General features: G+C 31.4%; 3 protein-coding genes and 1 long non-coding RNA gene across 4 annotated transcripts; all 4 read left to right on the top strand.

The window, feature by feature from the left end:
- The first annotated feature begins 34,471 nt into the window (after window positions 1-34,471).
- LOC142320073 (uncharacterized) lies at window positions 34,472-42,419 on the top strand. The gene is made up of 6 exons (XM_075357750.1): window positions 34,472-34,591; window positions 35,237-35,369; window positions 37,304-37,489; window positions 37,668-37,807; window positions 39,524-39,696; window positions 42,326-42,419. The coding sequence occupies exons 1-6, from the start codon at window positions 34,472-34,474 to the stop codon at window positions 42,417-42,419; spliced, it is 846 nt and encodes a 281-aa protein (XP_075213865.1).
- Window positions 42,420-43,365: 946 nt separating this feature from the next.
- Window positions 43,366-52,035, top strand: LOC142320378 (uncharacterized). Its single transcript, XR_012755362.1, has 3 exons — window positions 43,366-43,400; window positions 46,513-46,695; window positions 51,846-52,035. It is a non-coding gene; the product is annotated as an uncharacterized LOC142320378 (long non-coding RNA).
- A 10,434-nt stretch (window positions 52,036-62,469) lies between these two features.
- LOC142320072 (uncharacterized) lies at window positions 62,470-112,829 on the top strand. The gene is made up of 12 exons (XM_075357749.1): window positions 62,470-62,635; window positions 67,777-68,018; window positions 70,294-70,437; window positions 71,939-72,224; window positions 76,083-76,408; window positions 78,097-78,298; window positions 82,775-82,899; window positions 83,273-83,390; window positions 99,535-99,686; window positions 104,540-104,789; window positions 107,891-108,102; window positions 112,710-112,829. Exons 1-12 carry the CDS (start codon window positions 62,470-62,472, stop codon window positions 112,827-112,829), a joined length of 2,343 nt encoding a protein of 780 aa, XP_075213864.1.
- A 408-nt stretch (window positions 112,830-113,237) lies between these two features.
- Window positions 113,238-127,719, top strand: LOC142320071 (uncharacterized). Its single transcript, XM_075357748.1, has 4 exons — window positions 113,238-113,543; window positions 115,726-115,863; window positions 119,399-119,653; window positions 127,624-127,719. Exons 1-4 carry the CDS (start codon window positions 113,238-113,240, stop codon window positions 127,717-127,719), a joined length of 795 nt encoding a protein of 264 aa, XP_075213863.1.
- Window positions 127,720-128,406: the final 687 nt, after the last annotated feature.

The raw sequence follows: 128,406 nt of genomic DNA, 5'->3' as shown, positions 1-128,406 counted from the left end.
TGCTGGATCATTCTAATCGGGCTTGTTTTTTTAAAAAGGTTATTTTTTTTTTAATCTCGGATCTAATTTTTCAAGTTTTGTCTATTATTATTTTAGTGAATTTAAGACGGATTTAATTGCATTCCAATCCCAGTTTATGAAAAACATACAAAAATCTTTGTATGGAACAGCAATATGGTGTTTGGCTGTTGTACGCATGCACACATAGGAAGCTGCACGCAAGGCTGTGAGAGAAAGTGAGCACTGTTACTCCTGCAGTGCTGATCCTGTTGTGCTGGTGGAAGGTAGTTTCTTTTTACTCTGCGTGTGTGTGGAACATTCCTTGTTTGTTCCCTTTTCTAGTTTAGTCGGTGGAAGGAATGTGAAAGTAATTTAGTTGATTTTTCAGTAGTCTCTTCTTTTAACTATATTTTTCCAAATGTTTCTTTCTTCATCTATTTGCCGCAACACCTCTTCATTTGTCACTTTATCCACCCGTCTCATTTTTAACATTCTCCTACAGCACAGCATTTCAAAAGCATCTAATCTTTTCTTCTCAGATACTCCGATTGTCAAAGTTTCACTTCCATATAAAGCGACACTCCAAACGTATACTTTCAAAATTCTTTTCCTGACCTTTAAATTAATTTTTGATGTAAACAAATTATATTTCTTACTGAAGACTCGTTTCGCTTGTGCTATTCGGCATTTTATATCGCTTCTGCCTCGTCCATCTTTAGTAATTCTACTAACCAAATAACAAAATTCTTCTACCTCCATAATCTTTTCTCCTTCTATTTTCAGTAAAAAATAAGAATAATTCTGGCCAAGTATTTCCACAACAATGGATATTCCATGGTATACATTGGATAGGAATCCAAATGTATTTTGTATTGATGGTACTTGACCACTCATCCTGACCTATAGGCCCCTGTGGCCCCGCGCCCCACCAAAAGGGCGGCCGCGCCAAAAGGCACCTTCAGCGGCAATCCGAAACCGGCTACCCCGTTGGAGACCACTGGCATGGAGTTCCTGTCGCAGATGACAGTGAAGGATATCCTGCCACATATCATGATGGTTTTGCCACGCCTGCTCCAGGCAAAATCTCTCAAGGACTGTATTCAGTCCTTAATAGAGTGCCTCATGGCTGTACTGTCCAGGTATGGTTAGGCCCACCCTCAGACTCTTGCAGTGGAACGCCAACTCAGTAGTAGGCCGGACGGAGGAACTATGCCGTCTGGCCGAGGATCTACTGATAGACGTGATACTGTTGTCTGAGACGTGCTTGAACCCAAACAAGCAACTGACCCTTCGGAACTATTTTACATATAGGACGGATAGGCCAGTTCGACCCGGATCTCGCACCTCTGGTGGAACTGCGGTTTTAGTCCACAGACGCCACATGCATACGCGCGTTGTTCTTCATACAAACGTGATGGAGCAAACGTGTGTGCATGTGGAGCATCTGGGTACGGTGTATCGGCTGGTTTCGGCTTATAGCAAGCCGAACGACGCGGTAACCGGCGCAGATCTGGATGCCGTGCTGGAAAATTGGGATGGGCCCATGATACTCATGGGCGACCTCAATGCCAAACACGTGTCATGGAACAGCATTCTGACAAATCCGAATGGCAGATTGCTGTACGAAAGGGCGAGAGCCCGCCACGTGGTCGTCGTAGGCCCTGAGGTGCCCACGTTCGTGCATCGCTCAGGCAGATCTAGGCCTGACGTGCAGGATATCGCAGTCATGAAGGGGAGTACCCTCCCATTCATGATTGAAACGATAGAAGACCTCAGCTCGGACCATTCCCCTGTCCTGTTGGAACTAGGTCAGGCAGGGGGTGGCCGAGATCCCCCGCCTATACCCCGAAGGTCAGTCAACTGGAAAAGGTTCTACGAGACCCTCCAGCGGGAGTACAGGCCGGTAAATCCTGAGCTCCTGAACACCCCGGAGGAAATCGACGACACTGTCGGGCGCGTCACGTCGTCAATGACCGAGGCCCTGGCAGGCAGCTCATCGGCCAAAACTCGAGCAGTTGTTCGAAACGACCTCCCTCCTCATATCTCCGAAGCCATAACGGAGAAACGACGACTGAGGAGGAGATATCGAATCACCCTGTCCCCCGCTGATAAGCGGGCCTTTTATAATCAAACGGACAGGGTAAAACAACTGCTGACAAGCCATCGAGAGGATTCGTGGAACGAATACCTCGCCTCGGTCTCTGACGACATCTCCTCGGTGTTCAGGTTGAACAGGAGACTGCGAGAAGGGAAGAAGCCTCGCCATCCGGTTGTGGGGCAGCGAGGTTTTCTTGCATACTCGGAGGCGGAGAGGGCCGAGGTATTCGCCGATACCTTGGAGGAGCAGTTCACTCCAAACCCCCCTCCCTTCCCGAACGACGAGCACACAACCGAGGTGGAATCCTTTCTTGTAGATTATTTCTCACAGGTGGAGGACGCCCCTCTAGAGATTGACCAAGTCACTGAAGCGGAAGTTTCCGCAGCCATTAAGGCCACAAGCCTCGACAAGGCCCCGGGTGTCGACGGGATCAGCGCCCGTGCATTCCGGAACATACCGGCCTCCGTGATTACAGCAATTTCGGTGATATTCACGTCCATTTTGTACGTTGGATATTTCCCGAATTGTTGGAAAACGGCCAAAGTCGTATGTTTACCCAAACCGGGGAAAAGTTTACTTTTCCCACGGAATTATAGGCCAATCTCCCTGTTACCGGTATTGTCTAAGTTGTTCGAGAGGATTTTTCTCGAAAAACTGAGGCGATACATGGAGGGAGAAGTGCGGCCCGAGCAATTTGGGTTCAGGGAGGGTCATTCAACCACCCTCCAACTGGTAAAAATAATAGACGACCTTGTCGGAGGCCTGAACAGGAAAAGGGTGGCTGCAGCCGTTTTTCTGGATGTGGCCAAGGCCTTTGACAAAGTTTGGCATAGCGGGCTGCTTTATAAGCTAGCGCGATCGGCGATCCCCTACCGCTATGTCAGACTGATGCGGTCATATCTGCTAGACCGACATTTTGTCGTGCGCGTAGGGGAAACGATTTCCTCCACCAGAGAAATAGCCGCTGGGGTTCCCCAAGGAGCAGTACTTTCCCCGTTCTTGTACACTTTGTACGTGAACGATATGCCGCTGTCGGAAGGGGTCAAAACGGCCCTTTACGCAGACGACACGGCATATTTCTACGAATCCGCAAATGTGGATTACGCGGTCCGGAGGCTCCAAAGGCAGCTGGACTTAGTGGAACCGTGGGTCGACATGTGGAGAATCAGGGTCAACGGTGAAAAATCAGTGGCCGTGATGTTCACATGCAAGACACGAAAACCGACCAGAGAGCTGGAAATCTCAGGGGAGAAAATCCCTTTTGAGAAAACAGTTAAGTACCTGGGGGTGGTGTTGGACAGGCGGCTTACCTTCGGCGAACATGTAAATTATGCGACCCGGAGGGCTAAGGCCGCCAGAGCCTCACTATACCCAGTGCTGAACAGTGCCAGCCCATACCCACTGGCAACTAAGCTTCTCATTTTTCGGCTGTACGTACTGCCGATTCTAACATATGCTTACCCGGCATGAGGGGCAATGTTGAGCTCCTCGCTTCAAAAGAAGATCGAGGCCGTCCAAAACATCGCGTTGCGGACGATCTTTGGAGCTCCGTGGTTCGTCAGGAACGCCACTCTCCGATCTGATGCGAGATTTCAATCCGTGTCCGAGGTGGGGGTGGCGCAGGCGCGCAGACTGTTCGGGAGAGCGGCTGTGTCCGAACACAGTCATCTTCGGGACATCTGCAGAGAGGACCCAACTTCGACAGTTGTAAGGAAGCGGCCTCACGCCGTACTGGACGAACCACCGTGATGGTGCGGTGCGGTAGCCGAAAATCGACAAACCAGGCTTAAGGGCCTCCATATAACATGAGCCATAAACGGAATAGTGCGTCAGACGCGTTTCCGGGGTCGCGAGTGAATAGTTTTTTTCGCGAGTTATATAGTTTGAAGACTTCAAATACGGTAAGTCGCGCACAAAACAAAAACGCGGTCTAAAAAAAAATTTTTTTTTTTTTTTTTCTTTCTTTTTTTTTTTTCTCGCGTGTGTTTTGTTCTGTTTCTCTTGTTTCAGAAACGGGAGAAACGTGGATGTGGAACGACGCGTCGTGCCGTCTCATCCTGCCAGTCGAAAGGAAAGTAAAAATTAATTTTTTTTTTTTTTTCTCTCGTGTGTGTGTTCTGCTTCTTTTGTTGCAGATGCCAACAGCCACCACAAAAACAAATGGTTTCTTCACTGCGGCCACGCGGTCCCCCCAACCCCTTCTCAGACACACGCGTGTCTGAAGGTTAATAATTACGTGGAGAGAATAATTACTGTTTACTTCTTTCCAGAAAATCGCCGCCCCAAAACCGCGATCGCGAATAGGTATCACCATCTGTAAGTTAAACTTACAGTAAGATAAAATAACCCAGCAATTGCGACTCCTCCGGAAAAGGGGACACATTGCTCCCTCCTTATAGCTAGTGCCCCGTTGTGGCGTATTCCTGCTAGCCTATTAAAGAGTTAGCACCGAAAGGACTTCAGTGGACGGTCTGAAGGGGAATTACGTCGGGAGGACAGGCTTTATAAGCCTAGCCTTCCGCGGTTGGCCCATGAAATGGGTTCGATAACGCTGGTTTAACAACGGATTGGAATGAAATTAAATCCGTCTTAAATTCACTAAAATAATAATAGACAAAACTTGAAAAATTAGATCCGAGATTAAAAAATAACCCTTTTAAAAACAAGCCCGATTAGAAAGATCCAGCAGCAAGGGACTCTGTCCAGGTTCTGCGATAAAGTAGGGAGTAATAGACTCCTGCCAACTTTGCATTCCATTCCATTCCATTCCTGACCTATAGGGGAAGACACCCTCCGCCACCCCTTTGGTTCCGAGTCCTTATGGGTTTTAACGGAGGTCATCTTCGAAACCTCGGCTTTTGATATATTCCAGTCCGCCTCGGCCAGGATGCCACCAATGCAAATGCCATGAGTGACATTCCCGTCGGTGTACTACTAATTAGTGAACACAAAACAATCTCATGCAGCTCACCGAGTCTTAAGCAAGACTGAAAATACCTAACTAACAAAGGAATTGAACTACCTGCTTGTAGAAGGTAAAAGTAAGTTCAACATACAACATGTAATATAAAAATATTACATGGAAAATTAACAACACAGTAACACTAAAACAAAACAATGACAAGAACAACAAAAACATCTTATAAAACAAAACATCAACAAAAATAGAAATCCCAGCAGAGCTCTAAATCCCCTCAGCAATCCTTTCTTTGCTAAGTACACTACAAAACTCTCCACTACTGTCCATTCGGCCTGACTCCTCCAACTTACACAGGGATCCAATGCCAACCTGATAAGATCAAGCCGATGGATGGTCTCTGTACTCATTAACTCGTATTTTGAGCACTCATAAAGAACATGGTAGGTGTCGTCCAATTGTCCATGCTGAGGATACACCCCAGAATCCACCAGGCTGAATTTCTGCAGTCTGACCCTGAAAGCACCATGGCCGGAAAGAAATTTTGTCACATATTTATTAGGGTGTGCCCATGAGGCGTCCTGCAAACCAACAACACTTGGGGAGAGATCATGCGTATAATGCCCACCATCTGTCTCATCCCATCTGGCCTGCTACAAGGCATTGCCATGTTGTTCAATTTCTTGAACTTTATCTGAAGCCAACTCACCAGACTTCTTAGCAACATACCGCTGCTGCTTCTCAGACACAATTAAGTCTATCGGTTTCACGCCTGCAATCATCAAGATTGTCTCCCGTGAAATAGTACGGTAACCAACCATTACCATTAACAATATTAGGCGTTGAGCCCTTAATAATATGTCCCAATAACTTTTATATTTTAGCCTGTCCACCCAAACAGGCACCACGCATAGCATAATAGCCTCGCACACGCCTTTAAACAGAATGCTCATGGTCTTAAAGTTAAGACCCCAATCAGGATTTACTACACGTCGAATACCGAAGAAGACATTGCAGGCCCTCTCCGCGACGTATTGAAGGTGCTTCTTAAATTGCAGTTTCTCATCAAGAAACATCCCGAGGTACTTTTGAACCTGAACATACTTTATACGCTGTCCTGCCATCGACCACTTGATCACTCACCAACAACCATCGTTATAAAATAGATTATAATTAAATTATTTACCTAGTGTCTGTTTTTAGGGAAAATGTTAACAATTTTTGTTTGCCAAGATAACATTTTTTATTCTTTACATTTTGATATGTATAATATGTTGTTATTTCCAATCTCTTTTTTAAGTCTTAAGTTTCATTCTATGCCTTTATTATCACCAATTATATCATCATTATTTTTATTCATATTCATCTACACTGATGATAAAAATGATTAAAAATCCAAATATAAATAAAATTAAATATGAACAAGTAATATTTCTGTAGCCACTAATTATTTAATTAAAGAAATAACAATAAAAGTAATTTTATTGTATTTTAATTTCCTGTAACTGCAACTATAAGTCCAGATTTTATGAGATGGCATCTATTGCCTAACATTATGATTGCAAATGTAGTTTATTATATGAGTTAGTTAGATAAAAATTTTTTTACATGCTGTTATTGTTGAAACCAAAATGAAGATCATTTTGGTTTCTTTGTTGTCACATTATACAATAGAATTAAGTGAAAAAACAAAATTACCATTAAAAATGTTTAAGAAGTGAATGTTGATTGAAAAACGTGTAATAATAATAAATTGAGGATCCAAAAACTTAGCAGTAGTAAACATCTCGCAGAGAAAAGACTACTATATTGTAAATTGTTCTGCCAATTTACTAACAGGGAAATTATTCTGACGTCAGAACTTAGGAGACAGTCATATCTATATCTACGGTGAACGTGGCATGTTCTTATGAACACCTTCGTTTTCACTCGATTAGATGTAGGATGAAGCGATGAATTTTTTTTTTTAGTTGATTAAAACATTCAATAAATCCCGAATTACGTATGAAATACGTTCACCAAACCAGAGAACTTTGTAGTGGAAGTGTGAAATATTGAACTGGTCCTTCGAGCCGAAATTTAATACTTCTAAATTTCAAATCAAACCATCAGGATTTACAAGGTATAAGTAAACATTTCTGAAGGTTTATTCGATAATATATAAAGGAATATAATTCTAAACGGATTGTAATATAATTATATTATATTATATATTATATTATATTATGTAATATATGTTTCGGTTTTAGTTATGTAAAAATTAGATTCTGATACCTTAATAATTATAGCATTAGTAATAACAAGTCCGAAGCTTCCGCAAACATTAAATGGTGTCGAATGCAGCTGACTAATCAAGAAATAGATCTGTAACAAAAAGAGCTTTAAAAAAATTGCATAAAGATAAAATAACTTTTCAAAGCTATATATCACATTTCTCCAGTTAAAATACAGACCGATTCATTTGAATGAACCCTTAACAACATTCTGTAAAAGATGGTTTCTCATTTCTCATCGAATAAATCACAAATTAAGAAGGCTACATGAACATCGTTATCTCAGATTGAGATTCAACAAGCGGTAACTGCAAGAGTAAAATTTCCGTAACCAAATCACGTGATTAATATTCACATTCATATTGAAGTTGAACGTGAATTGTTCATAAGAGGAATATGTATTTTACATTTTATGCATATTTTTTTTATAGAACATGTGATTGAAATTCAGGAATTCTTTCTATACTTTTGACTAAACGCACCATTGCTCTAATAAGAGATGTCATTGTGAACGTGGAACAATTCACATAAATAGATTCTGTTTATGTGGACTGCTGAATATTTTACAATGTTGAATCATATATCGATGATTATATGTTTGTCTAGCAATGAAATACTTTCAAGGCATAATCAATTTAACTTTGTTTTTTTTTTTTTTATCTCCGGGACCACCGTTAGGTAATACTTCAGAGAATGATATGAATGAAAAGTAGCGTGTGAAAATGTCACGCCTGACCGGGATTCGTACCCGGGACCATCGGATGAAAGACAAAGACGCTACCACTCGCGCCACGGAGGCCGGAAATCAATTTAACTAGCAGCAAAGTTTAGTTTATTTTCAATTGATTATTGCTATGAGAGTTTCCATTTTCTTGATTTAAAATTACCCATTAACTGTTAATGCGATATATATTTGCAGCAGGAGTGGGTAATTTGTATCGTTATAGGTAGATATTATGAACTGCAGACTTACTATGCCATATTTTACAAAATTTTGACCGTGTAAATTTCCAGTATAGGTAAAATATTATTATTATTATTATTATTATAATAAATATAATATTAAAAATTGTTAACCAATTTATTATTTGAATTCCTCAAACGTTTTCGGGTACTCTGCCATCTTCAGGAGGAATTTATAATAATTTAAAATTAAAATATATAAAATTCACAAGATAAAATTAGAAACATATCAACAATTGATCGTCATAAGATAAAAATTTTGCAAATGTTAAGGTCATAAATTAAATTAAAATAATTACGTCCGTTTTATAAGTATCACAATTGTAAATTTCAGGAAATCAATATATTGGTAACTGATTTTAATATTATATTAATAATTATATTGTACCAACTGTGGCATGTTTAAAAAACGGAATTTAAAATATGTTCTTTTATTAATGAATCTATGAGGGTAAGTCAATTATTATCCGCAATTTACTTATATTTTTATTTATGTTGGTAGTATTGTCGTGTTGCGTAGATTACGCATGCGTGGTTTAATTTTTGTTATGTCTGTGCAGCTTTGATGCTGCTAGGTTAGTTCCAGTATCGCTTCCCTGCCGTTAACCATGGCTGCTCCTCTTTCAGTTTGCACCAAAGAAGAGCAACTCCGTTCTTTGTGGTCGGAAGGTGCATCAGAGGCCGAAATTCATCGAAGACTTTCGGTACATTCCCCCCCCCCCCCACCGAGGGGAGAAGATCCCACCTCGTAGCGTGTCCGGTCGCTACACCACCCCCTCCGTTCCTAGCCGGTAGTGGCTTTAACGGAGGACATCTTCTCGCCCTCAAACTGATTGCGCACCACAGCTTTCAGTTCAGGCCCCGCAGAGATGCCACCGACGCAGATGCCCCAAAGGGACATCTACATCGGTAAAGTTCACCCCGAGATAGTTTTTAGTTTATGCCTTCAAAAGAAGACAACGGACACCTGCAGCTACCACGTCGCCCTCAGGAACTAAGCTAGAAGCCCAACCGCGGAATGAAGACCCCGCGCCTAGCTCTAACTATTAATGAGCCGACTTATTGAATGTCTCAGATCCGAGAAACTACCACTATAACAAAATCTTTCCCGCTAAAAGTTTTAAACACAGCGAAATTTGGTCCTAGTTCCCTTAAAGAACCCCGCTTAATTACTCAAAATGAGTACAAACTAACTGACTCCGCTTCGGTCTGCCCGGAAGAGGAGAACGAACGCCTACTCCCACAGACTTTCGGTACACTACGGGAACAGTGTGTTTCCCGTACGTTTAGGAGTGTCTACGAACGGATTGAAAAATTCAAAAATGGTCGCACAAGTACGACGAAGGAGCCGGACCATCATTTACCGCCACAAATGAGGGAAACATTGAGCGTGCACGCGACATGGTTTTCTTAGACAGACGAGTAACTATCGATGAAGCTACTACTAAGTAACTATTCGAGGACTGCTGTCGAAAGATGTTGTGTTGTTGCACGACAATGTCCGTCCACATACTGCTGCCCAAACTGCTGAAACGCTCCAGAAACTCGACTTTGAAGTACCGGCTCGTCCTCCGTATAGTCCTGATCTTGCCTCTTCTGACTACCACTTGTTTGGTCCACTCAAAGAGGCGTTAAGGGGCCGTCGATTTACCTCGGACGAAACGGTGAAAGAAGCGGTGTATTCCTGGCTCGCAGCTCAACCGAAAACCTTCTTTTATGAGGGCATCAGGAAGCTTGTGCAACGATGGACCAAGTGCGTTGAAATGCAGGGGGACTATGTTGAAAAATGATGTACATGTAAGTTTCCTATTTGTATTGCAATAAAATTTATAACTACATTGCGGATAATAATTGACTTACCCTCGTAATTGCCAAGGATTATAAAATAAATTATTAATTTAAAGATTTTTTCATTCCATGTTATTTACAAAGTGAATATATTTTTGACAATTTTATGACAATACATTCGTTACGTTTTTTCATACCGCAAAATTTTGTAGCTGAAATTATAAAGAAGTAAAATTGAAACTTTAAAAATTATTCTTGACTAGAATATAAAAATTTATAAGAAATCGAAAAAAAAATCAAATCAAGTCTGGAATTACAATTCAATAAGTAATTTTATAAGAGTTTGTCCGGATGCAACTGATAATGTACTTTTTGTGAGTTTTCAAGGAATCTGGTGGAAAATAAAATCTTTTTCTGAGTCTCCACTTGTAAAAAAGTTCTTGAGGAATCAATAAGTTATTAATTACGAATACATGACATGAAGGCTTGTAAAAACTAAATTTTAGTTTTAAAAATATATCATATAAAAATGGATTATTCAAGACAGTATTGTTTTACTAGAACATATGCAAATTATTAGTAGGAGTAGTACGATATTCCTTGAACACTCATTTATCCAAAACTTGTACTTTTTTCTAGATTTACATTATTTTTTTTATCTAAACGTTAGTCGATTTGTCCATGAACATTTTTCTATTGAGTGTGTGCTAGGTCTACATACAAACCTAAAACTAATAAATAAAATCCTCAACTTTCGCGTGCATCCACAAACGCAAACATCTACTCACGATATAAATTTGTATTTACCTCATCTTTTAAGTCGTCATCAATAAGAACTGTGTTCATCTTTAATAAATCCTTTATGATATCACGAACCTGAGAAAATATTACATTTTGATCGTTATGAAACATTTAAATGTTTTGTTAGATAGCAGTATTAACACAAAAATAATTAAATATATAACTGTCGATGTTATGATATAATAATTTTTTGTTAGCTAAATGGAATATTTAAGTCCAAATATCAAATATTATTGAAATTATTTCAGTTGCAAATATCCAAATACAGAGTGATTTTTTAGTCCTGTTACCCAATTGTTAATGTCTGGTAATTGTTTTCTAAGAAAGGAAAATTTTGTTTTGTGACACGAAGTTGGTAGCGCTACTCAACGGGTATAGATGCGGCAATGTGACTTGATTCTCCTTGAACTGTGAAAATTTTGTGCCGTTTCCAGTCGTATTACGAACAAAATGTATTTTACCATAGAACAACGAGTTTTCATTCTTGAACAACATTTTGCTACGAAATCGTACGCGAGTGTAAAAGAATCATTTCAAATTAAATTTGTTGGTGTTCCTCCGACAGAAAAAATGTCAATTTCTAGGCTAGCAAATCGATTTCGAGAAACAGGTAGTGTTTGCGACAGAAAACGTAGCGGTCGACCGGCTCGCTTGACAGATGACGTTTTAGAGAATGTGAAAACAAGATTGCTCGATTCTCCACGGAAAAGTTTACGAAAACTTTCCACGCAAGTCGGTTTGTCATATTCGAGTGTTCAGAAAGCCGCTAAAAAATTGAAATCGTATCCGTATCGCGTACGATTAGTCCAAGAGCTTCAGCCTCCAGATTTAAACAAGCGATTGCAATATTGCCTTCGGATTAGGTCTCTCGTACACGGTAACGGAATCGAATTTTTAAATACAGTGTTCTTTAGTGATGAAGCTTGGATCCATCTCGACGGTTATGTGAACAGTCAAAACCGTCGAATTTGGGCGGTTGAAAATCCTAACGCTTTACAAGACAAATGTTTGCATCCTGAAAAAATTGGCGTGTGGTGTGTGATATCTCGTCATCGTATAGTCGGACCCGTATTCTTCGAAGAGATAGTAAACGGTGAAGTATACAGGAATATTGTGCGCCAATTTGTGTCCCTCTTGGAACCTCAAGAACGGTATTGCTGGTTTCAGCAAGACGGCGCTACATGCCACACGTCTCGAGAAACCATGGATTTTCCGCAATAGTTCTTTGATGATCGAATAAGCCCTTGTTTAGGCTTATGGCCTCCAAGGTCCCCAGACCTCACATCGTCTGACTGCGTTTTGTGGGACTATATTAAGTCCGAGGACTTCAAAAACAATCTTCACACTATCGATGAACTTAAAGTAAATATTATAGACTTAATCACGAATATTTCCAATGCGACTCTTAAAAAGGTTTCTTCTAATATGCTGAAAAGAATCAAGGGGTGGGCATTTTGAGCATATTCTTTAACAATTATGTAAGTAATAGCTTTTTATTAAATCTCTTTAGTAAGTAACAAATACATTTTTTTTATTCCACGGAAATTTCCCTTTCTTAAATTACATTTAAAATTGGGTAATAGGACTAAAAAATCACTATGTAGAACATTTATTAAACGCAATAAGATATCTATTAAACACAACAGATGTCTTCGTCTCCTGAAATCAATCTTTAAAATTGAATTTAAAGTCAGTTAGGTGATTTCTTTTTAACAGTTAAAATTATCTGGTTTGTTATAAAAACTAAAAATGTAATTATTCCAAGTCGGGTTACCACGATATCTCTTCTAAGAATTAAACATTGAAGTATTGTATGGATAATGGTTAAAATAGTTGTGTAAATATAACTAGCAAACATCTTAATGAGCATTATTACGTTTTTTTAAAAAATATCATTGTAATTAAAAAAAAAAAACTATCTTACCATTTTATTCGATCTGGTGGATAAAAGAGCTACAACCACGTATATTGAAATATTATAAAAAATCCATAATTCAAATCGGACAAGATCTTGTAATTTAAATGAAAAAATTATCAACGGTGTAATTGCATATCTGGTATACACATGATTAAACAAACGTTCCCATCTGAATGCATTTTTGACTTCAGAAAAATATTCGTTTAAATCATTATGCAGCAATCTTACTTTCCCTATAAATTGTGATGGTGTGTCGTATTCTAATGCGCCTCGTCTAATGTTTACCGTGAACTTATTTAGCAAAGATGTAACATTTTCATCCTTTTTTGTAAACATAATAAAAATATAATATTCAGCGTGAAACTCATATGAACTGTTAAAGTCATTAAATAAACAAACAAGATTGTAACAAGCACCGCATGAATGTTGAAATTTTTGTAGTCCAGGTAAGCGAGTAATAATGGAAACGGAATGACGGTCAGTAATAAAGCAATATTAAAATATTTATCGTCCTCGTTTTCAAAATATCTGTTTAGATTATAGAAAGGAAAATACGTTTGAACACTTTTATCAAATCTTTCGATTTTTATAAAAATATTATTAATATTCTTAAACAGAGGTATCAGTGTTATCTGTTGTATAATTATAGTCGATGAATAAAAACACAGTAGAATATTTAATAGTTTAGAATGAAACCAGTCATTTTCTTGCGTATTTATGTCGTGAAAATATACCGGAAAGAACAAGTAGGAATAAATAACGCCTAAGATTAAATACGAATACCAAAATTCGTAACACTTCCAGTCATATCTGAAGTATCCGAATTCGGGACTTGTTATTTTTAATGGAAGTAAACCGAAAAATTTTAAAATGTTTAATACTATTCGAACTGAATTATATAAAAACGAATGCGAGTCCGTCATTTTATATTATTCCCGTGTAACTATTTACGATTAACCAAATAAAATTTATCTGTTAAAAAAGCAGTACATTGCTTATATTCTGCACAAAGCAGCTAAAATGTATCGATATTTGTGAATTAATAAAATAAAGTATAAATTAGGAAATGAATTATATATACGCTTCATAAAAATATATTGTGATAAAAGAGCAATTTTATCTTTTAATGTAAATTTAATTTAAAAGGTTCTGCTGCGTAACTTAATGATTTAATGAATTGAACATTTGCGTTTTATAATTTTAATACAAAACGTTATAAAAACAATCTATAAATAATGTAACGTTCAGTTAATACAATTATCTGAAGATACTATACAAACGTTGACAGTCGATAAAATTATTATAGTTCAAAATGTATTAAAGAAAATTATTTAATTATTGTACGTAAGTTGTGCAAAAAGTTTTTATCCGATTTAAAACCACTTACAAAACTAATCAAATATAATATTTTTTTTCTACATATACGAGTATAACCGTAAAATTATATGGTAGGTTATAGCTTGGAGATCGAATTAAAATTCTGCAATTATGCTAAAAAGAGATTATAAATATTGAATTTTTAATAAACATAATACTTTAAATATTTCGCGTTTGTTACGTACTGAACGAATACTTGAGCCCCTACGTTGTCTATTAGGATAAGATCCAAGTAAAAACATTAAAAAGAAACTGTCGAAAGAAAGGTAGACAGAAGTTCTGGTTACGCCACTGATTATTTGATGAAATTGGATAGGTTCAACCTATTCTAAGGAAAAGGAATAAAACCCGGTAATGTAAGTTACAAAAAATATAAAGAACACATCGAGTAATGAACAAAAATAGCATCTGATTGGGGTTTGGCATTCAACCGATACAAAAATTTAAGTATAATCTAGCCCGTTCGCTTTCAATCTTCTAGGATTCTACGTTAAAATTCTTTCAGCTGTTCACAAACAAAACGAAAGGAAATTGAATGAACAAATAAAATTTGTCTTAGATGTCTTCTCCCTTTAAAAGAAACAAATACCAAAAGAAGAGATCTACTGTAAATAAATAAATTAAATAAGATTCAACGTAGGTGAAAAATACTTTTTATCTTATTCAATCTGGTAACATTAAGGATAGATGGATATTTTTAGCGATAGGTCTTAGATACCTGTAATCCAATTAATGTATAATTAACATACGTAAGTAAAATAAATATCAGTCCGATTTGAAAGCGCGTTGAGAATTTCTGAGTAACGTCTGTTTAATTATTATATAAATAACTGAACGGATTCTGAAGATTACAAGAGGGTTTTATTTCGTTATTTGAACAGGCAAATATCGAGATGTTTGATGTAACAGGAAAGTAGTTGTTACATGTGCTTTAGAGTCTGTCTGAAATTGTGTTCTGAATTTATTGTTTGAATGTAAATTAGAATACAGTTTTATAAAAAAATATTTTATAAACTCACTGTAACTTAAATGTTTAGATAAAAAAATACTGAATTTTATATTCCTGCCATCAGATAACTGCTGTAATAAACTGCTTTAACGAGAACCCGAATATTTATTCAAAGACAATTTCAAATCCCATCGCCGATTCAACAGCAACGATACATTTTTTTTACGTATATCTCAATATTCCACCTATTAAACAGCTAACTTCAAGATTCCTTGAGATGTATACTACTTTCCCACACCTGTTCACCTACGGATACGGAACCTCGTATTCATAGGTGAATAGCCGAAGGAAACGATTGACTTTTGCAACGTGTTTTTTCCTCTTTTTAAGTTAGCTTAAAATAATTTTTTTTTATGTTACAATTTCTACAAAGAAAAACCTTACCTTCAGTAAAAACTAGCGGTAACGTTTTTAAAATGAATATTCTCTGACGAATAGAACTAATTTTACACATTGAATAACAGCTGTTTTGTGTGCATGTATTTCAAGATAAGCCATTTACATCGAAAGATTATTTACATATAATTAGTTAAGAGTAATGTAATTATTTTAGGGTGTATGAGTGAGTTTTAATAAGTTGCTTTCATCTTTAATTGTACATTTTTAAACAGAAGTTTTACCTTCAGCAAAGATTAATTTGAATTCTTTGAAATTAAGGAGATTTATTTTTTTGTCGCTAGCGCGTACATTTTGCATCTCCTTAAGACATTTTTTAGCCTTTCCGAGTTAAATATTTTTCGACTCAAATAGACAATTTAGTACATTTATAACACCTATGTAATAATTGATAAAAAGATCTTTTTTTCGCTTTGACTTCTTAACTAGGCGAAGTGTGCATCATACATCGCGTTCTGGAAATTCAACGAACGTAATAGTCAGTACAGAACTATTATCATCGTATTTTCTTCGATATCGATAATGATTTGCGATTTCAGGAAAGTTTCATAAATCTTATTAATGAAATTGTAATTACAACTTATCAAATTGGAAAATTTTGTTCCTACGTCGGCCAGCACATAAACCGACAACAAATAGATAATTCTTCCTAAAAGCGATCCGATCATAAGAATTGTCGATTCTTCTTTCGCTAATAAGTCCAAAGGAACTAAAATCAACCGTTCTCCGAAACATACGAATAACAGTATTATAAAAAGACCGAATACTGAATTAAAAGCGTTCATACGTTTAGAGAATTTTTCGTGAAGCAAGAGCTATTCATTTTCCGCATCGATTCATCTAATACAGGATTATTTTTGTGCGGATTTTTAGAGTAGATATGTTTGCAATAGTTTGAAGCCGAATTCGTAAAATCATTGTAAATATCTAGTAACTCCTTAGCGACATACAACATAATCCCGATTTGAAGATCTATCGCAAAGGTTAATTTTACTAAGATTGGGTGAAACAGGATGCTACCGAAAAACGTAGAGATAAGAGACAGTATTAATGAAGTAGTGTTGCCTTAAGCAAAACATATGAAGTATAATCAAACGATTATTTAGCGTACGGCACCAAAACAGAACACCAGTCAAAATTACAAAGATTTAACAAACTAACTTATGCTACCGATTCTGGAGTTGCCATCAGGAAATCTTAAGGATTCCCTTCATAAGCTGTCCTACGGCAAACTTCTGTGATGCGGCTAACAGTTTGATTTTCACCACACTCACAAAGGGGCGTCGTATAATCCACGATATTTTTAGTCTTTTTGGCGATGTTGCGTTCGACACTAATCAACAGATCGTTACACTGCTCCATATTTTTTTGTTAATTCTGGCCACAAAAGTGCACCGTACGCGATGGCAACTGTTAGTAGGAAATCTAGTATTTGGTGAATTCTCACTGCACGGATTAAGCCAAATACCGCAACTAAAAATATTACAAAACATTGAAGTATTAAATCTATTATTCTTATCGGTCGCTGAGACCTCTTTTAACAGTAAACTGCAGAGTATAATGGTACACATCTTAAGAGAACAGACAGCGGCTGAAGACCATTCATAAACGGATTATTTTCTTTTTTAAGTGAATTTTAATTCACGATAGCATTTTATTTCTTACGATTTGATACAAGTTTTCGAAAACCATTTTTTTAACGTACAAGTCTATGCGTTCTATCGTGTAGAAATATTTCAGTTTTTGCTTCCTTATTGCGTAAGACTTAGCATTTAAAGTATATATATATATATATATATATATATATATATATATATATATATATATATATATATATATATATATATATAATTGTACTTCATTCATTAAATTATAATTCGTTAATAGTAAAAATTTACAATAAAAAGTTACATTACACCTAATAACAAAACAACAATTTAATCGATGATAAATGACTGCTTTTCGCGTAAATAGAGTTTCAGTTTTAATAAAATAGTAGTATATTGATTTTTGCTGAAATTTCATAAATTATTTATTAACAACTTAATCTTTACATTCAGTACAACCTATGCATTAAAATAAAATAAAAACAAATCACTTTGGTTAAAAAAAAAAAAATCTAAATAAATTCTGTTTTTTTAATAATAATATTATGAGATTTGCAAGTTTTCTGAGAGTGATAAAAACAGTTTTAAGTAATTTATTTGATACGTTTTTATAAAAACCGAAATTTATACATATTTGCATGTTCCTACACCATCGTTCAAGTAATTATTAAAAAAAAATTCATTTATGTACTCCTAGCTAGTATTTGGGCACACTTGCGCTTTCAAACATTCAAAATTACCGGTTTTTCTGTAAAAGAAGTCTTCTATTATCATGATTTTTCTTCAGAAAGTGACAAAAACGGTTGAATTCATTGTTACGCAAACGTTTTTTAATTTCGTTTCATCTATAGCAACGTAATGCGTTCTTATAAACACACAAGGATGACTATGACGTGCTAAAAGGTTACACATTATATTAAAAGCTTAATAAGAGGGTTTATATATCAGCGTATACATTGAAATAAACACACGCTAGGAAAACATAAGTACTCTTTTATTGATACATTACGTAACAAAATTATAATACTGTCTTCGACAGCAGTTAAAACGATGACGTTCGTCAGGAGAAAATCCCGTAATAAGGTACGGAGGTGACCGTACATAAGTATTTAGTATCTTACCGATTGCCAAGTTATCCTTTAAAGCCCTCAATCTATATAAAATAAAAAAAGATATCAGATTGGTTCTCAAAGAAGCAAAATGTTATGAAAGTTCATTCTTATATGCCGTACTGCATTCCAAAAAGTAAAACTAACATTACGAAAACGCGTTTGCTGCGATAGAAACCCAGTAACATAGGAATATCCTAACGGATTTGATAAATCAGAATACGTCTCGGTGGAGTAATTATAGTCATCATAAATTCGCTTCTAGTCTTCTAGCCCCAGGTACAGACTATCTCTTCTAAGATATTTTCAAAAGAAAATATCGTGTAGTGTAAATGATAATGATAGTAACGAGTAATAATAATAACAAAAATAACTTGTTCTAATCTAGTTTTCAATTTCACAGCCCTCTATTTTCGTTCATCATTAGCACTTAGGCCAACATAAAATTTATCAGTCTTTGTATTCTACCTCGAAGAAGTGTCGGTAGATGGACTTATATACATTCAGGCCGTTCTGCGGCTTAACAACGGTATTGGATTTGAAATGTATCGGTATTACGGACGAAGATTACGACTTCCTAGTTTTTAACGGTGTAACAAAATTCATACGCGATGATTGCAGAATGGTAAACGTAAACCGATTATTTGTTCTTGTAATTGAACTTTAAATCCCGGAGATAAAACGACAGTATTTGTTAAATTTAACGATCTATTAAAATTTAAAAAATGAGTTTATATAAAAACCGGTTGTGCGAAGATCAAAACCGAGGATAAAGGATACAGGACTTTTCATGCGGTCGTATTACAGTGTCATAATGAAGGGGTGTTGACCCAGAGTTCTGGCCGAAGAAAATGTTTCCCTTATATTTTATGGAGCGCTGAAGGAACACAAATTATATAACGTAGACGTTGAAAACTGACATCAAATTCATCACTAACGTTGATGTTTTATATCGAAACGTTAGAGGATTTCGAACGAACGCTGTTTTTTACATCGGTGGAAACAGTACAACGTGATATTATTACTTTTACGGAGAAATTTCTTTTCAATACCAATCTAACGGCGTATTTTCCTGGCTGTTGGATATACTTTTTTCTGATAGAAATACACTGAAATTATTAAACGTTGTGTAGGAGATTCTCTTATTGCTGTTGACAAGAAGATTAAATCTTTCGGAACTTTACACAAGAAGAAATTTACGCGGCTTAAAATAGCGTGTTGCATCATTTACTCTCCTTCATGAATTACACTTGGATACGGGAACGCAAGAATGGCGGGAGTTTCAATATTTCTCCCTACAGATCGCAGAGCCTGGACAATGTCCCTTGCTGCTGTCATCGGTTATTTAGTGGCGGTTATAAATTTTAAGTTTTATTTACGGACGGATTTGGTAATTTTCGTTCCTATCCGTATGGACCGTCGTAAAATTTATTTACCGGTTCTGACCGTGAGACACTAAGCTTTTGAGTCTAGTAATCCCGGCGTGATTCCCCTTCAGTCCATCCACTGAAGTCCTTTCGGTACCAGCACCTATGGGCTAGCAGGAGTGCCCCTACCGGAGCCCTAGTTGTTTGGAGGAAGAAATGCACCCCGTTCTCCGGAGGGAGTCGCATATGCTCACTAAATGAAATTGTGGTCTCTCCGTAGGACGGTGTGGGGTGTAGGTTAGCTTTTTATAGTTTTAACAAAATTTAATCGCGAAAACGGTTTTTCAAACTTTCGCGGCCGGAATTTTCGTGCGGTTTCCATTTATAAGTTACGCGATATAGAGGCTTCTAAGCCTGGTTTGTCATCTTTGACTCTCGTACCGCCTCTTCACGATGGTTCGTTTAATACGGCATGAGGCAGTTTTCTTATACCCTGTGGAGTACGGCCGCTCTCCGGAACAGTCTGCGGGCCTGCGCCACCCCCACCTCGGATACGGTGTATAATCCCGCATCGTAGCGAAGAGTGACGTTTCTGACGAACCACGGTGCTCCAAATATCTTCCGCAACGCTATGTTTTGGACGGCTTCTAATTTTTTTGAAGCGTGGAGTTCAACAAAGCTCCCTACGCCGGGAAAGCATATGTTAGAATCGGCAGGACGTATAGCCGAAAAATGAACAATTCCATATACGCTGCATCCGGTTCTAATGACACTACAGTTACCCATCGTCGTCTTGCCTATTCGCCATAGCCATTGTACTGTTTGTATATGTGAACGGTTATGTGCAGTTTATCTGTTTAGTTTATCTTGTAAAGTTTAATACGGTAATTTATGTTAATTACGGCGTTAAAATTAGTACAAAAGGACAGCGTCTACGATCTTTTACGGTAAATGAAAAACTAAGCGTTATAGAAGAGGCTGAAAAAATTGTAAATCGGGAGGCAGGAAGAAAATTTGACGTAGATGAAAGCCGCATTCTAGACTGGCGTAAGAAGAAACCACTTCTGGTGAAAGGCACTGATAATAAAAGGGGTTTTCGTGGCTTAAAACAGAAATACACCGACATAGAAAAAAAGTTGTATGACTGTATCGAAAAAAAGGAAATGCGGTTATGCTGTCACGACAGAAATATATCACTCATATGGTCGTCAAATCGGTAAATCGCTGAATAAAGTTGATTTTAAAGCAAGCCGTGGATGGACCTACTAAATGGTGGTAAGGTCGTAATATATCAAAAAAATTTACTTACGGTCGAATTTGGTTCATATTCAGAATATATATTAGTTACGTGAAACGAGATTTTTTGCAAAACATGGACCTCCTAGGTGGTTGTGAAGTCGTGATATTTCATAAAAAATTTATTTATGTCCGATTTGATTTATATTCAGAATATAATTACTTACGTGAAATGAGATATTTTTGTAAAACTTCGACCTCCTAGATAGAGGGAAGGTACATGATATTTAAAAAAAAAATTTAGTTATGGTCCGATTAAGTTCATATTCAGAATATATATTAGGTACGTGAAAGAAGATATTTTTACGAGGTGGTGGGTCGTGTTATTTTAAAAAAAAATTATTTATGGTCCGACATCGCTCATATTCAGAATATATAATAGATAAAGAGAAAGGAGATATTATTGCAAAAGATGGACCTCCTAGGTGGTGGTGGAACGGTGTTATTTTTTTAAAAAAAATTATTTATGGTCTGATTTGGCCGTTATTCAGAATATATACTGGTTACGTGAAACGAAATATGTTTGCAAAACATGGACCTGCTAAATGATGGTGGAATCGTGATATTTCGAACAAAATTTATTTACGGTCCAATTTTGTTAATAATAATATAAATAATATAATTGTTAAAGTAATATATATTCTGAATATGATGCAAATCAAATCATAAATAATTTTTTTTTTTTATATATTACGACTCCACCACCACCTAAGAGGTCCATGATTGGCAGAAATATCTCGCTTCACGTAACTAATATATATTCTCAACATGAACCGAATCTGACAATAAAAAACTTTTGAAATAACAATACCCCACCACCAGGCAAAAATATCTCGTTTCACGTAATAATCGGACCATAGAAAAATAATTTTTGAAATATCACTATTCCACCACTACCTAGGAGGTCCACGATTTGGAAAAATATCTCTATTCACGTAACTAATATATATTCTGAATTATAGCAATATCGGACCATAAATAAATTTATTTTGAAATAACACGACCGCATCGCTACGAAAAAATATCTCGTTTTACGTAACTAATATGAACCAAATCGGACTATAAGAAAAAATTGTTTGATATATCACGATCCTACCACAACCTAGAAGGTCCACATTTTGCAAAAATAACTCATTTCACGTAAGTAAATATATTCAAAATATGAAACAAATCGGACCATAAGTAAATTTTTTTGATATATCACGACCTTTCCACCATTTAGTAGGTCCATGTTTATCAAATACATCTCGTTTCACGTAAGTAATATATATTCTGAATATGAATCAAACCGGACTATAAATAATTTTTTTTTGAAATATTACGACCGCACCACTACCTAGGAGATCCATGTTTTGCAAAAATATCTCGTTTCCCGAACGTAATATATATTCTGCATACGAAACAAATCGGACCATAAATCAAGTTTTTTTGAAATAACACGACCTAACCGCCACCTAGGAGGACCATGTTTTTCTTAAATATCTCGTTTCACGTAACCAACATATAATCTGAATACGAGTCAAAACGATCCATAAATAATTTTTTTTTTAATATATCACGACTCCACCACTTCTTGTGTCTCGTGACAAGACGGTGAGGAGCCACGAACTCGCCCAAAATGAGCCGATCACTTGCTCGAGTTCTTCTCACAGTCGAGCCACGCGCGTATTTCAAATTCAACTTCTAATAAAGAAATGTAAATAAAAATAATCGAAATAATACATTTATAATTAATCAAATATTTATTTGTTATTCAAAAATAATTGTAAATAGTTTGTTCATAAATAATTTTTCATTAAGTATAACTAAAAATTACGAATAATTAATAATTATTTAAATGTTGAAATTATAAACAAAAAGCCGTCAATTTAATTCACGTTCAAGTCATTTCTTTATTAGATGTTGAATTTGACGCGCGTGGCTCGACTGTGAGGAGACTCTAGCAAGCGATCGGCTCATTTCAGGCGAGTTCGTGGCTCCTCACTGTCCTGTCTCGAGACACAAGTAAAGAAACCGTAGTAACTATAAATAAATTTAACGTATTAAAAAATTAATTATACGATAATAAAAACCGGTTTATATCTAATTAACTAGCCGACTGCAACTAGAAGCTAAATGTACTTCTTTAAAGATATACTTGACACAGACATTTATACTTTTTAATTTTTAATATATCAGGAAACTTCTGCTACCTCAGACTGGAAAAGTTATCGCTATACAGAAACGGATTAGGACAAAGGACGAGGTTAAAGGAGGGCCACTAACTTAAAAAGATACTACATCTGGATCACGGTAGTTTTTAACATCACACAAAAGAGCGTTTTGACACAAAGTGATAATGATTTTGTCATTTTACCAGGTGAAAAGAGAAAACATGGTATTTAACTGTACCTCTAAAAGGGATAAGTATCAAAGTACGGATGGTAAAAGAACAATTACCTCATAATACAATCCCATCATAAGTATAATTATTATTAATAATGTAGGAAACCATGAGGTTGGTGAAGCTATATTATGAAAACTTAAAAAAATAATTAAAATTTACTCGACTGTTGTAATATTAGGAAACATTAAAACTGAGTTCGATAAGAACATGAAATTAAAAAAGATTTATTTGTAAAGACAGTAGTAAGTAATATTACAAAATGTTTACCTTCAATGAATGTATACAAACTTCTCAAAGTTACGAACATTTTTTGTTGTAATTTTTTTCTGTTTTTGATTTCATATTATCTTAAGGCTCAAATCTTATGAGATAGAATAACGTTTTTTTTAATCTGATAGATATGGTACAGATATTTGTGATAATAACAATTTCATAGAAATTCCACACTTATGATTCTTAAGTAAAAAAAAAATGAAATTTTTATAAGTAAAAAATTAAGATACTGTTAATATCCGTAATTATTTATAATTTTTTTTTTCAGAATGAAAAAATTAAGCGGAAAGGAAAGTTCAGGCAGGTAGTAAAGAAATTGCATGTGTTGAGGGATAAAAAATTTTCATTAAATGAATATCAGAGCCACGAGTGAAAAATACTTTACGATAAAACTTATTTTTCAAGGAAGAATACAGTGTTCAAGGAAAACAATATTGTTTTTAATCGGGCAATGAGTGGTATTTATAAATAGGTTTAATAATGTGTTGATTTAATATTATTCTTTCTTTTTTCTTAAAACAGAACATTGGTTATCAATTATCTATGTAATTGTTGTACAAATAAAAAGCAGTGCATTACACCTATAGGGGACAGCACAATAAAAAAAGCGCGCCACTTGCTAGGTGGTGAGGAAATCGGCAAACAAATTTTTCAGTTACATATTACGCTGGAAGTTTATTTACGGTTACACGTTGGTGACCAAAATTCTTGTGTATATCATGGGCTGCCATATTTAATTAATTATAAATTTCCAACATCTTATACTTGTTAATTATGCTCCATAGGAACAATTTGGAATAATTCACAAATGTTTTGCTCCATTATGGATATTTTTTTAAATATTCAGCAAAATTTAAGTAATTAAAACTTCAGTTAGCTTAAAGTTGTTTACGTCGAGTGTAAAATCATTATTCATTGGATTTGTAAAACCGATATTTATTGTAAATAATATTAATTCAAAAAATATATTTACCGTTTGTAATATTTATTAGTGTATTTAATTATATTTGATTGAACATTACATCGCCAAAAATAGGGGCAGGACCAGCTGCAACAAATTACCGCAGTGAATATTTGTGCTTGTTCAACGGTATATGCATTTTGAGTATATTATAAATCAAAGCGCTTTATGTTCATTTAGAATTAAAATAACTTAATAAAATAGAATTTCTTAAATGAAATAAAATTTTATACAAATATGGTAAATTACATAAAGAATTGTGAGTACTGTATACTGCAGAGCTTAATTTATATTACTTTAAATGATTACTTAGAAGCAAATAAACAAACTTGTTAATTTTTTCAGAAATCTGTAAAATAAATTAAAAGAATTAAACAGATAGGTTATGAACATTGTACTGAAAAAAAGGCATTTGACATAAAAATGAAAATAGTTTTCAGTAATTTAGATAAAAGATTATGATAATTAAGCTTCATCAAAAATTACTTCATTCATTGAAGATATCAAACATAATAGAGCTGTATCAGAATGGAATTTGTATAATTCCATATATAAGCTTTTGTGGTGAATGAATGAATGAATGAATGAATTTTGAATATCAAAAAAACATCCCTGATTTAACCAGAAAAAATATATAAAAACTTACTTTGTTAAAAAAAATTTCACACTATAATCGAATAAAAATTTAAGTTATAATATTCCATTAATCTTTATAATATTAACCCACAGTTAAATATTTATTTATATTCAATAAGCGTAAAATTATATTATTTTTGTATTGCATTGTAATTCACATTTTAAGTTATAGACTTACTCTCTTGCCTGTTAGCTAATTGGTCAGAGTCATCAGACAGTAGGCTGTATAAGGTATCTCCAGATAACGGTTAATCATGCTCATACTCTTTCGCTTTTTATTGAAGTAAGAATTGAAGGTTATTTTGTTGCGGGAATTAATGTAAACAATACATATAAGTTTAATTAAAAATAAAGTAAATTTAATTCTAAAATAATTTAATTTTGAAGCAAAATGATACTGTAGGTTGCACTTTTGTTGTAAATGACAGAACTTATTTCTTTGATCTACCTCGTATTACAAGTGTCTATAATGCTGAACCGGCCATCAAAATACCATCACATCCTATAGCTTATCTGTAGCTATTCGTATAGTGCTCTCCAAGCTTTATAGGATTTGTATTCCAGACATCCTATTGTCACAGAAATACATAAAACAATCACTGAATTAAGTCATCACAACACACAGGTGAATTTCTACTGGATTCCTAGACGTGTGCAATTCCTGGGTAATAAACACATGGATTCCATTGTTAAAGATGCACGTAGCCAACCGCCTTTCTCCACTTGAGTTACAACTACAGATTCCATCGATCGCATTCAACATACACTTCGAAGAAGGCGGCAAGATGACTGGATCGCTACAGTAGATAATAAACGACGACAAATAAAAGACACAGTGTTAACATGGGACTCTTCATGCAGGACAACTCACAAAGAGGAAGTGGTCCTCTGTCGATTGCGATTAGGACATACCAAAGCTACTCACAGATACCTGATGTCAGCGAAGAATGCACCACTGTGCGTCTGATGCGAATGCCGCTTGACTGTTCACTACAGCTTTGTGAACTGTGCAGCCACCTTATGTTACAAACTGAAATTACCAAGGGAAATACGATGAATCCTAGGAAATGACAAGGCTGTATTAGACCGGGTATTATTATAAATATTAATATATACTTAATAAGATTATTCATATTTCATGTATTACCCTAACTGTTGCGTTTCTTTTACCGTTTCAATTTTATTCCTAATCATATTAAAACTGTATTTTTGGCAATCTTGGCCATCACTTAATAATTCTACGCAGAAAAAAAGATTTGCACTAATTAGCATAATGTTGCTAGCGTACAAGTATTCTACACAAACATGGAGAGACTATTTATTTTTAACCGATGACTGAGACGAGAAGGGTTTCAAAGAGAAGCTTTCTCTTTTGTATACAACTAAATAGTTTTACTGAAAATAAAAACTTTTTTTTTCTAAATTTAACTAATATTGTACTTATGTTTACACTAAGATACATTTGTCTCGTACAATATTAAATAATTTAACTGTAATCTGGTGAATATTTCTTGCTCATTGTTTCAGATTCCTCCCGCTAAAGTTAATGAACAAGAAAAGCTGTAATCACGGCAAACAGGGCTGTAAATAAGAAAAAAGTATATTAAACCCGTTAGCATAACACCGACAAAAGTTAACAATTTTTTTATCAGAATAAATTATATGTTAATATTGTGAAATTTAATAATTGATATTGATCACCTTAATTCATTATTTCTGACAATAATAATTCCAAAATAAATAAATCGCACATTTGATTTAAATAGAGAATTATATTTACCATTCCTCATTAAAATAAAAACAAATTGCTCTCTTCTCAATTATGTATTGTTAAAACATATTACCATGAATTACACTATAGAGAAATGCTTTTAATATATAGTGTTTTTTGTGCAATTCAAATAATTTTTATCGTAGCATTCAATATAAGTGTTACAGACTTGATTTTACATCAAATTTACTTCTATAAATCAATACATACACTCCTCTTCTAGTGGTTATATAAAATAATCAAAAAATTCAAATAAAATTTTTAAAAATCACAGTATTGTTAAATTTAAAGAAAAATTTTAACTTTAATAAACATCAACAACTTGTCGATTCCCACCGTTTTAAAAAAAAATGTTATTCTAGTTATATGCATTTAATAAGGTGAATACTTTTACCTAATAATAATAATAAGGTGAGTACTTTTTATGTGATTTCAAATCTGCAAACCAAATTTAAATTGGTGGGCAGGACATTTTGTAACGCAAATTTAAAGAAAACCTGATTAACAAATTACATAGCCTAATCAAAAAATTACATAGCCTAAGTAATAATATAATATGTAATAATAATCAATATGTAATAATAATATAATAATAATATGTAATATATGTAATATTAATCAAATTACATAGCCTATGATATTACCTTACCTAATATCTGTTTTCTTTAGTTTTCTTCTGAATCATCATCAGGAATACCCCTTTTCATTCTCCAGCAGCAATTGACAAGCGTCTTTAGGCACCATTTTCCCTAGAAGCATGTTTCAGTCTTTGACATATTTTGAGGAAAGAGTTCATCGGACTTATCAGTTATACTATTAAAGTTAAGTGGAAAAAATTTCAAACGTGAATGTAAAATATGTAATTCTCCTCTGTTAATTTTATCCATTCATTTTTTGCAAAGTCTTTTTTATAATAGTTATGATATTATGTTTGTCCCAATTTTTATTTCATGTCCTTTTTTTGTCTTTATTACCCCATTTTTTCTTTATTTTCTGTACCCAACTTCACATTTAGACAACTATATTGTGGTAAGAATCAATGTCTCTTCGTGAATGTAATTTACATCCTATAATTTATTTTGGAAATCTCAAAGCAGGTCAGCCCACTTAACTCTTCTAGCTTGACTAATACCTGTCCTATGTGCACGCCTGGCTTCATTAAGTGTCCCTCTAGCTTGGAGGATGCCTGGACAGTCACCACCCCTAACAATCTTTGCAGTCGCCTTCTTGCTCTGAGGCACTGGCTATGTAGCTTCAACTGGATGGCTCAGCAGGAGCCTCTGCAGCCTACCACAGAGACAGGCTCATACTTGGCCTAAAGCTGTCGCCCCGCAAAATTTCACTGTGAAATACCCACTGGTCACACGTGAACCGTCCACCGACCATGATCACATCGATGAACCGGCCAGTACATCCCACCCTGCCGCAACTGAGAACACACATCTATTTAGATATATTTTTAACTAAACAAAAAATATTGTTTGGCAGCTTCTTCCTAAGTTTTTGTTTGTCTACGGTATTCTTTTTTTTCTCATGTGATCTTTGTTCTTCAGTAAATGTATTACATTTTACCATCAGTAGTATATCTTATCAAATTACAAAAACAATTCTATGATAAGTTTAAATAAATTTCATTGTGAAATACAGAATTGATTGTATAAAATATTATAATCCAGATAATTAAAATTCTGCAAAAAAAGTAAAAAGATTTTCTCAGTACATTATGAATCTTTTTTTAATAAATTACAATAATAAATAAATAATCCATGTAGAATTCAAAGTTTGTTATCAATAATTATTATTATTATTCTGTTTCAGAGGATTTGAACCAATTTAGTAAAAAAAAATTGCTTCATTTATTTTGGGAGAGAGGAAAATACAAAATTAATTTTTGACTTTGCCAGAAGAATCCAACAACCTGATAGATTTTCCAAGTCAATGTGGGATAAGGCAATTAAGGTAAATTTTGTTGAACTTTTAATGGAGAGATAAAATTTGAATCTAAATGTAAATCCTGATCATTTTCTGAAATTAACTGATAAATTTATGTAACTAATACATACAGGTATGTTCACGCCTTACTTTTGCACTTAATCTTTATCGCTACTGATTTATTGCATTTACCTTGTTCTTTATATCTAACATTTTAGCTTTAGGATTCTGTAACATCTGAAGAAGGTACTGTATATCTAAATACTGTTATGTCTAAATAAAACTAGAGAAAATTAAAAATATATTTCTTTTCATTTTCCAGTTTTTTATTATGGATTTTCACCAAATAAAATCATCATCTGTCAATGATTTCCTCACATTTGGTTTTCAACCAAAAGTACCTTACACTAAAGATAAATGAAACTTAGAACTGACAATAGGAGCGCATCAGCCAGGAAAGTACAAGTCGCAGGCGTTAGGAACTGGATACTTAATAATAAAGGTAAGATAGAAAAACTCAATGGTGAAACTGGAATATTTTAAGTCCAAAAAGCAAATATCACCCTACAAGCTAGAAACTATTTTCAAATGGAAAATACTTTTATTCCACTAAATCTCTTGATGAAACTACCACATTTTTTTTCAATTTTATGTACAAAAATGTATATTTTTGTTTTTCTGGTAATTATTTGTATCACAATATTATATTTTTACTAATAATGGACTTAAAATAGTTTGGCTCAATTAACTTCAATTTGTGTTTGGACTTGGGAGTAAAACCAAAGTATCAAAAAGTTTTATTTTTTAGAATTTTCTATTTCAATATAAACACTCACGGGCTGGTTATAAAATTTAATATTTTTAAAGATTCAGGAACAAAAATTAATGGAGTAATTGAAAGTTATGATTTTTTAAATTATAGTATGCAGGTTTTCTTTAGAAAGTAAGTCTATGTGAAAATATTTTTTTTAATAGATAAAATTAGCAAAATAAATACAAAATATTATTTAAATTGAACAAGATAATAAAATAAATTGCATAGAGCAATAATAAGAAAACAAAATAATATTATGTCAAAATTTTTTTTTTGAATAATGCATCATTTTCATTGTGAGAATCTTCCTAAAAAAGGTAGCCTACCAGTCCTATTGAAATAATAAAATTTAGCCTACACTAATAAGAAATAAGTTATAACATTAAAAAAAAGAACAATATTTTCTGTATGATTTATTGTAAACTCGTTAATTTTAACAATATCCACAACAAAATAATAATACTGTGTTTAGTAATAATATTATGTCCATTCACAATCTAAATAATCATGATTAATATTCTCAGTTGTTGGTATACTTCTGAAATATAGATATTCTTCATCTGTTCATTTTAGATCAGTACATAAATCTTCATACTTTTGTTTACTTATGGTCTTTTTATCTCTCACAATTGGCAAAAAATCTGGAAAAAATTAAATTTTTTCCTTGTATTTCTTCTCAGGTCAGCTTTTTGAAAATATTTTTCAAATGAAGTCTTGTAGAAATATACACCATGTTTCCTCTTAGCTACCTGGATCCACATCATGTCTGTAATTCGAGCGTCTTGTTCAGTTAAATTATTAAAAATAAAATGTATAATACTTTTTATTTAAATACAGTATTTTATATTTTTTTTATTAAATTACAATTTTCATCCTAGTGTAATAAAGAATTAAAATCTTTAAAATAGCTACAGCCATTCTTTCAATGTAGATATTCTTTCCACTTTCTTTAAAAATTTTCCCCAATCAGAGCATGTTATTTCCTCGGTTTTAATTGTGTTTTCTTCTTTTTAATTATGCTGTGATTGTATTCACTTTTGCACGAGTGTGCCCAGGCAACAATTATTTGTGGTTGATAATTTGTAAATTTTTCTATTAATTACATGTACATTATAATCATATCGTGTTTTTTATTTTGGCTTGAACAATTATTTATCAGACCAGATATTAAGTTCATATCATCTTGCAAATATTTCCCTGCTCATTTTAAGAAGCATGATGATATTTCATTTCCTCTACACCCTCCAGTGGTTTCATCATAATCGTGCAAAATGAATCTGTTGTTTTTGGATCATCATTGTGAAAATTAATGTCCATAGCTCTCCGAGATAAATTGATTGTTTGTCATAAAGGAACGGGATAGGCAAGAGTTTCTGTAAATCCACCATTAAAAGTTGGCTTCCTTTAGGATTCTCTGGGAATGCAGTCATAAGATTTCTTGAAATTTACAAATGTTATCTCCTTGTCTGTTTTCTTTTTCTGTTGTAATCCTTTATTAGCTTGAGATTTATGATCTGGTCTGGACAGTTCCTCCAGGATCTGAAACCTCCCTTGTATTCTCCTAGTTCTTTCACAAGTTGTGTACCGATCCTGTTGAGGATGATTCTTGAAAGAATTTTGTATGTTTTGTCTAGGAGTGAGATTCTCCTGTAATTGTTAGGGTCTGTTTTGTCCCCTTTTTTGTGTAGCGGATGGATGAGAGCTGACGTCCAGTGTTCTGTTAGTTTTTCTTTGATCCAGATGTTGACAAGCTGTTGAAGGACAATTTTATTTATCTCCTTCCTACATGTTTCCAGATCTCTACAAAAGTCTGATCTTCTCCTGCTGCTTTGTAATTCTTCATCTCACCCAGTGCTTGGTAGACTTCTTTTATTATGGGAGGGTTAATATTTTCTGGTGGTGTTGTTGTTGGGGTGTTGGTGTTGAAGTTCAGGAGTTCTGTCAGTTCTTCGCAATTTAGGAATTTTTGAAATATTTAGCTTGTTTTTCCCCTTGCCTTGATTATTATGGGTCAGTTCACCATTTTCATTCTTTATTGGTACGGTTCGGGGTTCGTATTTTTGGAACTGATTTTTGAAAGTTTTGTAGTAGTCTCTTGGCTGCATTTTAGTGAATTCCTCTTCTATTGGCTTCAGTGTGTATTTATGGTGATGTCTTTTTATTCTCTGTGAGGTTTGGCTGATTCCTTTTCTTTGTTTTGCAAGATTTTGGAAGGATGTTTCTGATTTTTGGGATTCGTGAAATAACCATGCTTTAGTCTTTTTCCACTGTTTTGTCACTTTCACTGTTCGACCATTTATGTTTTTTATGAGAATTTATTGGGGGCAAATTATTTTATGATTTGTTTAAGGTTGTTGACCAGGTTTTCGAGTTTATCCTTGATTGTTATTTTTTTGGTTGCTTTTAGGTAATTTTCATTGTTGATTAGTTGGGTAGGATCCATTTTTTTTGTAGTTTTAGGGGTTTAGTTTTGTTGCTTTCTTTGGGGAGTAAATTTAATTTTAATTTTGACTACATAGTAATCTGAGCCTGTGTCTACTCCTTGGAAAACTTTTACATTGTAGATCTCTTTGTGATGGTGTTTGACCATGAAGACATGGTCTAGTTTTGCCATTCTCCTTTAGTGTAGTCAGGGTGTTTCCAGGCTTTGAGTTTTTCAGGTTTCCTCTTGAAATATATGGATTCAAGATTAGGTTGTGGTTTCTGCAGAGATTGATGAGTCATCCATTTTTGTTTGTTTTCTTTTGGGCGGACCATTTTCTGACGATGTCACGCTATTTTCTTTCTTTGCCCAGTTGAGCATTTAAGTCTTATTTAACATTGTTTTTGGGGGTGTTATTTATAGTCAGGTTGAGTAGATCCCAGAATTTTTTTGTTTCTATGGTCATTTGGAGAGTTAATTTTATTGTTAGTGGGTGCACGGGTGTTTATTATAGTGTAGATTTTATTAGATGCTTTTAGGGTGAGTGTTGAGATTCTTGGGGATTATAACTTGAATTCTTGTATAGAGTTTATTATTTTGAGGCTGACTAAAAAGCCTGTTCCAAATTGTGGGATATTTTTCATCACTCTTTTCCCATTTATACACCACCTTTGTAGTCTATTTCCTTGAGATTTCATGGCATTCTGGCCAGTGTTTCTTATTTCCTGCAGACCCATGATGAGAATTTTGTGTTTGTCCATTACGCCAGTTATTATTTTTAGCTTATCAGTCTGCATGAGCTTGTTTACATTTGTGTGGAAATGTAGGTAATTTGCTTTCATTTGATATTGGACTTTTTCTTGTTTATGTGTGCATTCTAGTTAATCATGTTAAATATATAATGCATTATTTTATTTTCTCACTATAAAAATATCTAATGTATTTATTCATTTTTTATACTGCAGCTTTTTTGTGTATACAGTTTTCCTGGCTAATACAGCTAATTTAGCTATTAAAGGGAAAGTATAGTAATTGATTTCAAAAAATTATCAAAAAATCACTTTTTTTAAACTGTGCCTCAAGGGGACATTTATAAAAAAAAAAAATTTTCTCCAAAAACAAAATCCTTACTTTATATGAATTACAAAACAATTCTTTGATGTTATCCCTGAGCCCAATATGACTGTTTTTATAAGTGAATTTTAATACATGTTTGTATGTTGGCTTATTTGAAGTTTAATAAATATGAAATCTCTAAACCAATTTTCTTCAAACTTGTAGGAAGATGTTGTCTTTAGAAGAATTTATTATATTAAATTTTTGCAAAATTTGGAAAAAATGGTTGTGGGGTATTTTGGCCAAAATAAAGTTTACAAACTTTAAATTGATCATATTAACAAGAAATTTTTCGTATTAAAGTTGAAGTCTTTTTTATCAAGATAACAAATTGTCCAATTTTTTTCTTTTCTTTCTATTTCTTGCTCCACAAAAGGAGTTAATGGGATATTTTTACATGAATATTTTTTACATCAGTGGACCTTTAAATGACTATAACAATTTTTTCCCATTCCATTCCTGTAATCCGTGGCAACAAAACATCATTTTTTGAACTTTTTAAAAGTTTAAAAACTTAGTGAATACCCATTGAGGTTTAAAATGTGAGTATTGATATCAGGGTCGGATTTAGCCTTTAAACCACTCTGTGCAAAAGTAAAAAAATTGCGCCCCTCTGTAACTACAATGTAAGCTTTCTAAAAGAAAAAGGAATACAGGCTTTTTTACATTTTTTAGCGAACGTCCAAAAACAACTCTGTAATTGACACAAATACTTATAATAACTTTTCACTTAAAATACTTAATTTTAAAAAAACAGTTAACAGGAGTGTAAGAGAAATTTTTTTACAAACTTTTCGTTCAGAGAATTCTCTAGTTAATTCAGAAACATCTTAACTGTTATTGAGTTCATATTTAATTCCTAATATAGCGAGGTCTGACAATCTTATTTGTGATGTTCGCAAATAGTTCTTGTTTATTTTTAGTTTGGAAAACTACGTTCCCCGGTTGCAACACTTATTGGAAGAGTTAGTAAAATTCTTAGAGCAATGCTCAAGTTTGGAGCAAAATTCATTTTTGTTATCAGTTATCAGTTGTATCAAATCTTCCAAAGGCGGTAAATCTTTTTTCAGTACAGAAAAACCATTAGTATATAGAAATGGGGAGTCTGGGACAACCTTGACCTTTGACCCTCCCCCCACTGACGTCAAAAAAAATCCCCCCTCTGACATCACAAAAAAAAATGAATTATATGTAGGACAAAGGAACAGATTTGAATAGATGAAGAAACGGAAACACTAAAAATGGGAAGAGGAATTAGGCAGGGATACTGCATATCACCAATCCTTTTTAACATTTATGGAGCTCAACTAACCGAAGAAGTTTTGGAAGATGTGGATGAGGATGATTATGTGACAGTAGGGGTAGAAAAAATAAAGACAATTAAATATGCCGATGATCAAAATTTGGAGTAAGAAAGATGTTATTTTTCTCTGTAATTTTTTTACATTGATTTATTTTGACTTATTTAATATTTTAGTTATGAATTGGACAAAATACTTATTTTATTGAAAATCTTGATTTATTTTTTATGTAATCAGTTTTTTTAATATTATTTTTGTAGTTACTCGGTCTAACAGGATAGGGAGGTACTATGGGTACCCTTCTCTGCTTCTAAAGCTTACTTTTGTTTATACTAATTAAAATAGATGCAGACTATATTGTGATCTTTAGCAGCTAATAATAAAATATATAATGTGAATATAAATATTTTGTATCTAATTTTTTATTTTCAGTTATTTGTTAGTTAATTTATTTAAGTGTTAATTAACTGGGATTAGTTTTGTTTTACCAGTTCAGTCTTTAACATTTTTTTAATTCCTAAATTGTGACATCCTGTAATTTTTAGTTAAATTATTGAAATTTTGTGTCATTAGAATTTCTGTGAAATGTATTTTTTAGGCATTATTTCTTTTCAGTTTTATTTGTTATTAATTCTGTTACTATTATTAAGAAGTTAATTTCTGCTATTATATTTTACTTAATAATTTTATAAATAATATTTGTAGGAAAGTGAAAATATGATGCTAATTGATGTACGTAATGGACTTGACAGCATACTTACAGAAGTATTGAATGATGAAGCTGATAAAAAAGTTTATCATGATTATGTGTTTAACACTGGAACTGGTAATAGAGAAGGTAATATTAAAAACAATAATTTGTTACCTTTACTGTTTTGTTACTGTTTGTTACCTATTTTATAGTTATGTTATAGATAATGATTGCAAATGTAATTGAAAGTATTGAATAAGAAAAAAAAAAGAATAAGTTTTTTATCTACTTTATTATTAGTAAAAATAAGAAAAATGTATGTGATATGTCGTGCAGTTTAGATAAACAAAATATCATGGTTTTATTTTTAAGTTTTAAAATATTACCATGAGTTAGCCATTAATGCATGTCAATACTATTCATTGAAACAGCACTACCATTATTATTTAATGGTATTTATGCAAAAAGTGATTAGTAAAATGTGACTAGTTGTTGGCATTAAATCTTGTTTTCACACTCTTTAAATTTCAGAACATTGAATGCTGAAATAAAAAAAATTCTAAATGTGAAAGATTGCTCAAATTTTTAAGCAGAATTAATCGATATTATTATTCACTAAAATTACATTTGTGCAAAAAGATGTCGAACAATCATTTTTTATTAAGAGAGCTGCCTTGGAATATTTAAAAAAAACTACATAGCCTAAGTTTGAGTTGTGGACAAAATTAAATAACTCTGTGGGTTTAATTAAAAATGACTAAGCCATTTCAAATGTGATGCCTACTTTAGAGGGAAAACAGAAAATAAGTTGAATGTGTGTTATCTTTGTAATTTATTTTTACTGCAGTTTTACACTTTTAAAAATTATTCATCCTTACATTATTGTTCAACATACTTCTCTCATTGTTCTGACCCTAGCTGAAAAAAATGGAAAAGAAGGATAAGAAATACAGCACTTCAATATTATTTTGTGATGATGCTAAAATATTATATGAATTGGTTACTTCCTTGTAGTGATGAATCATCTTGGTCTTTGGTGCAGCACAAACTTGCCAGTTTTCCAGTACAGCATAAATATGTTTGTCTAGTTAGCAAATACATGAATCAAAACTCAAGAATCAACAAGATTCTAACATGGAATTTTTAGTAGTGGATATGTAGAATTTAGAATGTGAATAATGTAGAATGATTCATGTCATGGATTGGACTTTTGTCTGAAGACTGCAATGATATCATGTATCACCTCCATTATTATTTACTAAAAGAATTATTCATAAAAATGGTGGAGTTAAGCAAAGAATGCATCTATGAAATTTTTCGTATGTCTTGTGTCTCATATGCTTTGAGATTCTTCTGCTGCGTATTCTTTGGTGGATTTAATGATTGTAAACAATGTTTCAAGTTGTACTGTATTGTAAAAGGTTAAAAAATAAATTTCTTATATTTGGTAGTCATATGGTGATTACAAATTATACAAATTTTATCGTCTTTTATTAATGGTATCTCCTTTTGTGGAACAATACCTGGTTTTCTGTTCATTGTCACACTAATTTGATCATCAGTAAATTTATAATATCATGCCAATGATATTGATGATGAATTTCAATTTTTGCTATCTATTTTTCCAATTAAAACAACTACCTGTTACTGAGTCCACACTGGGAATACAGTAGCCATTGTTGAACTACCTTTAGTAGCTTGACTTGTGGATCTACGTAGTTGTCAAGATCATTAAGTTATACTAAGAGTTATTTTGTTATACTTGGGCAGAATAGAGAATCATAGCTTTGTATTTTATACATCTTGTACTCATATATCACTGTTTTATTACATCTGACCAACTTTCAAACAATGTATCCAACCAACCATCTTTTTTTAATCAACAACTACTCACTTTTACTAATTTAAAAAAAAATTGAACTGCTACTGCCAACTGAGCAATCATCTTTACTTATCAGTACTGACTTTTTGTATTTGATCAGTATGTTATCAATTTAAATTTAGGTAGTTAAAAAAAAGTCTATTTTTTAATACTTTTGTTTAGAATAGATTAATAAATTTAATGTTCTTTTCTTTTTTAGCTTTGCGTGTTTCATCAGTAAAAGAGATAGTATTCAATTATGGTGATGGTGTATTTCATTGGTACTCATTATCAAGATTTAATTATATATATTTGTTAGGTCTTGCTGAAAATAAGTTGATTAATATTACTGGTTTGCAGCAGATATCACATGATAAAAAATTGAAATTGACACAGACTGAAAGAGGTACTTATGAACTTTCTTAAATTTATTTGTTTTTTAGTAATTTAAACTTATTTCTGTATTGCCTTCTTCTGATGTGTTAATGTACCAGAACAGTTTTTGTTTGTTTGTATAAAAAAATTGTTAACGTTTCTATTATTAATTTTATAAATGTTTACTGGTAGTTCTTTGTATGTTTCAGATGTTCCTTCAAAACCAATATCTGCATCAATGTTTGAATGGTGGAATGTTACCTCAAAAACAACAGAAATACTTTGTGTAGTTGCATTAAATACACCAATAACCAATCTTTCATGGTACAGGTTTCACAGTGAGATGCTGGTAAAGTTATTTATTTTTGTTATTAATTTGTTTATCTGATGCTGCTAAGCGGTAAATAATTACTGTAAAATTAGGCATTTTTTGCATGAAAATGTGTAACTCAAAGAATTTTAGATCAACTTATTTAAGGTTAAAATAGTAAAATTATCTTTATTTACCCGTACATGGTCAGAATGAAAACCTTGACAATACGAATCGATCTTTAGAGTTTGAAAAGTAACAAAAAGTAAATTTTTGTTGTTAATATAATATTTTGGTAATTTAAATGCAATCTTAGTTTACTGCCTTGATCTAAGCTTTATACGTTACTCAGATACAGCAGTTTGATTTACAAAATTCTCCAAACAGTTGTAAACTTTGTCACGTAACATAACCTTTTTTGTACTCTCCTCTAGATTTCCTCAATGTGTTCTGATATTTTTCTTCCAATTTTATAGCTTTTTTGTGCTTTAAGGTATTTCTTGATCATGAGCTCTATAAACAAATTTTCTAGTTTCTCTTAACCTTTCATGAGAAGTAAAAAATCTCATTTTGCAATTGGTGATTAGGAAAATATTCTGCATATAGATGCTTCTTCAGCTTGATTGCAATCTGCCGCCAGCCCAACCATAAGATTCATGTCTTCAATTTCAGTATGAAAAAAAACTTACATTTTTTTCAAAAAGTGAGATTCAAGTAAAGGAAAACCGGTAGTAAAACAATTTAACTAATTATCAATTTAAAAAATAATAACAATGAAAATCTACATTTTCATAATTATTTCAGTTTAATAATTTTTTATTAGTGATGGAGATGAAATTCAGATGGAAATTATCTTCAATTTTCTGCAATAACGTTTATTTGTTGATTGATTATATGATGTTTAAACATGAAATTTTAGCTAATAAAACTAATGATTATGAATGAGGATGTAAAAGATAAAAAAATGATATGATTGCCATTATGAAATTTGTCAATGTGTTTGTATTGTAATTCTTTATTTATTAGAGAAAGTGTAAACATAGACATCAGATATTATAATGATTTCTGTATCAGGTCTTAAGGTATAAATTTTCTTTATAAAATATAAAATGGTGTAGGGAAGAAAAACAAAGGAAACTACCATTGTTTCAAAGAATATTTTTATCACGTGTGTAAAATGTTATTTATAACATAAAATTTGCAAAATTCATAAATGCATACGGGCTAGGTCTGACTTTCAATTTAGATAGGTTTCTGAGTTACGTAGTACCTATGTATGTTATGTTATCACTTTCCTGGTAACAATTCATTTTTAGCAATCATTAAGGTAATTTACAGACACAATAGCAAATTATAACCAAATTTATGAATAACTTAACAAAAACAGAGGTATTTTTTGTTCACTATATTCTATCACGGAAAATAGGGTAAATAAAATGTACTGAAAATTAAGTCAGTTAATTAAATCAGTTTTTCATACGCTTTGGTATCTATTTTAATACGGTCTTAAATAATAACTTATGTGTGGTGAACCTCTGTAAGTCTTCCACTTACAGAGGTTAACATTTATGTACTCTAATAAGAAAAAAAATCAGGTACAGTAATTAGAAAAATTTCTGGCATATGCAAGGTTTGTTTATATACATTTTACTGTGTAATTATATTGTATATTATATATTATGTAACACAATTCAATGTGCATATAATCTACATAACTTAATAAGTTATGTGGAATTTTATTTTTGCCTAAAATAGGAGCAGTTCTGGACCTGGCCTTATTATAAATCTATAAGTTATTTAACTGTGATTCAAGTTGGATTTAATTTTAAGCTTATAATTATAAATGATCAAGATAATTCAATTGATATTTATGATATTACATTTGAAAATGTGAATCAAAATATGTTTAGAAGAAAACCATATTTTGCGTAAGTAGATAATGTACCTTTCTGCCTACAATATGTTTAAAATCTGAATAGTTAATAATTAACTGCTGGATAAACTGCAATTTTTTTGTTGTTGTTTTGATTGTTTAATTAGTCCAAACATTGAATTTTTTAATATAGATAAGTTTGTCTGAAATTTTAACAAAATATTTCAGGCATAATAATTATTAAAAATTGTTGTTGATATCTTGCATCTTTAAACGGTTAGAAAAACCCTTAGATAAAATAACATATTTAATCTGCAATGTGTTCTTTAGTATGTTGTTTTTTTAGCTATTTCAATTTGTTTCAGCCATTCAGTTTTTTTTAGCTATTCTGGTTTTTTTGGGTCCAAACGTACAATGAACCAAAATTGTCATGGTGGAGGACCCAATTCTTCTCTTGTCAGAGTGCAGGCCTTTTCTTTTGCATATTTTCGCACTAACACTGAAAGACACTAATATTCCTGGTTACACTAATAAGATAATATTCCTGATTAACTGTCTTCTCCCTAGGGGCGAATTTGTGATGCATTTACTCATAGATTTGAAGAAAACTACCAACATTGTCTTCACCTTCAACCAACTTTGTTGTGCTTTTTTTGGTTGTGACGAACTTGGACCCTTCCACTATGATGATTGTGCCTTTGTTTGTGGGTCATATCCCTAAACCCATGGTTTGCCTGTAATTAATCTATTTTACAAATATGGGTCAGTTTCAGCCCAATTAATCAGTTATTGGGACATTTCAAGTGGGTGTTGTTTCTGCTGGTCTGACAACAATTTCAGAATAAATTTTGCTGACACACAACACATGTTCAAACCATCAGTTAAAATTTACTGAACTGCGTAAAAACTTAAATTCAGTTCATCAACCACCTTTCTAATTGTAAGTCTACAGTCAGAGCACACTAAATCATGAACTTTCACAATATTTTGATTCGTAACCATCTCTGAATCTGTTAACCAGATAAAAACGTTTGATCAGCTCAAACATTTATTCCAAATCTATTTTTAAGAGTTCATAAGTCTTCAAAGTTGATTTCCTGGTTTTTAAACAAAATTTGGCCAAAACTCATTCAGTTTATTCACCCATTTTGCAAAATCAATAATCCTCCTATTGAGTAGTAGCACCAGCTGCCTTAAAACTTTCCAATCGCACCTTGTATTCTATCATGAAATGCTATCTTTACATTTGAAAGCATTTCAAAGATAAGGGATTGACTCACATCAGCTAGCTTGTTCTTCAGGTCTTCAATATCTGCTTCAGGAGTTTTGTAAATGGTGGACTTCACACATCCCTGCAAGAGAAATTCCAGTATAAGATCTGAAGAACATGATGGCCTGTCTACTGATCCTCTTCAACCCATCCATTTTTCTGGAAATTCAGTATTTAAGAATTAATTTGCATACTTCTCTGTTGAACTGGGGTAATACACCATTTTTCTAGAAAACAGTTTACCTTGCAGTAATTTTTCCCAGAATTCAGTCATAATGTTTCTACTTACTGATGTGATTTCCTTTCCTAACATTGCAGTTACATAGCTTCTGTAAGATTGCTATCAATGAGTAAAGGTCCAGTTGTCTAGAATGGCAACCCAAATGGTATTCTGGATGTTACTTCAAAGTAATAAGTGTTTCAAGTAATTGGTATCCCAGTTCCTACAATTGTGTCTATTAACAAACCAATTATTATAGAAAGTGCATTTATCACTGAAGGAAGTATTGTTGACAAATTATGAATTATTTGTTAAAATATTGCCCATTTCCTTACAAAATTGAATTTGGTGATGAGAACTATCTTTATTGAGTTTTTGACGTAGCTGCATTTTGTAAGAATAGAATTTATTATTTTTTTTAAAGGTCTGTTAAGATATATGATCTATTTCATACTTACTGCCAATACAACTAGTAGACTGTTCATTATTGTCCAAAAAAACACAGAGTATAATTTTTTTTGTAATAAACTAGAGGAAATTGACATATTTTCTTGTTTTTGTTAACACTTCCACTAGCTACTAACTTTCTAAGGTAGCTAATTGAAACAGGATGATCAGGAAGAAGACTGTTGAAGTGTCATTTTGTTTTGTGATAATTTATACTGCCTACTTAAAAAAATAAATATTGTTAAATTTTTTCAAAAATTTATACTACTACTGTGACATAGATTCCAGTAGAGAATCACTGAATCAGTAATCCTGAGAATCCAGTAGAGAATCATTTTTCAGCACCTACTGCTGAAAAAACTGAATAATAGGCAAAAATGAAAAGAGGTACTAAAGAAAAACGTATAAAGCAGTTAACTTATAAAGCAGAAAAAACGTTATAAGCAGCACTACATGTTTCAGTATTACTTTTAATTGTAACATAGTAATTGTATCACTTTCTTAACAAAACAAAATAAACAATTAAATTCTTAATTCAAATTGTAACTTCTATTATAAATAACAGTATTGTTTGAAATAGTCTAAAATGATATTTAAAATATCAGGTATTAAATGAATGTTGATGATTTTGTTTATAGGTATTTGCTGACCAATAGTACGAAGGATTTTAAGAGAAAATCAATAAATGTAAAATGAATCAACAAATTTTCACAATTCTAATTGTTTTTGAATATTGTTCTATTTTAGGTTTAAAATGTGTTCTATTTTTGGTTGTCCAAAGAAGTCAGTATGTTCTTTAATAGCTAATTTCTTGAAAATGGATAGAGATATCGGTGCATAGCTTTTGCCATTCATCTTTTCATCAAATTTTACATAGAATGATAAAAACAGATAAATTACCACAATACCCTTTAAAAAGTTAAGTTGAATCCAATATGGCAGAAAGAAGATGGCAGATGAAATTTTAGATTATGTTAAAAAGATATTTATGTCTGAAATAGATATGCCATTGGTCAAGATTCTCTAAATTAACAATAATAGGAAAAAAGAGGAACTTAATTTATATACACTGTATTATCCATGTGTATACAAGCCTAAAGATTGTTTTGTATATCACACACCCAGTAAAATAGTGTTGTAAGTCTAAAATGACTGTTTTAAGAAAAATCCAGTTGAAATGCAAAATGAAATACTTTACTCAATTTCACTAATATTTCACAAGAATATTTTGTAACATGGATATGAGTTACAAGAGGATTTTTCTAGAAAAGAACAGGAATTTCTCAATTGTTGTGTATAAAGATCTCAATCTGACTCAATCAAATCTGACTTATAATGTTATTTTCTGGGTGTCTGGTATTATGATTACTGTGCTACCAGCTGCTGTTATTTAGAGACTATGTAACATTGGATAGCTAGCTGTATTTAGCAAAGAATTATATAAATATTTAATCAAATAGTGATTAATTAGTGATAAATATTTACTAAAAACTCAGTTTAATTTTTTCCAGATTATCACAAAACTTACCATTACTTTGTCCAAGTTTGTCTTTAGCTCTAAGTTACATAGGAGATTTAATGTATTTATTTGTAGCTCAAAATGAATTGAATACTATTCTTGCATATCGAACAGAAATTTCATTAAATAATGAAGTAATTAACCATTTTAAACCATACAGTAATTTTTCTTATGTTGGAGTAAAAAATATAACAACATTTGTTACTGCTAATCAGAATTATTTAGCTGTAACTGGGGAAAAATCAGCTGTTTTTAAAATAAAACCAAATGGTACCCTTATTCATGATTTAAAAGGTGAATTAGGTAAGTAAATTAAATTCTTTTGTATATGTATTTGCACAACTGAAGTACATTGTTCATTACTGTGTACTACAGTATTGAAGAAACCATTTGTAAATTAATTTCTACCAACGTAACATTTAATTATTAAGAAAGTAAAGAATTTACTGACTTTTTTATTGCAGGATTGAGTGCAAGTGTATTTTCATGTTTAGCAGCTCTTTATGAATGTTTAATTTGGTTTCCTTAAATGTGGAAGATATTTCACTTATTAACTATTTCATCTCAAATCCTGTCTGCCATGTCTATGATAGTAACGATTATAGTAATGAATTAGGCAATTATGATGGTTAGGCTATTGTTTCATTACTCCCTGTGTATTTTCATATAAAACAATTATTGCAATAATTCATTATCCCTCAAGTTAAATTCTCTCAAACCACATCCAAAGTAACTAATCGCAGTTATAGTGGGCTGGATTAAAAAAGATATCAATTTTAAAAGAACTTATAAGACCCAGAAACATTTATGTTTGGTGAATCTCAAAGATATTCCACTGTACCATCTGGATTGTCTGTATCCATTATCTTAATGTTAGGATGATTCATCTTATAACTTAGATAAAAAAGCAGTTTCATGACTAAATGTAATCTTATAAAGGATATTTTTCTAGCCTTCATTCTGTCAGTCACTGTAAACAAATATCATTTGTAATCTATATTACATAAATTATGAACATCATGTTGATATTTCTGCAGTGTGACCTTGTTCTTAACTAACATGTTTAATTGAATTTTTGGGGTACCTACTTGTTTGATTGTCTCGCCTATATTTGGATATATATTTTGATGTAGCAGCTTCTGTGTTAAAGGATGCCAGTTTTAAAAAAATGATTACTTTCAAGAAAATTGTGAGTTTCATTTTCTAGTAAATGATTGTATCATATATTAATAACACTGGTATACAAAATAAATTTTTTTTAATGTTTCTCTAAGTGTGATACCTTTCCTTGCATTGTTTTTTTTTTGTGTAGGTTACAGATTTGTAAATAGACTATTCTATTTACAGATCTGTAACCCACAGTTAAACAGAAATGGCATATTAAAGATCTATAACAGTTAATACAAATACTGTTGTGGAATGTCATATACTTACATTAAAACTTCTTATAGCAGATGCCCTCCTTTTGTGGGTAACTTCAGGTACATCTTGAATTCAACAGGAATCAGTTAACATAATAACATTTGTCTTTGTAACAGTTTTCCGACACTGAAATATTTTTGTGTAAATGTTTACACTATATTTTCATGTTCATCACTTACTGCCCTAAGGTTTGGCTGGAAGAAATCCAGATTTGAATGCAGAAAATGGACTCTTTGTGGCATATTACATCCCATAGCTCTGTATGAATTTTTATTTTAAACTTTTCAATCAGCTTTGATAGCCCAATATTTTTATATATATTTATATATATATATATATATATATATATTTAGGTAAATTCCAATCATGTAATCTTGAGGCTAAAAGTTCAGTTAGATTTTCTGATAATTTTAAATCTTACAAAGTCATTTAGCTCTTCTTGTGATGTAAGATGTGGCTCACTGGATTGTAATTCAAAGTTTGAATCTTGATTATCTTCTTCCACTGTGTCACTGTTCTTGTTTCTTCATCACTGTTTTTGTGAAACAAGTTTTCAGGAACTTGGATTGGATTCATTGTGAGGTATAGGTCTGAGTGCCAATGACGATGAAGTATATAGTAAAGTGTGTTAAGATTTCTTTGAAATTCCAAACATATTAGTTAAACAAAAATAACAATCATTTAAGTATCTTTTCAACCAAACCATAGGGATACCTAGCGGTAAAGCCTTTCATGTGCCTTTTAGCCATCCTTTCAAGTTAATTGCATAGTTATTACTTATTATATGAGGAGCCCATGTCTTATCCTAATCACTGATTAGGTAATTTGTGTCACTGTGGTTAGTTTGACAGTTTACTATCACAGGATGTGACGGTAAATCCACAAAAATATTGAACACATTGTATACTATAAAATCATCCTTAGAATACATCAGAGGATAATGAAAGATATATGATTTTGCATAAAACGTAAAATGGTTTAAACAAAAAAAATGTCTTTTTTTTTTTTTGCTTTCTTGGTTGAAAAAAAATTCTTGCACAGTTTTGCATAAGACCACTTCTTGTTATTTTATTTTATATAATTATTGTATAAATTTTTGCACAAAAAATATACAAAACATAAATGAGGAAGCTAAAAGAGGTGTATTTATTTTATATTAAAATATATTTTCTGTTTATAAGAAGATTAAATTATAATCAAATTTGATGACATAATAAAAGTAATGAATAAACCCTACCCACAAGCATTAAGTTTAAACTCGCTCACCACTATAAACTCACTGCATAAACGTGTATGAAAAATACATTCAGATAACTCCATTTAAGTTATGTTGTCTGTTGTCAAATTAAATTGAGCACAAGTGAAGAACGACTCAACCAATCTTCATCAAATTCTCACATGCATAACTTCAGATAAACTACTACAACATAACTAAATTTCAATGAAATTAATTTAATAATTTTGGAGATTTTCCAGCAACAAAATTTTCAAATTTTTTGGAACAATTGAATGGAATTCAAGAACCACTAAACCAATCCATGTCAAATTGTGATGTCCACAACTTAGATAAAATGTTACAGAAAATCTAAATTTCAATGAAATTTAACTAGTAGTTTTGGAGATTTTTGAGCCAAAAAATTTTATATATAAATGGAATTTTCATAATCTTCATACCTCAGTATGTAAGGAAAATCAATTTTTATCCTTCAGTACCATGCAACTGAAAAAATACTCCAATTGAGGTTATGTTATCTGTTGTCAACGTTAAATTAAGTGTAACTCAGAAAAACTTTAACCAATCTTCATCAAATTATCACGTACACAACTTTAGATATATTGATCCTACTGCTTATAAAATGTTTATATTTCTATGAATGTTTATCTTAAAATTTTTTTTTGACTTCATTTCTTATATTATATATGCATCTACATGAAAATAAATTAGCTACGTTTTATCAAAGTTTAATTAATTGTATTATTTTAATTTCATAAGGTCTAATTGATAAATGGGTGCCGATTAAACTTGACACATATCGTGATGATACTCTGTTACTAGCCCATGAGCAAAATTCTTCATCAATTAAATTTTTTAAATGGAGTGGTACTCTTGGAGGATTTATACCACTTTCAGATTATCCATGTAGTTTCTATGATGATCAAAGTAACATAGCTGAAGGTAAGCATTATATTATTTTGAAATTTATTCTGAATTGTATAAGGACTCATTGACTCACATATTGTCATATTTGTTTTCAAAATGATGTATTATACACAGCGATTCAAATTGCATGACAATACCAGTTGTCTGAAAAAGAATGGGTTTCAAAAACAAATATAATTTTTATTTTTTAGCTCTCAGTAGTGTTTTATGTATATCTTGTAATGATAACTATTAAGTTTTAGTTTATACATTCTCCATCAGATAGCAGCTGTGTTACATATAGTCTACTGTTACATAAACCAAACTGTTATGAGCCCAGGCTTCAGTACCATGGCATCACTATAAAAGAAAGCACAGTAGTAGTATACTGATTTCTCAGAAACAAAACCAGTGACTTGTACAAAGAAATTATATGCAAATCTATTATAGTAATTGTCCAAATGATAAAGCCATATGTAAGTGGTATGAACAGTTTTTGGAAACTAGAAATATATTGAAAGGACACTTACCAGATAGGCCCAAAAGAAGTACTTAAATCAGAGAAAGAATTCGACTTCTACTGTCTTTCCATTGAAATTCAAAACATTCAGTTCATAGTGTTAATCAACTGAACATTCTTAAAAGCACTCCCCATGATGTTCACAAGTGATTAAAAATTTTTATATACAAACAAAAACTTTTTCGTGAAATTAAACCTAACAATAAGTCACAAAGAATTCAATTTGTAATGACCATGTTAGACTCATTATTTTCTGCTGATGAAAACTACCTGTGGTGTATTTTATTTTCTGATGAAGCAACTTTCATGTTTCTAGAGCCACGAATTGCCATAATTGTCAAGTATGGGGCACTGAAAATCCCATAAGGAATTGGTGGAATTCATCCATAGTTGTCCAAAAGTGAATGTCTGGTTTCATGCATAATCAAATTTTTGGGCCATTTTTTTCCCATGGCCATAAAGTACGAACAGCCTTCTTTTCCGACAAGATGGAGCCCCTCTACATTATGCAGAAGTTGTGTGGTCTGTGCTCAGTGACAGGTTCCTAGAAGGCTAGATGGCAGAAAAGCTTCCGTAGCTTGGCCAATGCAAAGTCCTGATTTGATGCTGGTTTCATCTTTTGGAACTATGTAGAAGACATCCCAAAAAAAGTTCTAGTTACTTGAGATCACCTGTGCCAAAGAATAACAGTAAGCGTCCTTGCATGAATAACTCCAGACACTGATGACACCACTGATAGTAAATGATGAGTTACATTGAGGTAAAAAAAAAAATTTAGACTTAGTACTTTCATGTAATAAAATACCTACTTTTGTAATTCTAAGTAAATTTAATAATGTGTTTAATTCTTTGGCTTTCTCAAACATTTGTATTATTCTTTGGTAGAAATTCTACTGTTTAATCTCTTTTATTATTTCTTACTGCCTGAAAGTAAGATTTAAAAAAAAAAAGAATACAGAGATCATAATTTATGATATTTGATACCAATTATTAAATGTTGTTATGACTCATAAACACTTATTTAGTCTATGAATATTATTTCTATTTATTTGGTATTGAGTATAGGCAATCAGTTTATTTGACAAATTATCTGGCTGGTTTTAAATTAATTATTTGGCTGGTTTTCACATCTATTGAATAAAAATTTGCCAGTCTCCAAAAATTTTTTAACTGTCACAAACTTGCTAACATTATAATTGTATTTTCAGTTTTTGATAGATTTATTGATGGACGATTTAGATGAAGAAAATATGTCAGTTTGTAGTACTACCTTGAATATCTACCTCAAATCTGATACAAAATGTTTTAACAAAAATAAAAATCTCTTACAACTTGAAATAAATATCCCATTAAGAGATTTTTTATTGTTTAGTATATTTATTGTGGTATTACTACCATAAAAATTTGGCACAGTGGCTGAAATCACACTGAGACATAAAACTAATTACTAGGAAGGTAGAAGGAATGAAATTGTGTACATAACTAATGCAGTTCACAGATTATAAAGTTATGATGTGGGCTAACGCCTACTCAAGGGTTGTGGAAGACTGAGTATAATTTGCATCCAACAATTAACATTCAAATATTTTCATTATATGTTTTGCAGTACTGTTAAGAAGGAATTTATTTATTTTAATGTTGAATACAATTAAGAAAATTATTAAAATTATAATAGATAATCAATTTTATCAAATGAATATAATAATGACAGATATTTTACATATTTTTATAATCATTGACAGTCTATGCACAAATAATCATTGATAGCATAGAATTTTAGTGATTGGCAGAGAGTTCATGATATGTAATAACTAGTATTTGTATTATGTTACTATATTAATGATTTGTATTGATAGTATACACATTTTTATTTTGCATGATGTATTCACATGAGGATGCCAGTATAGCTGCATGTGTTATAAAGCGTATAACTAAGTATGATTATTTTGCTAGATGCAACTAAAAAATGAAGTGTTAACCAACATATATTTTATATTAGTATCCTAAGCCTGTTCCTGAAGTATTACCAAGTAATTTTGAACCATTTTATTGTATATTACTACTAATATGTTATGTATTAGTATTAACAAATGAACTACCTAATAGTGTAATAAAACAAAATTCACTATTTGGGAGATATGTGGTTTGTCCCAAATGCAAGTGTATTCCTACAGACAAACCGGTAATGTAAAACGTACTTGATGTATAACAGTAGGTCATTTTGGTTGCACCTGCATAATTGTTTCAAATGGTTCAATTGAGTCAGTCCCACACTACTGCTGTTTGTGTACGGTTATGTTTTAATCTTGTTATGTTTATGATGGAAGAAAATATAGAACAACGTTACACTATCAAATTCTGTGTGAAACTCTATAAGTCTGCCACAGAAACATTTGATTCCTTAACCAAAGCTTATGAAGATGCCACTCTATTGAGAAGTATGGTTTTTAAGTGGCATAAAGCTTTCAAAGAGGCCGAGAAAATATTGAAGACAACTCTTGTTCTGAAAGACCAGCCTCATCAACAAATGATGAAAATGTGAAACTGGTGCAAGCTGTGCATTGTGCACAAAAAATCTGTACCTCCAGGACAGACAATTAATAGCGCCTTTTACAAATTTATCTTGGGTAAACTTCGAAAAAGGGTACAGTTAGTACAAACAGACATTGCACATGATTGGTTGCTACACAATGATAACACGCCAGCTCACACTTTGCTTTCAGTTCATGAATTTCTGGTGAAGAAAAACATTTCCCTACTTCCACAGCCTTCCTACAGCCCAGATCTAGCTCCGTGCAGTTTCTCCCTTCTCCCTAAGTTGAAATTGAAGTTGAAGGGTCATCATTTTGGTATGATGAAAAACTGTAATTGATGAGCTATACACATTTAAGGAAAATGACTTCTGGTACTACTATGAACAATGGAAGAAACATTGGAGCTGCTGTGTAACTTACCACAGGTCATAATTCAAAGAAGATAACTTGTAATTTCAGGTAAGTCCAATAGATAATTATATAAAAAATCAGTTCACTTACATTTGGCTTAAACTATATATATTTAATTCCATGACTACCCCAACTTTAGTCTTAATTTTATAAACTTTTACTGTTAGGGTTCCATCAATACCACTGTTTAATGATATGAATACTTGGTTTCATAACCAATACTAGCAATGCTAGGTTTGTAATCAGGCCGGCCTCTGTGGCGTGAGTGGTAGCGTCTCGGCCTTTCACCCGGAGGTCCCGGGTTCGAATCCCAGTCAGGCATGGCATTTTTCACACACGCTACAAATCATTCATCTCATCCTCTGTACAGTAATGCTTAACTGTGGCCCCGGAGGTTAAACAGAAAAAAAAAAAGGTTTATAATAGTAGGAGTTGCAGAAGGTTTTACTGCTTAAGCTCTTAAGGGAGGTGAAATTCAGTGGTATTTATGGAATATTTCACTCCAGTAATATTTAATTTATTAGAATACTTTCTACATTATGTTTAAAATAGAAATAAAGATATTTAAGTATTTAAATTAATTCAATTTCTTCACAAATAAATAATAAAGCTTTTAATGCAAGAGATTATCTAGAAAGTAAGTTCTGAAGGACAATTAAATAAAAATCAACATGTTCATATAAAATGTTATCTTGTTGAAGCACAAATCTTACTCTACTTTTCTACACAGTTGCCACCATTGTTGAGGCAATTATCAACCACATATCCCTTCATCATAGGATGATGCCACCTGCAGCATGAGCCACATGTTAACAATTTATTTGACCTCATAATCATGTGGATCCGTTGTCAGCAAGGAAGGTTTTAAAACATAAGAAAGGAGATAAGTCATTTGGTATGGTACAAGATCCAGGCTTAATAAGATCATCGAACTCCTCCCAGTCAAAGGTTGAGATGAGACATTGTAATGTGGTGGCAGTGTGGGTTTGTAGTATTGTGATTAACAGAACAGCCTATGTAAGCAAGCCATGCTCTGAATTGCATGAGCCAATTTTTTCATTATCTCCATTAGATATCACTATTGATTGTGAAGAAGTTTATAAACAGAACTCCTATTTTTGTTTCAAAAGACTGCGCACATGATCTTCCATGTGGCAAAAATTGGCTTGCATTTTGTTTTTCTGAGCAACCAATGAAATGTGTCACCATTCCATATGTTGCTGTTTCATTTCAGGTATTAAATGCGCCACCCATGGTTTGCCACAGTGACTATGTGGTTTGGCGAGTCATTGCCTTGTTCTCTGTACCAAGTCAAAAATTCTAACGTTCAACCCATCCATCCATTTCATTTTGTGATTTTCCATAAACTTCTTAGGTACCCAGTACGTGGACAATTTCTGACACAGTTCAGTGTTAAAGTGAACATGAGATTTCTGGAAAATGCACAGCATTAAATGTGATTTGAATTGAAAGAAGCATGTGTGTATTTATTAATTATAAATACACACTAAGAAGCATTCTCTAAAATAATAGTAGACAGCTGAATAATAATTATGTCAATCCTTTTCCTATATTGTGAAACTCAGCATGAGAAGAATTGCAACCATAGTATTGTAATGCCATTAGAAACTTACTTTCTGAATATACCTTGTAATGTAGTTTTATTAGACATTTTGTATAATCTTCAGGAACGCTTTTATTTTTGTCATTTTTTTCTTCAGAAAACGAAGAATCATGTCATTGGGACTATTCTTATGGCAAAAGCACTGTTTTTCTTTTTGGACCAACTGCTTCATCAGTGCCATGTTTGTTAATACCATATAAAAATGGAAATTCAAAATTATATTATATTAATACGACCTTACAAGAGTTAGATAGCCCATTATCATGGGAAATTCATAAGTTAGTTGAGAAAAGAAATTTCTTTTCTCATTCAGGTATGATTTATTTGTCATTTGTTATAATGTAATTTTCTTTTATCCATGTCATTCTGCTGTAAAATATAACATACATTGTATAAAGCGCTAGTTATACTGATAGTTGTACAAAAAACTGCCAAAAAAAGTAACCTTTATAAGTAACCTTATCTACTAATAAGTTTGTTTACTTTAGACATCTATTGTTAATGCATTTGTGTCAATGATAAAGTCTTTGTGTACAATGCATGTGCTTGATGATATTGCAATATTTTGTTTACTAATTAATTTGTTTATTTTAAAGTTATCAAATGATAAATCCTGTGAATTCACGTGCTCTACTATAATTTCCACTGTGTTGCTTCAGACTTGATTGCTTCTTTGTTACAAAGTCATCAAACGATAATGCATTTGTGTCAGTGATAAATACCTGCCAAATTTTCATTGTGTTCATACCTAACACTTTTAGTCTTCAGTGTATACTACATTGTCATTTTACTTTTTGTTATTATTTACATCATCTTCGATCTTCGCTATCTTCATTTTCATTCAGGTGAGTGAAACAACTCTTAAATAATAATTATGGTCTTTAAATATTAAAAATAATTAAATAATAATTATGATCTTTAAATATTAAAAGTAATATTAAAAATAATCACGCACTTTAAATAATATTTATAAGCAAATGTATTTGTTTAATTTCTATAAAATAAGATATTAATTGTACCCTAGATGTAAAATTAATATTTGGTAGTTCTTAGAGTTAAAATTGGACAGTTTAAATAAAAATATCTGCATAGAAACAAAATTAATACTGGTTTGCATTTGTATGATGTGTGAATTTATATATTTTATTTTCTGAATAAGAATTATGCACTTTAAATAATACTTAAATTTATATTTATGAGTTTAGTTTATATAAAATAAGATTTATTGAAAAATTATACACTTTATGTTTTTACTTTTTTGTTATATAAGTATGTGTTGAAAATAAAATTAAATAATAAATTGTTTAAGTTAAAATATTAATTACAAAAATTAATTTCTTTTGTTATAGTGATAGTCCAAATTATTGCTAATTGTACAGCAGCAACTATCAGTACAATAATGCCAACAAGTACAGCAGCATCTTAATCACCAATAAGGTGAAAATTATGAGGGAACGTTCTTGTTACTAGTCTATATCCATATACAAATGCACTATTTTGTTGTTACATATTTTAAATAATATTTATAGGCAGTTGTATATTTTTAATTTCTATAAAATAAGATATTTTCTGTAAATGCATAATTTCTGTAAAATTGCTCACTTTATATACTTTACTTTCTCTAGTTTAATTGTGCACATAAAATAATACTTATAAGCAAATGTCCTAGTTCAGTTTCTCTAAAAAATAAGATATGAATTGCAAACTGGAAATAGAATTAATATTCATAGTTACTGTTAGATTAAAATTAATACATTTAAGTAACCTCTCTTAAGTATAATAAAATCAATAGCCATTTACATGCCTGTGGTGCAAATTTATATTACATTTTTCAAATAATTATGCACTTCAAATAATACTTATTTCTATATGTAAGAGTTTAGTTTCTATAAAATAAGATATTAGCATAATAATTACACACTTTTTATATTTTACTTCCAAAATAATTATTACACACTTTGTTTTTTTTTGTCTTAAGTCATTTGACTGGCTTGATGCAGCTCTCCAAGATTCCCTATCTAGTGCTAGTTCTTTCATTTCGGTAAACCCCCTTCAACCTATATCCCTAACAATTTTTTTTACATATTCCAAACGTTGCCTGCCTAAACAATTTTTTCTCCTTCTACCTGTCCCTCCAATATTAAAGCCACTATTCCAGGATGCCTTAATATGTGGCCTATAAGTCTGTCTCTTCTTTTAGCTATATTTTTCCAAATGCTTCTTTCTTCATCTATTTGCCGCAAAACCTCTTCATTTGTCATTTTATCCACCCATTTGATTTTTAACATTCTCCTGTAGCACCACATTTCAAAAGCTTCTAATCTTTTCTTCTCAGATACTCCGATCATCCAAGTTTCACTTCCATATAAAGCTTATATGGCGATATTTCCATTAAATTAATTTTTGATGTAAACAAATTATATTTCTTACTGAAGGCTCGTTTAGCTTGTCCTATTCGGCATTTTATATCGCTCCTACTTCGTCCATCTTTAGTAATTCTACTTCCCAAATAACAAAATTCTCTACCTCCATAATCTTTTCTACTCCTATTTTCACATTCAGTGGTCCATCTTTGTTATTTCTACTACATTTCATTACTTTTGTTTTGTTCTTGTTTATTTTCATGCGGTAGTGCTTGCGCAGGACTTCATCCATCCCATTCATTGTTTCCTTCTATCTCTCCTTCCAATATTAAAGCGACTATTCCAGGATGCCTTAATATGTGTCCTATAAGTCTGTCTCTTCTTTTAACTATATTTTTCCAAATGCTTCTTTCTTCATCGATTTGCCGCAACACCTCTTCATTTGTCACTTTATCCAGATATCTGATTTTTAACATTCTCCTGTAGCACCATGTTTCAAAAGCTTCTAATCTTTTCTTCTCAGATACTCAGATTGTCCAACTTTCACTTCCATATACTTTTAAAAACTTTTAAACTTTTAAAAACTTTTCCTGACATTTAAATTAATTTTTGCTGTAAGCAAATTATATATCTGACTGAAGGCTCGTTTTGCCTGTGCTATTCGGCATTTTATATCACTCCTGCTTCATCAATCTTTACTAATCTTTAGTAATTTTTAAAATTCTTCTACCTCCATAATCTTTTCTCCTCCTATTTTCACATTCAGTGGTCCATCTTGGTTATTTCTACTACATTGCATTACTATTCGTTTTGTTCTTGTTTATTTTCATGGGGTAGTTCTTGCATAGGACTTCATCCATGCCGTTCATTGTTCATTCTAAATCATTTTTACTCTCAGCTAGAATTACTATATCATCAGCAAATCGTAGCATCTTTATCTTTTCACCTTGTACTGTTACTCATAATCTAAATTCTTCTTTAACATCATTAACTGCTAGTTCTATGTAAAGATTAAAAAGTAATGAGGATAGGGAACATCCTTGTCAGACTCCCTTTCTTATTACGGCTTCTTTCTTATGTTCTTCAATTATTACTGTTGCTGTTTGGTTCCTGTAAATGTTAGCAATTGTTCTTCTATCTCTGTATTTGAACCCTAATTTTTTTTTTAATTCTGAACATTTTATTCCAGTCTACGTTATCGAATGCCTTTTCTAGGTCTATAAATGCCAAATATGTTGGTTTGTTTTTCTTTAATCTTCCTTCTACTATTAATCTGAGGCCTAAAATTGCTTCCCTTGTCCATATACTTTTCCTGAAACCAAATTGGTCTTCTCCTAACACTTCTTTCACTCTATTCTCAATTCTTCTGTACAGAATTCTAGTTAAGATTTTTGATGCATGACCAGTTAAGTTAATTGTTCTGCATTCTTCACATTTATCTGCTCCTGCTTTCTTTTGTATCATGACTATAACACTTTGTATGTATTACTTACTAAATAATAATTATGCACTTTATATACTTGCTTGCTTCCAATCGTCTAATTAAGTGCTGAAAATAAAATAATGATAGGCTGTTTTAAAGTTAAAATTAGTCCATTTAAATACTAATAAAGAAAAATTAATTTGTTTTGTTACAGTGCTTTAAACTTGAATAAAAAACTACTTGTAAATCAACAACAACAGTATCGAATGAGGTGAGAATTATAAGGGAACGCCATTAATTATGCAATTAAAATAAATTAAGATTGAGTGCTGTTAGATTTAAATAATATTTATGTTTATAAAATTAATGCAGACTTTGTTTTTTTTAATAATTTACTTTGTCATAATGCCTATAAATTGTTTTCAGGATTAATTTATCCTCGATGAATAGTTTTGTTTTCAGCCAGTCTGATCCTTTGTTTCATTTAAGGTAATAAAGCCATATATTCAAAATATATTATCTCTGATTATCAGGATAAATTTCTTTGTTTGTACGTTATGTATCTAACAATTTAATTTTAGTCTTTCTTTTAAGTAATATAATTTGTTAAATAACCATCTTTTATCATGTGAGTTTGCAGTAAAGATTTATTTTTGTGATTTTTTCCAACAAACCTTTACTCAACACTCTCCATATATCAGCATTATGGTTATTTTCAATAAAATCAACCTAAGTGTATTCATTTATTTAAATATGTACAGAAAGAAATTGCATTATGGTATTATTTAGATGGATATTATGTTTTTCTTTGTTTTAGAAACCATTCTGATGCGGATGCATTTTTCAGTGAAGTTTCAGATATTTAATTCCAATGTAATTAACATAATAAGAATTCATATTTCAAAAGGGAAGTTTTTCTGCAGATGTCTCGCACAGGAAGATGCAACCTTTCCAATGATGGAGAGGTCATTGATCTTGAGCAAGCCATTCAAAAACTTCAACTGGGTTCCTTCCAGGTTAACAAATGGAAGGAGATGACCTCTTTTTGAGTTGGATGAGCTGTGTTATTAGCTGCAACAGCAGAGCCAAATGTTTAAAACATGCTGAAAGTTCACAATGAACTGCAGCCAGGTCCATCAGGTCTTCATCAGTTCAGGGACAACGGTTATTCTTGGTTAAAGCTGGCAGTGTTCTCTTCCTGCCTCAACATCTGGCCGTAAACAAAGACATTGCTGTAAATGTCAATTTACTCGCTGTTGTATAATTATATTACATATACTGCCTAATGTTTGTAATCTTGGGGCAGGAGGCATTGGGAAGAGGGGCTGAAAAAGCTCTATCCCATCATTCACTGACAATGAAGGCAGTGTTTCAAATTTCAAAAATCTTCAGTCAGCGATATCCTTCAACAAGGATATTGCTACCTGGTAGCTGTGGAAGGAAATCAGTTGGCACAAGAGAACACTCTCTGCACTATGTTAACATGTGGTGAAATGTTAGACGTAGCATGACCAATCAACTAAGTAGATGCTAAACAGTTTAAAAGAACTGAAATCGATGAACTATGGACCTTTATGAAAGTTTCTCTATTTCATAAGCAAATGATTTATCATATTTCGACGAAGAGGTGATCTTATAGCAAGTTTCACTCACTCACCGTCAGTGGATATAAAGCGATAAAACAAACAGTTTCTGGTGTATATGCTGTATAAGAAGATATTTACTGAACAGTAAATATTATGTTTCAGACGGTATGAAACCTGGAGATAGAAAGTGTTTCATTCAGAGACTGTTAAAAAAAATTAAAACTAAGGTTGAGATCGTATTTGATGAACAATTCAAAATGTTCAGTGATATGATCTCAGCAGCATATACAAAAATTTTCAAAGGCAAATGGCTTCAAAAAAGTCATTAGACATATTGCGCCATTCTGTCCCCCATTAATTCCAAGGTTAAATGGAAGCTTTATTTTCAATTCACAAATGTTCAATTTTTAATTTAGAATTACTTTTTCAGAAGCATGTTGTCCGGAGAAAACTGTTACAATAGGGGCAAGTGTTGCAGCGGTCGAGCAAATCGGGTGATTTATTCTTATTGAAAATGCATTTAGCTGCAACTTAATACTACTATAAAACATACTAAAATAGTACATACTACTATAAAATTCAAAGATTTTTTTAAAAAGTGTTTACTCAATAGTGCTACTGTTATTATTAAAACCATGAAAATATTAGATCCAAGAAAAATTTTATTGAAATGATTCAAATGAATAAATTAGCCCTTCGTAATTTCAATGATATATGCATTTCTGTAAATAAAATTCACACCCTGCCAGGGACCTATGTTAATACTCCATTAAAATTGAAGCAGCTACTTTCAGAATGATTTTAAAAAGTTGAACATTTATGATAAAATTTAATTAAATGTAATTATTGTTTAAAATCTGTAGTGACCAGATTAACAATGCCTCTGAGTTATTGAGCAAATGTTTGTATAAATTTATGTAATGTAAAAATGAATTGTAAAAATGTATTGATGTAATAAAAATTAAATTTTAAATTATATTTGTTGATGTATTGTAATTGTAGTTAATTGTGTATTGTAATACTGTTCAACCAGTTATGAGTTCAAGAAAGAAGACTGTACTTTCTTTAGAAAGACTTAACATGGCATAGGGTGCTGAGCAAACTTAAAATGGATATTGAATGGTCCGAGCCTGACTCCGAAAGAATATAAACAGTTTGTGTGTATATGTACAGGTAGCTCTCACACGGCAGCCTGTACATGTCTTGTTGAATGGGATTTCTTATGGCTGTTATACAAACCCTACTATGTAATGAGTATGGAGTACTTATAGAGTACATACGAATAAGAGTATGTTATTTTTTACCTGTGATGGTTTCGTCGAACACTGCATTCACAGAGTCTAAATTTATTATCTGCCTGTTCATTGTTGTAAGACGGAAATCTAAATATTTGAGAAAGCGCATGATTTCTTGCGTTAACCATTTAAGCTTCTCGTATCGACTGTTCGATGGAGGGTCTGGGGGAGGAATTTTTATATTCTCAATTATCAATGAAAATCAAACCCGTCGTTTCAGCTTCTCAAATGCAGCCTCATGGTTAACTCTTTGCCTCTGAGGTTTATTGGGTTTGCTTCTTGATTGCTTACACACTCAGTTACATTCTGCATGGACTTGGTGTTAACCAGTAAATAATGCTGTAGGTAAATGATGCTGTGAGGCACTTCATTTATCTTATATCCCCGTCCAACCTTCAGAAAAAATTTGTGAATTATGGCTTTCCCTGTTCATGTACGAACCACGAACGATGTTGCAGGTTATGCAGATGGCATCGGATAAAATAGTGGCTGGTCGCTCAAACTCATGCCACTCGTACGGAGCCAAGACCACCTCATCGAATCCTAAGAGAGTGTGGGTCGAGGAGGGTTTTGTAAAATCTACTTTTTTCAAACATAAAAGCCACAATCTCATCAACCATGATCTTCATCCTGCATTTTAGTGGTTTTTTCTTGTTACATTGGTGCTGTTTCCGTTATTTGTCGTGAAATTCATCAAGAATATCCTCTCAAGTACACATTTAATTCACCCTATGGTAGCGAGTCCTGTTTTTAAATAGCAATTCTTTTGGAAAAACTATATTTATATTTTTCCACTTGATGTTTATTTTTTTTTTGATATTTGAAATTATTGAAACATTTTGTAATTTCTGTATGTTTTGTTTTTTCAGTTTATATTTCATTGTGAAATCTCATTTCACAGTTTCTTAATTCTTTGAGTATTTTAAATTAAAATAATATAATGTTATCATTAAAAAGAGCAGAGTTAAACTAACTGAGCCAAATCTGCCGTTATTTTCGGTTATTGATTAATCAAAACCATATTCTATACTACTTTTTTTTCTAGGAACTATGGAATCAACAAAGAAGAAATATAACTGAAGCTCAAAATAGAGCAAATTTTATTTTTAAAAGAAATGAAACAAATGTAGTAACTGGAAACTGGACAGTTGATGAAATTGTAACATCAAAAATATTTTTTGGCAAAGATGTTGGTTATGAAAATGTTACAAATAATCTTGAACAAGATTCTTATAGTATGAATATGGTTAAACGAATAAATACAACAGTGAGTGAAATAAAGTATGAATTAGAAAACAAAGTTTCTCTCAGTGATTTATTACGCAATTTTGGAAAAGTTAAAGGCAATGTACTTGTGAAAGGGAAAACATTTGTAAAGAATGCTGAAGTGTCTGGAAAAATTAATGGAATGTTCGTCATTGATTTATTATATGATACCTTCAGGTAATTCTTTTTTTTTAGGACAAAATTTTATTTGAATGTGGTCTATTTGTAAAGTTTTGTTAAGTAAATAAAATTGAGTTTTATTTGTAAAGTTTTTTTTAATTTTCAATTCTCTTCTCCATGGTTTTCAGTTAATTTAGGAAGGATATTATTTGTGTTGTTTGGATGTGACTGGTATTGACAGAAATTTGACTAAAGTATTTTTCTCATATCTTGTTATAAATTAGATTTAAGAAAATTTAAATTTTACTTTCCCGGCAAGTACAGCTAGAATAACAAGTTATATCTGCTTTTGGCCTTATATTTCAGAATTGACCAAACCAATTTTCTTTAATTTGACTCAGATATTTCTATACATGGGGCTTTGATCATATTAATGTTTTTTTGTTTTTTTTAACTTGTCACCAGGGTTTGGAGATATTGTAAAAAAAACAATTTTGATTTTCTTCAGAGGAATTTTAGAGAAAACTTTATTAAAGCAAAATTGTTACCTGTAATGATATATAAACAAAAAAATCTTTTTTTAAAGTTTATACAACATATATAGAGCTATCAAGAAATATGTACAATTTTTTTAAATTATAGTCCCCAGACCTAAAATACAGAAAATTGCATTGTTTGACTTGACCGGCCAAGCTGGGAAATGCAAATTTTTTGCATCCTTTTTTTTCTTTTGCCAAAAAACAATTTTCTCAAAATTTTTCATAATTGAGTTAATGCAGTTTCACTTCATCTATTATCTTTTGACTTCTAATGTGATGGTTTTTTTTAGAATGCATGTCAATTTACTGACTGTAAATTGATATCAGGATTTATGTAAAAAAAAGGACTGTAAATTGACTAGTTCACTTATCTTTTAATGAATTTTTACTTTCTCTAAACTATTTTTACCTTATTACTATTTACTGTATTTTTGTTTAATTGGTTATGCAATAATTGGGCTGAATGAGAATTTTGCATACATCAGCATAGAGAATATAGAGATATGATTGTGGTTTGACATTGCACTATCCTTCAAATATGTAGAATATAGTTTCATGAAAAGTATGAAATGTAATATTAACAATATTGCAAATGGAAAAATTAACAAATAATCCTGTAAATACTCTGTAAGGAATATTTAGCCCTGCTGGATATTTATACTATTTGGAATTATCATTTCATGCAGTTGTCAAGATGGATAAATTATTCCTCAAATTTCTTTCGTAGGGTTTTGTGCTTACAAACATTACACATTGATGACTTCATATTTCTCTCAATTACTTTCCAGGAATGAACTCAATTAATGTTGGTTTGTTGATGCTATTTTTTTAGGAATTATGACCAATTTATTTTTAATGTATTAATACTTCAGTCAGTAAAAAATCTAGTTGGTAAAAATTGAGTATTTCAGTCATATGTAACTGTGTAATCTGAGGGATAGTGGTTAATTAATAAGGTAAAAGTATTTAAAAACTGTCACCTAGCTAAGCATAGGGTTTAATATTAGTTTTAGTTTACAGTTATATATATCTGCTGTCATTCTTCAGGAAAAGGTTTTTTATACCTACTGTAAGCTTTTATTTCATTTCAATTGTAAAATATATTTATTTAAAGATAAATATTTCATAATAAATATTTATTTTTTATTATCATGAGCTATTATTAAAATCTGATAATGTTTATTTTTAATTTAAGAAACGATTTGGCATCTACTCTACAAGTACAGTAGAATTATGTAAAAAAAAGTAAATTTATATTAAAAAAAATTAAAGTTGTGTTATGGAGATTCAATTCAGTTTTTGTGTTATAAAGAAACAGAGCTGCATTGGGAAATAATTTATTTGGTAATTTACATTATATTCTGGTTTTTCTGCCTTAAAAAGGGAAGTACTACATTGAGTAATGCATTATACTGCTTCCAGAATTTTTTAATTGTTGGAGCACTCTGGAATCTCTGTTTGTGGAATTGTGTACTGGTTCTTATCTCTTCTATTATTTGATAATGGCAGCCTTCAAGGCTTCAACTTTCCAAGGTGGATTTTACTTTTTTTTAACAAAAACATTTCTGTAGAAACATGGTTATGATTGGGAGGGGAGTTTAACAATATTCTTTATGTGTTAAGAATAGTGGTTTACAGCCTTCAATAACCTTGACTATAATTCTAATTAATTTGGAATGATAAACCACATATAAAACTGTGTACAGTTTGTAAATTCTTCTCAAAACTTGATTGTAACAAATATGTCATAATGCAGCTAGTGTGAGAATTGCTAGAATACTTGACTACACTCTATTAGGCATATGACCCATACATAGTACTTGGGTAATAGTAGATTTGGACCATTGTAACTTGGGTTACTCGTTTTTGGTTTCTTTTTGAACAGTTATCATAGCACTTCGGACATAATTCACTTCCCCAAGTTATCTAGGCTTTTTAGAAAAATTACGGTGGTTGTGGAGGTTCAATTCAGTTTTTGTGTTGTTAAATATGAGATTATCACAAAATTAGATTAATTTTTATTATTTTTAATTTTCGTTAGATTAGATAGACCCAAGAAAATTAGAGGAAATAAGGTAATAAGTCATTTAAAAGCCGATCATATTTATATCAAAAAAATTAATAATGTTATGGCAGAAAATTTAATTTTTAAAGATGGTCCAATTATGATTGATGGAAATTTAACATTAAAAAATAAGTTAGTAGTTCATGGTGACATTATTTTATCATCGATAGGAAAAGTTAATGGAATTGATCTGTCAAAGGATGTATTACAATTTGGTAAAAAATATTCAGGTAATATTTATTTTTTATTTAGATAATTAAGGAATGTCTTCTTATGTAGTTTAAATGGGTATTTTAATTGATTAAATTAAGGAGTTTTTATTTTATCTGATGCTACTCTATGTTGAGTAAAATACTTAGTTCATCAGGCATCTGTGAGATAAGTTAGTATTGTTGATGAAAGTAGCCAGACTACTATTTAGAGTTCTGTTGCATAAATTTGTTTTTAAATTGTATTAGAATACTTCCTAGGACACTTTTGCAGCATCCCACACATTATTTTAAATGTTCATTAATATAATCACATGTACTTCTTTATGCGTTGATAATTTGCTATTAAATGGCTAGTAAATCACATTACACAGTCCATGATATTTTTTAGAACCTTATTACTTTATTATTACAGCTACTATCCTATTATTATAGCAGGTTGTTATGATTGGTATAATAGTGACTATCAAGTTTAAATTCCTTAAGTTCTTTATGATATCAATAGATAGATGGATGCTTCCCTGTGATTGTTATTAATATAATTAAAGTATGTTTACCTTCTAGAATCCACCTTCAATGTTTTTCACTGGCAAAATTGTAAATTGTTAGATAAATCTTTTTTAGTATAATAAAAGGAAAGCAGTCTCTCTTTTTTATTAGTTTTTCATGAATATCTTTAAAAAAAAGGAAAGATAGTACAATTATTTATAGTTACTCATCTGTTTTGCATTTTTTCTTTTTATGTATGGTTACAATGATTACATTTTTCCAGAATACGTGGAAAAATGTAAAAACATCAATGTGGTTATTCCTTACTAAGATTAATTAAATATATTTTAAATGACAATTCTTTTTATTGTCTTATTGCATTTTTCCTTTATTGTGAGTACTTTCATAATCTAGTACTACCATTCAGGTAGTTCAATTTCATTCATCTGACTGGTTTTCTAAATAGGCAAATTACTCTTGATCAATTACTATACACATCTACTTAATTTAATTGTGTGCAATAAAATAAGTTTTCTTGATAACACTTTTAAGGTAAGGAAATTGTTGAGCTTCACATCTGGGCTATATGTAGGGTATGAAAAAATGTCAAAGTAAAGTTTCTGAAGAACATCGGTATTGTTTCTTCGTGCATTTTTATGTTATCATTTTGATTTTTCAACGAGTCTATTTTTGTTATTCAAGGTCTAAAGTAGAATTTATGATTTGGATTTTTTTCTTTTTTTGTTCTTGATGAGTCTGAGAAATACCATTTACGTACCTCCCATAAATGACGGAGTGTTGGACTTGCACGGGTTCGGCTAGATGTTATTAAGAGCATATGTGTTCCTGCACCCTACTGACTAAAACTCCTATCTCACTGTACCCCCCACCCAGTGCCAGATCATTCCAACCCCATAGGGGAAGACACCTGCCTTGTGACACTTCTGGTCATCACACCATTCCTCCCGTTTCTAGCCCTGATGGGCTTTAATGGGAGTCATCTTTCGGCCTCTAACTTTTTACATCTTATAGTAATAAGTCAGGCCTTATTGGAATACCGCCAATGTAAATTCCTTGGTAGACATTTGCATCAGTGATTTATAATTCGGCTTTTACCTTTGCAGTAGGCCTCGTCTAGACACCACAGCTGGATCAGCATTTAAGCACTCAGCTTCGGGGGTGTGTTCCTCTAACCACCAAGGAGGAGCCGCACCAGGCCTGACTATGTCATTTCCAGCAGCCCCAACCAATGGCTGGGTCTTGGTCTTTTCCACTCAAGGAGTCGGGAAAAGTGGTCCCACTGCTTCATTGCTGCTGCCCATCCAGACAAACAACAACTATATGGAGGGCTGTCCCGACCCCCTCTTCCTCCTTTCTCTTTTATCTGTATTTTGTGTCAATCTTTACCCAGATTCCAGCTTCATCTTCCTTGGTCTTTGTCAGTGGTTCCTTTAGTTTGTCAGTGGTTAACTCTGACACCTACTCCCACTGAGCGCATCCTCTCAGCATATATTCAGCGGTATTATCTGTTGTCAGCCACCCCAGCCATAAAGATGCCTATCCTGATCCCACTTATGACAGTTGTAAAAGGTATATTCAGCTGTATCTTCTAATCTACAGTATTGATAATCAGGTGTCCTTCTTTTGAACCTAAACAGGAAAGTGGAAAACCCCCTGTGTTCCGACAACAGTTGTGTAAGCTAACAAGTGGGTTCACCATGTTTTCTCCTAATCCACGGTGAGAGCTGCGGTATTAGGAATTTAGTCCATCTGGCCTTATTTGTCTCATCACTTTGCATCTGCCGTTCCCTCATCAGATGTTCCTTGGTCATTGATTTGGAGATTTCCTCTCTTCTTCGCACCAGTTTTCTAGCCCTTAATGTCACTGGGGATATCCCAGCTATAACATCAACAGGTCTGAATGTAGTTCAATGTGACAGTTATTCCTAACGCTGCTCTTCGTTGAAGTGAGATTAGGCAATTTGCATTACTCTTTTTCTCTAACGCTGAGGATCACATAGGGATCGCGTACAATATTATTGATGTAGCAACAGATAACGTCAGTCACCTCCAGCTAGCACGTGGGTCCCTTCTAGATGAGAATAACTTATTAACTTCAATTATCATTCTCTCTGCATGTTGCGACACTTCTTTCACTTGGGTTGAGAAGAGTCCAGACCTTTCTACTCACACTTCAGATACTTTGCACTTCCGGATTCTGCTATTTTGGTGCCATCCACCGTCACCGCCAATCCCCTCAGTTTTCTTCTGCCCACTACAGCAACTACAGATGTTTTATTCAGGGTCAGAGACATTTTCCTCGTTCTCAGCCACTCACTTATCCTGCATATGGCACTATTTGCAGTTTCCTCCGCCTCATTTTCAGTATGATCTGTCACCAACAGTGCCAGGTCATCCGCATATACCATGTGACTGTCACCCGAAAGCTCAGTACTCAAGAGGCCATCATATACTGCGTTTCATAAAATTGGCCCAATACAGAACCTTGTGGCACTCCACCATATTAACTTCAGCGAGCCCATCCTCAGTGTCTGCAGACAACTTCTGCTCTTATAGGTAACCGTTTAGTGTTGACAGCAGGTATTCACTGATACCCCTGTCCCTCAATAAATCCATAACAACTGGCCATAGTACTGGTAAATGTGTTTTTCACGTTGAGTAAAATTATTAGCAGTGCAGTATCCACCTACTGTGCCATGTGCCCACCGCCCTGTCTCTCACCTAGTCCATCACATCTGTGGTGGACTTCCCCTTATGAATCCATATTGATTTGGGGGTAGCCCACTCTTAGCATCTAGCTCATCCCCCACACTCTCAGCAACCATTCTCTCGAACAACTTGCCTAACATATTAGACACAGAGGTGTGTAAGCAATGCCCCCACTTTTTTTGCACCTGATTTTAGGAGGAGAACCAATTTGGCCTCCTTCCAGCATCCAGGGATTTTGCAGTTTGTTAATGCATCATTCACGGTTTCAAGAATTGTTCAAGGGCACCTTTCAACTAGACCGCTTATCATCGCACCAGGAACACCATCAGGTCCTGGGCTCTTTTATTGATTCTAGCAGCAGCGCTGTTCAAGTCATCTGTTGTAACACGTTGACCATGGGTGCAAGGAATCTCTGTTCTTTCTGTTTCCTCCACTGAAGAAAGGGACAGTACAGCCCTTAGTGTCTGGCCCCTAGACAGGTTTGGGAGTTGCCTACCAAATTTCTTCGTTACAATCTGGTAGGCTTTACTCCATGGGTTATAATCAAATTCATTAATGAGTTCTTCTTCCCAAGCATTGGTCTCTGCTTTCTTTATAGTTGCTCCAAGTCTCTTTCTGGCCATATGGTATTCTTCAGTCTTAGCCTCTGCATTTGTGTTTCCCCATTTGGCTCGTTGCATAATTCTTCATAACCACCAAGCTGATTTTCTTAACAAGGCGATCTCTGTCCACCAATATACAGTCTTTTCTATGGGTCTCTGAGCCATAGAATTTCTACCTCCAGATGATCAGTAAAAAAAAATCTGATCCAAAAGCAGCATTAGGGTGTTTTATGGTTAACAGAGGAAGAGTTATGGTTGCATTTCATATTCTACCTTTTTTCTCTGGACATTTGATTTATTATTGATTTATATGATATTCCAGGATGCTCATCTGGAGACTACATGTATCTAGATTTTGCCTGCAATACATACCTATCTATTATAACTCTCTTGATTTGGAATTTGTAGCAGTTATGCCTCTTGATTAGCTAATAAACATACCTGTAGCTTGTTACACCCATTAATCACTATGTCAGAATGTGTTGTTAATGTGGTTATAGAATGATGGCTGGGAACATTTTTGAGTGCCATCAGCATTAAAATATAACTATCAGCTAGGTCTCAAACTATTAACTTCCTGAATTGAAAGGTTAGCATTACTTATCATCGCTATTCTATACACCTTACATTCACCTTTGTTATTGGAAATTAATTTATCTTCATGATATTGATATAAGAGTTGCTTACTACATTCACCTACTCTTCATTCACCCTTTACTCCTAATACTTTACAATACCCAGTAAGCTAAGTCTTTTGATAAGAGATTTGATTAAAATGTGATAAAACACATTCTTTTGTCATTTCAACATTATATGACACATTTTTAAGTTAAGTGATAGTGTTGTTTAATCAATTAATTGGTTTGAATTTGATGCTTTGAATCTGACATGGAAACTACATTTTTGGGTAGAGCCCTAAGAGAAGATTTTTGTAAAATATATAGTGCAGTGATTAAGTTACTATAAGGTTGAAGTTTTCTGCCTGTTTTGTCAGTTATAATTAAGAAATTACCAAATATAGTTAGAAACACAAAATTCTAAAAAAATTCTAGTTCTTGGACAAGAATAATAAAAACAAATAAAATAACAGATATTATTTGAATGTCATATGTAGTGGAATAAACCTCCTAAAACCATAAAATCACCAAAATATGTGCCATCAAAACTTAAAATGTATTTTTATAACAGTACTGCTGATTTATCAATTTATTAGAAGTCATTATATTACTGGTGTATTTCTTTTTAAGTAAATTTACTTGCTAGTATATTTTAAATGTTCTTATTAATTTTGTGTTGATGTTGCTGGATTTCCATATTTTATAAATAAATTTATTTTTTTAGGAGAATTAAATTTTGATTCACTCTCTGCAGAGGATGTTATAGTTGAGGAAATTAATGGTAAGAACTTATCTTCATTATTTCCATCAAATGATTTCGTATCATCAACTTCATGGAAGAATATACTTACTGGTCCTAATTTAACAGTTAAAAATATTAATGGAAAAGAATGGAAAACTTTGATTAAATCTGCTGTTTGGCTAAATAAAGATAGTTTTGTTAATGGCACAACTATTGTTAAAGGAGTACGTTATTTTTAAATCTAATTTCAGTTAATATCAAAGATTACTTCTATTAATAAATTATTTAAAAAATAGAATATCTATCCAAATAATCAATATTTATTTTATATCAGAATTTTTTTCAGTTACCGATTTTTATTTTAAATAATGTATTAGATTATTAATTAAATTGAAAATTTTATCAGTATTAGAATCTTTAATAACAGTTGGTGTGTGAAAATTCATTTCTTAAACACAAAACAAATTTTTATGGTGCAGTTTGATAATTAGTATATTTTGCTTTTGTATCAATCATAGTCATGATGGAGAGAAAGTACTTCATTTCTCTAGTATGCTTGTTTTTTTTTTTTAAATGTCTATGCCATATACCTGAGTGGTAGGTGTATAGTGTCATTATTTCACTTTCAACTATTGTGGTTATGATACTTAACATATTTAAATTTTATCACAAAGTGAAGATATTAAAACTATTTTTCACTTATTTTTAATGATATATTCTTTATTTGTGAGAAAGTTATTTATATTTAATAAAGTATGGCAGTTCAAAATAAGTGTTCCAAAATCTAATCTCTTCTGATTGTTACAGATTGTTTATATATATTAGCATATGTAAGATTTATAGTTTTAGTTGTGGAAGAAATCGTTAAGGGTTAAACGTTTTTGAATAAAAATAGAGATTAGATTACATCAGTGTGAAAGTTAGGATTTAGCACTTACGTATAGGTTTAAAATATTAGCATAGATTAGAAGGTACTAAATCAAAATTAACAATGTAGAGAAAACAAGTTTAATATGATGCGATGATAAAAACTTAATAATTTTCTAAGTTGTACCAAACTAACCTATCTTTTTGAAAATTTTTTAAAGAAATGCCTTTAATTTTCTAGAGAGGTAAGGAAATCCAAGCAAATAAGAGTTTGTGTGTAGTAAATTTTATGTCGGTCATATCCTGAAATTAATTTAATTAATGGCTTTTATACAGCTGGATTGTCCACATACAAAATTTGCTTAATGTCAAAGATAATCTTAAGGTAGTATCACATAAAAAGAAAAAGCATAAATAAAAATAAAAATAGATGTTTGATAATAGATAAAATAATACTAGGTGTACAAAAAAAAATTATTGAAGTTTAGTTTTTTAATCTCATTGATGAGATGTATAGTGTTGCTAGAATCAAAGAGCAGAAAGGAGTGTTTTATTTGCATGCCTGACCATAGATTGATTCCCTATCTTTCTTCTTGACAGCATGACTAGTAAAGGGTGGTGGACTCCTGCACAGAAAGCCTTCTATGTTTTGCAATTTGCTAATTGTGAATTTGTCATTACAGTTCAATGTGCATTCCATAGAAAGTTTAATTGTAAGCTTTCAAATGATAATAACATTCGTCGGTGGTATAATCAGTTTGGAACAATTAGATGTCTGTGCATAAAGAAGAGTACGAAATGACCAAGAGTGGTAGAAGAAAATTTTGAATTTGTGCATGCTGATTTCCCAATTGAAATGTTGTAGCATAAAAATCATGACTTTCTAGATCGTATCATATTGTATTTAATAATGAGTCAACATTTCATCTTTTGGAAAAGTTAAAGTTAATAATATATCTGGGGTTCAAAAAATCCCATTTGCTTTCCCCAACTGCTGAATTGGTCAGCATGGACTCAATAACAGAGCTTGTTTGTGGAGCCTGCAATATCACCCGACCTGACATCATTTGATTCTTTCTTTTGGGGTTTTATAAAGGATTCTGTGTATGTGCCTCTGCTACCTACTGATTTACCCGATTTAAGGCACAGGATTGAAGCAGTTGTTGTTGTTTCCATTACTTCAGGCTTGTCTCTTCAAGTACAGATGTACTCTCCTAATGGTTGGATATGTGTCACACGCTGAAAGGTGCTCACATTGAACATTCAACTAAAACTGTAACAGTTACTCTTTCATTTTATTTGTGATTCATTATTGTAGCTCATAATTAAGAGATTAAATAGTTGTACAATCTCTATATTCTTTTTTTTACATCCTGTATTTTTATGCAGTAATATTATTTTATAAGATATTATTTTAGAGAATATTATATATAGAAAGAGAAATTTATTATTAAATAATAGATTAAATTGCTTTCTTTATTCTTTAACGTACAGACATAAAAACATGGTGGTTGATGATAAAGATCTTCAAATATATTTAGGTAAAGTTTTTTTAACTTTCTTTAAAAAGTTATTTAAATTTATCACATATTTTGCGAGTTATAACACTTTTTGTCAATTTTTTAATTTTAGAAAATTTCTACTAATGGGGATTTATATTACGGACATAAGTTGGGGCCGGATGATAATGATGTAGCATCTGAATTTTATAGTTATAATGGAACTGGAAGAAGTGAAGATGTCGATTCATTAGAAGATAGTACTACAGATTCTCACGTAGGAAAATTTTAATTAAATTAGTTCATTGTAATAAACAAGAGGTAATTAAAGTAGTATTTTAAGTTAAGAGCAAAATATGAAATTTTCTGTGTCTATCAGATTTAGATGGTGAGAAAGTTTCCTAGACTTACAATGAATATTGTAAGTGATGAATAAAGTATAATCCTGTTCATTTGGATTAGGCAGGATCAGACCTAGTTTGGATAACTAAAAGTCTAAAAAATCTAGAAATGTCACAGCTTTTTGTGGTTATAAAAGGTTTACAGTGTTACATATAGAAAGTTTGAAATCATTTTAATGTATGTTTGGCAGTCCTCAAACGTGGAATAAGTGAATTCTTGCATTATTGTAGTTACAATAGCTTATGTTTTTATTTAAACAATTTATGTTCCTGGTGGTCTACAATCTACTAGACATTAAATTTTTGAAGAAAAAATATCAAAAATATAAGTTTACCAGTGTAAAAAATTAATAAATAAAATTAATTTTACTAGTTCGTAGTATAGTATTGTACAAACTTGAAATTTAGAAAGGAATAAACCAACATTACAGAAGAAAAGGGGTTCTGGACTTTCATGAAAAAAAATTAATATTTAAATTATCCTGATGCTGAATCAGTCCAGATGTGAAATTGATTGAGGGAGAATTGAGAATTTGTGTAAGAGGGTTATTCTTTAGTAAATAACTTGTAGACATTTGTGGCAAAACTAATGGTTGGTTATCATTGTAAGAAAATATGTGGCTTTCCTTGTTTTATTTTACCCTGATTTTTTGTTTAGTAATCTAGCTAGCCATGTATCTATAATTGCCATTGTGCAAATTTCCATTACTTCTAATCATAATAAAAAGTGAGACTTTTTTTGTAAAACATAATTTTTTTTTGTTATTTTTAATTTTTATAATCCTGTTTTATTCATAAAGGAAAACTGATGATTATTTTCTATTTTATTTTATGTAATTAACACAATTATTATTTCTCTCGTTAATTACTGACCTCAACGACAGAATGATAATATCCCTTTTATCTGAAAGGTTCTTGGTTTGAATCCTGGACAGGCTTAGCATTTTTAATATGCTGCATAATCCTGTCTTAAAAATAAAGTTATGGTGGCCTTTAATGGCATTACACGTTTTTTAAAGAAAATTTTAATCTTTAAGTTTAACATATTTTCAACAATTTTTATTTTCTATTTCTAAACTTTTTTGATAATAAATCATGAAACTTCTTGAAACAGTTTGCATTATTCTAGAGTTGAATGCGTTAGAATAAGCTGTTGTTAAAAGGTATATCAAATGAAGGCTGGTAGTCTAAACTTGTCTTGGCAGAGTTTTAATAGTACAGTTTAATTAACACAGCAATGTTTGTATATGTACTAGTACATACTGGTGCAAATGTAATGGTATATTAAAAATCTAAGTACAGATCCTGTAAATAATTCAAAGTAATTTAACTACTGCTTATCATTTAAACGTATATATTCATGATTTTTTTTTACAGGATTTTAAACTAGAAAAGCCCGAACCATTGATAATAAAAGGTGATGTGGTAGTTAGTAATGCTGTGATTAGAGGTTCACTTTCAACTATTAAAAAAAGTAATGAAACGTGGGTAGAAATATTGACTGATATTGTGAGTAAAACAGATGATAAACTTGTATTCATAAACGGAACAAAAAAAATTGAAAAAGGTCTTGAAACTAATTCTACGTTATTTACAACAGGACTTATCAATGGTCATAACATGTCTGATTTCATTACTACTGATACAGACCAGGTATTTGAAGGTAAGAACAATCATGTATTCCTTTTTTATAATATTGGACATTTTCTTTAATGGTACCTTAGATGTCATTAGCTATTTACATTTAAAAAATTTAATCTTGTATTTTTTATGAATAAAAAAAGGAAATATGACAGAAAGGAAGTGGATTCCTGTATAGAAAGAAGTGTGTTATTACAGATACAGACCTAGAAATTAGACACTGTTAAAAATGTTTGTAGCGGTGTTTTGAGAACAAAACATAGATAATGAGGAAGCCAGAAAAGAAAAATATTTAGATTTTTATATCGTGCAGTTATAGGACAGTAGTAAAGATTTGATGGACTGATGAAGTGAAAAAGGGTTTCATAACAAATTGAAGAATAGATAAATTTTCTAATGTTTCTAATAAAAAGAAAAACCATAATTTGACAATGAAAGAAAGGAGATGATAGAGTTTCAGCTGTTATAATTGTGAAACAAACTGTTATAAAAATTCTTGTATATTTAAGTTGAAGTATGTTTTTGTAATTAATTTGCTTGGCTATCATATTATTAGTTGAGTAATAGCATGTAGCAATAGTTAATTTTGGTAAGTTTATCATATATGGCTTAAAGAAAAGGTTTCTTCTTAAAGAACACTAATTTTGAATAACAGACTGTGTTTTTCTTACATTAGCTTTTCATGTGTATATCTCCTTAAAGTTTTACACACTTTTTTTAACAGAAGGTTCATTTTTAATGTTATTTTATTTAATTTAATATTTTAAGTAGCATTGACTGCTAGAGTCATTATCCATTAAAAACTCTGATAACAAACAGAGTATTACATCCAGTATTTCCTAATTTCAGTGATTTACATGAACCGGATCAGTAAGAATATCTTTGACCATTAATATTCTACTTTGCTTTATATCCTTCACTTTGCAATGTGCTATTCCCTAAGATGTCCCAATCTCACAACTCCCTGAGACATTGTGGAACCATCAGTTCTGCAAACCCAAGCTCAAATTTTCTTGTTTGATTTTCTACGGAATTTTTTTGTACAATTCATTTTTCTTTTGCAGAGTATTTTATATCCTATTTTAAATAAAGTTAATCAACAAAAAATGAATTTTGAAATTTGTGATATTTTGTTTTATATTGTCAGTGATGAAAATTACATAAATTATTAGTTTTTAATGGTAAAATCGTACAGAATATATAAGGTCTGTTCAGAAAATAACTGAACATTTTTAATTACGCGCCAGTGGAGATATTTAGCGACATGTGATTTGCAGCATGTGTTCTGCATAACCTCCTCTGTAACCACATGTTCTTGGATTATTGATATCTCATTTAGTTTTCGTGTTATAGTTATTTAAGTGCAACGTGTTTAAGTGTTTAGTAGCGATTTTTGTAATATGCAACTTTCAGGAGCAATGTAAAATTTTGCATGAAACTGGGGAAAACTTTCACAGAAATGTTTCAACTTTTGAAACAATTTTATGAAGACGATGCTCTGGGTCAATACGCAAAGTTATGAATGGTTTTCACGTTTTAAAAGTGGTCGTTAGTCAATCAAAGATGACCCTCGACCAGGAAGGCCTTCTACTTCAACTGATGACACCTGGATTCAGAAAATCAACGATCTGGTGCGTGCAAATTGTCTATTTACTGTCATAGAACTTGCAGCAGAGATTAGCATCTCAATTGGATCATGCCATGATATTTTGACTGAATAGTTGAACATGCATCAAGTTGCAGCAAAGTTTGTTCCTCATGTGATGACCAAACAGCAGATAAAAACATTGAGTGGACATTGTTGGCAACTTCTTGAACAAGCCAATGACGATGAAACATTCATGAAAAGGTTCATAACGAGAGGTGAAAGCTGGGTTTACGGCTACGATATCGAGACAAAAGTTCAATCATCACAATGGATTGGCAAAGGATCTCTGTGCCCCAAGAAAGCAAGTCAGTCTTGATCTGATGTCCAAGTGATGCTCTCTGTTTTTTCAATTTTAATAGAATTTTTCATTTTGAATTCTTGTCTCAAGGTAACAGTGAACTATGCATGTTATCAAGGTGTTTTACAATATTACATGAAAAAATCTGCAAAAAGAGACTGGAGTTGTGGCAAGACAAATCATGATTCCTTTACCATGACAATGTGCCTGCACACTCAGCTTTGTCAATTCATCAGTTGACTACCTCCCTACTTGCGAGACTTGACTCCTTGAGATTTTTTCTTATTTCCGAAATTAAAATCAGTGATAAAAGGATGGCGTTTTGAGATTATTGATGACATTAAAGCAAATTTGTCATGGACTTTAAAGGTAATTTGGAGTGAAGCTATCCAGGACTGCTTTGCAAAGTGGAAACACTGCTAGGAAAAGAGTGTGAATAGGGGAAGAGTAGTTTGAAGGGGGCAATAATCTGTAAAATTAATAATAAAGATTAAAAAAAAATGTTTGCTTATTTTCTGAGCAGACCTCGTATAAAATTTTTATGAATTATGTCATAAAATTTTCATCAAATTTTTTGTCAAGTTTTCTGTTCAAATGTAATTGAAGATGATGGGATTAAAAGAAAAGGGATTGAAAGTGTTAGGACAAAGTAAATTTAGTTTAGTATTTGATTAAAAATTGGTAGTTTTGTAAAAACAAAGTTTTTACAAAAAAGTAAATCAACATTTACTTTTTGTATACACACATTTGAAAATTTCAAGATACAATTAGTTAATTGTATAATCTATTGCTCATGTGTGAATTCTCTTTCTTTTTCTTGTTTAGCCTCCGGTAACTACCGTTTTAGATAATACTTCAGAGGATGAATGAGGATGATATGTATGAGTGTGAATGAAGTGTAAGTCTTGTAAATTCTCAGTTCGACAATACCTGAGATGTGTGGTTAATTGAAACCCAACCACCAAAGAACACCGGTATCCACGATCTAGTATTCAAGTCCATGTAAAAATAGCTGGCTTTACTAGGACTTGAACGCTGGAACTCTCGACTTCCAAATCAGCTGATTTGGGAAGATGCATTCACCACTAGACCAACCTGGTGGGTTGCTCATGTGTGAATTAGTTATAATTATCTTTACTTGGATATTATATGTAAATCTAATTAATATTCAATACATCTACCTGCTATTTTTTTTTTGTGATGCCAGCTAGTTGCAGTCTACATTATTTTACTAGTCACTGAAGGAAATATGAAATGATTCTCTTTGTTTTGAAATATTTGGGAATGGTAAAAACAAACATGTATAGTGAAGAGCTTTCTGAGTCGCCTTGGATTCTCATCAAGAATGTGTTTGAAGAAATGCATGTATTGTTAACCTGAACATTTAGGTTATGTAATTAATGGAAGGATGAATAAAGTCAGATGGACCAATAAAGTAAGGAATAAGGAAGTCATGAATAGGATTAAAGAAGAAAGGGCCCTTGTGCGGGAAAACACTAAACAAAAAAAATTGATTAGGATGTGGTTATAGGTAGCGGCATCTTGACAACTGTATGGAGTGGTCAGTGAAAGGAGGAAGAAAAAGGAGGATGAAAAAGGAGGATGTTACTAGTTGAAGTGAAGTTTGGAAATTGCAAGGAGAAGGTTTGGGACAGAAAAGGATGGAGGCAGCATAGGCGTAAGGGATCTGCCACCAAGCAGAACCCTACATGATTAGAAAGTAATAGCCACTTGAGATAAGTCATGTCCATTATTTATTCTTAGAACTGCATTTTCTATGATCTGTCAAAGATGTAAATCATGAACACTAATGTATTAATACAATTTTCATGGAGGTAGTGTAACAGTTATTTTGGTTATTTTATTTACTGTAAGATTTTTGATATAAGTAGCACAAGGAGTAAAACTTTTAACTATTAATACATTTTTCTTAGGTTTAAAAATATTTAATAAACTAGTTGAATTTAATAATATTATGCTTGATGGTACTTGGGATGATATTAATATAACAGAGTTATTTTTGAACAATCATTTTCATCATTATCAATTACAAAGTCGTTCTTTAATGGATGCAGAACCAGCTAATAATCCAATAATTAATGGTTTAAATTCGACTCAGACTTCTAAAAGTAATGTATCAAAACATAATTATAATGATGGTAATGTTGGTCATAAAAATTTTAAAGAGAAAACTATTTATTTTGATCATATAAATGATTTTGAACTGAAAATATTTGGGAACATTACTGTGGATGGATTGGTATGTATTATATAACATTTTATTTTATTATCTGTTGTGATTGTGTGCATGTTAAAAATTATAACTATAACAATATATGATAATTGTTTATCAAATTAATCTCAAATCAATTGATATATCGTGAAAGTATGTCAATTTTTTGATTTCATAAGAAATCATTTTCTTATGATTTAGCAGTTTTAGCAGCTTATTATAATGTTGTTTGATTACCTCATTAGACAAGTGGGTCACTGCTTGATACTAGTATAAGTTTTCCCTTGTTAAGGAAATTCACACAGTATTATTTTTAACTAGAGCGTATCAACAAGAGAGTTCAGTTTTATATGGTTGTTTTTCATTTGCATCTGCCCTTGTAGTTCTAAAATTATTCCACTGATTTTTTTTTATGTAAGATAGGTATAAAACTTCTGTTTTAGTTATGTCTGTGATACTGATTTGAAGAACACGGAATCTCTAAACACTGTCATCTGCTAACAGAAAAAGTAGGTTGAAATTCATTAAATTAGATATCAGATTTTTAAAAGTACTTGAAAACTGTACTATATTTATGATAAAAAAATTCCATAAAAATATTATGCATGAAAAATAGTATTACAAGTTATAAACTTTTTTTTTAAAGATATTTATAATAAGTTTACAAAAATAACTAAAAAATCAAATTGAAGATTATGTAATAAATCAGAGAATACAAAAATTAATATGAATTTAAAAAAAAGATGTGTATTTTATTAAATCATTGAAAATTCTTCAAAGAAATTGATCAAAATTGGTAGTGAAAAGAATTCCTCTACTGAATTAAAGCAACTTACATAATGCTTAGTTTCTCAGCAGATAGAGATACCCTAGTTTCTGTTTTTCACTGTCTGACCCAGTTTTCATATTGCTGAGACACACATAAAGTACCTGAGATACGTGCAAAAGGCTTCAGTAATTTTCTTAGAGTAATGATGTTCATTATACAGCCAGTCAGATCCCATAATAAACAGAATGAAAGAATTTTGTGGGGCTAAATATTATTGTGGGGCAGTTCATTAGGAGTTTGACTCTGAAGAAAACAGAAACTACTTCATTTTCACTTAATTAGCAAGCTAAGAACTTATTATTTTAGAAAATGATTGTTATTTTTTAGAATAACTTGTGATTTATGTCAAATCACGTAATACCATTATGGTAAAGGTATTTAATAAATTAATAAAATTATTGATTACATTTTGAATATTGACTTCACAACATTTAAAAGAATTTGATTTTTTTTAAATAAGGTTATCAAACTTTATCTGCCCTTCAAATGATAAACTTCCTTCAGGCATGTTGCAAAACATTTATCGTGCGTAAACCTATAAATAAATTTTTGTTCACATTTATGCATATATATGCTATTCAAGCAAATATAAATTTATTTTATATTAACATTAATTGTCAACAGTTCAATCCCATTTTGTCCTGTAAAAATGTTAATTTATTTTATGCCTTCCCTTAAAATTTCTTACCCACTATATGTTAAACATTTAAATTTTAAGAAACTTCTATTCTCTTAGTATGCAGCTTTTTTGATTTCCCACTAATGATTCTTATTATTACTGTATGATTTATTTTTCATATGAAATTTATTTATAAATAAAAAAGAGTAATTATAATGACATTAAGTTAGTATTTTTTATAGTACGCTTTTTTATTTTGTTCTTTAGTTTGGTGGAATAAATTTGACATCGTTTAGAAGTTTACTGAATTTTAATAATTCCAATATTGAAGATAATATAATATTAGAAAAAACATCATTTGAAAATTTAAAACTTAATACTACTAATGGTTTTAACATTAAAGAATTAAATAATCTAAATTGTGATCAACTAATTATGTCTGGTGAAATAGAAGATGTAGAAATTGATGGTAATAATTTTATTAATATTTGTCATTTTTTATTTTTGTTTTTTTAATTAATTAAAAAGTGAAGATTGAATGACTAATTATAAATTCATAAGGAATTGGTTCATTGTGATATCCATTGTCTTGTCTAAAATATTTTTGTATTATACTAATTTTAGTAAGTAACAGTTACTTAAAATTTTAAAATAGATTACAGAAATAAGTTGAATTCTTTTTACCTCAGGTATGCATTTTTACACTTATTTAATAGGAATGATGAGATTGTTGATATAATAACTGAAAAAATGCTATTCTTGTGTTTGTATATTTTATACATTGCACACAAGTTAATTGTAAAACTACTACATTTCTGATTATATTAAAAAAAGAAATGTTTATTCATCTAAAGAAAAGGTCACCATGAAATTTAGTAATAGGTAAATTTATTAATGAGTAGGAAGTGTAAATTATTAATGGCTTGGTTACTAGAATTAAATGCCTTCTATTAATTTTTAGGGCAAAAATGGTTCTATAACAGTGTTCTAAGAAACAAATCTGTGCATTTAATAACTATCACCATAATTGCATGAAATTATGTAATAAAGAGTCATCTTTATTATAAAATAATACATAAGAAATTTTAATTAATAGAAAATATTGGGTGGCACTTGAGGGCTAGACCCCTCCTGAAGAATACTTCCAAAAGTTATATAGTTTTTTCATTAATTTTGTTAAAATAATAATATAATATAATAGATGTGTAAGTTGTGACCTAAAAATAACAGCACAACAATTTTTTAATTGTGCGTGCATCTTTTCAACTAAGTTTATATTTTTCCTCACGTGATGACAGCACTGCCTTTAATGTATATTAATATTTTCAGCCATATTAGACATGTAGTTTAAATTTGACAGCAGAGTAATTAGGATGTATTTTGTTTAAAAATCAAAAAATAAAGGATTTGCATTAAATCTTGTGTTAAACATGAAATAAAATATAGTTAAGTGGTGAAGATGTTATGAAAGTTTTTGTAGAGGACGTTATGTTGACACCAATAGTTTATGAGTGATACAATATTTAAAAAGGTATTGAAGATGACAAAAGGATTTGAAGCCTTATCACATCAACTACCTATGAAAATACCTACAAAATAAAGAATATTGTGATCAATAATTGTCAAATGACTATTAGAGAAGTTGTTGAAGAGGTGGAAATCTCTTATGGCTTGTATGAAACAATTTTGACATTTTGGGTATGAAACAAATAGCAAATTTGTTCGAAAACTTTGAATATTGAACAACAGCAACATCGCAGAAAAATTTTTAGCTGACATCACTGATGACTCATAATAACTCACATATGTTATGACACTTGTGAGTTATTCTGAGTTATCACCTGTTATGACAGGTGATAAAACAAAAGTCCGGTCATTACAATGGAAGCTTTGTGAAGAAAAAGTACAAAAAAGGCACTCAAAATTTGATTGAATGTTAAGGCTTTCCTTACCTTTTTTTTTCAATTATAATATTGTTGTCCATTATGAATTCTTATCACAAGATGGAAAAATCAGCAAACCGTATTAATTAGCAGTTTTACAATGATTACATAAAGCAATCCAACACACTGGCATAAGTGTGTTGCATCTCTTGGGGACTATTTTGAAGGAGACAGTAACAATATAGAAGAATAAGTAAATTATTTTTGATAAATATTTTAATTCTTGTTATTTTTTTTATCACACCTCAATGCTTTTTTTTAAATTTATTTCATAATTCAGACAGTTTGTAGGTCTTATTTATTTTTTATGCAATGAATATTTATTCCTAAATTTTGTTTTTTTAATTCAGATTTTAGTATTATTTTCAAAAATATACCTGGATTGTTAAAATAATAACATATATTAGTTTTGTTTTTAAATTTCTTGTAAAGATTATGTTTTTCTTACTTCTTTTCCAATACTAAATGGAGACTGTGTATGTAACATTATCTTTTCACAGAAAGAGGCACATTGTTACTTTTCATTAACTGGTACTGCCTTTTTTATGACTATTGTGTATAAAGTACTTTATACTGACCAGTAGGTGACATGTAATGGTTTGTTTATCTTGGGATTGGATTCTTGGCAAGAGTCTTTTATTTATTATGTCAAAAATCTTATCTTCCTTGATAAAATATAAGTGTCAGATGAAAAATAATACTGTTTGGTGAATGCCTATTTCTATTCAACCTGTCTCATTCGAGCACCTTCTTACTCTGCAAGTTCTAATTGTAAACATGTATATTTAAAATTAATAAAAAAATAGAGAATGATGTTGTATATGAAGAACTGTGATTTGATTTCTTAATCCAAGAAGTATGCAGCTGTCATAATTGCCATTAAATCAAGGAAATTTATGGAGGTGTGTTGAATGAATAATCAGTATGGCAATGTTGTTAAAAGTTTATTACAAGAAGAAAGAATGTCCATGATGATAAACGAACTGAATGCTACCTTTCATTATGAGTGATTTGCTGGCATCATATTACTTCATCAGACAGGATCAACGTACCACAATTGATGAAATTATTGAACATTTTTGGTTTGTTTCTTGTACTATTATCCAGTTTTGTTTGCTACACAAGAAAATAAACATCAGTTAATAGAATGGCATCATCTATGTTTATTATCCAAATTAAAAATTTTAAACAGGCAGTCTCTACTCAAAATATTTTGTGCCCCAGCACATCAATAACTGATGAAAACGTGGAAAAAGTAAAAGAAATGATTATGAATGATCGCTGAATCACAATCAGAAAAGTCGCTGATGATGTTGGAATATCAATTGGCTTGTCATGAAATTTTTTTGGATTTTTTGGGTGTGAAATGTGACAGCAAAATTTGTTCCAAAATTTTTGAATTTCGAACAAAAACAGCAGTGAATGGAAGTTCCTCAGGAGTCGCTAAATGAAGTCAACAATGAAACAGAGCTACTGAAACATGTCATAACAGGTGATGAAACATGGGTTTACAGATATAATTTCGAAACTAAGGCTCAGTCGTCCCACTGGATCACCAAGACCGAAAAAAGCTTGACAAGTATGGTCAAATGTGAAGGTTTTGCTCACTGTGTTCTTTGATTCTAATGGCATTGCGTACCATGAGTTCTTGCCACAAGGTCAAACAATTAATAAGGAGTACCTCAAGTTCAACGCTGTTTGCGTGAAGCAATCTGAAAAAATGCCCAGATTTGTGACAAAAAAATTCATGGCTTTTTACACCATGATAATGCACCTGCTCACACTTGTTGGTTTGACAGTTTTTAGCCAAAAACAAAACTGTAATGATACTCCAGCTGCCATATTCACCAGACATGGCTCTGTTTCACTTTTTTCTATTTCCAAAAATAAAGAGAACCTTAAAGGGCTGTCGGTTTACAAGCAGAGATGAGATTAAAAGTGAATAGCTGAAAGAGCTAAACACTATTTCAAAGATCAAGTTCCAGAAGTGTTTCGGGGATTGGAAAAAAAGATTGGCATAAGTGTATAATATCTAATGGGAACTATTTTGAAAGGGATAACATTAATGTGGATGAATAAATAAAATTCTTTCCAAAAACAAAAATTCTTGTTACTTTTTGAACACATGTCGTACACTGCTGAGAAAACCAAATGGTTTCTTATTAAATTTAAATTGGAAATTAATTTTTAATCATCCAGCTACTAACAACTTACAGCTGTGACTTGGTTCCTAACGATATCATCTGTCTACTAAACTGAAAGATTCTTTGGAAGGAAACTATTTTAGAGTTATCCAATGAATTGAATAATCCAGTTAATTAATTGAATGATTGAATAATCCAATGAAATGGTGGTAGAGGAATAAAAAGATCAGCAGGAATAAAACTCAGGAATAAAAAGATCGGCAGACTATGGTAAGTGTTTAAATATATACAGTGACTATGTAGGAAAGAAGCTTAAAAATATTTTTAAGTTAAATAAAAAATTTTGTTCAAAAATCTTAGCGGATATTTTTTTAATTATTAAGACACTACTTTCCAGACAACCTTTGTACATGTAAAAGCATGCTCTGATTTGTAGTAATAAAACAAGTAATACTATTGTAAATTGCTACTCTGAAAGTGATGTTTATAATATAACTTGTATTATGAGCAGGAGTGAAGGTACTTATAAGGCCAAGTGCCATACCTGCAGTTCAGGAAGTTTTAGATGATTTTATCCAACAATGTATTCAGTTGGTTGAAGAAAATTGACAAACACTTCACTCTTCACCTCCTTATTAAGGCCTGCCTTATTAAGGTGCTTCTTATTTTTTTAAAATGACTATGCTGTTTGAATGAATGAATTATCTCATTTTAGATTGTTTGCAAGGTTGGGGGGTTAAAAGTAATATTATTTGGATCATTGAAGAATTGAAAAAGCACTTCACTCCTTACATTTTTAATAAGTTCTGTATGGATGCTTGTTCTGGGGAATTACATTGCCATTTTTTTTTTTTTTAGAAGTGATTATCGATGGAAGTATTACTACTCAAAATGGAATCAATGGATATAATATCACAGAAATTAATAAATCAGCAATTGGTCTAGAAAAAAATAATTTCATTGAAGGAGAATTAATTTTTGAGGTAATTATTGATTCAACCTTTCTTATAGCCATTATCAGTTTTGCATCATAATTAATTATATGCAGTGTAACTAATAATTTCATAACTAGAATATAATTGTTGTCAGCTCATAGAAGGGTATTTATTCATTGTTGATAAAGTAATGGATTTTTACATTAACTTACGGTGTATGTTTGTTTGAAGTGTAAGGGAAATACTCTTTTAATTCATAATAATTCTTGGCTATTTTACATAATTAACACAGTCTGGGCTTTACAGAACTGCTGATTTTAACATTGGTGAGAGTCCATCTATATTTTTTAAATTGGTTTATGTATTGAATAATATTAAAAAGATTGTTAAATAACTTTCTTTTTCTTTTAAACATTTATAGGATGAAGTACACTGTAACAGTACAGATGTCCAGGGTTTTATTAATAACAAACTTATTGATTTTAATGCATTTTATGAAGATACTGTTAAGAAAACTGATGAAAACATAGTAATCACAGGTCCGTATTCACTTTTCAAAAATAGTTTATTTATAAAGTTTTTTGTTTAAGTGTAAAAATGAAATATTTTTCATATAATATTTGAGGTATTTAAAGCTAATTCCATCACTTTGTTGTAGATCTGTAAGTAGTATTTATTTCTTGTTACATAACAATTTAACTAATGTATTTTGTATAACATAGATAAACATGTGGAAAATGTTTTTTTAACCCCTTACTGGACTATGACGGAATATTCTGATGTAGCCAATATGCACAAAAAGGGCCTTTGTTGGAATATTCTGTCTAATTTTAATTTACTCTGTGTCATAATATTCCGGCGATTATTTTCGAATGTAGTTCATCATTATTCTGCAATAATATACAGCGCTAGTAAAGAGTTTTTGTTGCATTCTAAGACATTTTTGATATGTAAAACAGCTGATACTGCCTGTATGGCGTGTTATTTACATCTTGTTCATGAGTGATTGTATGAGTATTTTTGTATGTTTATTTCTGGTTGTAGCCATTGTTTTGTTTTTAAATATTAGGTATATGGTTATAAACTTCACCATATATTTGTAAACTGGACCAGTAGTTTTCACATTTTTTTATAATAGCTTTATGCAAGTTGTTTTCTTATATTTGAGATGGTATCTACTTAAAAAAATGAATATTTTGACATTTTAGACCAGTTACAATCTGATAGCGATAGTGACAGTTTAGATGATATGTGTGAAGACGTATTGTTGTTGTTATTACCTGATGATGATGAGGATTATGCTAATGAGGTTGGTGCAGGTGATTCAGATAGGCCTATTCAAAGATATACAAGTAATATCAAATGGGTAAATTACTATCAGTCTGATTCTTTTGTAGGCCAATTTTACTAGACAGTCAGGTATAAATGTTGCTATTCCTGATCTAAATGATATATTTAGTATTTTTAAACTTTTTATAACTGATGAATTGGTTGATATAATTATAAACCAAATAGATAATTTTCTGTTAAATAAAGTTCTGAAGCAGTTTTCCCGATTTCAAGGGTGGAAACCAGCAGATAGAAATGAAATATTTTTGCTAATTACAGTCTTCATTTTGCATGGAATGATCTAGAAGCCCGAAATTAATAAATGTTATACAAGAAAACCATTATTTGCAATCCCAGATTTTTCGGTTGTTATGGCACACAAATGTTTCAAACTTTTACCTAGGTTTTTACATTTTACAAATAATGTCCCAGCTCAAAAAAACAAAAGAATACATAAAATTAAACCTGTCTTATAATATGTAAATGACAAATTTTTTTCTGTTTACACACCAGAGAGGGAAGTAGCTATCGATGAAAGCCTTTTGTTGTGGAAAGGTCAGTTGAGTTTATCCAATTTATAAGAATCAAACAAGCTAGATTTAGAATCATAACCTATGTTTTGTCTGAATCAAAATCAGGATACATTTATAAGCTACTTTTATATACCAGAAGTGAAACAGAACTAATCCATAATGAAAATTATGGGCATGCAACTAATGTTGTACTTACTCTGATGCATGACCTACTTCAAAAGGGATATTATATTATGTGTATTCTGACAATTTCTATTGTTTTGAAAAATAAAGACACTTGATCTGGTGGGAACCGTAAGGTGTAATAGAAAAGGTGTCCCTAAGGATTTTTAAATCAAAAATTGAAGAAAAATGGAATGATAGCATTGAGTGAAAACTCCGGTCAAATGATGCTATTGAAGTGGTGTGATAAAAGGGATGTGCTATGTTTGTCAACTCAGTATGAAGTTCTTCCAGTTGAGGTAAGAAGAAAAGAGCAAAATGCCATCATTCCTTCAATTATAAATGATTACAACATTTATATGGGAGGTGTTGATAAAGTGGATCAGATGCTTGGTGCATGCTCTTGAATGAAAGTGACAGAAAATTTGGAACAAAAAGGAATTCAAACGCCTTCTAAATATGTGCATATTCAATGCACATATTTTGCATCAGAAATGTGGAGGACCGTACACACATCTGTAATTTAGAGAGGCTTTGGTAGAAGCAATTGTTGGGAAACATTTTGTAGCCAAACGGAAATCAGGAAGACAATTACTAGAAGAGGATCCTCTGAGGTTGAAGAAAAGGCACTTACCAGAGTACATGCCCACAAACAGAATGAGAGTAAATGCTTCAAGAAGATGTGTAGTATGTTCACACAATAAAAAGGGTAAAGACTCAAGATACCAGTGTATGGAGTACGATGTTGGGCTGTGTGTAGCTCCATGTTTTAAAATATTTCATACACTAAAAAAATGTTAAAAACAATCGTGATAGAATAAAACTTTTAGTAGTAAAGGCAATAATTTCAATTACAGTGTAAAATATAATTTAGTTATGTTTATGGACAATACGAATACATCATTAATAGTTAACATGTTCAAGGTAGGTTAGGTAATTAACTTTTTGTAAATATTATAAAATATCTTTTGCAAGAAAAATTACTGATTATTATATATATATACTAGGCCATTATTAGTCAAAAAAAGTTATTAAATTAAAAAAAAAAAATAGATCAACATAGCATTATTTTTAGTGAAAATAAAAGGCAGTAAGGGGTTAAATGGTAAATTTTTTGTACAGACTTTTTTTGAGCTTAGTTTCTGTAAAAAGAATTAAAATAGATATAGTTGACTATTTTTTTTTTTGTAATAATAAGGTTAGGTAGTTCTATACTATTATATAAAGAGGAAGATGGTGTTTGTTTGGAATAAACAAAAAACTACTCTCTCAGTCCCAACCAAATTTTTACCCATGATTCTTGGCATAACTGAGAAGGTTTTTAGAAGGTATATTTCACCTCAAAAAATCTCTTAAAATATACATATATAGCAGTGGAGATTTGCCAGTTGAAGCACAAACTTTAATGAATAGAATTAATTAACTGCGAACTGTGAGTCTCTATCATTGTGTGAGCTGGTTTGAACTGAATGATTCGAATCAATGAATGAATAATATTACAAAAATAATAAAATAAATATACGTTAAATAAAATAATATTAAACAAATTAAAAAAATTTGTTTAACAGTAATGGACTTCCCTAGCAGATGCGTGTGAGGCTAGAGTGGTGAGGTATTCGAGGATCTCAAGGAAGGGTAGACCAATCATCACCATTAACTGGTAGTAAACAGGGTGCCCCAGGGACACTGTTTTGGGAGGTGCATGTTCTTATAATATCTCTGCAAACAATTGTCCGATTTTCAAAATTCAAACGGGGTATTTGTTTGTAGGTTGAAGGCTAACTTTTGCATGCAGAAGGTTACCTGTGATCCAATAGATCATGGTTATTCAGAAATATATATGCATAAAGTTTGTCTGTTTGTTTGTTATCACATAACCAATGTGGTAACCAACCAACCAATTACTTTCAAATTTGCAGAATATGTTCATGATACCCAAGGGAAGGTTTTAAGCCACTGACCGAGGCCCTAGCTCCCTTGAAGGTTAAGATATTAAAACTATTCATTATTTCTTTGGTCCCAAGGAGGATGAAGATGTAAATTAAAGACATTTATTAAGGAAAAATATATTAATTCTTTTATTTCATAATTATTTTTCTGTTATCTGTTTTAAGTGCACTTTGTTGGGTAAAGTTAACAAAAATAAAAGAACACACAGCTTGTATTTGCCAAAAGAAATTGGACTTTAATTAGAAAGAAAACAACTGAACTTATGATAAATCATAACCTGAAAAAATTAAAAGAAATTATGAAATAAACATAACTTAATTCTATATAAGAAATATCAGCTGAAATCAGCATATCAGTATGATATTAAATGAGATAATGCATGAATATAGATTTTTCAAAACATTTTGAAAATCTACAATTTAACAAAGCCTGAAAAGAAAAGAACATAAAACACCTTATTTACAATTATATACTTAGAAAAACATATCAATAAACATAGTATGACTGGAAAACTATTGCATTACTGACATATGCTGTAATATTGAAAAATTAGCAATGAACAATTGTCATTAACTTAGACAAATAAACTACAGTAATCTTATTATTGGCACTGGCCTTTTCTGAATTATGAACATCATCAAACTTAACATTAAATAATTTAAACTAGCAATTCTAGTTTATTGTAGAAAAAGAAGCCACGATAATCTTCCAGTATAAGAAAAGAGTTAATTACAATAATCAAATTGAAATAAGTAAACATATAAATAGTTCATTTTAGTAAACAAGCTTTCTTGAAAATATAAAATTACAAAGAAGTTCAAAAACGTAACTTCACATCACGAGTTATTTTCTTTAGATTGATTTAAGAGAAGTAATATGAATTCAGTTCATGAGTAGATAATAATTAATCTCTGCGATTAACAAATTACATTAAATTGAATGATAGATAAGTAAGCACATAAAATATGTTGCATATGACATAATAACATAACCTTATTTAAGCCACCTGTCGGGACTGCACTTAAGTGAATAAACGGTTTTTTAAACCAAACTTGAAATTGAAATGCATAATGTACGATTAACTGAATGTTTCACAAATTTTACTAATAGCGTAACTGTTTACTATAAATAATAATGAAGGATTTGAACATTCTTAATAACACACGAATATTGGTAAAAAATGAACTCGTGAAATTAAAGTGCACATATTCATAGTTTATCCTTGGTGTATTCTGTAATGGCAAATCAAAACTAACAGAGGTACAGTTTGTGATTAGAAGTTGAACCAGACGTGGCGTCTCAGATTTGTAGAAATGAGTTTGGAGAGAATACTGCATCGATGAAAATGTAATCAGCAGCTGGAGAAGATCCGGCGTTGATAGAATTGGCAGTTTGTAGCGATTGAAACGCTTTCAACAGAGACGTAATATACCGAATTTGAAGATTAACTTAACAATGATGAAAGTAACAAGGTGTAGCATTGTATTCGGCGCGCATGCGTATACGCTCATCCCAAAATCTCATTTTCTACCGGGTTATTTGAACATATAAGTAAGGGATTTTGGGACAAAAGTTTTTAGTTGTACAAAAATTTTACAAAATTTTAAATACATGATAATGATTAAACGAGCTAATAATCGAATATTTATGAATGATTATTCACTTTCAATATGAATTAGTATTGTTTGGTACTGATAAAATTGTAATATTTATTCAAAATAATAAACAATTTTTTTTTAATAATCCTTAATAAAAATAAATATTTTATACAAGTCTATTGATTCTTAAGAGTATTGAAATTGATTGTTAATTAAGATAAAATTCAAAATAATGAATGAAAACCTAAACAAACAAACAGGGGACACATCTTATGAAGTGCAACTGACACAAAGTCTTCGTGTGAGAAGTTAAAGAACACAATGAAAGTTTTTTATGTTAATGAAAACTATTTTATTTTCTATTTCATATAAAATGTTTCCATTATATTTTCATTTTGAATTAAAACAATATAAGTTAATTATTTTCTGAACTGCTCTGTATCTAATAGTACATTAATAATTAATTCAAGGTAAATTGTTTATTAAGAAAAATTATTAGAAATTATTATATTGTTAAGAAATAAAAGAAATTAATCATTCAGATCATAATTCTCGACTCCACATACAGTCAATTAAATTTTATATAAAATAAACAAAAAAACCTACACTCCATATTTATTTGGAAGTGCGTGTACATGCACACGTGAGTACGGCACTTCCTATTTATAAATATTAGAGTAAAAATCCACATTTCGATGCCAATTTTCATATACGTCAATAAATTTTATTCTTTTATGTTTCAAAAGTTTGTTTATTTTTGATAATTCTGCCTTTAATTACATTGATGTCTTGCTTCTTTTTGTGCGCCAACCGCATAAACGAATTTAAACATCATGGCGGGAAAAGGATTTTGGGACAAGCCACTGCGCTGGGTGTGCGACACCTTGTTACTTTCATCATGGAAATAGTGGCGTGATGAGAAGAGGGGGAAACAAAGAAGGCAATGGACAGAAGAGTGTGTGTGTTGACAACAAGAGCTAGTGTGCTGGTATTTTGGTAAGACAAAGAAAATTAGCATAAACGGGAAGTTTGGGTAAGAAACAACATATGAAAGATTAATTTTATAAGCAAGCAGACCATTAAAAGAGTTACGTAAAACTGATAAATAATTGCTGAAATACGAACAAGTAGAGGAAATGACGTGATCGCAGACAAAGAAAATTAAACTTCTAGGAACTTGACAACATTAAAATAGAGATAACAAAAAACAGTTAAAGCTAATGTGGTTAAATAGAAATTGCTTTTATGAAACATTGCAACCACAGCAGATAAAATAATGACAAAAACATTATTGGAAAAAAACAACTTACGCATTGGCGTAAACATACTGGGGGGCGAGCGAGGAAAATCAAGAAGAGAAGACCAGAGGGTGAATTTTATTCACAGGACGAGTGACAAAACCAGAAGAAAGTTTGATACGAACAACACGACAAATATCATCTTTACCAGGAAATGTTTCAGAGATAACACCAATGGGCCAGCGAAGTGGAAGAGTACTAGAAGATTTCAACATGATGAGGTCACCAACAGCAAGGTTGGGTTGGGATTTGTTCCATTTTGAACGAGAAGTGAGCTCATGAAGGTACTCTTTGGACCATCGATTCCAGAAATGTTGGATTTTTTGCTGTAGAAGAGTCCAGCGAACACGAAGAGAAAGATTTGAATCAATGGGTTTTTCGGGAAGTCCAAGGATTGGAGACCCGATGAGAAAGTGTCCAGGGGAAAGCGTGCAGGATTCCTCAGCAGGATCCGATGAAAGAGAAGTGAGAGGTCAACTAATAAGAATGCACAAAGGCGACAAATGAGAAGGCACAAAGGCGACGAGTATGAATGCACAATTTTCTTGAGCTTAGAAAGAGGTATGTGAAGGATAGGAACGTGGAAGGCTGATGGACCATTCCACCAGGAATCACAAGAAGGAAGCTGTGAGGCAGATGATCCTTGAGACACGATGTCAGAAGCGTTACTTGAAGATTTTACAGAATGAGATGAAGTAGTTTCCAAAGTTTGACTAACACGGTTAGCCTCGTAGGTCCATAACTTGTATGATCTGTTGCGATTGCTAGCCACGGTCGTATCATCTAAAGCAAGAGGTAGAGCGACGGCGTATCGTCCTTCAGGAGTTCAAGTGGTTGTAGAGTGAAATGGATGATCCTCAAATTGTTGTTCATCCAGATTGGGAGGCTGGGTATACGCAACTTCCTCGATTTCCTAAAATTTATGAAGAGTGAAAAACACGTTGTGGTGGGATCAGACTGCGGTGAAATTGGAGTAGAGCTGATATGAGCGGAATGGGTGACGGGTGGATTATTTGAGTGAGAATTAGGATAACGTACAGTGCAGGGGTCCAGGAGGGGGGTGGAGCCCTCTGGGTAGATGGGAATGGCAACCAAAGCAAGCTGTGTAGATGTCCAGGATGCCAGTCCCCCTGACAAATAGGGAATGGTGAGTGAAGCCAGCTCTGCGGCCATGGGTAGGCTCCAGGAGGCCCTGATGAGCCCCTGAGTTGGCTCTGGGATTCACCTAGACTGACCTGAGTGAGCCTCAAGGGTCCAGGTTCTGGCTAGATGGGTGGGATACTTTATGATAAAGTGATTAAAATAAATTTAACTGTATCTTGTTTTGAAATAGAACTGCTCTTTTGTTGTTTTATGAAATTCTTTAACTCTTCTGAACTTATAAGTGTGTACTTGACTACAGAGAGCATCTTATTCTTATTAAACTTGGTTTAATAAAAACATTGTTTTTTTGATGTCCAGATGTGTTATGACATTTTGCAAAATATTCTTTTTATCAATTTCTTGTTTTTATGATTTTTACTGATCAATTAGTTTTTATTTTGTGATGAAATATAGCTCTTAAGAATAGTTCTATAGAAGTTACTGCGTATTTTCTTAATCCTCTACTCCCAAATTCTAAATGTCCTTCATTCCATATCCATTACTGTATCCAAGAAATAGACTTTAAATGTTTAGCCTCAGTAACATCTCTTCTTCTTCTTCTTATTATTATTATTACTTTTTTCTTTACATATTTAGTAAAAATGGCTGTTTAGCCAGTTGAGGTAAACTACCTCATTTACTTTTATTTCTAATTTTCAATTTAAATCATTAGCATTAGAATTATTTCAGTCACTAGAATCAGTCGCATGCAGAATCTAAATTTTTGCTTAGCACATCATCAATTTAATTTTTATTAACTATTGTACCTTCATGACATTGAATCTTTCCTGTTTTTGGTCTGAAGTAATGAATGATACATTCACAACAGTTATTAGCCCCAAATATTAAATTATATTTCTGTAGTTAACAGAAGAGCAGTTAAGTAGAGCAGTAGGGGCAGTTATATAGCTTTAAGGCCCTGGGCAAGATGGTAAACCATTCAAATCTTTAGCGTCCACCTGTGGTTAGGACATCCCAACCCACCCCTGTAGTCGAAGACACCTGCCTTGTGCCACTCACCCCCTGTTCCTCTGTGGTGAGGACATTTCTTCTTCTTTCTCTCATTCCCTTATCTTATATTTCTTGTTTCTTGGAAAAGTGCTATAGGATTTGGATCAGTTGCTAGCTACTGTGCTATTTGAGTCATCATTGTTAAGCCTTTAGAGCTAGTATGGACTATATTGGTATTCAGATGAAATGATGAAACCATGTTCTGCTAGGATAGTTGAAATTAATTTTGTCACACTTAAAAGACTACAAAATAAGTCACATTAGACTAAGAGAATGCATGACTGTGTCGGACGGGATTCTTCACTCGAATCGAAGTATGAAACTGATTCACAGGCCAGCGCTAGTAGATACTAGAGCGCAGTACTAGCTGGCTCAAACTAGGAATGGAAAAATCATATCTAATAATAGCCAACTGGGCAGTCACTTCTTTGTTGGAGTTCAGTGGAGTAGCGACCCTCTGTGCCAATGGGACTCTTCAGCTATTCTTTTTCCTATTTGAAGATTGCCCAAAAATTCAAACGTATGAATGTGTTGAGGATAGCAAAGTGTCTTGTTCTTGGTAAAATCTAATGCAATCTATTTATAATTAGAGTAGAGTAACATATCTTCATGAAGCAAAAGAAAAAATATAGTATTACAGGAGTTCATGAATGCAGCATACTGCCAGCTGTTATCACATGATGAAATTAAAATAAAGAGTTTTGTTTTGTTTAACTGCTTACTGGCAATTGTACTTTGTGTAATGATGTGAAATAAACGAGCATTGATTGTCTAGGTTGTACATACACACACACAACCTTATTTTAACACTTATTTGTTTGATTATTTTTGTATAAAGTTGATATTAATATGGAATTTACATTTTTTATTATTAACTCCTGTACATTGTCATACACTATAAAAATGTACTTTTCTAGTTTGAATTTTAATATATTCTTTGTTATTTTGGAGGAACTAAGACATTTTTAAATGGATTATATATAGATGGTGATCTGAATGTAAAACGTATAAATAACATGGATATTTCTAATGTTTTAACAAAATATGGTAATCAAACAATAAATGGTAAGAGTTTTATTTTATTAATTTATATTTCAGTGATTCATATGTAACTTAATTCATATTCATATCCGTGAATGTGAATTACATATAAAACTTCATGTGTAAATGAACATTACCCATGAAGTTTTTGTGCTATAAAAATTATTCATTATTTTAAAATTGTATTAGTGATTATTTCCTGCATTATTGGTTAAGATAACTTGCATTATTTTCATGTTTTTAATGCTTTGTGAATATTTAAATGGTTATTTTACTTTTGTTTAGCGAAACTGTATGTAAAGGGCACTGTAAATGTAAATAATTTACAAATGAGTGGTCATTTAAATGAAGTTAATTTTACTGATTTGTTGTCTAAATATAAGTATTTGGATAATGATACCCATCTGTGGAAAGGTAAGAAACATATTTTATGTATGTGTATTCGTACTAAATTAGAACAACAGGAAAATAAATAAGGACTTTTTATGATTTTATTTTATTTTATTATGAAATACTTTTTTATGATTGTAGAATAAAAGATTATGGTTATATGTAAATCATCCTTAACATCTATATCTCTACATTTAGAAGTGGAAGGCTCTATTTTAAAACTTTTGGTCACCTGTTTATTTGATCCTCATGTGTATTTAAACTGTTACATAAATATAACACTCCTGTCTGCTTGTCTGTAGACTTTAATAAAAGGGAGTTTTATCTTCTACAATTTAATTTTCATTAATTGTTCTATTTTTAATCATTTTCTCAATATTTTAAGCGGAAAACATTGTAAGCATTCTTATTTTTGAATATTCTTCAATATTTACTTGACTGGTTTGATGCTATACTCCATTCCTTTTTGTTCTGTGTGCTAGTCTTTTAGCATCACTAATTCACTATACCCTACATTGAAAATTATTGTCTGTTTTGTATATTCAGTTTTTGTCTTCCTCTATAGTTCTCATCTTCTATACATCTCTGCAAATTAACCAAACTAGGTGTCGTAATATGGTCGATCAGCCTAGTTTATGCATATATTGCCAGAATCTTTTAGTGACTAATTATGCAGATGAACTGAATAATTTTGGGACAAATCTTTCTCCTCTCTCATTCACCTATAGATTTTTCATTCTGAATTTTATTGTTCCTCCTAATTTTCAACCTTTACTGTATCGCTTTGGAGAACTTTGAAGTTCTCTTTCTTTTCCAATTTCTTGTTATCCATGTTTCACTTCTATAAATCATATTCCATGCTAATATTTTCAGAAATTTCTTTCTGACCATAGATTTATATTTGATACTACCAAACTTATTTTTAGAGTGAAAGATTATTTTGTATTTCAACACAGATTACATTAATGTAAAACTTTTGCACTATATTTATTATTTATTTAAAACAAAATAAGTAATGTTTTTATTTTAAACAAACAAAATGGGGACCGTCAGTTAATTATGTAACCAGACTTCTGTGGTTAGGTGTAGTGCCTATGCCTTTAATTTAGAAGTTCCTGAGTTTAAATTCAGACATGCTTGGAATTTTTCATACATTACAAAATTGATATGTCTTCAGCACCTGAAATTGGACAAAAACCTGTAATTTTTATAAAAAGGAAATAAATAAATGTAAGATGAAGGGTGTTTACAAAATCTTACTTGCAGGAGATTTAAAATTTTCTTAATAAGATTCATGGTAGAAATTTTCATATTTAGTAACCTTTGTAGATGAGAAATAGATCAATTTAATGAAATTAATTAAACAGTTTTAACTTATAGAGAACTGTCAGTTTTGAAATAAAATATACGAGGGTTATTTTTTTCAAGGTCTGATCAATCGTGAAATAAAAACCGGCGCAAAAATTGGATGAACCTTTGCGCATATGTGTTGTGCAGTGTCTCTAGTATGGCCTTCAATCACGCCGCGTCACTTCGTTTAGTTCTGAATATGCAGCTAGCACATAAACATGTCTACAACAATAGCATCTCCCGCCAAGGATGAAGTGCTAATGAAGTGGTATGAAGTAGTATGTGGTATGTAAGTGGTATGGTAGTGATGAAGTGGTAATTAGATTTCTTCAGGGTGAGGGGTGTAATGCAGCTGAAAATCATTGACGAATAAGTAATGTGTACGGTGAAACTTCAATGAGTGACAGCAAAGTGCAACAATGATGCAGGAACTTTAAAGCAGGACGTGCAGATGTTCATGATGCAGACGGTCAGGGAAGGAAGCAAGTGTCAACCGATGATCTCGTTGAGGGAGTGGATGAGAGGCAATTCGAGAAAATCGACGGTTCACAATTTCTGTATTGAGCGATTCGTTTCCTGAAATTTCAAGGTAAGCTCTCTATACAATTGTGAGTGAGAGACTTCAGTACCGCAAACTGTGTGCGAGATGGGTTCCCAACATGCTGTCCGACCATCACAAAACAATGAGAATGGACGCCTCCCTAACGTTTCTCCAGTGCTACCACAATGAAGGAAAAGATTTTTTGAACAAAATTGTCACAGGGGACGAGACATGGGTCCATTTCGAAACTGAAGAAACAAAAGAACAATCCAAACAGTGGATGCATTCTCATTCTTCCAGTAAACCAAAGAAGTTCAAGCAAACCTTCTCCAACAGAAAGTGTATGGCTACTGTGTTCTGCGACCGGAATGGAGTTTTCTTGATGGAATTCATGGAAGTGGCACGACCATCACTGCAGCCTCATACTGCGTGACTCTTCAACGTCTGCGAAGGGCAATTCAGAATAAGCGGCGAGAAATGTTGTCATCAGGCATTGTCTTTCTCCATGACTATGCTCAGTCGCAAACTGCAGCTGTAACAAAGAAGCTCCTGTAGCGTTTTCATTGGGAAGTGTTTGATCACTCACCATACAGCCCGGACTTGGCTCCATCTGATTTTCACCTCTTTGCTCACATGAAACGCTGGCTAGGAGGACAACATTTTGGCACAGACATCGAGCTGCCTACCAGCATAGAAACATGGCTGAAAACACAGGCGGCTCCGTTCTATGACAAGGGTATTGGAAAAAGTTGGTACCATGCTACGACAAATGTCTAAATCGAAGTGGCGACTATGTAGAGAAATAGCGTAACTATGTACTTGTTACAAATAAAAAATTTTTTATTTTCACTGTGGTTTTAATTTCGTAACCAATCAGACCTTGAAAAAAAATTATCCCTCGTATATAAAATTTAACTTAAATTTCAAAATAGCCACAAATTTCTTTAAAAATTGTTTCCTTTGAATTAATTTTTATCTAAAAGGCAGTGGATAGCTTAACTTATTTGCTACTAGAGATTTATAACTTAGATTATAACATTCTAAACATAAAAACCATATTGCTGTTAGATTATTTTTTAAATGAGAAAAGACATATTAGATATTTTATTAAAATTCTTTGGTATGTATTTTTTAATACTTAATTTATTTTTATTCTGTGTTAAATTGTTTTCTGTGGTGGATTAGTTTAAGTTTAATTGTTTATTAAGTTTTAGCATTGTATTATTTTTTCTAAAATATATATAGAAGTATTTTTAGAAAATTTGTGTAGATGAAAGAAATTAAAATATTTTTCTAATACTTATGTTACTATTCGACAAGACGAAGCAGATATTCAGAGAGTTTATGAACTACTGTTGTGTACAGTTACGTTTCAGTGAAAGTAATTGCAACTTCTGCCATGACATTACTGTCTGTATGTATGGATGCAGATGCATATCCTGATAGCGTTACATAACATTATATTATTTATTAGGGTATATTTATATTAATGGATTAATAGACATCATTTTAATTCCAATTTTTATTATAAAACATCAGTTTTTCTTCTGCTTAATTATATCTATTTTTGTATAAATAATGAAGTTTATGTTTTGGCCTGTTATTTTGTAATAAGAGGAATTGTTTTCTTAGTCAATATGCTTTAAAACTCAAGCATGATGAAAATATACTAAAAAAAAAAAACGTAAATAAAGTATAAATTTCTTACATCAATTTTTTTGGTTTAAGTAATGTTATTATGACAAACATTATTCATAGGATTATGGGTTAAAAGTTTAAAATAGGCGTGTAGTTATTATAAGTATTATAATAGCGTGTTATAGTAAGTATTATATAATTTGTGTAGACGTGTTATTTCTAATAAAAACAAATATTCTCTGTTCTGCACTGGAAATTGCAACAGTTGTTACTTAAAAGTAGTCGTGTTAAGATGTCAAGTGAACGTGGAAAATCTCTTCGCAGTCAGTGCTTGACAGCGAAGAAGTTAAACGCGAGGCGATGCGCTATCACCTTATGTTAAACATACTAAGTTCATAGACAAAGAAAAAATGGATTATTGGTACCTCTTGGGAAAGTGACAGAACTTGCTTGTAGATTGCTGAATTTAAGCTGTTCTACAGTTATTGACAACAGGAAAATCGGATATGAAAAAGAGGTACTAGTGGGTCTCAAATTCAAATGCCAAAGAAAAAAAAGAAATATACTCATAATAAATATGAAACGGACGATTTTGACAGGTATGTTATTGGATGAGAATTTCTTAAATGTTTTGAATTATATTAGGAATTACGAATTACCTACTATATGAAAATTACACAATTTTTGTTGTGAGGAACTGAATTTTACTGCTAGTAGGGAAACACTAAGGAAAATTATAAAATGTATGGGTTTTCAATTCAGGAAGTATAAAAACAATAGACTGATTTTGTGTGAATGAGATGATATAATTGTGAAACATGTGTATATTTCTTATCTGAGAATAGATGCAACTTCTGACCAGAAGAGACCAGTCATATACTTAGATGAAACTTGGGTGCACACTCATTATATGGTAAAAAAAGTACTGACAAAGTGATGACATACCAGATGTTTTTTAACAGTAGTGCTGATGATTGTTTAATTGTGGCACATGTGGGTAAACATGGGATTCATAGATGGCACTTTTTTAATATACAGCATATATACTTTTTTGAAGTATATTGAAAAGCAAGTTATCTCAGTACTTCAACAAATTATATTTTAGTACAATTATGCACCTTACCATAATAAACAAAAAATAAACCTCTGTGATTCAATTCATTGAAAAAAGATATTCAAGAATGGCTCCAAAAACATAAAGTAACTATGATCCAGATCTAAAAAAAAAAAACATTTAGAAATTGCTAAACTACATTGCTCAGAACCACAATATGAGTTAGACAAAATACTAAATAACAAAGGAATTACTGTACTTCGACTGACACCTTACCACACTGATTTTAATGCAGTTGAATTTATTTGAAATCTAGTTAAAAAACTTTTGAGGCCGCAATATGCCCCACAAATATTTATTAACAGAACTGAGAACCATTATATTAGTTGCAGTTTCGTTAATTATTATAAAAGACTGGAAAAAATTAGTGTTGAAAGTTCAGTAGATAATGAATTCTTACTGGAATACAGATGCATTAATGTAAGATGCCATTGAAAGCGTAATTATAAATACAGGGATGGACAATGATGAGACATTAGGTAATGGAGATTAATTCTGGTGGAGGTGAAAATGAGTCAATCTCAGAAATTGAGGGTTGCTGGCCTGTCACAGAAGATAGTTCTACAGAAACTGCAGACGAAACTGATTAAGGACTGTATTGTAGTAGTATTGATTGTGTAATTTAGTAAATTAATATAAAATATCATTTTATTTTTTATTCTGCAACTATATTCAACTTGTGATTCGATAAGCCTGCATGTCCAAATTATTACTACCAATTTTGAATATAATGCTGTAAACTATGATACCATTTTAGTGAAAACATTTACTTAATTAAATTATTGTAATTAATTGCAGCTTAAATTTATTTCATTTATTAATACAGTAATGTAAATTAATTTTTTTTATTGTGTTATTACTGTAATCAGAAAGAAATTACAGGTTCTAAAAAATACAGTAACCTGTTTTAAACGAACAACATTTCTTGTTTAGATCAGATTGACAAGCATGTTACTTTGTTCAGTAGGAATGTTCTGTTATATCTCCATCTCTGTCTATAGCCAAACAAAACAACAGTGCTGCAGTCCTCTACGAATTTGAACGTCACGTTGTCGACTTGTAAACAATATAGCTTGTTTACAAGTTGTTGAATTGTAAACAGTATGATGTTTTAAAAAATTTCAAAACTTTCTCTGCTTTTTATTTTTCAAATTTTATTCTTAAACTAAATATTACATAAGAACAGATGGAGTTATTTTAAAATCTGATGAATCATATTTTGCGGAGAGATGAGTCATAAAACCATAACTTTATTTCTTCTTAATTTATGGACTACCATAAATTTTTATTTTTAGCTTTTAAGTTATTATAGTTAAAAATTAAAAGTAAAATTTCTGAATAATTCTGTTCATCATCAATTATGAGAATTTAAAGCGGTTCAATTTTTTACTGGAAAATAATGTAAAACTTTTTAAGCACTGATAAAAATTGATCGTTTGTAAATTCAAATCTTATGTTTATTATGTTTTTCTATTGGATGAAGCCAATTCCAAAATTCTTCTATATGTTGATTATTTGTAAATTTTTTGTGTTTATTGAATTAATGTCATATTAATATATTTATCTAAAAATTTATATTTTACAGGAAATGCTAAATTTAAAAATGATGTCAGTATTGACAATTTATATGTAAAAGGACTTGTAAATGATGTTGATTTTACTTCATTTGTTACAAATATTTATCTACATTCAGATGAGAAAGTAGAATTTTCTGAAGCACAATCATTTGATAAAAATGTAAGGATACTTAACATTATTTTGTTATTGATAAATTTCTTAGGGTACATCCTGAGCATGAAGCTATCTAACATCTATTTTAAATAGCAGAGGATTCTGATAAGAATATTAAGTAGAGCAGTAAGCATGTTGTGCTTTATCAATTAGACTGCAGCAGCAAGTTATAAAACAATTGAAATTGATTGGTTTCTGTTTACATGGATTTTAAGCAGTTTGTTATGCGTTCTGTTCTCAGAAATCGTTTTGGTAATGCAATAAAGACCTGAAATGATCCTTTCATTCACTCTTGACTGAAATAACAACTTTCTACAACCAGTCGGTAAATAAAGTAAGTTTATTTGCAATGGCAGAAGAAATGGCTTCATACCTTTGAAAGACCACACTAACTTTAGCCTCTGTTATTTTTTTGTATCATAATTTAAATTTATGATTTAATAAATATCTAGATTATCTTTATGTTTTCTCTGCTGATGACTTATGTGGACAGAAGGATTCAAACAGTAACAGAGAGTTTTGCTCTGAACGGATGCTGCAGTTTGTGTAGAAATGTATCAATAGAAATACCTTCTATTGATATAAAAGATGTTCAGATTTAATAAGTCACTATTTTAAGTTACCCTAATGGACTAGAAATTTGCAATACAGTTAGTTGTTCTTGCTATTTATAAGGTCTGGTCAGAAAATAACGGAACTTTATTTTTTTAATCTTTATTATTAGTTTTACAAATTATTGGTCCTTGTACCATTCAAATTACTCCCCTCACCTTTCACACACTTTTCCCAGCAGTGTTTCCACTTTGTGAAGCAGTCCTGGATAGCTTATTTGAAATGGCCTTTAAGACTTATGACAAATTTGCTTTAATGTCATCAATAGTCTCAAAACGGCATTCTTTTATCAGTAATTTAAATTTTGGAAATAAGAAAAAATCGCAAGGCACCAAGTCTGGCAAGTAGGTAGGCATCTGATTTTTAGCACAAAACTGATGAATTGACAAAGCTGAGTGTGCAGGTGCATTGTCATGGTGAAGGAACCATGAGTTGTATCGTTACAACTCTGGTCTCTTTTTGTGAATTTTTTCACATAACCATTATAAAACGCTTTGAGTACATGTGGTTCACTGTTTCACGTTGAGGCAAGAATTCAAGATGCACAATTCCATTAAAATTGAAAAAACAGAGAGCATCACAGATTGAATTGAGACTGACTGCTTTCTTGGGGGTGTGAAGATTTTTTGCTAATCCATTGTGATGATTGGATTGCAAAAACCATTTGTAACATTGTGTATGACCAAGAGCATCATCTCCATGAGCTTATTTCAAAAGTTGAAACGTTTCTGTGAAAGGTTTCCCAGCTTCACGCAAAATTTTACATTGTATCATTGCTACTGGAAATCGCACATTATAAAAATCACTACTAACACTTAAGCAAGTTGCACTCAAATAACAAAAACATAAAAACTAAATGAGATATCAACAATCCAAGAACATGGTTATAGAGGATGTTATGCGGAACACAGTGCTGTCAACTGCACATCACTAAATATCTCAGTTGGCACCTAATTAATAATGTTCAGTTATTTTCTGAACAGACCTTGTATTTTTCACTATAAAACATAAAATTTAAAAACTGTTTAATATAAATATATAGTATAAATATATCTTTAGTGTTTCCTGTCATGAACTGTCATGAAAAAAAATTTAGGCTAACTATAAAATTTACTAATACAACTAACTGATCCAGTCATGACTTATTAACCTTGCTGCTGTTTTGAATCTTGTGCATCCAATTTTCTGGCTGTTATACAACTAATTCATAAAAAACTGCATCTTTTAAAAATGACTTCTATATTTGACTACTTAGTAAATATAATACATGTGTACATATATTTTTAAAGGGTACAGTTAGAAGATTATCATCTATTATAACTTAAAAATTGTGCCATGCAAATATCCTGCTTTTTATTCTAATGCTCTTCTGAATTATTTAGTAAGCTATTCTAAACACTGTTTTTAAACAGGATGACTAACAAGAATTCTAGTATTATTAAAATAGCCAAATAATCTAATCTAACCCTTGTCAAATCCTTTTCGTTTACAAAAAGTAGCAATGCTGGTGGTATTAAAATGTTATTTATATGTATAATGAACAGACTGCCGCCTTGGTAGATTGTTCTCGGGGTGCCTAAACTGGGGTTGTTTTCCGACTTGTTGGAAGGTGGCTTTGGTGAGGGTGCTCTAAAATCAGGAAAGGATTCAAGTGAGGTCAGCAGTTTTCGACCCATCAGCCTCTTGCCAGTAATCGGAAAGTTGGTTGAAAGGCTGGTTGTGGAATGGCTCTGGGAAAGCATCGATATGAACTCATTTTTAAGTCAAGGCCAGTATGTTTTTATGAAATGGGTTGGCACTGAGGATTGCATCTTAAATGCTCTTGCTGAGGTGAAAAGCGCTGACTGTAAATATGTTTTGACAATTTTTATAGACATAGAGACAGCATTTCCTTCTTTGTGTTGGAGTTTTGTCCTCTATGAGTTGGAATGCCACAATGTTCCTGTAGCCCTGAGAGAGCTGGATGGACATTCAAAATTTAAAGATTTCTGTGCACAAGATGAAGTTTATGCTTCTAAAGGGTGCAGACAAATTATCATATAGTCATAACCCCCGTATTAAGTATAAAGGCTGTGTAATCAGCCGAGTTCAAGTTCATAAGTACATAGGTGTTTTGTTTGATGAGAAATTGCTGTGTAGCAGCCACATTAGGCAAGTAACAGCAGATGCTGTCTCTGTGATGCATAAGCTTGGAAGGATTACGAACTGTTGAGCCGGCATTTGTACATGGTGTATTGAGGCGTCTTCGAAAGTATGACCCCTTATGCGGCGTCTGTTTGGGTGCATAGGTTGGAAAGAAATCGAGCACTTATTCAAAATTTAAGGAGTGCGCAGTGCAGAGCCTTAATTGTATGCACTGCTGTTTTTAAAACAACCTCCTATGAGGCTACCACTGTATTGGGAAAGTCTTTCCCAGTTGATTTAGTGGTGAAAGTTCAGGCGGCCATATGGAAATTGCAAAGAGGCAGGGAAGCCGACGTATTTGGGATGGGGTTTTGAGCCGGGCCTGTAACAAAGCAGAACAGTGATATCAATGCACTAGTTCTAAATTTCAAACAGCTGCCCTTCTCCCACCTGCGGAGGAGTCTTTACAGCCTCACAATGAAAGCATGGCAGCAAGAATGGCAAGCCATGACTAAGGGCTGTATAAATCTATCTTCTGGATAGATTTATACAGGATCTAGGGGGGATGTATGCCTCTCCTTCATTTTTAAGTTCAATGGGAGCCCGAATGCTCTCCAACATGTAAATTTAAACCAATATTTTTTTGGTTCCACCTGGCAACTGATGAGTTGTCCGTCTGCGGAGAGGTCCAGTCGAATGAACACATAATGTTCGACTGCCCAGCTACTGGTTGGAGGGGGGGAGGCAGAACTCAGGCCATCCTGGAACTTAGAGGTGGACCTCAGGGAAAAGACTCCTACCACGCTGCTGTAGGAAGCTAACTGAGAGATATGGCTGGATACCAGTCAGATTAAGACTCCAAGTGCTTTAATGGTGGACAGGTACTTGCTGGCATTCAGTGGCCTAGGCGTGGCAGCGAATTGCTGTCTTTGACAAGATAAATTAATTATTGATAGTCATATATGTTTTAGTAGTTGATGGGGTGCGTCTACCCATTTTAGTTATATGTGACAAGTGGGTGGTTGGACACGCAAGCAAATGGTGTATGGTACCACTCATATTCCGCTCACGCTTTTAGGTTGGCTAGGAGGTAGTTTGGACACTGGTCGCTAAACTGTTTCGAGGCTCACTAGCCGTTTGTGGCACAGACATTCGATCTTATGCTTTAGGGCGACCGAATGGGGTGGTGATGGTAGAAATGCCAAGCAAACCAACATATGTATAATTAATGAAGATAAATTTATTGTACACTTAAATGTACAGTTTGACAAAATTTCAGCAGTTAACAGTATCATCTGGATGGAACTTCAAGCCACACTGTTAGATTAGCCATAAATATTTCTTGGCTATTTAGTCTTCTATTTTCATAGCTGGTAATTGGCAGTATCCTTGTTTATTCCAGACAAAAATCTCTTAGCTTGCCTTTATTTATATGGAAGTATTATGTTATCACATATATGCTTAATTTAATATCGGTGGACAGAAACAGTAGCAGCTTGGATGTCAGCACATGTACGTGCTGGTATAAGTGCCACTCCCCCCCTGCAGATGATCACGCAGTTCTCCCAGCATAACGGTGCTGCAGCCCCACCACTCTCAGGTTCCAATAAAAGAGTGTGCACAAGAGTGAATTTTTAATTCATCGTCAACCACCACCTGGAGAAGACCAAGAAGAAGTTCCGTGGCTGCCTCAACATGGGACCTCCCCGGTGGATGCCAACAACCCTGTTGGAGCAGCAGGGCTGGCCGGCCTGCCGAGGTAGCCGCTGGACGTAGACGCTTTCTTCTCACTCCAGCTCGCTGGGCTTCAATTGCCTGGCTGGCTGACTCAGCAGCAGGAGCTGGCCCAGTGTGGGATTGCTACTGAAATTTACTAATACAACTGATCCAGCCAGGACTTATTAAACTTGCTACAGATTCGAATCTTACACATCCTATTTTCTGGCTGTTGTACAGCTAAAACCGAATTTTTAAAAACGACATATTATAAACATAACATTTCAAATTAAGTTATTTGTATTTCTCATGTTCAAGTTAGTAATATATTATGTAGATCCTTAAAAAAATTTATGCTTTAATGAAAATAAAAAAAAAAAAAAAAAAAAAACTGTATTTTGTTTCAGGTTACAGTATTAGGTAATATAATCATCAATAATAGTTTTAATAATTATGATATTAATAAATTTCTTGAAGAAGTTGTATTAATTAATGAATCGTCAACAATAAAGGAAGAAGTTACATTCAGTAACAAGATTATGTTTCACGGTGGGTTACAAGTAGATCATGATATGAATGTGTCAAGAATTTATAATTGTGATATTAATGATTTAATAGAGAATGCTATTTATTTGGATAAACCTGATTATATTAGCGGTTAGTATTATATTTATTATCTGTACATTTTATAACCTTTTGTGTTTTATATTTTTTATAAACTTTTGTCTCAAAGGAATTAATTGAAGATATAGTAGTAATAGTAGTCTTTTTGTTAATATCATTAACAAATCCAGAGGGAAAAGAAATCAGGTGGTGTAACACGCTTTCCGCAATACAGTTTGTCCAATTATAATTGGTGGATAGTGTTCAGTAGCTGTACATTCACATTTAGAATGTGTAACCTACTTGCACATACTTGAAATAAAGTCTCTCCTTTTTAAGAAGTAATAATAATATAAAAATACTGTTTGCTAAAGTAAAAAATAATTAATATCTTACTTAATTAAAGAAGTTCTAGAACAGTGAAACACATACAGTATCACTTATCAGTTTGGTTGAAGTTCTGCTTTCATAAATCCTCTCGCTGAACATTTATTAACATGATTTATAAATTTATCATCCATTAAAATAAAAACTGAAGTGTACTGCAATTTAATACACCTGTATTAAACAATTTAATCATTATTTTCACTTTCACTACTATACAACTATCATCATTTTCATCTGCATTTAAAATTTTCAATTTGACCTTTAACAGGTTGTTTCATTTGACGACACTGGACTTCAATTTTTCAATATGTTGACAGGACTTTCTCAACTCATCTACAGTAATTCTTTAAAATTTTGATTTACTGTCTGAAATATTTTGACATGGAACCCACTTTTTGACTTGTGTCCATATTAATTCCTTAGAATTCAAGTCAGGGTGATAGGTGGTAATCATAACCCAGCCAGCATGCCCTTTTTTGAGGTGTTCATCTAATTTTATTTCTTTTCCTTTTTTGTTTTCTTTAGCCAGTTTATCATAGAAATTTTGTTTAATGCAAATTTGGTATCTTATCTTCTTATGTGTTACGGTATGTTGCAGTGTCTACTATTGCTACTCTGTTTTTGGGCAAATTAGGGAAAGCCTTTTTTGAAGATGATTTCCGTCTCCATTCATATTTAGTTAGAAAAGAAGCCATTATCCTCTTCAGCATGGATAATTATTATTCTGTCACATTTCAAGATTGAAATTGACACCCCTTTTTGTTTACATGATTTTTGTTGGCACTGGGAATTTAAAATTTAGGTCTCATCAGTAAGTTCAAGGCATCTTTCTTCAACACAATATTGAGCAATTTCTTTTATATTGCATATCAGATATTTGAAGAATCGGTCTGATATTTTGAATTCTTTTTCACCTAGAATCAGTTTGTCCTAACAGAATAGTTAAACTACTTTTGTCACCGACAAATATTCAACGGGTTTAACTCGATAGAAAACTTTCACAAAGAATGTAAGCAACCTTCAGGTGAAAGAACATGAATTACTATGCAATGAAGGGAATTGTTATCAACTGTCTGTGTCAGTCACTTTCCTTGTAGTGTTTTTCTGTTAACGATATGATACTAGTGATTTCAAACTCGGCTCCTTCATTCTCTTAACTTTTCTTTTAGACATAATATTAGCACTTGCAGAATGTTGTTAAAATTTTTGGGTTTTATAATAAAACTATATTGACATTAGCATCAAGTATAATTTTTTTATATCTGTTGTTAACCAAACGATAAATAAATAAAAAAGGTCAGCTGTTGTAAAAAAGTTAATAAAAACAAGTATTAATAAAAGCACTTATAAACATAACAAAATCAATGCTTAGTGTGTGTCCACATGGTCAGGGCTGGATTTACTAATAGACAAATGTCTAGGACCTGTAATTCAGAGGGGCCCAGCCTCAATACAAGTCAAAGTAAAAATAATTAATTTATTTTTTTAAAATAATACATTTTTAAAAAAATATTATATTATTTATAAGTAAAACAAATAAATGTCATTATAATAATCGGCAAAGTAATAAAATCAGATTAGTACCACAGATGGATCTAAGAGGGTTATGGGCCTCCTTATATTATTTCTGTATGTAAATAAAAAATAAGTCTAAATAAAATTCCTTTAGTATTAAAAGACTGGAAATTATAATATGCTGATAAAACATAAATGCACAGTAGCGATGAATCATTTATTATTACTGATACAATGCAGTTTTTTTTAACTATTGTACTGTTGTACATAGGTGAGAGGATTGGAGTATGAAATCATCTACCCGTTTGAAATGGACAAACTGTAATTTAATATTTTCCCACTTAGTGGTGCTAAAGAGTGAAGATGAATCCACTCCCTGTTACTAAAGAGAGATTTAATAATATACTTATCAAAAAGTACTTGTAATTTTTAATGAAAGACTGAACTAAATTTAAGATAGATTTCTTTAGCTCTCATCATGATGATTTATCTCACTTTTGCAACCATTGTCAATAAGTGCTACTGTTCCCCATATTGGTATTGTCAGTTAGTTATTTGATGAGATTTTTTTTAGTAAGAAGATTATAGCTAAAATGTGTTAAAAGAAGTATTATTCCTTACTAAGTGAATTTATCATTAAAAAAAAACATGTTATTTACACTATTTCTAAACATTATTTGTTTAAGTATAAAAACAGGCTATTTTCTAGATTACTGTTTATTTTTAAAAAAGTATAAATTTTTAAAATTTGACTTTCAGTGATTTTATTTTATTTAAAAAAATAAAAACATGAAAAATTATAACTAATAGTAATAATAAATAATAAATGTAAAAATTAATGAGTAAAAAGTTGGAATTAACAAAAAACAATGGACTGAGTGGTAAAAATAAAAGATGTAAAAAAGCCCGATGCCACTAGTCTACCAAATTATAAGTATCCGTGGTCAATCAAACAACAAACTAGTTGCCTTTGAAACTAGTAGCACAACTCTTAAAGACATGAATAAACTAAAAAGAATAACAATTGTTTGTTAATTACGATAGAAGCAAAAGTAAAATAGTAGAAATACTGAAAATGTAATATTATATCATGTTCTTTCTGATTGCAAACATGAGAACTTAACATCAAAGGCCAGGCAAATTGTGTTTATTCATTTAATATATGATTTTTATATGTTTATATATCTATTATGTTATAACTGAATAGTTAAGTTATTTTTATAGCTTTTTAATTTATCGGTTTTTTTTTCTAGGATCCATGACATTTCAGAATGCCATTGTAAATGGTAACATTACTACATCACTTATTGATAATATTGATCTAAACTGTGTATTTGCTCTTAATAAAGAACAAACAATATTAGAAACAATGACATTCAATAATACTTCAGTGCTGAGTGACGTTGATGTTGGAAATCGGGTTAATGGTGTATATTTAAATCAAGAATTTCATAATACATTATTTGTATGTAAAAATAATAACTTTGTTGTGTAGTTTATTGGAGACAGGCATTCCATTCACAACCCACCGGGTTGGTCTAGTGGTTAACGCGTCTTCCCAAATCAGTTGATTTGGAAGTCGAGAGTTACAGCGTTCAAGTCCTAGTAAAGCCAGATATTTTTACATGGATTTGAATACTAGATCGTGGATACAGGTGTTCTTTGGTGGTTGGGTTTCAATTAACCACACATCTCAGGAATGGTCGAACTGAGAATGTACAAGACTACACTTCATTTACACTCATACATATCATCCTCATTCATCCTCTGAAGAATTATCTAAACGGTAGTTACCGGAGGCTAAACAGGAAAAAGAAAGAAAAGGCATTCCATTCATAGGGTAGTGCTAAACTACATGTACTATTCAAAAAACGACATTCAGTGTTTCTCATTTAAGATATTGTGAGGCAGCTGCAGTTGATTTTCATGAATTATATATTCCGGTATCTGTTTATCACCCTCCAAATAGAAATCTTCATATATTTGATATTCTGGAAAATACATTTACTATAATTGATTAATTCGATTATCTTTCTTTGAGAAAATTGTATGTGGAGGTATAAATATAGATAGATATCAGGAATGATTTACCACCTATTAATTATCTTCCTTAATGTTTTTTGAATGTATGTATATTTTTATGCCAGTTACAATCCATCATGCTTGAATTGCTTTATTGATAGTATTTTAAGTGTTCTTAATAGACGGGAGTTTAATATTGATATACCTTCTTCATCAGATCTTTTAATTTGTACGTTGAGATACCTCCAGCAGTCTTAAAATCCATTAACAGTATCTTGCCCAATGTCATCAAATATCCCTTTTAGACTTATGATTGGTTGTCAAATCAGTTTCTTCAATTCAACTCAGACAAAGAGAAAGGTTTAGATAATAATTACAGTATTGAACTTCCAATTTTGAAAAACAGTTTGGAGATACTTTATATCATGTACAAATCTGGAAGGTCTGAACAAGACAGAGAACATTATTTAACTTGTAAAAATATATTTAAAAAAAAACTATACTGTTAAAAAGAAAATTCAATTGCAACAGAAATTTTATAAATCATAAATTTTTCAAATAAATGTCTGTAAAAAATGGCTGTCTGTTAAGATTATTAAAAGATAAACAAACAGACATTCAGTAAATATCATTTAATATATATGATTTTTTTTTTGTTGACAGTGTTTCTTAATTGTGCAAAAATGTAAAAAGAAGTAGAAGGTCTGTTAAAAAATATCCTAACGTTTTCTCTGTCAGGTGTTTATAAAAATATTTTGAAATGTACAGTCGGTATCACTGTTGCATTGCATAGGAACTAATGAACAATCCCCCTCATTTGCATGTGTCACTGATGTTTATGTGTACAGTTCATACAAAGTAGGTGTTTGGTCCTACTTACTAGATCGCGGATACTGGTGTTCTTTGGTGGTTGGGTTTCAATTAACCATACATCTTAGGAATAGTCGAACTGAGACTGTACAATACTACACTTCATTTACACTCATACATAACACCCTCATTCATCCTCTGAAGTAACACCTGAATGGTGATTCCCGGGGGCTAAACAGGAGAAAGTAAGTTAGGTGTTTGGTCCTAAACCCACCGGGTTGGTCTAGTGCTAAACTTGTCATCACAAATCAGTTGATTTCGAAGTCGAGAGTTCTAAGGTTCAAATCCTAGAAAAGACAGTTGCTTTTATATGGATTTGAATACTAGATCATGGATCCGGTGTTCTTTGGTGGTTGGATTTCATTTAATCAACATCTCAGGAATGGTCGTCCTGAAACTGTACAAGACTATACTTCATTTACATTCAAACTTATCATCCTCACTTATCCTCTGAAGTAAACTTTATGGTGGTAGCAGAGGCTAAACAAAAAAAGAGAGACAGGAGTTTGGTGCTGGGGGATTTAGTGATGACTGACATGAACAAAGAATTACAGTGAAGTTTTGTGTCAGGATTGAAAAAATTTTACCAAAATACACAAAATGATTCAAGAGGTTTATAGGGAGGATTCTCTGAGCCACTACATACTGCTTTGAGTGGTGTTACAGGGGTAGAGACTACCACAAATGATGCTTATCATTTGTGGAAGTCAACAGACGTCTCCATGAAAATATGTCCTTGATCATAGGTTATGTGGTTCTTTTATCATGAAAATCATCAGCCCATGCATTGCTGCATATTTGTAGTTCTACACAAAAAATTTACTCAGTTTTCTCCCTTCCTACCATGGTTAGCCAACGTAGTCAACTACCCCCTGCAGACCATTTGTTTATTTCTAAATTAATTCCATAAAAGAAAATTCACTGAACACCCTGAAAATTATTTTGAAAAGTGGATTCCAGTGTTGCTTCTAGAAATGGAGTGGATGCTAGGAAAAGTGTGTACAACAGAAACAAGATTATTTTGTAAAATTCTGTTAATATTCAAGTTTTTTTTTTAGAAAAAGTGCTGTTACTTTTTGAACAGACTTTATACATTGACCTATTTATCTTTACTTTGCTGGAAATTAAACTTATTTGGCTCCTTTTAACTAAAGAACAGTATCATGCAAAGATGTGTCTTTCATTACAAAACTGAAGTTCTAAAAATTTGATTTTTTTTTCAGAATTGGTAATTATTTACTAAAGCAAATTATTACTTTGGTATTATGTCCTTTGCATAGTCATCAATGATCTCTAAGAGAGAACTTTCAGATGAACTGAAACACATTTAATCTAGTAGAAATAAAAAAGAAGAAATTTCTATGTTATAAAGCGTATACAAAGAGTTAATCTTTGAGTAACGTAGAAGGGAAATAAAGAAATGTTTTAAAGGACCCTCGCTGAAATAAAATTAACAATTCAATCAGAGCATCCAAAAATATACGTAGGTATATACTGCACTGAAGAATTCAGGCAGAATTATAAATGACCTACAAAAGTCATCAAAAAATATATATTTCGTAGTAATATTAATGTAGTTAATATTATATTAATAATAATAATTATATTGTAATATAATTACAATTTATATATTATATTATAATATTACATTAATATTAATGATTATTAATAAATATTATTCCAATAATGTTATAATATAATACAATTGACTAAATTTAGACAGGTTTATTACTACATTAAAAAAAATATATATAAACACTTTGTCTCTTACTGTATATATGAGGGGTGGGCGGGAAGTTCCTTTATGCTAGTTATGAAATTATTAGGATAGGTGCAGCTTACCTTCTATGGATATAAAAAATCTTTATTGAGTTCTACCTTGTTCAAAGCAAATCACAACTGTGTGCCCTGCACGTCCAGTAGTTCATCATCTGCAACAGTGTATCAGGAGTGATCATTTCAAATGCTGATTGAACAGCATCTTGGAGCTGTTCATTGTTGACATATCTGCGTTTTTGGAAAATCCCATAGTGAATTGTCAGATATGGTGAGGTCAGGACTTTCTGCTGGCCAAGGCAATGGTGCTGGTACTTCTGATCCACACCTGATCAAGAGATTCGGAAAAATTTCATTGAGGTGTATGCGGACATTCAAAGTAAAATGCGCTGGAGCATCTTCTTGCTCAAATGTAGTGATGTCAGTGATCCCTTTTGCCGTTAATTGTGGAAACAACCACTCATCGATTATGGATTGATTAACTGTACCATCAAAAAAATAAGGAGCAAGGAGATGTTCAGCTCTCATCCCAGTTCAGGTCATAACATGAGGCAGATGGTGTTCGATTTCTTCACTCCATTTCTTCATGGTGAGGATTGTCTTTTGCTCAGAAAAATATTTCAGTTATGAGAGCTTCGATAAATTGCACACTCATCTGAGAACATGACATTCTTATTGTCACTTGCTCTCAGAAAGCGTTTGAGTAATTTGACATGCATAAAATCATCAATCAAGGTCATTTTCACTCAACTCATTAACTGTGGCTGGACAAAAACATTTAACTTTCAAGTCAAACGACTTGAAAGTTAAATGTGGGCTAGCTTGGAATACTTAACTCTGCAGAACAAATGTGCATTGATTTCATTGGTGATCATTAAATTGATCCCTCCAAATAGCAGCACACATCTCAGCTCGAGTGTTCAGCCTTGTCCAGAGTTTCGCATCAAGAACACTTCCCATTTCAAAAACTTTCTTCTCCCACGTCAGTAATGTTTGCCATGATGGTGACGATTTCCCAAAACGCACAAAAAGTCATTCACAATGTTCTGCATTGTTTTACCAGTGTGTGGATGTTTGTAAACCTACACACAAGCTAACAAATGCTTTTTGATAGTGAACACACTCTTAACAGCCATCATTTCACACTTCTATGACTATGGTCATCCCACCATGAATGAACACACTGGACGATCCCCACTACAGCTTATCCTCCCTGTCTTTTCCAGCAGCAGTGTGCAGTATGAGCGGTGAGAATGGGCAGCAATAGAGCCTGATTAAGCTGAATTTATTACAGTGTAAAGGGACTTCCCATCCAAATAGTACACTGCATATTTTTTTTTATTTGTGCTTGTATGTCTGTGAACTTTCTGAATTGTAAGTATTAATTTTATTTTCTATTTACAGACTGAAGGTGATCAAGTTATTGATGGCAATTTTTTTGTTAATAGAAATGTTTCTATCAAAGGAGACCTTATTACAAATGATACTGTTAATGACATTCTGATACAGGATGTAGCTATATAAGGTGGAAACAACACATTTTCAGGTAAATTTCTTAAATTGTAATAGAACTGGATTGAACTGTACTATTTTAATATGTGCCTATTAATAATTATAATATACTAAGTTTTTTCAGATTCTCTTAAATTCTTGACCGAGTTGACTGAAAAATACTGGTAAGATATAAATTTAGAATTCGCTTTCAATATACATGAAAATTTTTCACTCGGAAAAAATTTGGAGCTAATAACCAGACAACTTCTTCAGTAGAGTTATTTTGCTGCTATCCTTAGAATCATCTTTTGCTGGTTAGAAACCCTTTCAGCATGCAGTCAAGTAGCATATAGGTTACTTTTATGTGTGTGTAAAGTGATCCCATAATCTGAAAAAATAATTAATAACTATCAGTTTTTTAATGTAAAAGTGAGCATAATGAAAGATATAATTATTTATAATTTTAATAATACAGGTCCATTAGAGTTCGACTGTGTTTATTCAAACAGTGATTTGGAAATAGATTCAAATATTTTATCTGGAATTGATTTAAAAGACTGGGAAAACAGAGCTGTTCTTATCGATAACAATCAAATCATATCAGGTAGTTGGATTGTTGATGGGAATATTTCATTTTCATCAATAAATGGAGAAGGAGATTTTAATAAATTAAATGTATTTCAATTGGATAATGAATTTGAGAGGTGGAAGGCTGAACAAATGAAATTACAAACTACGATTACGGTGAGTGCTTTTAATTGTTTTTATACTACTACTACTCTTTAACCTATGAGCAACCTGGAAATGCAATTTGTACACTGGGACACTTATAGTGAATGAAAAAGGATTCTAACCGATTAAGCTTGTGTTAGAGTGATAAAATTGAGAAATTTTTTTTTGTCTTCAGTCAATTGACTGGTTTGATGCAGCTCTCCAATATTCCTTATCTAGTGCTAGTCATTTCATTTCAGTATAGCCCCTACATCCTACATCCCTAACAATTTTTTTTTTTATATATTCGAAACGTTGCCTGGCTGCACTATTGTTTCCTTCTATCTCTCCTTCCAATATTAAAGCGACTATTCCAGGATGCCTTAGTATGTGGCCTATAAGTCTGTCTCTTCTTTTAACTTTATTTTTTCCAAGTGCTTCTTTCTTCATCTATTTGCGGCAACATTCTCCTATAGCACCACATTTCAAAAGCTTCTAATCCTTTTTTTCTCAGATACTCCGATTGTCCAAGTTTCACTTCCATATAATGCTCCATCTAAAATAGATGGAGCATACAGGAAATGTTCATTTCTCTTTTCACTTCTGAACACTTTTCTTTAATCCACTCTTCTTTCATTAGTTTGCACTTCCTGTCTATAGTATTTCTTAATTTTTGATAGTTCCTTTTACTTTATTCATCACTAGCATTCTTATATTTTCTACATTCATCCATCAGCTGCAATATATTGTCTGAACTCCAAGGTTTTCTACCAGTTCTCTTTGTTCCATCTAAGTTTGCTTCTGCTGATTTAAGAATTTCCTTTTTAACATTCTCCCATTCTTCTTCTACATTTTCTACGTTATTTTTTTTTATTCAGACCTCTTGCGATGTCCTCCTCAAAAATCTTCTTTACCTCCTCTTCCTCAAGCTTCTCTTAATTCCACCGATTCATCTGACACCTTTTCTTCAGGTTTTTAAACCCCAATATACATTTCATTATTACTAAATTATGATCACTTATCAATGTTTGCTCCAGGGTAAGTTTTGCAGTCGACGAGTTGATTTCTAAATCTTTGCTTAACCATGATATAATCTATCTGATACCTTGCAGTATCTCCTATCCTTTTCCATGTGTATATTTATTTATTATGATTTTTAAACTGGTTGTTGGCAATTACTAAATTATACTTTGTGCAAAACTTTATAAGTCGGTCTCCTCTTTCATTCCTTTTGCCCAGCCCGTATTCACCCACTATATTTCCTTCCTTGCCTTTTCCAATGCTTGCATTCCAATCTCCAACTATTATTAAATTTTCATCTCCTATTATTAAATTTTCGTCAGTTTTTTCGTATACACACTCTACCTCATCATCATCATGGGCGTTTGTAGGCACATAGACGTTAACAATCGTTGTCGGTTTAGGCTTTGATTTTATCCTTATTACAATGATTCTATCGTTTTGCATTTTGAAATATTCTACTCTTTTCCCTACCTTCTTGTTCATTATGAAATCTACTCCTGCCTGCCCATTATTTGAAGCTGAGTTAATTATTCTAAAATCACCTGACCAAAAGTCATTTTCCTCTTCCCACCTAACCTTACTAATTCCTACTACATCTACATTTATCCTATCCATTTCCTTCTTTAAATTTTCTAATCCACCAACCTTTTTTTAGACTTCTAACATTCCATGCTTTGACTCTTAGAATGTTATTTTTCAATTTTCTGATGACTCCTTCCTTAGGAGTTCCCACCTGGAGATCCAAATGGGGTCTAGTTTTAAACAACTATTTTAATAGAACTTTTTTAATCAACTATTTAAGCGATTCTGGATAGTGCATTAGCACTATTAAACACTTCCAAGTGTCATATTATATCAGACAAATAATTCTATTTACATGTACTTAAAAAGTAATCTCACTTTTGGGAGATGAAGGTTCATTTCAATGGAGATCCTTGACCTCCACTATTATATTTTTTGTGTTTTTGACATTTTTTAGTTCTATGTGACTTTTTGTGATAATATTTATCACATAATATGCTTGGTATTTTCTAACTTACTCTAGTGTATTGTATAATGTTTCTTAATATTTAAATTAATCTTCATGTTGATTGTCTTTTATACTATTCTTTTTAAAACTTTTTTTGTGTCATTCATATAATTATTTATATTTATGCTATTTTAAATTCATTATTATTATTATGTGATTTAGATGAATTATATTAATGAGTGTAAAGAAATTCATAATAGGACAGAAATTGCAAGAACACAACTATATGAATTGCAGAATTTTGCTATTTCACAGGAGTTACTTTTTAATAGCGATGTTGAAAGCATTCATGTAATAAAAGTAAGTATTTTCTCACTTTTTACTTTATTTAATGGTATTTATTAAATACCACTATTAATGGAACTATACTGGAACATAATTTTTACAATACATTCATTAATCTGTGGTTATTTGAGGTATTACTTGATAGATCCAATAAATAACTGATTGTGATACTCTTGTGTTATAAAAAAAACAATATAGTTTTTTTTTAGTGAATTTGAAAGGTTGTTTTACGAGGACTCTTTGGTTGTTTGGTTTCATTTCTTGTCAATGCTTGATGCTGGATAACCAACTACTGGACTTATAATTAGACTTACAGTCTGTTGTGAGGTATTATAGCTAAAGAAAGTCCATAATAATAAATTAATGAATAAATAAAACATTTAAATGCTATTAGATCGAGTGAAAAAACTTGATTTCTAAAATACCACTGGGTTCAAAGTTTTACCAACATGTTTTTAGAAATTCTTTTCTTTAAATTTAAATTTATTTGAAAGAAAGTTGCTTATTATGTATTTTGTGTTTTCTTTTCGAGTAATATTTTAATTCTTATTTAACTTAATATTAATTGCAGTAGAGAATTAAAATTCAAAATTGTTTGCAACCTAAGTACAAAATGTTGAATTTTTTCGTATGTTTTGCTTAAACTATTACAGTAATGTAAAAGTAAAACATTAAAATTAATTGTGATAAAGTAATGAATACATTTCTTAATTAAGGTTAATGCTAATGAAGGTTGAGCACAACGTAAACTTCAGCTTAAGGCCAGTGTTGATAATAGTTGCATTTTGTCATCTTCACAGGAATTCTCATTAGCACAAGTTTCATTTTCAAGTTTTATATAGTTGCAAGTTGCACCGTTGTTTAAAAATTGAAATTCTGCTGTATCGTATCAATTTTTATTTGTTCCTTTAAATTTTCTCAATTACAACCTTCCTACCTGGGATCAGGAATTGAACAAAAATGATTTGACAATTTCTTTCATGAAAGATTGTAATTTTTTTGTAACTTAAGTATAGTTAACATTAAAAAGGATATACTTTCAGTTTTTCATAAGTCTCATAAAGAGAAACGTAACGCCTTTTTTTTATTATTATTAACTACATGTTATTAAACATTACTGTAAATATATAGTATACATGCCAGTACCAGAATTTTGATGATTTAAATCCTCCGTGTTTTAATGTAATTTTAAATTCTATGAATGTTTATGCTGTTTTATAATACTAATAATAATAATGATGAATCATGTAGATGAAATAATTGTTTCAGGTTAATGCAAGTATATTGTCATGTGTTTGTAGTTCGACAAGGATATTGAGAGATAGCACACTAAAAATTCTTAATACAATTTATTTACTCTTAAAATAATTTATAATATACAAAATAAGTCACTTATAAATAGCAAAATAGAATTCAGATTTTACCATATACCTAATACAAAAATAACAATAATACAAAATTAACAAAATTTTTAATAAAAAAACAAAAAAACAAAATTGCTAATACAAAATTAATAAGAGATATATGATTTTAACAGATATGTAAATTTATATCATATATGTTAATAATATTTTAACATCTGCAAATCTGTGATTTACTTAACATCAAATTTTAGTAAGATATGATCTTAAAAATAAAATACATCTCAAAATCAAAATTCATTTTATGCAAGAATTATTTACTGTTAATGTTTACAAAACATAATTAAAAACATAGAAACTAGCATACACTTTTATAAATTAGTAATGAAATGAATAACAGCTTCTCATTATACTGCTTTTATAGCTTTGTGATATTTGGTAAGATATTTATTGAAGACATCGGTAATTCCTAAAAGGAAGCAAATAGGGAAGAAGTGATGATTATATTACGTAGATATTATAAAGTCATAATAATTCTGTAGTCAAAAAAAAGGCTATAGCTATATTTTGTGATAAGTTTCGGTGCAGTTTCAGATAGTTATCTCTTCATTAATTTCTTTGCAACTATGTATATGTTATATTGTGCTGTTTAATGGCTTTAAAATATCAGAATCATTATTCAAAGTATACTAATACAATATCCTTGGTAAGGCATATTATCTGAGAGTCTCTCAAAACTAATCGCTTTTCTTCAGAATTGAAGCAGTAAATATAGTTGCTACTGTATGACACAACTGTGTCATACCTTACCTGTGTGGAAATTAATACCTCTTACATGGATGGTATCGAATCAATAATTAATATACATTTCTTATTTAGGTTTGATTGGTAAAACCTCAAACATTTTAAATAAATATTCTTCCACCTTAGAAACCATTTAGACAATAAAGCATGCCTACATATATCTTCTACATTCCACATTTCAGGCAAAGTGCCTGTTTTAGTAATTCCTCATATCATATGCAGTTTTACATCCAACTTTTCATGAGTTGTCCAGCCTTTTTACTTGCAGTCAGATTTTTTTTTCAAAAGTTTGCAGTCAAACTTTTTTTTTAGGTATGCCATATAAGGCATCCTCATTAAATGGTTATATTACCTTTTCCATTGCCATTCACTTTTATTGTTAATGTCTTAAATTTAAAGAGCCATCAAGTTGCTTATAATTTATTCTGTTCGTCCTAGAATAATCCTTAATGGGTTTAATAATTACATTTTCACTTGTTTTATAAGTTTATGATTGCGTTTCTTTAGCACCTAGGCATCACTATCATTGTCTAATTTGAGAACAGTTAACTATACATATTAATCTTTATGTTTTTATTAAATTGGTTTTTAAAAGTAAGCTAGAATAGTCTCACACACATTTATTTTAAGTTATTTTACTGAAATTAATCTTTTAAAGATTCATATTATTTCACTGTACTGTTAAATTTTATTTAAATTCTATTAAATAGATCACCTAGTGCAGAATATTGAGATAAGACATATCTTGCCTTAATTTTTCATTGTAGTACTTTCAAGGGATACCGCATCCTCAGTCATGATTGAAATAATTCTGTTATTGCATAAATAAGAAAAAAAATTTATACATTTTTATTATGCAATAACGGAATTACTTCAGTCATGACTGAGGGATGATAAATTATTCCATGTTCACCAGAAACTGACAGAACAAGAGCGAAATGTATGCATGGATGTATTATCAGCCTGGAAGTTTTATAGTATTTCCAGCCTTTATTACCTTTTTCATATTCTTCAGCTAATTTGTTTATGTTAAACAACAAAACATATCTAACTTTTACAATAATTTCATTGTGGCGAAAAAATTGTCAAATTTATTTTTAACTTATTTTAAAAATTAAACTTATTTAACATTTTTAAATTTATTTTTAACATTACATTGTATAAAAAGAATATAAAAACTACTCTCCATGTTCCTTATACAAAAGTTAAACTTAATTTATACATATTATGGAGTTAAACTGCTCATTTATCTCTTCACTTTCTAGAAACCTTCTGAATTTTTTTTATGAAATAATCTCTTATATTATTAGTCTTCGTTAAGAAATAGATTATAAATTAATTATGATAATCTTTTGTTTTTTTTTCTTTAATATTATTTATTACAGGTTCAAGAAGAAGATTGTTTGGTTATTAGTATTAGTAAAACCTGCACATTATTAATGTATAAATGGAAAAAAGAAAATGGCTTATTTGAGTTACTGTTTGAACAAAATAGAATTAATGGAGTGAGAAAAATAAAAGCCATAAACCACCAAAATGAAACACTTTTAATTACAAAATCTGCATCTAATGTTAATTTATATAACTGTGGTAGTGATACTGATAATATTTTATGGAAATATTCAGAAGGTGATACACAGGTATTATTTTGTTTGTATATGTTATTAGTATTAACTAATACTAATTATTTACTAATACTAATTTTCTCATTGTTAAACATGAGAAAATTTAGATTATCACATTTTATTCTTGTATTGTTAGGATATGAAGTTGGGAGTTAACTATTTATTTTGCCATCTTTGTTAACTAGAATGAAGAATGGATCTGATTTCAGGTAAACAATATTTTAGATAATATATGGAAGTTCTTTTCTGAACAGAAATTCACAAAATGTTTGAGAATTTTTTTTAAAATCAAAAGTTTAATTTTTAACAAATTAAAAGCCTAAGCTTAAATATAAAATTATCATGTAGTTATTTTTAATGCTTTCCCAAATAAGAATCTACAGAAGTGAATTTGTCATTCCCGGTATTATTTCAGAGTGGATATGAAATGACTAATATTTTCATACGATTGAAAATCAATCAATTGGCACTTAGAGAAGAAGTTTCAGAACTTCTGACACAAACTAAGAAAGAAGAGTTGACATAATCACGGTACCATCAACTCAAGAAACAATAAATCCTTGTGAAATTTCTTGAATCCTATTCAGATACAGAATTTTCAAGTTATTATTAGTTTAAGTATCAGTTACGTTACTTTATTTTTTAAAGAAAACATCAATAGACAGTTTGTTTAAAAAAGTGATTGTTAATTGTGATTATTTGAGATAAAACCAGAAATAGTATAACAAAATTTTAATTATTTACAAAAGCAAGTATAGTATCAAGTTATTAATTAAATTAATCTGTCTGTGGTGTTTCCGAGGTTTCACCTTTTCTCAAAATAATTAAAACTGACAATTCTGAAGCGGTTAAAAATATTTATTAACATTGTTTATTTATTTTTACTATTTTTCTATCTTAAAGAGAAAAAAAATATTGAACCTTACTGAGCTAAAATATTTTTTTAATCGCAAATAAGAGTACGTTAAAAATAAATTCATTATTATAATTATGTGAACACATTTATATTAACGACTGCTAATGTATAACTCTTAGTAATTTAACATCAATGAGTTCTGCATCGCCCTACACCAGAGATTGAAATGATTCACTTAATGGAATATTTTTTCTCTGTGATGGCTATTCTTGTACGAAGTTTCACTGTGTTTATAATTAAATCAATTAATATATAAGTTAATCAATTAATAATTAATGATTAAGTTAAACATTAGTGTGTGCAAAGTAAATCGACAAATATAGTTCCCAAAAACCCTTGCAGAAGGCCAGCATTTTTAAATGCAACTGGCATTGCTAGTACTCCTGAACCAAGGCTTGATTTGACTGCATGTAATAAAGCTTCGATATCTTTATAAAAATACAAAAATAACTATTAATTAAATATGAAAGTTAATTAAATATTGAGATATAACCGCATTCATACTTCACAACCTGATGGTTCCAGTGCAAGTGGCATGTCTTATAAATTAGCATCTCAGACGTAAAAGGTGTTAAGTATGAATAATTTAATAATTAAAACCAAGTTTGATATTATATTTTTATCAATCACCTGTGGTGATCTATAAAAATAATAATGATTTTAGCTATTTCTATTTAGTTAGATAACTACATACTATTGAATTTGTGAGTTAATGTAGTAACAGTTCACATCAATGATCGAGTTGTATCAAGTCCATGCAAGAGAACTTTATGGATGCACACTTGGACAAATGGTTTTTATAGATTTATTTTGTGCTTTATATGATAAATTAATACTGATCCTAGTGGAGTTGTATCTCTTTATCCCTACTTTTGTCAATTTTACCAAATAAAGTTTTTTCTTGTCTTTAAATTTCAGATAAAAATTATCACATGGCAAACTGAATTTGTTATGTTTATATAATTAAATGTCACAGAAATAAAATTAAAAAAAAAAATTAACCAATTGTACTTGAAATATCTTGAAATCAAGATATTTTACTTTATCATTCTCTCGCTCTCTCTCTCTCTCTCTATCCACCATTTATATCTCTTGCATTTTTCCTTTGATAGTTATGAATAATATATGATTTACAGTCTAAACACAACTTTTTTTCAAATACATATTATGAAATTAACTGTTTCAGAGAATTAAAGAATTTTGAAAAGTAGTGAAAGATTCATTCATTTAGCTAATACTAGAAACAAAAGTAGGTTATATTGCATTGTTTTATTTTATTATTTTTTTTATGTAATAAAACTTAATGGTATTATGGATTTTATTTAAACTTAAGATTATAAAAATTGAGCATCTTGAACGATCTTTATTTTTTTTTTTTGGAATTATTAAATTATAGATAAAATTTAATAAAATCGTAATATCAGGATAAAATAAATACATTAGAAACCAATATTCTTAAGGTGATCTGACTTGTTCTACGTAAAAGCTCTGATAATCAATTCATCTGATTTATCATTCTCTTTAAAGGGTAATTTAAAGAAAATGACTAATCATTTTTTCATTCTCTTTAAATTACCAGTAGTTATTTTACACTGAAGAGGTAGATCATCTCCATATCTGGAATATGTCATCCAGGGCAATAACAGTTGTTATAAGTACAAAACATATAGCTGGCTAGCGGGACTCCAAATCTTTTCCTCAAAAATTTGATCGTTCTTTTTTAATAATCCTGATCTTACTTTCAACTTCAGATCGATACACAGGTCAGATTTTTTGGCTTATCTGTAGATTATGTATAATGAGAATGATTTTGGAAACTGGTTTGTGCTGGTGATATAGCGTCCAGGGTTGAAGCTGTAGTAGGTGTAACAGAGATCCATCCATTTCTCACTGCCCTCTGCAATGCTTTGACATGCTGGTTCCACTGGCACTGACATACTGGGTTAGACATCCGGGGTTGGTAGCCCAAATATGGGGATGTACCTGGTGGCTTGTTACCCTTGTTACAGAAGGGATCATTTTTATATGTCCACAATTAAACATGACAAAGGGTTCGTGTAAACACACTCATTTAAAATCATCAGTGATCACCCAAACGGAATCGATCTTCAATAGCTGTGAAGGATATACTACAAGGAATAACTCTAAAGTAAAGGCCATTGGGAAATTTAACATTTAAGTACCATAAAAGTAAGTTTTAAAGGCTATTTTTTTCAAAAGTATAGAATGACAGTAATTGTTGTTATTGCAAATCTAGGTCCACTTGAAACTTGAATTGTCAATATAAAAAATGACTGAAAAATCTGTTATGTGCTTCGTGTAGACTTTGATAATTATAGTGTAAGAGATAATGACGTAAAAATGTTGTATATTGACCCTATATTTGGCATTTTACATGGGATATCTCCCTTATCAACTAAGGGGGATACAGTTCTAGGAGTTATTTTTTTCAATTTTCCAGCCCAAAAACCATAAACAATTGAATTTGCCTTCCCATAATCTCAGAAAGCCTTAATTTACCCGGAGGAACTGAAACTCTGGCAAAATCTTTCACCCTGTATAACTCACTAACGAAGCATTTTTGGACCTATGTTTATATGAACTTTTTTCTTATTTTTAGCCTCTAGAATGAGTTGTCAAAGTATTGCCTTAACCTCCTGAATCATCCTGTATAATCAAGTACCTTTTTTATTTTATAGTTTTTATATTTACTGAGTCTGATTAATTAAAATCAATTTTTAAAAGTTTTTACCGGGGAAGCTTTTATATAATTATTTTTTTGGTATATAGTGTTATATACATAATTTTATGTAAATAGTTTAGGATATTGGTACTATTATTATATTACTCGGTACCATTGTTATTTCCTCAGTCTTAATAGTTTTAGATCGTGCAGTAAGGTGCATGTATTTCTTTCACTTACTGTTTCTTATTAACAAATTTCCCATTTACAAAATAATCAAGAAATAAATAATAAATTATGACACCCTAACAAATAACAAATAGATTTACATATTTTTTTGGGTTTAACCCAGGATACATTTCTGAAATTGCTTAAAAGTCTTAATTCAGTTGTATTTTTCACTAGACATGACTTTTTTCAGAAATTGTTTGTTTGTTTTAATTACATCATAAAATTAACAAGAAAGTCCTGAATTAATTTTAACATTTAACAGATGTTTAACAGTAGATACTGAAAGTCTACCTCTTTCTGCAGACCAAATGTTCCCTGTAATTGAAAAAAAACTCAACTGGGGCAGTTGTCTGAGGCAAAAACATCACAAACTCAATAATTTTAGAAATATTGCAACATGAAATATCAGTCTTTTTGAACACCTTAAGAATTGCTTTCCACTTCTCTTCAATAGTATCTGCAGACTTGAACCACAACCTACCCTTTGGTCAACAATATTTATGGGATCTTTTATATGTTTCATTAACAACTTGTGGACTCTCTTCTAAATCAGACCAGGAAATTTCAGTTTGTAATTTATCCACAGAAACTTACTAACTTTATCAAAACTGATTCTCCACAACTCTTAAGTATTGGATACTGGAATTATAAAAAAAATTATCTACACTTGAGAAGAATTTTTGTTCCTGAACATCATTATTTTCTTTTAGAATGCGTAGCAATTCTTTGGCAGAAGATTGTATAAATTTGTGGGTGTTTCTTTCCTGAAGTTGAGAAATTAATTCAGAATATACCTGAAATGCTTCTGTTGCTGTGATAGAATTAGCTTCCGATTTCAGAACTACATTTTTAAATAATGTAGAATACTGTATTAAAAATTTCAGAAACAGTTCACTTTCTAGATTTTCAAAAAATCAAATAATAATTTTGGTATTAGTCACACGATAAGAAGTATGATTTTAGGCCATCAAAAATGAAAAGAATTCTTAATATTGCAGATAACAAACTAAGAAAACTTGTGCTGCTATGAGATAATACTTTTTGTAATCTGTTTCCATAAATTCACAGAGTTTTGTTACTCTTACTGTATATATGTGAAAATATTTAGAGAATATGTAGAGAATCACATGCTATTTATACTGAATTGTGTACGATGTGGGCTGAACAACCAATTCCTAAAATAGGTCTATCCAAATCACTTTGAACTTTTATGAACACATTTTCATTCCCCTTTCTCTTCACACCACCAAAATTACTATTAGTGTTATCAGCAGTATAACAAAACAATTTTCTTCAAGTTTGAATTTTTTCACAAACTGCAAAAGATACAGAGTCAAAATTTGAGCAATTTCACCTGACACTTCATCGACATATAAAAGTTTAACTTGAATTCCCTTCTCCGGACTGAAATATCTTACAACATTTGGAACAAGTTTTGCTTCACTTCTGTTTGAACTATCCATTGTAGCTGTTACATAATTAATGTTTTCCAAAGAACGCAACACATTATCAAATATAAATGGTGAAATAACGTTAACAATAATTGCCGCGGTTTTGGTTCTAGCAGATGAAAATTTTGGATCATATAACTTTTCAACCGGTTTAGATGTGCAGTCTATGTTTTCAAACTGAGTTCGTGTCTAGCAATTTGGTATGGAAAGGTAGCAGCTTTTTTAGCAGCATACCAGATCACTGTTATTGTTATTACACCCTTTGGCTTTAAAAAAATCTCTTATGTTTGCTAGCAGCAAACATCTTATCTTATCTTATGTAAGCAGTAGCATTAGTAGCATTCCTATGTTTAGCTGTTTTCATGTCGTCTTCAATATCACCCTTTCCTTTATGTGCAACAGAAAATTCTACAGTACTTAATGTGCAATAAACGACGTTCATTGTGATTGTCATTACACAATTTCAAAAATTTATATTCTCTTGCAGGTTAATAATAAACACACATTTTCTTTTGCCCGTTGCTAAACGATGAGAGAAAAAACGAATAGAAATAAAATGATAAAAAACATGTAGACAAGTTACTTACTTCACAGACGAAAACAACATAAACACACTGCCCCTGTTGTGTTGCCAAATGAGTAAGTAAAAAGTTGTGGCGAGACCAGTAGCAATGCCTCTGTCGAAACTGACATCAGTCCTTGCTCCAAGGTCAGCTGAGAGATGCACAGCTGTAAGAGAATGTTTAAAAACACATTGTTGACTATATAGGTCTAAAATTTAAAAAAATCCTCACCAGTCATAATATTTCTCAAACCCCACACAATTTTGCAATCCCGGACAGCACTAAAAAACCAGGACGAACCCACAGCGCAACCAACCTAACGACAAAAAAACAAAATTCACCACTTAATTCTAAAGCATACTGCACAGCGACTTTCCAAATGCTCTGTATAATTCTCTGTTGATTATTACCATTACAAGTGACAACTGCATGCAGTTATGCAGGCTTCAAATTTAGATAACCACTAAGAACCAATCTCCTGCCTTGAGTAACTGTCCAAGTAGTTTGCGATAGTGAACTACATCATAATTATTTCTCAAAAATTAACTAACTTCAAATTCAAACTGACCAAATTTAAAGAAGGGCAAATATCAATTTTTAACGTAATTTTGGGTCTGAAGAGGATTCTTCATTTTTCTTTTAACGTGTAAATTTTTGATATTGAAATTCAAACTGTCAGTAATTGAAGAAATCAGATATAATTTATTCATCAGACTGTATGTCTTATCTATACAGTTGATTTCAAGATATCTATGGTTGTTTCAGATATTTTCTTTCAATGGAGAGGATTATTTTTTGGGGTCAATCTTTATTTAGCAAAATTATTAAAACTTCAAAAGTTAAAATTCTTGTTACAGTAGATTTAAGAAGAGATTATTTAAGTAGATTTTTCCAGACTTTATTTTATTGTTTACCCTGCCAAGTACTCAAATTTACAAACTGACCATTTTTATTAAAAAAATGAAACATTCTACTTGAAAAATATAATGCAAAGAATAAAGGGGTGTAACTAAATGCATACAATTCTCTTTTTCAAAGCAATCCACTTTACGTGAACTTAAAAAAGTTATAATACCTTATTAAATTCATTTACATAGCTTCTGATATCACATTAGGATTTAAATGTTACATTTCCTAAATGTCCTTATTAGCATCATAGTTTTGAAATGGACTTTATAAGCTCTAGTTGGACTGGAATCAGTAGCAAGAAATGTATAGATAATATCCAGACAAATTTCTTAATAGATTAAGTTTATACTTATCGATTGAGAACTATAAGAACACAATCTTTTAATTATTACTCTACCAAAATCTAATATGGCAGCATCCAAAACTTTTGTTCATAAAAAATTTATACTAAGGATCAGTTTGAAAATTTTCAGATTGTTTATAAAATCTAGCGGTGAATCTTGTACCCTGTGTAGAAGTGATGTTTAATAAACCTTTAGGTAACTTTTTCTATACGTACATATATTTCATTCAACATATTGTTCCACAAAATATTAAAAAGAAATATGTTAAAAATAATAAGACCTGGGCAACCACAGGTATTAATATTTTGAAAAAATAAAAGAATTCTTCATTTTAGATCTAAATCTAACAAAGATTCCCACTTTATAGATTATGTTAAAAGGTAAAAAAAAAACTGTTAATCTGTGAAGTAGCTGAATATATTATAAATTTATGAAGTCATCTGAAAAAAAAGAGTTTAAAGTTATTTGAAGAGTAGATAAAATGAGTAAGTCTTGAAAAAAGAAGATCATAGTATTCTGAACTAGGCAACAGATGAATATTTTAACTGTGAATTGAAACTGCATTTTGTGAATAATAGTATCTAAATTAATTATCCATAGATTAATATTCCTCATTCTAAACCTTAGTTTTCAAATAAGCTTAATATGTTTTATTACAATTTTATCAAAGTGTTAAGTTTATAGTTTAAGCATTAATGCCTCAAAAACATCCAGCCTTGGCTTCTTACTTTTATTATTTATCAATCCAATTTTTAAACACACGTAAATTAAAAAATATAATAATAATAAAATATTAGACTGAAAAAACACAACGCATCAAATTTGTAACATTCAGTTTCCTGTTTAATGAGTCTCTAACCTTTTTAAGATTTTTGCTGTTAAAAACAGAATGATTTGGTAACTCCACTTAAGAAAGTGTTGCCAACTAGATCTGAAAAGTCATCTGAAAGAAAAAATTCAAAATTCTTTAAACAAGCTATTTAGTATTCAATTAATTTTAAAAATTATATATTAATTCAGGTTATGCATACAACAATATCTACAGACAAAAAAAGGACATGTGAATCCAGGTTTTGGGTTCAGAATCAAAAAAAAAAAATGAAAAAATTACATTGAAATTTTAAAATCATAATTTATATAAGTGCAATATACAAAAAGTTATTTTTAAAATAGCTTGTTAAATTAAAAAAAAAAAAAAAAAACAATAAATAATCAACACATCATGTGATGTGTAAATTTATGATCACTTAATGTATTTAAATTTAGGAATGATTACAACACAGTTAATAATTTATGATATGTTTTATTTCATCGATAAAAAATGTAATTAACAATATCAATTAATATAAATGCGTAAATGACAGACAACATTTCTACAAGTCTAATATATAAACTACTTAATAATTTGAAACTAAGGTTATTTTAGTAAAAATGTTATTTTATTGATGCATTCAAAGTAGTGCAAATACCCATTTGTGGTACAAATGGTATGCCCATTTGGATTACACTTACTGCTAACTATATCTAGGGAATACGAGAGGTAGGCTACCTGTTTTTGGATAAAAGAAATTTATTTTTTCTATTTCAATGGTTTTTATGTCTGAAACACATGTAAAGCACTTAAGATATGAGAAGCACTAACCTGAGAGTTATTTTCTCTGATATGATGTT

This window comes from Lycorma delicatula, chromosome 2, assembly GCF_047948215.1.
Source record: "Lycorma delicatula isolate Av1 chromosome 2, ASM4794821v1, whole genome shotgun sequence".
Classification (NCBI taxonomy): Eukaryota; Metazoa; Arthropoda; class Insecta; order Hemiptera; family Fulgoridae; genus Lycorma; species Lycorma delicatula.
Note: the sequence above shows the minus strand (reverse complement) of the source record. Positions and strands in the feature narration are given on the sequence as shown.

Coding starts and splice junctions, on each gene's coding strand:
- LOC142320073 (XM_075357750.1), top strand. CDS start 34,472: ATGGGAAGAGGAATTAGGCAGGGATACTGCATATCACCAATCCTTTTT. Junction 34,592..35,236: donor ATGATTATGTGACAGTAGGG/GTAGAAAAAATA, acceptor TAATATTTGTAG/GAAAGTGAAAATATGATGCT. Junction 39,697..42,325: donor AGAAGAAAACCATATTTTGC/GTAAGTAGATAA, acceptor GTTCTATTTTAG/GTTTAAAATGTGTTCTATTT.
- LOC142320072 (XM_075357749.1), top strand. CDS start 62,470: ATGGCAGAAAATTTAATTTTTAAAGATGGTCCAATTATGATTGATGGA. Junction 62,636..67,776: donor ATTTGGTAAAAAATATTCAG/GTAATATTTATT, acceptor TTATTTTTTTAG/GAGAATTAAATTTTGATTCA. Junction 76,409..78,096: donor ACATTACTGTGGATGGATTG/GTATGTATTATA, acceptor TTTGTTCTTTAG/TTTGGTGGAATAAATTTGAC.
- LOC142320071 (XM_075357748.1), top strand. CDS start 113,238: ATGAAAGATATAATTATTTATAATTTTAATAATACAGGTCCATTAGAG. Junction 115,864..119,398: donor AAAGCATTCATGTAATAAAA/GTAAGTATTTTC, acceptor TATTTATTACAG/GTTCAAGAAGAAGATTGTTT. Junction 119,654..127,623: donor ATTCAGAAGGTGATACACAG/GTATTATTTTGT, acceptor TGTTAAAAACAG/AATGATTTGGTAACTCCACT.